We start from the raw sequence: 129510 nt of genomic DNA, 5'->3' as shown, positions 1-129510 counted from the left end.
TTAAAAGACGCCTGCTTCTTGGGAGAAAAGCAATGACAAACCTAGACAGCATCTTAAAAAGCAGAGACATCACTTTGCCGACAAAGGTCCGTATAGTTAAAGCTATGGTTTTCCCAGTAGTGATGTATGGAAGTGAGAGCTGGACCATAAAGAAGGCTGATCGTCGAAGAATTGATGCTTTTGAATTATGGTGCTGGAGGAGACTCTTGAGAGTCCCATGGACTGCTAGAAGATCAAACCTATCCATTCTTAAGGAAATCAGCCCTGAGTGCTCCCTGGAAGGACAGATCGTGAAGCTGAGGCTCCAATACTTTGGCCACCTCATGAGAAGAGAAGAATCCTTGGAAAAGACCCTGATGTTGGGAAAGATGGAGGGCACTAGGAGAAGGGGACGACAGAGGACGAGATGGTTGGACAGTGTTCTCGAAGCTACGAACATGAGTTTGACTAAACTGCGGGAGGCAGTGGAAGACAGGAGTGCCTGGCGTGCTATGGTCCATGGGGTCACGAAGAGTCGGACACGACTAAACGACTAAACAACAACAGGCTGCATCCCAGTGTTTTTCCACAGTAAATGATCAAACGCTCATGATAGTTTCTGCTCATAGGTATTCTGTCTAGTGCTGGCCTTCTTCTTCTTTTTTCATATGCAGCCGTTTCATTATTAGAAATAAAAAATACTACACCATCTTATAAAGATTAAAACCGAAAGGGTTTAAAGTTGAAAATGTGTGTGCAATGAAAATGGAGGTGGATTTCTGCTCTTCCCATCCTGACGTCCTCCACCTTCTTCATTGGGGAGAGGAGGCAGGGAGAGACGGAGGAATTTGAGCTGTCAATTTTGGCAGACTGTACATACATACATACATACATACATACATACATACATACATACACACACACCTTTCCCCCTTATTTTTGAGTCATAGGGTGCCTTTTCACGATGACAAGATCTCTATGATAAATAATCATCAAACTGATTTCTTCTCTTCCCCTATCCAATATTTCACAAGGAAGCTTGTGGTGGTTAATTAATTAACTAAATGTTGGATGGCACAAATAAAGGTTGGTGGGGAATTGAAGCAGCTTCCACAGGAGCACAAAGGGGATTTTGACATCCCCCTTTCTTCCACAGTTCTTCTTGACTCTCACCTCCAAAAAAACTCTAGAAGCCCCTTATGGATCTAGCCCAGCATCCTGTTCTCACAGTGGCCAACAAGATGCCTACGCAAAGCTGCAAGCAGAGCCTGAGCATAACAGCACTCTCCCCTCTTGGAAAAGTGTGAGTGAAAGACTGACATTTTTTATTTTATTTGTTGATTGCAGATTCTGCATTTGTATATCCCATCCTGCACATTTATGTATAATAGGATTAGAAAGAAAGAAAGATAATCTGCAAATACTGAAGGATGTCTATAAAAAGTCCTGGCACAGCAAACAATGCTGAATCATAAGGGATTTGCTTACTGGGATCTGTAGTATGTGAAATATGTGATCTGACATGGATCAATATGAATTTGTTATCTCAAGCACTAATGCAAAGGCACAAGAGCAAGTACGGAGACACAGAATTTAAGTATGGGAGAATTTAGGCTTTGTAAGCAGAGATTTATGGGGTTCATAGTGCCTTCTTTAGAATGGGTTATAATGTTTGCTCTCCAAATTCATTTATATGACATTAAGCATGTGAATACAGTGGTGCCTCGCTAGACGAAATTAATTCGTTCCACGGGTCTTTTCTTATAGCGAAAAATTCATCTAGCGAATCCCATAGGAATGCACTAAAAAAAATTGACCTTTTTTTGCCCATAGGAACGCATTAATTGAATTTCAATGCATTCCTATGGGAAACCGCGATTCGCTAGACGAATTTTTCGTAAAACGCATTCGTCTAGCGAGGCAACCTCCGCTCGAAAAATCCTTTCGTTAAGCGGAAATTTCGTTAAGCAGGGCATTCGTTAAGCGAGGCACCACTGTATATGGTTGTGTCCAATTAAGTCATTGTGTAAGCAGAACAACTTTTGCACATGCAGCAGCATAGTTCAGCATGTCCAGAAAGAAACTAATTCTGGTTCCTGTCTGTCCACTTATAAAACAAGATAAATTATTTTGTGTATAATTCAAAGTTCAATTCAAAAGTTCATCCAGATGACCCTCAGCAAATAATAATAGTAATAATAGTAATAGTAATAATAATAATAATAATAATAATAATAATAATAATAATAATAATTCATAGCACTGCAAGCTGCAGTGCTGGAGTATAAAAGATACTTAAGAAAACTAAGAAAAGATCAAAACACACACACACACACACACACACACACACACACACACACAAACACACAGTGGAATGTGAAACTATTTATTTCCCTCAACTATTATGCACATGCTTGCTTGCTCTTTTTCTCCCTCACACACAGCAGCTATCCTTGCCCTCCACAAAAGAGGGTGGCTGGCCCCTGCAAAAGTTATTCCTGCAAGGTGGAGAGCAAACTGCATCACCAACATCACCCCCTCCCCCAAATGCCAATTTGTTGGGGGGGGGGGTGTTATGGTGTCCTTACTGAGAAAATGTTTGTGAAACAACTAGTTTTCTTCTAATCACTAGGTAAGAAATCACCATCCTCCCCCCCCCCATAAACCATTAAATTATGGAAAACCTTTGATCATCTTTAAGTCTTTTCATTCCTTGCAGTCTGCTAAATAATTCAGCTGTGCATCAGGTTTAGTGCAATTGTGGAGATAAGGGAGATTTTTTTATAAATCTCTATCATTTATTATTCATTCAAATCCTAACACTTTAAATTCTGCAACATTTTATTTTCAGTCAAATTGTATTTCATAATGGTGGCTGTAGTTTTCAAGGCTCTAGCTACCTATTCATTTTCATTTTCAGTTGCTGCTTAATTTAGATATGCAGTGGGGGTGGGGTGGGGGTGAGAATGAAAACCTAGGAAAAATCAATATCTTCCCTCAAACCCTGTTAAGGCTTATGAATTGACTTTGCCATTGCTCCAACTCTCCCACTAATCTCTGAGATTAGTGATGATCAGAAAGTATTTTTCCCTGAGATCTATCCAAACATAAAGGTGTCGATTTAGACCTTCCTGATATCTAGAAACTGCACCATTTCTTTATTTTCCCTATTGGAAACTCTACCATGACAATACCTTCCTGGGTTGCGCATATTTTCTTCTCTCCCCCCCCCCACTGCAAATTCAGGGCCATGAGGGCGAATTCTATTTATTTGTAATTATAATTTATGTCCTATCTTTCCTCCCACAGAAGCCCAGGGCATCAAACACACACACGCACACAATGCAATTAAAAATAAATAAACATTTTATACATTTAAAAACAATCACATGCTCTCACAGCTAATAACGGCAAGGTTTCCATGAGCATTATCTTTCAGTAAGCAATTGCCTGGGTCAACAGGAATGCTTTTAAATTCCCTTGAACATTAAAAAGATGGGGACCAATGCAGGGGTACTCAGGTAAGCCCCGGCCCACATAATCAATCATATGATAACGCACGTGCACACCATTTGAATAGCAATAACTTGGGGGGGGCACTGACCCCTCAAATATTTTATTGAGAAGGCCAAAGGGCCCTCGGCCCCTAGGAGTTGTCTCCTATGCCAGAGAGGACATTCCACAAATGACTTGTCACCAGTGCTTTTTTCGGGGGGGAGCACAGGGGTATGCATACCCCTAAACATTTTGTGAATCTTTGTACTTTTGTTCATTTACTGTATTTATTTTTCCTGATTTGAACTATAAAACGGTGATTTCCTTGAGTCAAAATGAGAGTACAGTGGTACCTCGGGTTACAGACGCTTCAGGTTTCAGACGCTTCAGGTTACAAACTCCGCTAACCAGGAAGTGGTTGCTCCAGGTTAAGAACTTTGCCCCAGGATAAGAACGGAAATCGCGCGCCAGCAGCACAGTGGCAGCAGGAGGCCCCATTAGCAAAAGCACGCCTCAGGTTAAGAACCATTTCAGGTTAAGAACGGACCTCTGGAACGAATGAAGTTCTTAACCCAACGTACCACTGTATCCCTAAACATTGTTTTAGGGGGGGGGGGAAGCACTGACTGTCACCAAGATACACCCACCCCCCTCCAATAAACCATTGGGCCCAAGATGGCTGATAGGACATGCATCATCAATCACACCTACAATGAGAAGCTTTCATACCTCACAGGATGAGAAGGGTGTTAAGCCTAAAGGCTAGATGTGGGAGAACTACAGACTCATGCTACAACTAAAGTGATTTTTTCACTGCCTAGAGATGCACACAGAGCATAAATTTTCAGCACCTGTGGCTTTAGAATGAGAAGCTCTTGAATTTGTATACTGAAGGCCCTGTGTCGTTCCAGCAGGGTTGTAAAAAGTTCCAGAGTGGGTCTGTCCACCATGGGAGCTCGTTGGTTCCCCCTGGGCTAGAAAGGCAGTAAAGATTTCTAAGTCAGGCTCAGGTTTGGGCTGAGCAATAGGTCTACCTACAGAGTTTAGTCCATGTGTCTCCCTCAATCGCCTTCAAATATGCATTATTTTACAGTACATGTTAATGCACCCCCTGCTAACACATTAAAAGCAGACCTCCTTTTCTTTCTAGGCCAAAAGATGCTTCCCCATAAGTACAGGAGTATTTCTTTGTACAAATAAATAAGCTCTGCAGAGTGAAATGGCAGGCACTGTTTTAGGATTATGGGTGGTCCCAATATTTCTGAATAAAAGAGTTCAGTCTTCTGCTGGCTTTTTGAGTTTCACTGCACTGAAGAACTAGAATATCCTAAGGAAGTTTTAAGATTGGGATAATACTTCATGTTTGGCCTAGATTGTTAGCAGGGTTTAATAAGGGAACTAATTTTCTTCAAAAATTATAATTTGTATTGGCTTCACCACTCGCAACATGATGGATACTGTCAGATTAGAGAGTTTGTATAGGACAAGTGGTTATTAAATTACCAATGTTAATATTTTACCTGTATATTTTTAGCATTTTTATACTCCATTCTTTGCCACATATGCAGCAGCCATGGATGATACAGCATGGTGTCTCAACTCTCACACACCAATTAAATAAATTGAAAGCACCAATTCTATTTCTAGAAACCCATTAAAGCTTCAGCTGTAATAGGCAGTCTGACTATGAGTGGAAAGATAATTTTAGGAACAATTACTCTCAGCCAGCTACAAATGCGTTCCTTTTTCGCCAGTCAGCTGCACACTGTCAGCAAGGTCGCCAAATATGCTTTCAGTGGGAGCACATTACAAAATGAAGATGCCACCACCAAGAAGGTGCAAATCATTGTTCTCACCTTTGTGAAAGCAGGGTCGCAGACCACTGTTTCCCCTGTACTACGAAGCCTGGACATGGGAAGGAATGTATGCTCCCAAAAGTATGTGCCAGGAACTGGCAGGACAACAGGCAGGTGGAAAAGGAGGAAGAAGGATTCCGGCGAGGGGTGTAGCTGAGACTGGGACACACCGGGGCAAGCTGGGGATAGGGATAAGTTTTTGTGGGCTAGATTCTACTTCATCAGATGCATGAACTGTGATCCTAAGTTGTTGAAGATGTTTGTAAACACTCAAAGATGCATCACTGATTGAGCCATTATGCCTTTATACAGTACATGGAGCAGTTCTTTGTGTGTCTACTCTACTGCATGTGGGTGATAATAATAATAATAATTTATCATTTATACCCCGCCCATCTGGCTGGGTTTCCCCAGCCACTCTGGGCGGCTTCCAACAGAAAAATAAAATAAAATAGTCGATTAAGCATTAAAAGCCTCCCTAAACAGGGCTGCCTTCAGATGTAGATCTCCTGACATAGTTTGAGTGTATAAATGTCTGGAGAATGGTGGCAGAGAGCAGGGCTTGCCTGAGTAGCGTCACAATCCCATCAACGCCTCCTTTTAATACGGGGAGAAGATCATGTGAACCTCATGGTTGAGGAATGCTTGAGGGACCATCAGAGTTTCCCAGCACTCGGACACAAATACCATACTGCTAGAAAAATGTGATACTGATTCCACACACACCAACCATTTGTGACACAAACCCATCTTATCAACTCTCAGAGTTTATCCTGAAAAAAATAATGTTTCATATGTGAACAGCCCTAGGAACAAGTTATTGATTGTTCCTCGTGTTCAACCTTTTACATCACTAAATTAAAGAAAGTTTCCACGAGGAAACATCCTTGAAATATTAATTGGTAGTTGGAAAAGTTTTGCTGCCTGCATTTCTTGGAATAAAGGAAACATTTATATTGTAATAGAAGATCCAAAAATAGTCTGATTTGAGCATATCTGCATAATGAAAGCATGTTCTACATAAAAGCTATTTATTCATTTATTCTCTCCATTAGAGATGGCAACAATAAAAGCCAATTAAAAAGAGACGAATTGGAAATTATGTACTGCAGTTGTTTATTTCAGGGAAACTTTATGCTCACATCTGGCTGAAAGGAAATTAAGGAGAACAAGTGCTCTACAATTTTTATTTTATTTTACTAGACATTGCTTTGTTACACTCATACTGGAGCAAATGGTTGGATATTATTTTATTTTTAGATGAATGCTGTTTGCTGGCTTTTCTTTTGAAATCATCCAGATATAATATTCTGTTGAAGTAATAGTGGTGTTAGAGCTGGCCCAGCCATTAGCCAAAGTGAGATGAACGCCTTGGGGCTGGGGAGTGAGTGGAGCTCCCCAACCAGTCTTCCCAAGTCCTCCAACCACTCACCTCTCTTGGATGATAGAGCTGTGTGTGTGTGTGCCACACAGCCTGTCCTTTGCCCCTATGCTACACTGCTGTCCTCAAGTGGGGTGGGGAATGCTATCCCAGCACCATGGTTGACCACTGCCAGTCCATTCTGTGTGAAACTGGGGGGCAGGATATATTGTCAGCAAAATGTCTTGGGACAGCCCTGACTGGCACCAAAAACCTGATGGAAAAGAACAAAACCTGCTTTAGTTCTGTACTTCTTAAGCTAAGCAGTTGGCAACATAAGACCCAGTGCTCAGCCATTTTGCTTAGCTTATTTCACCCTAGCACAAAATGTGCGTTGAAGAATGCTGTATTGTGCTTTTAACATTCGGTTGGGAGCCACTCAGAGTGGCTAGGCAAACCCAGCCAGATGGGCGGGGTATAAATCATTATGATGATGACATCAAGAAAGTGGCATGTGTGTGGTGTTTTAAGATATTTGTCTTTACAAAAAGTACTGAAGGAACATAACATTATTGTACACTGCCCGTACCTTTGGAAAACCTTATTTCACATAGCAGAGCTCAATACAAACCTGCACATTTGGAACCATTATGATACACCTCTGTCAGGACTGTTCCATTTCAGGCTGCAAATGACATGGCAGCCGTAAAGGTCTGAGCTGCTTCAGACATGGCAGCTCCAGAATGGCTATTTAGGTCCTTGCAAACCACTAGTCTGGGGATTCTCCTCAGTATCAAATCCGAGAACACCTTTGACAGCCCAGATAGAGTGGCTGCTAGGCAACGGGGTGGCTGGTACACTAGCAAAATCCCTAACCTGTCCTGAGTGCTTATTTGCATTTTGTTCTTTTCTCTCTTCCCCACCTTTTTGGCAAGTATTTTTTTTTACCTATACTAAACAGGTACTCACAGGTGAGCATGTTTAGGACTGTACTCTCGCTTTTATTATTTCCTAATAAATGAGGTTCTTAGAAGGAGTGGTTCTGTTTTTGTAGAGGGGTGTTGGCTGCATGGTATGTCCCAAAGGAGGCTGAAAGGGATTAAGGATGCAACCACAGTGGTGTATTGAAAGCCACACGGTGATTCTATTCATCTTGCAGTACAACGTATCACTCTTGTATTCTGATGGTGGCATAGTACCAGCAAAGGAGGGGGGAATCCAATTTAAACTGAAGCAGTTTCCAGAGAGTTTACTGACTGTGGAAAGCTGGAATATCATTACAGAAAATTCACAGCAGATTGTTAACATTCTGTTATGCACTATAATGTTCACCACTGTGAAAAAATAAATCAGAGCTAATCATACAATGAAATTTATTCCCCACAGCATTTTAATAGAAAGTCAAGTCGTATTGTAGATTTAACAAATCCTTCGGAGGTTTCCCCCCTCCCCAGTTAAAGTGTGTTAGCAACAAAGAGGTCAGGAGACACATTGGGGTTCCTTTGGTTTTGTTGTTATTTGAGAGTGTAATTTTCGGTATCATGTTCCTACCGAATCTATGGAAAGCCACTGCCTGTCAATGTAGGCAGTTTTAAGCTAGATGGCCAGCGTGGTTTAACAGTCAATCCCTCTTCCCAGGGAACTTTGGCCATTGTAACACCACCAGTGTGGTGTAGTGGTTAGCATGTTGGACTAGGACCTGGGAGAGCAGAGTTCAAATCCCCACTCTGGCATGAAGCGCAGTAGGCCAATGCCTGCCTCTCTCAGCCAATCTTGGGCCAATGACTGCCTCTCTCAGCCTAACCTACCACATAGGGTTGTTGTGAGGACTAAATGAGAAGGGGGGAACCATGTGCATGACACCTTGAGTTCCTTGGAGAAGAAGCTGCAGTCAGTCTCAACAAAGAAACAAAACTCTGTGAGGGGAGTGGTGGCCCCTTAACAACTCCCAGCACCCTTAACAAACTGTAGTTCCCAGGGTTCTTTGGGGGAAGCACAACTGTTTAAAGTGGCATAATACTGCTTCACATGTATAGTGCAGACGGGGCATAAGTGAATCAATGCCTATACTGTATACTAGATAAACAAGCAATGTCTAAGTCCACATTTGGCAGGAGTCTACTGTACATAAAGCGGATCTGCAATGAAAATACCAGTCCATCATCATCATCATCATCACCATCATCATCATTATTATTATTGTTATTGCTTAACAACGTACTGGTAATGAAAGGGAAATAAATTCTTGTATGGGGGACAGAGTTCCTAATATGTGAAGCTTTTTTGAATGTGGATGCAGTTTTTCCGCAATTAAAGCCCTTTCAATGTGTGTTGACTGACTCACTGTATCTTGGTAAGTAGTGCACCTAATTCTTCTTCTGAGAGTCAGAGAAATGTCAGAAAACCCATTTTGGAGAGGAGTGGGGGAGCCAGCCTTCCATCAGAACAGGAACATATATCTGCTCAAAGGACAAATCTATTAACAAGCACCAAAATAGTATGTTCTTTTGAATCACTCCTCCCTGTTACAGTGGTACCTCATGTTGCGAACGGGATCCATTCCGGTGGCCCGTTCTCAACATGAAAAGGCCACAACATGAAGCGCTGCATCTGCGCACATGTGTGACGCAATGTGAGGCTTCTGCACATGCCTAAAGTGCGATTTAGCACTTCTCCGCATGCGCGCAGGTTATGGACGTGCCAAACCCGGAAGTAAACTGTTCTGGGACTTCCGGGTTTGGCGCGTCCGTAACCTGAAAAGACGCAACATGAAGTGGACATATCATGAGGTATGACTGTATATGGAGTTGTGAAACTTGAGAGCTGTTTCACAAATGCAATCCAAACTTGAAGTCCTATGGAGAGTAAGTTAAACATAATACTAGTGCGAATTACTTTTTTGTTTTATGTATTTTCATTGGTTTTTATAATAATAAAAATAAAAATATTTTATTTTATTTATTTATATTCCACCTTTTCCCCTGACAGAGACTCAAGACAGCTTGCAGATAATAATAATAAAGCTAAAAACAGAGGGGGGAAACAATAATTAAATGCAATGGAACACTGACAGATGTAAAACTTATGTGTATGCCGTAGGAGCCAACTCCTAGGGGCTGAGGTCATTTCGTCCGTCCCCTCATAAAGTATTTGAGGGGCCAGACCCACCCCCCAAGCTGATGGACATTGCCATTCAAATGGTGTGCATGTACCAGGTCATGTGGGGCTTACCTGACCCCCTCCCCTATATTTTAGTCAAGTTGGCACCCCTGTCCAATGGAATCAAGGTAAAGAAGAAGAAAAAAGAGCAAGTATTCCAAACAGGTGTTACTAAGCCAACATAAACTGCCTTTAGGTAGACACCACAGGGTATTTTAGCTCAGCTGGTAAGAGCATGGTGCTGATAATACCAATGTCATAGGTTTGATCCCCATATAGGTGCATATTCTTGGACTGCAGGGGGGTTGAGCCTCGGGGTCCCTTACGACTCTACAACTCTAAGAGTCTACAAAACTGCAGGAATTGGTGGAAATCAAAGAGACAGTGGAAAATTACCTTTGTTAGATATGCAAAACCATTTCTGTTTTTTTTAACCAAGCATAGTATGGTGCATTGAAAAAGCGAACTTCAGGAGCAGCGGAGTATTTTGCTTTCAAAATTATAGTACTGTTTAAGAATTGTTGACATTGTATACACCACATACTATGAGTTAAAATATAGGAACCAGGTGGCGCTGTGGGTTAAACCACAGAGTCTAGGGCTTGCTGATCAGAAGGTCGGCGGTGGGTTAAGCCACAGAATCTAGGGCTTGCTGATCAGAAGGTCGGCGGTTCGAATCCAGAATTACTATGAGTTAAAATATGAGGACCCAGGTGGCGCTGTGGGTTAAACCACAGAGTCTAGGGCTTGCTGATCAGAAGGTCGGCGGTTCGAATCCCTGCAACGGGGTGAGCTGCCGTTGCTCGGTCCCAGCTCCTGCCCACCTAGCAGTTCAAAAGCACATCAAAAGTGCAAGTAGATAAATAGGGACCGCTCCAACAGGAAGGTAAACGGTGTTTCTGTGCGCTGCTCTGGTTCGCCAGAAGCAGCTTTGTCATGCTGGCCACATGACCCGGAAGCTGTCTGCAGACAAACGCCGGCTCCCTCGGCCTATAGAGCGAGATGAGCGCCGCAACCCCAGAGTCGGACACGACTGGACCTGATGGTCAGGGGCCCCTTTACCTTTACCTAAAATATAGATAGGGAGATATATGAGCAGGGATCCATTAAGGTGCCACAATAACTTCGAACCGCCAGGTTTAGAGCAAAATTGACCCTTCTCGGAGCCTGAGACAGAGTCCAATTCAGATGATTGCTCTCATGCCATACTGAAAACCACATTGGATCTGAACACATCTTCAGATTTAGCACTTTTACCATGAGATCTAGAAAGTTACTTGTACCATTAAACCTGCATCTTAAGAAGTACGTAGGGACTGACTTTATTATGCTTTTAAGGGCAAATGCTGACCTGAATCATAAGGAAGGTAGAGACTGGGAGATGTAGTTATGTCAAGGGGAGGCTATAAAGAAGATCCTCTGTCTATTTTGCCCAGATCTGCTAAACACATCTATCCAGGGGGAGGAGGTGTCTAACAGAACATTTCAGGCTCTGCAATACTGACTAAAAAGGCATGCATTAGAGAAGGAAGGAAAAGGACAATTTAAATGAAGGGGGAAAGAGCCCTTTGGCCTGGTGAGATTTAGGAAGTTACAAACTGCCTGTAGTCTTCCAGACTTCAACATGAGCTTTATGGATATTTTACTGATCTCTAACTAATGAACAGAAGGGGTCAGATATACAATGTGTCTCAATGAGATTTCTCTCGTGTGTTGTTTTATTTTTAAGTGGAAGCATGTGTTGGAAGATTAAGCAGCATCCCTTTAATCTCCGATTGTCCAGCTCCCCCTACTGTAATTACAGATTGTCAGACAGAAATGGCAACAGATGTTCAGTGTCTAAGCTAAGAATTATATACTTAGTCAATATCCCAGTGATTCAACACACTGATTGGGAGAGCAGAAGTTTACATTTATGTTGGATGGCAAAATGAAAGCATTTGTGAGCTGGAGCTGAATATGAGTGTAATCTTAATTGCTAACTGTTAATGAACAGAGAATGGCATAGTCTGTATGGTAATTGCACTGTGTTTAAATAAGATAATTTGCCTGCTTTTTTATATAAAAAAACTCATTTTCAGAGTAATTTACCTTTCTGAGTGGTCTTTTTAATATCTTTTCAAATTGCATCTTTTCCTGTTTCGCTGCACACCCTTTGGCCTGGCTAATTAGAGGAGGGGGGAAATGAACGGATAACACTCAACCCTATCCTGACAGATGATGTTTCTTGGCTTGGTCAGAAGATTGCTGTTTCTTAGGGGATTTTCTTTTTCTCACTATGATTCTGTTCCTTCTCTTGGTCTTAAAGACAGGGATATTTAGATTAGAGATAAAGCTCAGCCTAAAAAAGTGGGTCAGTGCCAGATCATTTTTTTAAAACCAACAACAACCCAATGCCATCTAGGTCATCCCTAGTTATAGAGAACTAGGTCCAATACTCTTTCTGCTGCATCAAAAACCCCAAAACATTCTTATTAGACCAACAAACATGATTTCCTATCCCATATGTGTTGCAGAGATTGATCAGTAGGTTGGTACTATACAGGTGTTGCACCCAGAGAAAACAAGATCATTCTAGCAGAGCTGGAAGTGTGTGTGTTTGTGCCAGGCAAAGGAGAAAGCACAGGAAGTGTTAGAGCCTAACCTAGCAGTGGAAAACCTTAGAGCAGGCACATCCAACAGGTAGATCTGGGTGTCTGTGGTAGATCACTGGATCCCCCCAAAGAAGCTCAACAACTTAACTTTGGCTCCCTTAAAAAAGTGCAACATTTTAGCCCTGCACGCCCCCCCCCAAAAAAACCAGTGCTCTCCTCCTCCCTAAAAAAGCCCAACAACTTTGACCTGAACCCCCCAAAAGGGGGGTAGATCACTGCTGGTTTTTAACTCTGTGAGTAGATCGCAGTCTCTTGGGCGTTGGCCACCCCTGCCTTAGAGGAACCCAGCCACAGCTGGTATGGCCAGTGATCAGGAGTGGTGGGAGCTGTAGTCTGACAACATGAGGAGGGCCATAGGTTCCCCATTGCTGGCCGAAGCACAACAGAGTTGAGGGGAGAGTATGAGGGTACTTGAACATGGTTTGGAAACTAGCTAGGCTGAACTAGGAAAGGAGGGGAAAGCCAGGTGCTCAGTAGGTTTAGTGAGCTAATATATACGGTAAGCAAACAAGATGGGCCTGCTGGATCAGACCAGCGGCCCATCTAGATCAGCATCCTGTTCTATGGATGTCTATTGAAAGGAGTCCCTGAGTCCAGCTGCGCTCTCCCTGCTTGCGTTTCCCAGGTGGGGCTTGGGGAGAAATTCAGTTCAATTCACATTTGAAGCAAAACTTACTTGACTCGCCCTTGCTTAAACAATAATGCATGAACCAAAACACAGTTGCCTTCCAAAATTCAAATTTTGCAATGCAGTTCTCCAGTCACATAGTGTGTACAAAAATGCATATACGAGGGTAAAATATGCATATGATTGTACATATTAATGAAAATAATATACAAAGATGCACTATATTAGGAAAAAATGCTTTGCAAAAATATGTGTATTAAGAGAAAATGCTGAATAATTTTCATGAGGACTTTAATAATAATAATAATAATAATAATAATAATAATAATAATAATAAATGTGGAAATGTGGAAAATTGAACTGAAGATTGGAAAAACGATCCCATATTTATTTTTCCCTTTCCCTTTTCCTCTCAACTAGTATTCCAAATTTAGAGATAGATTGCTAAATGGTATGTGGAAGTGCTCATCCAGTTCTGGAAACAAATCACAACAGGCGCAGAAGGAAGCCATCTTAGCTTAAAGTTAAGTTCCCATGAGTTTCCTTGTGGTGCCATCAAGCTGGCTTTGCATATCAAGGGCATTAACCCAGAGCTCTTCCAGTATCTGGGAACTTTCCCATTAAATATTACAAGGAACTTCTTAAATAAGCATTTTGCTATGTGGGCTTTTAACTTTTATTGTGCCATTACAAATGTGAAAGCAGAAAAGAATTGCTTCTTGCCAGATGTTACGTTAAAGGCTTTGCAGAGAGCTGCGTTTGGCAAGGGAGCGTTGATGATACATTTTAAAGTAACCACACAGCGGCAAGTGGGACTGCTTCATAGCATTACTCTTCCATGGAGCTGTTGGTGTACAGTATTTACTTACAGCTTTATAAAAATTAGTAAATGCAATGTTACTTTGGGGAGAGTGTTGGCTTAAAGTAGGCCTGTATGCACAATTCACTATGGGCTTCTTCTCGTGGTACACACACCATCATAGCATTTCCTCAGTGCCCTGTGTTGCTTTACCTGATTTGGGTCTGTGGCGATAGTGCTTGCATGTAATTTTCCTCCTTGCAATTATATGTCCCCTGCAGCCAAGCAGAGTGGTTTGGTTACTGGGCAAATATTATCCTGACATGGAAGCACATGCTGAGGAGGACCCGTTGTCTCAATCATCCACAACTCAGCGTGCCTAGAAAGCTCCAAATCACAAGCCCAGGTGGGATTCAAGATCCCTGTTGCAGAAGAGCCGATATTTACACATATTGTTTGAGTTTCTCTCAGTATGTGTACTAGGGTGATGACTTTTTTACAACCTCATTTCTCTGTATCATAATTTGATGAGCTTTCATTAAAGATTAGACAAAATCTTACTTTCAAAGATATTTGATTTTTAAAAAAAACTCACACACAAAATGATTTTAAAAAAATTATTTATCAGTTTTTTTTAACCATTTTTGAAGTCACTGTAAGCAAATATAAAATTGAACCCAAGCTTTAGTCACATACAGTATATACAACATTATATAGGGTCATCAAATACACAAGGAAGCTTTTTTTAGCTGCAGTAACAGTATAGACGCCACTAGAGGACGATGTACTAGCAGTACATGTGGAAAGGATCTAGAGGTCTTGGTGGACCACAAGCTTAACATGAGTCAACAGTGTGGCAGCAGCAAAAAAGGCTAATGTGATTCTAGGCCGCATCAACAGAAGTATAGTGTCAAGGTCAAGGGAAGTAATAGTACCACTCTATTCTGCCTTAGTCAGACCACACTTGGAATACTGTGTCCAATTCTGGGCACCACAAATTAAGAAGGATGTTGACTGAGAGGAGATATGATAGCTAACTTCAAATATATTAAGGGCTGTAACATGGAGGAGGTAACATGCTTGTTTTCTCCTGCTCTGGAGGGTAAGACTCGAAACAATGGCTTCAAGTTGCAAGAAAGGAGATTCCAACTAAACATTTGGAAAAACTTTCTGACAGTAAGAGCTGTTCAGCAGTGGAACAGACTCCCAAGAGAGGTGATGGACTCTCCTTCCTTGGAGGTTTTTAAACAGGGGTTGGATGGCCATCTGACATAGATGCTTTAGCTGAGATTCCTGCATTGCAGGGGATTGGACTAGATGACCCTTGAGGTCCATTCCAACTCTAAGATTCTATGACTATGTGATTTAGAAGGAAAGGCAGCCGTCAGGCTGAAAATGATTCCCCCACCTTACCCCAGTGGAATCCTCACAAGTGGTGTCTCATCTAGCAGATGCAAGGAGACTAATGAAGAGAGCTCAGGGGCTTAGTTGCGGTAGCTGCTGGAAAATTATCTTTTCAGTCGCAATGACTGCCTCATCCCCGTCTACATAGAGAACTGAAAAAGCCTCTTTAGCCAATTCGTCATTAAATGAAAAGTGTGTCTGCATGGAGATCTCAGCCCTTATGCAAAGCAATGCACAGCATGTACTGCCGAAAATGTATTCAGCATTACAAATTCTCCCACTGGATCTGAATGCTGAAGTAATTATTTTGCAGTTTGGTCTGCCAAAAGATTTACTTCTCCTGGAAAAGTGTTTAGCAAATGTTGTGAGGATCAAAGGAGCAAACATTTTCATGACAAAAGGGAATTTATACTCCAGACTACACTAGACAGTGATTAGTGAGTCACACACAAGAAGTGTCTTGTTTTCATCTTTCAGGCCTTGTCGCATTTAACTAAATGCTAATTCCTCAACTAGTAGCTTCACATCCTTCACTGTGACTGCCTGAACTGCTCACCTTTCATCTGCTAATAACCATTTTGTTATGATGAAGTGTTGTTGTTGTTATTATCAAGGTGTGTGTGTGTGTTATTAGCCACCTAAGTGACTCTGTCAAGTACAGTACATGTTGAGTGTGTGGATGTCTGCTGAGGATTTTTTAAAAAGATTGTAATGTGGTCAAGTTCTGATGAGGGTCTGATGTGGGGAAAGCAGAAGTAACTTGGCTCAGGAATAGTGTGTCGAAAGCAGATGAAGTGGTGAGGCTCAGTAACAAAGAATGGGTGGTATGGAGGATCATGACAATCCTGTCTTCTCAGAGTTCAGGTGCCTAAAATCCTTGTTGTTTTTTGCAGGAATAACTCAGAACAAATGAATAGGGAAGTAGGTGCAAGAAAGCTGCTAATGTTCAAGAGACTGAGTGTACAATACTATCATCCCAAAAGAGGTGTTCAGCATTACAGCAGGTATCAGGAAGAGATCATAGCTCAGTGGTAGAGCACACACTTTAGACAGTGGTACCTCTAGTTATGAACTTAATTCATTCCAGAGGTCCATTCTTAACCTGAAACTGTTCTTAACTAGAGGTGTGCTTTCACTAATGGGGCCTCTTGCTGCCACTGCACTGCCGGCACACGATTTCTGTTCTCATCCTGGGGCAAAGTTCTCAACTCAAGGTAACTCTGCCAGGTTAGCAGAGTTTGTAACCTGAAGCATTCATAACCTAAAGCATTTGTAACCTAAGGCATTTGTAACTCGAGATACCACTGTATGTTGAAAGTGTCGAGTTTCAGTTCTGGTGTCTCCAGTTAAAAGGATTGTTAAAAGAGTCAGGTGATAGGAAGGGCCTCTACCTCAGGCCTTGGAGAGCTGGGATAGAAGAGGACTAGATGAACCAATGGTTTGGCCTGGTATAAAGTAGCTTCCTGTGTTGGCAAAGCAACATGTAATGGGCTTGCCATTTCTGCCTGCAAAACCTAAACCAATGAATGGCCTGTCCTGTAACAATATTCTAGTATGATCTGCACCAAGTCAGTTTCACAGCTCAGATATGATTCTAGGGCGATACCCAGGCAGTTCAGGACATCTGGAAGAAAGCTTGTGAAAAACTACTGACCAAATGAGGGTTGATGTGTATTTGTGAGATTTGGTTAAAAAAATAATCCTTCCAGTAGCACCTTAGAGACCAACTAAGTTTGATTAGCTTGAAGAGGAAATCTTTGTAATGTTGGCTATTTCTTGTGTGGGTTGGGTGTGGTTAATGTCCTGCTTCCATGCCAATGCCCATCACAAAAAGAAGGCAATGGTCTAAGCAAGGTTGATATCAGTAGTTTTGGGGTTCTGGGACAGATTACAAGGCAAATCAGGACCTTGGATAAGGACCAAGCTGCTGTTTCAGGACCATGGTTAGTGGTCCTGCAGCTGAAGCAGAAAATGCAAACAGTGCCTTGGCACCCCCTGCAGAACTTTATTGTCTGGGCTAAGTAGTCAAGATTATCTTAGAAATGCCTATGGCGTATAAATGCCTTAAATAAGGAAGAAAATAAGATGGAAGCCCCACCTCCTGAATGATGTATCTGGCCTTTTTCTGCAGGCATTTGCTTTCCTTAGGCAGTGGGACTTCAAGCTGTGTGGGATGCTATGGAGAAAGCTCCTCAAGGCTCTCCCAATTCTTCAAGGAGTCTGTGGTTCAGTCATCATGATCCAGTGGCAGAGGTGTCTCCTCAGCATTCAAGGGATGAGATGCAGGCTCCATTGCTGTTGGATTCACATGGGAAGGGATTGAGTCTTCTTCTGAGGGCTCCTGTCGTACAAGGACCCACCACCTGAAAACTCTTGGTCTGGCACCATGACACATGTGTATTTATGCAAGTGGCTTGGGCTTGTGGATAGGATACTGCATGTCACTTATTTAGGAAGGCAAAGCAGTAAGTGATGATTTCAACTCCCTTTGACAATGAAAGTATAATACAGTACTGCTTAATTCTCCTTCCCACTCTTCCATCTGCCACCTCCAGTAATTTAAATCCTTCCAAAGGAGACCAAAGCCGTACTGGTAGGGGAAAGCCGCATTAACTAGAGAACCTGTGAAACAAGCAAATGGCAACTTAACTGTCAAACCTTAACAACATGATGGGATTTGTGCAGTGCTTCAAAGTCCAAAACGTAGTACATGGTGCTCTGAAGCTTTGTATGTTTCTACTGTGCAACACAGAGCTGCTCTAGCCTGCTTTGAACTCATCTGATTTTTTTTAATGGTTGCCTTTTTTTAAAAAAAATTGCATCAACACACAAGATAAGAAAGCTAGTGGTTTAATCATGCTGCAACTGACACATCTGCAGGATATGGGACACACATCTTTGTTACACCTGATTACTACAGAGCCTCATTGCTCTGGCCAACAGAGTTCAGTGCTTGAGAAGGCATTGTAATCATTGCAGCCAGTTGGGTGGGATGTCAATCAAAGAATTGTTCAGTGCATTTGACATTGACAAGTGTTATCCCTGCACAAGTCAGTTGAGAAATCTTCATAGAGGAAGACTGCAAAGTTGTAATGAAAATGGTTATAGAGAATGGATCTTGGTGCAATGAATGCTTTGGGATACTACAGCTTTCTGTTGAGCATGGAAGGCCATGGCAAAGAGGCAGGATACAATATTCCTATCATCATCAATCATTATCATTAAATTTATATACCGTCTTTCCTCCCAAGGGAGCCCAGGGTGGAAAACAACAAGCCATAAAACAATAAAAACATATTTTAAATTATTCCAAGGCAGATCCAAACTGGGAGGCATAGCTAATGCCACAGAAGACAGAATCAGGATTCAAGATGACTTTAACAAATTGGAGTACCAGGCCAAAACAAGTAACTTGAGTATCAGTAGGAACAAATGTCAGGTTCTACACTTAGGCAGGGACACCTGGCTTGCCAGTAGTATCTTTGAAATGGATCTGGGGGTCTTAATAAACCCCAAGCTCAATACATATAAGTCAACAGTCTGATGCAGCAGCAAAAAAGTGAATGCTTTTCTAGGATGCATCAACGAAAGTATAGTGTCTCGATTCTGAATTGTTTCAAAATTTGCATAGAGCTTATATGACATTAAGGGACCCAGGTGGCACTGTGGGTTAAACCACAGAGCCAAGGGCTTGCCGATCAGAAGGTCGGAGGTTCGAATCCCTGCAATGGGGTGAGCTCCTGTTGCTCGGTCCCAGCTCCTGCCCACCTAGCAGTTCGAAAGCACATCAAAGTGCAAGTAGATAAATAGGGACCGCTCCGGCAGGAAGGTAAACGGCGTTTCTGTGCGCTGCTTTGGTTCGCCAGAAGCAGCTTTGTCATGCTGGCCACATGACATGGAAGCTGTCTGCGGACAAACGCCGGCTCCCTCGGCCTATAGAGTGAGATGAGCGTCGCAACCCCAGAATCGGACACAACTGGACCTGATGGTCAGGGGCCCTTTATATGACATTGCCTAGTGTTGTTGATATCCCAACTTCACCACTGCAGTTGCCCATCAGTTTTCTTACCACAAAACAAACAGATTTTGTTTAGTTTCTGGAAGAGAATTGGTTGCAGAAGAGCACCAAATCCACATTCATCACACAGCTTACATTTTGCTGGTATATATGATTGAATAATTTCCACAAGACAGTGACAATCTGGAAGCAGCCCTAGAAATCATTTCCTTCATTTTATGACATACAACAGAAAGCAAGATACAGACCTATTGAGAGATGTGCATTAAAACAACAGAAAGCAAGTTACCAATGAACTAAAACCAGCATTCTGCTGCGTGCTACCTAAATCATGTCCTTTTATATCCCACTTCCTCCAGAACTTTTAATACTGCTTTGTTATGTGCTCAGCTACAAATGTTAAGCTTAAAGACAGATGAACAAAGTAGCTTTAATGTGCTTAAACTTAATGTGTGGCAGAAGTGGCTTCATGGATGAGGGTGTAAGCTTCTAACATTTCTTGAACAGTAGACCAACGCATTAAAATGTGGTAATCAGACTTGGCAAAACACTTGTGTCCCATGATGAACTCTGTTGTGTCAGGCAATTTGTGTGTGCATTTGGTTGTCTGCAATGCTGGGTTCACCACCAGGAGAGTAATGTAAAGGATACACTGAATCTGTCTCTAACGCCAAAGTGACAAAGGAAAATACACAGTGGTTTTATTTACTTCTTTATTTTAGACCATAAAAATCCAGCTTTTCCACTCCAGAGGAATCATTCAAAGTGGCTAACAAAGTATAAAAACAGAGACAGAAATAACAGCAATAATCGCAGCATTAAAACAATTACCAAAACCAAACGAAATAAAAGCAGCCTGGGAGGGCAGCAAATGAGTCTAGGGAACCAGGGATAGTAGTACATAAATTAAAGAGTAATGAATAAACAACAGCAGAAGGGAGACAACACTTACATGCAGCCCCTTCTACCCTCTGAAAATCTGCTCTGCAGAGTTGGGGACCCTTTGGATTAAAATGAGAGAGAGTGCAAGAGGCTACAGGTGAAGGGCAATTTGGCAAAACACACACACACACACACACACACACAACATCCCTTACGGCGGCGGAATCCTCCACTAAATTTTGGTCTTGTCTGTGAATGGAAGGAGTGCTTCCATTTCCTAGCACCTAGGCATTGTCAACAGAAGATTTCAGAAGTTGATGCCTATGTTATCCACCTCCAGCATGAATAGTGTGTGGGGGGGGATGTACAGTGGTACCTCGGTTTGTGACCACAATTGTTTCCGGGGAGCCAGTCGCTCCCCGAGTTGGTCGCTCCCCGAGGCAAGCTTCTGCGCGTGTGCAAAGCACCGATAGAGTGCTTCTGCGCGTGTGCGCGCTGCACAGATCGTTTCTGCGCATCTGAGATCTGCGGCACCCAGATATAAACACTTCCAGGTCTGCGGTGGTTGGAAACCGAAGCGGTCGCTCCCCGAGGCAGTCGCAAACCAAGGTACCACTGTATATGGAAGCACACATAGGATGAAAAAGTGTTGGGAAATTATTGTTGGACTACAGCTCCCATCATGGCTCAGTTGGTTAGAACATGGTGCTATAACAACAAGGTCACAGGTTCAATCCCCCTACAGGACAGCTGCATGTTCCTGCATTGCAGGGAGCTGGACTCGATGATCCTCAGGGTCACTTCCAACTCTGTGAATTGGAATAATTCGTTGAATTATTTCTATGAATTATTTCTATCCCTAAGAACTGGTCATGCTGGCTGAGAGTGATGGGAGTTGAACAAGTCCAGTGACACCAGGAAAACCACAGGGTTCCCGTCACTAAGTTAAACCAATTGAAACTGGTTTAGTTTGAAAGTGCAGACCTGCACTTAAGCCTTACATCTAGGCTAAAACTGGTTTCATGATCAATATTAGTTATGAGCTTTAGCAAGAGCCTATGTTGCTAAGTATTACATATTGCTTAGTATTATATAAAGCTTCTTGGTCAACCAGTTCAGAACATCAGTATTCTGGTCAAAGGAATATTTTGCTGGCACTCATTCTTGATATAGTTTGTGCTTAGGGCATGAACTCTGTTCATTGCTATACCAAAGAGACTTTTGTGGTAATTCTGCTGTGAATGTTCACTTCGAACTGGTGAACCCTATATACACAATCACAAATAGTAGAGAGAAAATGACTTCTTTTGTATTATATGGGGTATTGACTTTGGTGTACATCTTAGATAATGACCACCTGCAAACACACACACACACACACACACACACACACACACACCAGCCAACCAGATTTTGCATAAAAAGGCAAAACATATACAGCCTAATTATATTACATGCAAAATAGGTTGCACTGTACATAAAATCCAATTGATTTGTGCAGGGTTGTGTTCCAGGGATAGCACATATATGCAAAAAACATGTAAAGTTAAGCCACTCCTTTGGCACTGCCCCTGTGCAACCATCTTTACCATCTGGAGCTCGAACGCCAGGCAGGTCTTAACCTTTGCCCCCAAGAAAGGCAGAGGGCTTTTAAGGTTCCTACCTTCCTTACTGGGAAGCAGGTGGCACTGTGGGTTAAACCACAGAGCCAAGGGCTTGCCGATCAGAAGGTCGGTGGTTCGAATCCCCACGACGGGGTGAGCTCCCGTTGCTCGGTCCCAGCTCCTGCCAACCTAGCAGTTCAAAAGCACGTCAAAGTGCAAGTAGGTAAATAGGTACTGCTCCGGCGGGAAGGTAAATGGCGTTTCTGTGTGCTGCTCTGGTTTGCCAGAAGCAGCTTTGTCATGCTGGCCACATGACCTGGAAGCTGTATGCTGGCTCCCTCGGCCAGTAACGCGAGATGAGCGCCGCAACCCCAGAGTCAGTCATGACTGGACCTAATGGTCAGGGGTCCCTTTACCTTTACCTTCCTTACTGGGATCTGGGGTTTTCTCTAACAGGTTCTGGGAGGCTCCCGCAAGATCTCACAAAGCAGAGAGCTTAAAAGCTCTTTTTGCACATGCTTTTCCTGAAAATGTGTATATTAGAGAAAATGAACATGGACATGTGTATGAATTTTTGAGTGAACTGTTTCCTTTTCAAATGGCAAACTCGTGCAGAATTGGGATGAACTGAATTTGAGGCTGGAAAATTAAAGAAGCAGAAATTGACTGGTTTGCTCATCTCCAACAGGGCCATCCCTGTCGTGCAGCCGAGTTAAGCAACTTGCTACCTGGGCCACCATGAAAGGAGGAATATGTGAGGGCTGGAATTGGTGTCTGAATGGTACTGCAAGATTTTGGAATCATGTTTAGCTGATCATTGGCCATCGTGGCTGGAGCTGCTGGGAGTTGGAAACCAACAACATCAGGAATGTCATGGGCATTTGGGCATCTGAGTTCTGCTTCAGGTAGCAAAACAGCCTGCCCTAAATGCTGGCTATATGACTGTTTCTGTGGTATTTAAATATGAGAAGTATTCTGTCAATTAATCTGTGTTCGGCCTGAAATATCAATAGATACCGAGTGTTAAGCACCGTGGTTTTTATCGCTGTTGCTTTAGCAGTTGTTTGGCTGTTATTGCGGTTATTTAAGGAGATGAAAGACTTTTTGCCTGTGTCAGCAAATGCACCTTGGCTTCTTTAATAATAAATAAATAACCTGACAGAAAATATTGGCTGGAGAAATCCAATCCTCCCTAACCTACGTGAGAGGTGAGTTGGGAGGGGAGCAATGGAAAAGAAAGGGGGGGAGAGATCTCCATATTTCCCTTTTCCTTCTGTCATAAACATGCTGCACCATGGAAAAAGAAAAACCCACGTAAAAGCAAGTATATTTATTTATTTATTTGCTTTTATATACAGCATATATACCTAACAGGATAGCTCTCTGGAGAATGACAAGCAGCCTTCCATTAGCCAATTTGTGGCTCGTTTTCAAGATGCAAGGCTGTAGCACAGCGGGGCAAACTCAGCGTGAATGAAGTCAGAAGAATTACACCAGAGAGAAATTCTACCCCGTCATTCATACTGTTTCTTCGGTGTTTTCTGTTCATTTCCTTATATATATATATATATATATATATATATATATATATATATATTTTAAGTGCCCTGGGAATAATGAATTGCATTTGGATATGATGGCATATTACTTTCAAAAAACAAGTCAAAACACAACCATAGGATGTATTTCTTACCTTTGTCGTGGGAATTCAGTGAAATAACAGAAATAGAAATGGTTAGAAATATTTGTATGATACCCTCTGGCAGAGCTAGGAACCCTGCCCACTGCCTACTCATAGTAGCCCTATTTGTCACGGCCAGGCCATAAAGGTGAGAGCCCTGTTTGCATACTCATATTCTTATAAGATCAACCTATTTCCTGTCTCTCTAACTTTCACACCACGTCCATTCTAAAGTCTGTTTCATTCACTTTCTGCTTTAAAAAAAAACTGTAAAAAAATTATAAGAACATGTAAATTTGCCTCATTAATCATTAATCCATTCAGCTCCATATTGCCTACACCGGCTTGCAGCAGCTCTGCAGTGTTTCAGGCAGAGTCCTCTTCCAGCCATACCTGGAGAGGCTGGGGGTGGACCCAGTACCGGATTTACGTATAAAATAAACAAGCTATAGCTTAGGGTCCCACTGTCTTGGGGGGTCCGCAAAAAAATTAAAGAGGGAAAAAAACTTGATGTACATTTCCAAAATATAAGATAAAAACCAGTTATGTGCAAATGGCTTTAGATATCTATTATGTCCATAAATTACCATATAGCATATATTCAACATAAAAAAAAACAGTGACAATTTGTTGTTGACAAAGGACAGCTGGACATATAAAGGGCCCCATTACCTTCAGTAGCTCAGGGCTTCATCAAACCTAAATCTGGCCCTGGACAGAACCTAGCACTTTCTGCATGAAAAGCAGATGCTGTTCCACTGAGCTAAGGCTCTTCTCCAATTCATTATTTTTCAATACAGTGGAACCTTGGTTCTCAAACATAATCCATTCCCGAAATCCGTTCCAAAACCAAAGCGTTCCAAAACCAAGGCACGCTTCCCCATAGAAAGTAATGCAAAACGGATCAATCCTTTCCAGACTTTTAAAAACAACCCCTAAAACAGCAATTTAACATGGTTTTTACTATCTAACAAGACCATTGATCCATAAAATGAAAGCAATAATCAAGGTACAGTATTATAAAATAAATAAAATAAAAAAATTCCTTCAGTAGCACCTTAAAGACCAACTAAGTTTTTATTTTGGTAAAAATACCAAAATAAAAACTTAGTTGGTCTTTAAGGTGCTACTGAAGGAATTTTTTTATTTTATTATACTTCGATCCAGACCAACATGGCTACCTACCTGTAACCATAAAATAAATAAGACAGTATTGTAGATGATAAAAACTAAAATTAATTTTTTTTCTTACCTGCACTGATGATAATCATTGTTTGGAAGGGGGGCTTTTATCCATTTCTGCAGTCACACAATCGATCAATCAGTAGCTGAACTGCGTTCCATACAGTCACAAAAACCAATTAACCAAAAAAGCCTCAAAAACACAAACACAAAATAAATAGCAAAAACAAAAGTGCCAAACTTAATCCGTTCCAGAAGTCCATTTGACTTCTGAAATGTTCGAAAACCAAGGTGCAGCTTCTGATTGGTGCAGGCGCTCTGGAAACAATAGCCGACAGCCGCATCGGACGTTCGGCTTCCAAAAAAAGTTTGAAAACTGGAACACTTACTTCCGGGTTTTCAATGTTTGGGGACCAAGGCATTTGAGAACCAAGGCATTTGAGAACCAAGGTTCCACTGTACATAACTTACAATATTTGGGGGGGGGATGTCTTTTTTCCAGGTAGTACCATAGTTGTTATCAGCATCTAGGAGGCCACATGCCAAGAAAGAAACACACACACACACACACACACACACACACACACACACACACACACAAGCACTGCATGATTATTTTTGAGATCAAATCCTTCACTTGGTTCAGTGGAGTTATGTAAAAAGTATGTGGCCATGCAATTTTCCTTCACTTTAAGAGGGAAAAGTAATAGCATTTAAATGCAATCCTACGGTAGTTTCTGAGCATTTCTTAGGAGACACTCACTTTCTGTTTAGAATTATATTATACTGACATCTGGTGGACATGGGAATAATTGATTGAAAGGTTTGTGGGTTTAAAAACAACAAGGAGACATTCAATGCATTCACTGAAATTGTTCTACAGTAAATGCAGTGGGGTGTTTTTAGGGGAAAGAATCGTGCTGGTACTCACCATGATGTTGTTACAGTACGTGCCACACTTTAAACATGGTGGACTGTGGGGGGGAGAGAAAGGTGTCAGTACCACAGACCCTGTAAGGGACGCTGGGGGCACACTGTGGTCTAAACCACAGAGCCCATGGCTTGCCGATCAGAAGGTCGGTGGTTCGAATCCCTGTGACAGGGTGAGCTCCTGTTGCTCAATCCCTGCTCCTGACAACCTAGCAGTTTGAAAGCACGTCAAAGTGCAAGTAGATAAATAGGTACCGCTCCAAATGGGAAGGTAAACGGCATTTCCGTGTGCTGCTCTGGTTTTGCCAGAAGCGGCTTTGTCATGCTGGCCACATGACCCGGAAGCTGTATGCCAGCTCCCTTGGCCAATAAAGTGAGATGAGCACTGCAACCCCAGAGTCGTCCATGACTGGACCTAACAGCCAGGGGTCCCTTTACCTTTACTGCAGACCCTTGAGTGCTCCCAGAAAAAAAAAAGCACTGAATAATTGCATTCATTTAACATGTTCTCTAGTTTGGTCCTAAGAAGAAGAGAGTAGCACAGAATTTATGCAAGGAAAACCATTGCCAAGCTATGGTGATGGTAATGACCACCATGACGAAGCACACTTGAAAGGCTTTATGTATTGAAACAGAACTGCTGTGGCATTTGTCCTCTGTGGCTGGAACCACATGAAAGCAGCAGCACCATGGCCTCCTTTCAGGTGTTTTCCTCCGTGCAATGCACTCATAATCATGCAGAGGAAGAGAGTGGGGCAGCCCTGCTTCCACTGAACAACACCAGCTACATTGGGGGGGGGGAGGCCCTAGCCTAGTGCGAAAAATAATGCCTGATCTGATCTATATTTGTAGGCTTGCTCCATGATGTAGAACCCTGAACATGCAAGCTCCCCTCTGATATCTTGCCCCCAACATGTGGACGGCAGAGATGCGATGGTGCATGCTGGGACGTGATGGCGAGGTCAGTGGGTGGTGCCCCACTCTCTTCCTCCATGTGATTTTGACTGTGTGGAAAACAACTCCTGAATAGATCTAATGAGTTATATTAACTACATTTGATATACAACAATGTGTGAGAACAAATGGCCCACTTGGATAATCAAAGAAACTCCTGTAGTCTTTGGGAAACCCTAATTGCTGAGAGCTTACAAAAAATCGGTGCAAGTTCTGAAATTGATGAGCTTCCCTAAGGAGACACAGGAGGGCAGGCAGAAATGCTTCTACGCACCTTTCAGGCAGTTGTCCATCACACTTTTGTTAACATAGGAGGACACTCTCTCCTATGCCTGGCAGAAGAAAGTCTCACTTCAATTCACTTATTCCCACATAAGTGTGCAGAATAACTCCCTTTCCCTAACTCCCCCTCCTCCCCCAGTTCTATAGCTGACTTTGCTTGTTTGTGTGGTTATTTTAAAAAATTGGCTAAACCATACATTTTTTTAAAAGTGTATCTAGGATTGCAACCTAAGAATGTGTTTATTCAGAAGTGAGATCCACTGAGTGAGATCTCAAGTAAATGTGCATAGGATTGTAGACCAAGTTTAATGTTTAGTAACTGGGGGCCATAATATGGAGTCTTAAAACAGGCTTTCTTTCCCAATGAGCATTTACATGGTTATGAAGCTACATGGCGATGAAGAAGGGTGTGGGGAGAAGAGTGTACCACAAACAATGACAGGTCTCCAGTACAGCCGCCAAGTTTCTGAAAAGCCATCCTTTGTGCTCAACTTTCAAAACCATATGCCTTTCCTGAAAAATTCCAGTATCACCGCATCCTTATCATTAAAATGGAAATGAAAATATTAAACCAATATGTAATATTTTGGGGCTTGATTAATGTTTGTATGATCCAGCCAAGAGAATGACTTAACTTTTTGGGATCTCACTAAGCATAGTACCCAATTTGGCTTTTATTGAGTTTGCAACCTAAAATTAATCTTTGGCTTTACTTGGGTGTTGTTGTTTTGCTTCACACTGTACCCTGTGTTTCTATCAGTGCTGGAGACAGCTGAGTTTTGCACCTAGCAAAGACTAATCTCATAAAGTCTGCCTAGCAACTCCTGTGCGTCACCTTAAAAACTGCTACAAGTGGCAGACTTTGGGGCTTCAACTTCATGCTGAGTACTACTTCTTTTTAACATCAAGCCTGAAGAGGAGTTCCAGAGAGGTTAAAGCCTTGGTCATTACTTTGTCACATTTGAATTGATCCTAATGAAAGTTATTACCCTACCGCTGCTTTTGGATCCTGCCCCCACAATAGGCCAGAAAAGCATTTGTGGCTGTTAAAGGAAGACTGCTGTTCTCTGTGGGAGAAGTGCTGTGTTTACTAAACCATTTAGCTCTGACCTAGTTAGATATGAATTAAGAAGGTAATTGCCTAGGTGTGCACACTATTAAGGTATTTCTAGAAATATGTGCATATTATGGAGTGGAATATTTTTTCATTTTGTCTAGCACTGGGGTAAAAATGTGGCACCGACTGGACTTGCTTGCTATTGTGTTTCAAGAGCTTCACTCTTCAGATCACTAAAACTGTCTGACATTTCCTTTTGTGCTACCTTAGAGATGCAAAGACAAATGTCCCAGGGGCTAGCAAAGGTGTAAGATTTCACATCTTTTAAAAAGGATGGTGATGAATAAGATCATTTCTACCGAGAATATCTTTTTAAAGCATGTTATTTGTCAGAATGTTTTACTGTGTTTAAAATACTTTATTCTCTTATTCATAGAGTCTAGCAAAAAAAAGGAGATGGCTCCTATTCTCTGTATGAGGCATGTCCAACAGGTAGATCGTGATCAACTGGTAGATCACTGTATGTCTATGGTAGATCATGGGCTCACCCCAAAGAAGCTCAGCAACTTTGGCTCCCCTAAAAAAGCTCTACAATACATCTTTGCCCTGAAGCCCCCAAAACAGGGCTTTCCTTCCTAAAAAAAAAAAAAAAGCTCAACCTTGACCCAGACCCCCCAAGACATGGATGGCTTTCCTTCCTAAATAAAAGCTCAACAACCTCGACCTGAACCCCCCCCCCCAAAGAGGGTAGATCACTGCCAGTTTTTAACTCTGTGAGTAGATTGCAGTCTCTTGGAAGTTGCCCACCGCTGCATCTACATCTTATGCAGAAACCGTCTTCTGCATGGACCCACTGTTGGTCTCATCCACTCAGTCCACCGGAGCCTGTCTTTGCATGCAGGGCATGTTCCTAACTTACAGAGGGTTTGAGATCCTCACCTGTTTAACCAGCCAGGTGAAGCCATTCCAGGAGTGTGGCCACTGTCACATGTCGACAGCTTCTAGGAGCCACAGGTGAGAGCTGAGTGCAGGGGTGGACCAATGGTGAATGAACTATCCAGAAGGAAAAAGTAGTGTCCCCCACCAGAGATACTGCCCCTCCTGGCATAGGATTGATTCCCATTCTCTTCCATTTCGTTCATCTTAGGGGTGAGGAACCCATGACCCTTCAGGCATTATTGGACTCCAGGTCCCACCAGCTCCAGCTACCATGGCCAGAGATCATGAGAGTTTTAGTCCAATAACAACTGGAGGGTCAGTTTCCCATTCCTGATATCTGTACAGATCACAGCTTTATCATTCAACAAACTTACCAGACAAAACATTTCTACCACATATTCCCTTTCCTAACCTCTAAATAAAATAATGGTTATTTTGATTTAGAAATGGCAATCCTAACGCACTAGGAATTTTCTACAACAAGTGCTTTGGAGCTGACAGCCTCTGGTCAGTTGGGCTTCACAATATTTTACATTTCCTAAGTAAACAGAAAGGAAAGCATTCACTATTTTCATGGCAGTGTCTGATTGTACTCATTTTGATCTGCCCCCTGTAATTAACAGGATGGGTGGCCTTAGCTATTCATAAAAACTGCATTAAGTGAAGTGTTTTCAGGACTGCCTGTTTGGTGAGGTGAACACTCTACGGAAATGGAGGTATACAGGGATGGATTTTAATGTGCAGTAGGAAGAAGTGATTATCATGCCTGACTCTTGTGCAATGAAAAACAAATGGTAAATTATATGCAGGCACACAACCTCAATCATTTGGTGTTGTAAAACAAGCCTTTTTCTCTCCCCCTCTCTCTCTTTCATGCATTCAACAGTTCACAAGGCAAAGCAGCTTGACTTCTCCTGAAGGTGGAACAAACATGAACAAAACTGCTTCTATGGAGGTAAAGAGCATATCCCAGTCCCCATGTTTCCTGCATTTTGTGTTCCACATGGAGATAATTTACCTCCTGCAAAAAATACAGTATAGATTAAACTTATACATGTTGTTGTTTAGTCGTTTAGTTGTGTCCGACTCTTCGTGACCCCATGGACCAGAGCACGCCAGGCACTCCTGTCCTGCACCGCCCCCCGCAGTTCGGTCAAACCCATGTCCGTAGCCTCGAGAACACTGTCCAACCATCTTGTCCTCTGCCGTCCCCTTCTCCTAGTGCCCTCAATCTTCCCCAACATCAGGGTCTTTTCCAGGGAGTCTTCTCTTCTCATGAGGTGGCCAAAGTATTGGAGCCTCAGCTTCACGATCTGTCCTTCCAGGGAGCACTCAGGGCTGATTTCCTTCAGAATGGATAGGTTTGATCTTCTTGCAGTCCATGGGACTCTCAAGAGTCTCCTCCAGCACCATAATTCAAAAGCATCAATTCTTCGGCGATCAGCCTTCTTTATGGTCCAGCTCTCACTTCCATTCATCACTACTGGGAAAACCATAGCTTTAACTATACGGACCTTTGTCGGCAAGGTGATGTCTCTGCTTTTTAAGATGCTGTCTTTTAAGATGCTACATATGGTAGTGATTATAGATTCCCGAAGTGAGAACTGTGGGTAGGCAAAGCCGGGTCTTAATGTCTAGAAAAAGATGTGTTGGAGTTCTAGTTTGTCTGGAAATACTGTTTTATAATTAACCAATAATCCCCTCCCAATTCTCACTAATCCCGTTTGTGGTGGTGACTATCAGTACAGTAGTTACTCCGGGAGTGGGGAACCCCTTCAGATGTTGTTGGACTCCAACTCCCATCAGCCCCAGCTAGCACAGTTAGAATTATGGGAGTTGGAGTCTACAGACATCTGGAGGGCCTCTCCATTCCTGGATTAATCCGCAGTTCCCCCCTCCCTGGTTGTGATCAGAGCGACCTCCACCTTTCCCAGGGCTGTAAACGAAGGTGCAAACTTAGCTCTGAGAAAGATTAAGGAGGGTTCCTGGTCGGAGGCACTTGTCTTCACACAGGAGTAGTAAATGTTTGAAGAAAGACACCACAACTGTGGTGTTTCCAGCAGCTTATGAGAAATCCTTTGTGTAACTGGAAGCCTTAAATACTCTTAATTGCACAAACGTTGGTTCAAAAACAAAGCATTTTACCACCCAAGGTGGAGCAGCAAATTGCCAGGCCCAGTCTAATTTTGGTCCTGGAGACAGAAACCCCACAAGCGCCTCTTCGCTGCCCTGGCAAGAAAATTACAACCACTTTGTTAATTGTTTAATTGTTCACCTGCTACAGGTAGGTAGCCGTTTTGGTCTGAGTCGAAGCAAAATAAAAAAATTCCTACAGTAGCACCTTAAAGACCAACTAAGTTTTTATTTTGGTATGAGCTTTCGTGTGCGTGCACACTTCTTCAGATACACTTCAAACAGAAGTCAAGAAGTCAAGTGGCTTCTGTTCACCTGCTGCCCGCGTTCCTGGCCCACTCACTCTAGTTAATGGTCGAGCCGGCCCTGCTAAAGAAAGGCAGCCTGCCCACCCCACCCCGAAAGATGTTCTGAACTCTCACTCTTCTCCCCTCCCCACTTGAACTCCCTCCCCCGGGAGACCCGCGTTTCCCACTGCAACGCGTTGATTGGCCGCGTGGAGGAGGTGCGGACGGAGCAGCCCCGGCGGCGGGGAGGGTTGTTTGCGGAGCTGGCCGCCCTTCTGGGGACTTTTCCTGCGAGCAGTTTCCAATCCCGTCACATCCGCTGCTCGGCGAGGTTTGGAAAGTTACTTGGCAATTGTTTGCAGGATAGAAAAGAAAAGAAAAAGAGGAGGGGGAGGCGAGCCGCGGCGGGAGACTTTTTGAAGCGCCGCCTTCGCCAGACGAAACTTTCCTCACGAGCCAGGGGGTTGTCGAGGTTCGTCGAGGCAGGCATGCGAGGAAGAAGCGGAGGCGGCGAGCCCGGGAAGGCGAGATGACGCCGGGGCGTCGAGGCACCGCCGTCCCCTCGCCTCTTGGCGCTCGCACTGAGGAGCCGCGTGTGCGCGGCCGGCCGCTCTCTTCCCCTTAATCGTCGCCGGGCGCCGGAATGGGCAGGTCGCTGGCGGCCGGGTGTCTCCTGCTCCTGGTGGCCGTGGCCGCCGGGCAAGGCCGGGCTCCTTTCAGCCTTCCGCTGCGAGTGTCTCCGCCGAGCGCCCCCGACGGCTCCCTCGTGCCCGTGCCTGTGGCGTTGAAGCCGCGGGGCGGCGGCAACGGGACCGGGACCGGCAGCAGCCCGGAGCTCCAGCAAGAGGCGGAGGGCTTGGCTTTGGCTTCCGACCCCAGCGGCGCCGTCAACTTTGTGGCCATGGTGGACAACCTGCAGGGGGACTCGGGACGCGGCTACTACCTCGAGCTGCTCCTCGGCACCCCGCCGCAGAAGGTACGGGCGGACGGCGAGAGGGACGCAGGTGCCCGGAGGGGGGCGGGTAGAAGGCGGAGGCCGCGGGAACGCCACCCGGTTGTGGGTGCGGGTATGTCGGGCGCCCCTGGAGAAAGGAGCAGATAGGGATTGAATGCCTGTCAAGGAGCTCGCTGGAGCGGGATTCCCTCTCCCCTCCTCTTGTCTCTGTCGGGGATTCCGATTCCTAAAGTAGCTGGCGGCGTTTTAGTATGGATAGCTTACGACGAATTGCGCAACAATACCATAGGCTGTTGTGAGGAGCTTTGGGAGCTGCAGAAGGACATTAAAAGAGCCTGTTTGGATTAGACCAAAGCCTCCCTCCTCCCTACCTTAGTCCAGGGATCTGCTCTCCAGAAATTTTTGAACTGCAGCGCCCATACCTGAACATTGGCTATGCTAGCTAAGGCGGGTGGGAGTTGGATGGCTTGAAGAATGAACTTCTTTCTGTTCCACCACCATTCCCTTATATTGGCTGACCCCGTTCTCCTGCTATGGAAGAAGAGGGATTTTTGTACAGCTTACATAACTTCAGTAAACTTCTATCAAGCGCTCCCCCCCCCCAATGTCCCTTTTCTTTTCCCCAACAAACAAATCTTGGATGCTTTCATCTTTGCTTGCAGGGAAAGAAAGTACTTTGTACTCCACAATATGTGGGTTTCCTTTCCCACCTGCAACTTTTCCTGCTTTCAGATTTGGTTTTTGGAATGGAGCGCCATCCTCCAAATGCAACAGCACCATAGATTTATGGGTGGAGAACCTGTGGATGTTCTTGGACTGCAGCTCCCACCATCCCTGACTATTGACCACGCTGGTTGGGGCTGATGGGAACTGGAGTCCAACAGTTTCTGGGGGACGGCACATTCCTTATTCTTGATATAAAGGAATTTCAATACTGTGCAAATAAATGCACACCTTTTTCTTAGTTTTCAGGGTATCCCATTTGCCTAAGCCCTTCCATTCACCCAAAGCATACCTTTAAAGGCCAGAAAGGCAGCCCATACCCACAACAAAACAACCCCAAAGAGCAAAGAACATTCAATTAAAAGAATGAAATGGTAAAGATTGTCTTGATTGGTGTCAAGAAGGGTGCCTCAGGGTACTGTGTTGTCCATGTTGTCCATACTGTGTTGTCCATACTGTGTTGTCAGTATGTTGGGGACACCATTGGTATGTTTTACACTTTATTTTTCCTTCAATATACTTCGTATCCCTCTATACATGAGTGACTGCTTTGAGAGTCGGCTTCTTGGTTTGGGAAGCACTCTTGAGTATTTCAGAATAAGCCCAGCAGAAGAACTGAGTGTTCCTTTGTGTAATTTTACCCAAGTGCTACTCAGAGTATACACATTAAAATTAGTGAGCCTAAGTCGGTCGTATCCTTTAACTTCAACGCTAAGCGAGTAGGACTTGTGTATAATGCCATCTCGTGTTGTGAAATGAGACTTGGCTGGTAATGTAATAAAACTGAGTCGTATGCCGTTGCCTAAATGTTGATCAAAAGTATCTTCTGTAGCTCATTACTGTGGCCAGACTGCTTGTTATATTATGTTCTCTTAGTTACCTCCATTGGGGGGGGGGAGCTAGAGTTTTACGACATGAAGTAAGAGGAGGGCCTCCCCTGTTGACAGTGTGTGTTTGTCCCTCACATTCTTTCTCTCTCCTTCCCACCCCCCTAAACATTTTACACATCTTAATCCTGTCTGTAGGCAGAATATGGCCAACTCATATCCCATGCCATTAAGCTGACTTGGAAGGGTTTTTTTAGGCCCATTTTAGTGAGTAGAAATCTGCACAGATTTGAAGGCTGTTAACAAAATCCTTGTGCCTTGAGTCTAGGCCAATGGGGCAAAATCCTCACTTTACGCGATGGTGGTAACAATATTACTGACATAATATATGTGCGCTGCCATATAAACACTGAGGATTATTGCATTTTGCAGGACATTTTGTTCCATGCAGTGCTTTCCTTGCCACCTTATTTCCATTTATTGACCTAGACTCATTCTGAACACAGGGGCACAAAGCATTTCTCCTATACAATGGTACCTCTACTTACGAATAACTCTACTTACGAATGTTTCTACTTACGAATGGAGCTCCGTCCGCCATCTTGGATGCAGTTTAGATAGGATTTTTTTCTACTTACGAATTTTTAGATAGGGTTGCTTCAACTTATGAATTTTTTCTCCCAATGCATTCCTATGGGATTCGACTTACAAATTTTTCGACTTACAAATGTGCGTTTGGAACGCATTAAATTTGTAAGTAGAGGTACCACTGTATTAGCAAGGGTGGTAAAACCTTTCTTTCTTGACTGTGTGAAGCTTGCCTAAGTCTAGGAAGAGTCCAGGAATCCTTGGTGTAGGACGCATGGAGTAAGATATGCGTGGCATCCGCTTTATGCAAAATGTCTCTTAACATCTTTACCCCTTTCTCCAAACCCCACAAACTTGTGTGACACATCAATGTAATATATCGGTACTAGATTCAGTGCATGTTCTGCTTTGACAATGTATAAGCACAAGTGGGAGAACAACAAAATACTGCAGTGTGAAGTTCAGGATGCCAGCCAGCCATGCCCTGTTTCAGGATATTCTGTTCCATTTCAGCACTCCCTCTTTCCCATCCTGCCCCAATAGTCAGCATTCTGTAACCACTGAGCTGTTTTGTGGTTTTCCCCCTTAGGGTTTTTCCTAAACGTTTTTTGTTTGCATGTGTTTGTGCCCAAGCCTGCTGATTTTACCTCCCCATTGTGTGTGGATGCTGCATAATCCTTATGTAATTCAAGGATCCATATTTGGATAATGTGTTCACTATTTACTATATACGATTAATATATAATGTGGAAGCATCAGTCGAAGCAGATTCTCAAAGTAGCTGTTGGAACACGATGCCATTTTAAAATGGTTTCCCTGATCACTGAAGCATTGTTTAGTTGCAAGCATCTACCGGTATATGCCAAAGGGTTAATGGTGTGAAAGTTGGCAAGACTTGGAATTGGTTGTGTGGCCACAGTCAGAAGAAACCTGGTTTGCTGCCTACCTATGAAAACAGATCGGAAATAGTAAGGAACTGACAGCTTTGAGCCGAAATGTGTGTTTGACAACAACAGTTAAGTTATAATTCATCCAAATGTGAGTATCGGCTTGTGAGAATCTTGCCCAGACAGGAAGGACTCCTCTGAGCATGCCATATGTTGCTTTTCTCTGTGCCTTCTGGTGCCACTCATATCACTGTATGAGGAATTGACATGACTGCAAGGGATGGGGGGGAAGAGGCATACACAGTTTGAATATGAACAAATTGTGCCTTCAGCACTTAAAATGCCACAGTTGCAGAGAATTTGGCAGAATTGGCAGATTCCTTGGGGAACACCACCATGGTTTCCCACCAGAAAAACCTGCTGGATCTCAGCCTAATCCGTTGCCCTATTAAGGGTGGGGAAAGATCTCCTAATATTTTAAAATAGCCTCAGGGGTCCTTATATTGGATTGCGGCAGCAGCATTAATGGATGAGGTGTTTAACCTTTTCTGTGTGCCATTTTCCTGATAAAATTGACCCCTCCTAAAACAGCTATTGTTCCCAGTAACAGGAAAATACATACAGTATAGGATACCACTACCTATAGTCTCCATCCTTATAGTGCTAATAGCAGCTAGAGAGGGTACAACTGGAGAAGGGTTAAACCACCCTTTACAGTGTGCTGCTCTGATAAAACCTAACTACCCATTTTTCTCTCTCCCCCCCAGCTTTAAAGGGAAGAAATTTGGGGAATCAATAGCAGATTTATTGTGCCACATCAAAAATAACGTGGGGGGGGGTTGATGGTTGATCTCGCAGTTTAGGCTTTAACTCTAAACTGCTGTTTGGAAATGCATGATAAGTCCCATATTCTGCAGCTCTCTAATATTCTAGTTTGCATGTCTACACCACAAAGTTAAACTGGCAGGAAAGTTTTGCTTGTTCTCTGATATTTTTTCTTTCAAAGAGCCTGGGAAGATGGCGAGTATTGTTTCTTAGAGCTCTTTTGTACTTTCTTTCCACAGAATTACAGTTGCTAGAGAACTATTTATTTATTTATGCACACACACACACACACACACACACACACACACACCGCCCTATACCGAAGGTCTCAGGGTGGTTCACAGAATAAAATCAAAATATAACTCCCCAAAAACCCACCACATTTTAAAACGGCATAGGATGCCAATCAAATCAACCAAAGTTAAAAAGGAATGCTTTTGCCTGGCGCCTAAAGGTGTATATTCTTTGAACTGGTTTCAATTTGCATGCCTTTTACATTCAGATCTAGCTGTTCTACCTAAGTATTCAGGTTGGGGAAAATGCTGCAACCAAATTCAGGCCTGAGAACTGTAACTTAATTCCATCCTGTGGTGAAATAACTTGCACTTCCTTGTGTGAAGTCATATTTCTTTTGGCAAATACGTTGCTGGCATATCAGGGTATGTGCTGGTACTGTGTAAATGTAGGACTAACGAAAAACAGTTTAGAAAGGGAACAAAGTTCACTTTCCACATTACTGCTTTCATTTCCTGCATATTTTTCTATTCTGTCAAAAGGCAAGCAAAGAAGAAAATAAGTGAGAACACGTATTAACTCTTGCTTTACTGTTATGGTGAGATCAATTATTTTTAAATTATTCCTTGTTTATAGGTCCAGGCAATATTCTTAGATAGAAAAAAAGCACAGAAGAATGGCATGAAACTGAAATATATTACAGTATATATAAAGAGTGCCTGTCTAGTCCTGCATTTGTTTCCAGCAGTGGTCAACCAGAGATGCCTCTGGGAATCCCACAAGCAGGGCTTGCTATATTCCACAACCTGGAATATAGGGGCTTGTGGTGTCTGATCCTGGAGGTACCGTATCAGGATTGTCCTCTATGCATTTGTTGTGACTTCCCCTAACTGCCAAGTACTTGTATATGGCTTTCACTTCTTTTTCCCTAGAGGACATTCATAAAACGTATAATTTATTTAGTGCTTCCTAAGTGTTCGAAATGTTTCACATTGTTTCAGTAATCCTTACAACAACACTGTAAAGTAGATCAGCACCAATATGCTCCTATTGCAGATGTGAAGCTGAGGCTGAAAGACGGGACTTGAATAAAGCTTCCTAGATACACACTTGACTGGGGATAATCTCCAATGTGGTTAACTTCTGAGTAGCTATTTGGACTATAACCTATAAAATAAAGCTCTGATCTTTACTTGCGTACCTCTAAAAATATTGTTTTCGGTGACTGGTAAGAGACGGGGCAACTTGCCTCCTTTCTCAAATGCAGCAGTGTGCAAATCTTTCTTGGTGCGTTAAGTACTTGATCATCATTCCACATAAAGGAAAGTTTTATCAAAAATGTAACTTGATGTTAAACACAATCTAAGCTTCAAATATCATTCCTTTAAAGCAGTGAGTTTTCTCTGCAAGAGCACATGAGTTCATTGCTAAGGGAAGTTTTCAACAAAATCATGGGATCTCATGTGATTAAGGGATGCATTATTGGGCAGGATGACTAGTCAGATGATAAGGCTAAACTGTGTAATCCCAAATGTCCTCCAGGATTCTGAAGCCTGTTGGAATAAATTGAGTTTGTACTGAAGAAGCCTTTTGTGGAATGGAGCTTTTAATTTTTTTTCTTGAAAGCCTTTTATTTTACAAAGAACTGTAATAGTCCCTTGCAATATGTAGTTCCTAACTGTAGGACAGTACCTATATAAACTGCAGGGGGGGTGATCAGCGGGGAGGATGAAGAAGCTCCACTTTTCTGTTGTTTAGTCGTGTCCGACTCTTCGTGACCCCATTGACCAGAGCACACCAGGCACTCCTGTCTTCCACTGCCTCCCACAGTTTGGTCAGACTCATGTTGGTAGCTTTGAGAACACTGCCCAACCATCTCTGTCATCCCCTTCTCCTAGTGCCCTCAATCTTTCCCAACATCAGGGTCTTTTCCAGGGAGTCTTCTCATGAGGTGGCCAGAGTATTGGAGCCTCAGCTTCAGGATCTGTCCTTCCAGTGAGCACTCAGGGCTGATTTCCTTAAGAATGGATAGGTCTGATCTTCTTGCAGTCCATGGGACTCTCAAGAGTTATCCCCCCCCCCAGTCCCTTAATGTACATTCCTTATTAATTATTGTTACAGCACCACAGACCTCCAGCACCACAGACCTCCAGTATTGGCAACAAAATATTTGCATTCATGGGAAATAGGATTAACCTTGCTTAGCATTGGTGATATGGAATTGATGCTTAAAGGTAAAGGTAACGGGACCCCTGACCGTTAGGTCCAGTCACGGACGACTCTGGGGTTGCAGCACTCATCTTGCTTAACTGGCCATGGGAGCCAGCGTACAGCTTCCGGGTCATCTGACAAATCAGAGCAGTGCACAGAAATGCCATTTACCTTCCCGCCGGAGTGATACCTATTTATCTACTTGCACTTTGATGTGCTTTCGAACTGCTAGGTTGGCAGGAGCTGGGACCAAGCAACGGGAGCTCACTCCATCGCGGGGATTCGAACCGCTGACCTTCTGATCGGCAAGCCCAAGAGGCTCTGTGGTTTAACCCACAGCGCCACCCGCGTCCCTCGAATTGATGCTTAGGGCTACTTTTATTTCAGTCTGCAATCCATGCACCTTTTGTGCAAGCTGCATCCATGTGATTTCCCCCCAAATCCTTTCTTCCAGAACAGTAAAAGGTAAAAGGGCCCCTGACCATTAGGTCCAGTCGTGACCGACTCTGGGGTTGCGCGCTCATCTCGCATTATTGGCCGAGGGGGCCGGCGTATAGTTTCCAGGTCATGTGGCCAGCATGACAAAGCCGCTTCTGGCAAACCAGAGCAGCACATGGAAATGCCGTTTACCTTCACGCTGTAGCGGTTCCTATTTATCTACTTGCTTTTTGACGTGCTTTCGAACTGCTAGGTTGGCAGGAGCTGGGACCAAGCAACAGGAGCTCACCCCGTCACAGGGATTCGAACCACCGACCTTCTGATCAGCAAGCCCTAGGCTCAGTGGTTTAACCACAGCGCCACCTGGGACAGTACCCTGCCCCAATTTTCAGACTTTATTTAAGGGAGATGCTTTGTGGGGAGAGGGGGCAGGGAATTCTCCTTCCTCTTGCTCCCATAGTTTAGTATTCTGAAGCCGTGCACTGAATCGTTTGGTATGTTAAAAGATCGAGGTAGTGATCTACTTTGAATGCTTCCAAATAGTTAGTCATAATGCATATAACTTGCTTCTCACATCAATCTTCTTCATGCATTCAGAGTACAAATATGGGCATGAAGTAATAACAGATTTTGTTCATTCCTCCATTCCAACTTTCACTTGAGTGTAAACTTGAACACTGGCTTTGGCTCTTTAATGTTGGAAAATAAAATAGAAAGAACTGGTCCATGTGTTCCCAACACACCCTTTTTTTTCTTAACCTCCATCAACCTCTACTTTGCTGAACTCACTCACAAATTCTACCTATGGTACTAAGATATTCCCACATGTTTACCTTTTCTTTTTAAAAAAAGCATTTTTAAAAAAGAAGAAGATGAAATTTCAGTTATTCACTAAGTTACTGTCAAACAAAATAAGAGTGAAATAATCAAAAGATTCTTGTATTAAAATGGCTGTGTCAAGTTGATGGTTTAAAAATAATGGGTTATCTTTGTGATTTCAAACATTTGGTTTCCCTTGGGATGAGGGGTGGCATTTAAATTCAGTAAAGAAAAACCAGCTTTTCAAAGAATTATATCTTGGCCTTTGTTTGTTCACAAATACTTTGACAATTGAAATAGCTTGTTGGCGATACACAGCAAAATTATATAGCAGCAGCAGAAACTAAAAATGCACTACCGTATATATAAAACAAGTATTGAATATTGCCAAAAAGGGGTGTGCTTTTAGAATTACATTGAGCATAGACTTCTTACATCACATAGAAAGTGCATCAAATATAATGTGTAGTTCTGATTTTATGATGTTTTGGTTTCATTAGTATATTTTATTCTACCGTCGTATTGAATAAGTGCTATAGTTAGTTGTAGTAGTTCAGGGATGGAATAAATATTCACTTTGGCCATAGTGGTGTGTCTGTATTTGCCAAGTGATTACAACCATGGCATGATGCAAGCATCCTTTTATGCAAAACTTTTCACATGGTTGTATTTAACTTACATTTGGCACATACTCATGGTTTACTAATGTGGATTGGTTATGCTTTGATACTGTTTTCCTGCCCCCCCTTTTGTATAAAGTTTAGGGTGTTAACAGGTTACAAGAGTGCATTTTCAGCTCTTTGAATGATCATTTACTGGTGAAAATCTTGTTCTGATGTGTGGTAGGCTGCTGTTCATCATTCTGACATAATAATAGGAATAGAAGTTTGACTATTTAACACTGCTTCGTTAAACCTGTTCTACAAGCTAACTTGAATCCATCAGGATCTACTGTGCTTGAAAGGCCAACTTTTTAACGGTCTGCAATACTGCAGGAGTCTGTTGGGTGGCCTTGACAGATAATAAATATTTGGGGTGTGTCTTTGTAAAATGTTCCAAATACAGGTTGGGTTGCCTCTCATGGGATCCCTTTCTTCCGGTTTGTTTTTGTAAAAACAAAAAACCCATCGTTAGATTAATTAGCAGTTTCTGCTAATGAATAGAAGTAGGAAATTGGTTTGGAAAGTCCACTTTTATGAATCCATCATGGGTATTTCACGTTATTGGGTTTGCTTTCCAGAGCCACAATGGAGCAGTAGGCACTGAAGAAACATATGAAAATGATTCGCAATTAAATCTCCCAACTAAGTCTCCATGAAAATGCCGCAACTCTCTGGTGAATGTGGATCGTCCCAGACTTTAACTCTTGAACTGGAGATGAGGCAGGGATTGTGCCTGAAGTTGTGTGGCAATCCCCACCACCTCCCCAGTTCCTAAGACTTGGAGGACAGTTGAGGAGTGGTTTGGCCACTGCATTGCCACCTATGTTATATAGCTACCAGGGGTTGGCAAAGCTTACCGGGCATGGGCAGGATCACTTCCACAGAGATCCTCTGTGGGCTGGACCAGCACAGCGCGATGCGTCTGCACAAGTCTACAGCACCGGAAATCGCATCTGTGCAGAAGTGATTTTTGGCGTCTGGGCATGCGCAGAAGCAATTTCCAGAGCCACAGAAGAGAGTCCCTGCACCATGCTGTGCTGGTTTAGCGCAGTGCATGGGGACTCGCCAAGCAGGCAGCTCAGTTTGGGGGCGGCACATGGGCTGGTTACACGGCCTCCGTGGACTGCTTCTGGCCCATGGGCCTTAGGTTGCTGACCCCTGCTATATACACTGCCTCAACAGCATGGAACCAAACTTGTAAGCCCCTGCCATCCTCACCAGTTCAAAGCTGGGGAAGGGAGCCAAGGGAATGTTTTGAATTTACATGGAGACACACAGCACAAGGTTAGGGACAAAGAAAAGGGTGGGGTTCTGGTGATTGTGGATTGTTTTTTGTTTGACTACCAAGACCCGGTGATCCACATTAGATCAGATCAGTGGCACTAGGAGAGGGTGGGGGTCTCAGCCTTCTGCCCTAATGGTTCATTGTTCTAAATGCCCCCACCCCATGCCATTAACCCTGTAGCAGAAAACAATATGGGCATACTTCTGCAGACTAATAGCTTTGGGGTTGCAATTTAGAGGTGGGAAATAACATCTGGTGATTGAACACCCTCTTCCAGCCTTGCAGCTCTGATTAGTTTCACAGTGGCCCTCAGCTGCTTTTTGGTTAAAATGAACTCATCAGGAGATTCAGCCACAGATTGCCTGCCTCTTATCGGTTAGGCCTCGGGACTCCAGTCCTAAACTTACTTTCCTGGAAATAAGTCTGTTGCAAACCAGTGATGATTACTTAGAGGGAAACATTGTTAGATAAATGTCAGTCCAATTAGGAAATAACCTCCTATTATTAACTCCTGTCTCTTCCGAAATCAGATGAGTAATGCAGTTTGTTAAATGCAGCTCTTAAAAGTAATGTAAGTATTTCTTGCAAGTAAATGTGGGTAGAAATTTCAGAGCACAAGAAATCATTGTGAGATCTGAGCCAGCCTTCCTCCACAGTCAGACTCTCATCTCGTCCTTTAAGTGGAAAAACAATCATGTTGTTATGTTCCTTCAATGCCTACTGATCCATTGCGGCTCTGAGAAGAACCTCTAATGGATTGAAGTGCCCATGATGGTTTCGTAAAGGTTAACTGAACAAATTCTTGTACTTGGAAATATCTCTGGGTGCATTAGAGGGACAGGGAAGCAGCTAGCAGGTAAAGCCATAATGTGCCCAATCAAGGCAGCATTAGTAGAGTTTTCTTGGTACCTGGATTTTGCTTTTGCTTCTTCTCGAATCAGGGTGCATAAATGTGTTTTGCTGCTTAATGGGATATCTGAAGTGCAGTGAAACAACTTTGCAGATAAGGCTGAGGCTGGGACCATGTCCCATTTCAGTTGATGGGGCTTGCTTCTGAGAGAACATGTCTAGGCTTGCACTCTAAAATTCTTTAAAATAAGGCACAGGGCAGTTTACCAGAAATGTTCTGACTTTGTGCCACCCACTCCCATGTAGCTGGCAGGAAAGGTGCAAGTTAATTTACTACCTGCCCTTTTGAGTACAGAAAGACAATGTGTTCAGAATAAAAGTCCCCAGAACGAACAGGTGTGGAGCAACGTGGGTAAACTCCAGTGGCTGCTGGTACGTTTTAAGGGACAGTTGAAGGTCCTGGTGAATTACCTGTTCCACCTGTGTGCAGTATACCCCAGGATACACATTTCTCCCCTGAAATACTCCGCTTATTGAAATATGATGGACACATTCTGATACAGATTCCCTTTATGATTGGAAATAACCAGTTTAAGAATAGTGGCTTGATTGTGGCCTGCTTTGTTTAAGGAAGCCTGCTGCAGCCTGAGGGCCAGAATGCATCAGGAATTCCATTATTGATATTTATTTTTTTAATAAATTCACCTGGGGGTAGCTAATTTGACTGGGGAAGCAATATAGGATGGGGCACCTTCCTATTTACTGATCTATATCCCCACACATAGAGCAAGCAACAAATCTGGTGACGTTTCATTCAGGACAGTGATGTGGGAGTAAAGAGTTAAATGTGCCTAACCCCCACACCACTTCTCTGCTCAAGTTAGCAGCCCTGCCTCAGTGGCTGCATTTAAAAGAAGAAAATGGACTTTGGCCCTGACATTGCTCTGAATATTTTTTTAAAACAATTCCTTTTTATATAATCAGGTAGATCTTGACATCTTTTACTGAGGGCATTCTTCCCACCACCATCAGAGATAAAGGGGTGACCAGAGAAAGAGCTTTTGCAAAAATTACAACTGAACCATGCAGATAGCATAATAATTGGACCAAGTTTAATTATTTTATTTTGTGGGCTCCCTTGTAAAGGGTTGATGGAATATTAATCATACCAACAAATATTCTCCTTGTGTGCAATTTTTCATTTAGCCCACACTGGACTTTCAAGAACAGGTTCTTCCCACATTTTTGTTAACTTGAAAGAAACTGAGAGATCAAAAGCTATATTCTGATTTCATTAAAATGAGGCTGCCAGTGCTTCTTATACTCTGATCTCACATAATAAACAAAATTATGCTCACTAATTCTGTGTTTCCCCGAAAGCCAATATGATTACTATGAAGTGAAAGACTCGCATCTATGAACTCTATGCCAGTAATAACATGCAGTAACTTTGGGGAAACGAGACACATTATAGCAGTTAGAGTGCTTTAGCAGTCCTCTGTTATGGTTGCAAGCAGTTCTTCCAGATGGGTTGATAATGTAATTAGAGAATGTTGTGTTAAATGAGCCAGTGTTTTTAAATTGGCTGCTAATTTTCCCACCTATTAACCAGCTTTTTTCCCTTTGCAGAAATCACTGCATTAGAATGACTTCTGGTGGCTGCTCATTAACTACAGAATCTTAAGAACCCTCTGCTCCATCACCAGAAAATAAGCATTCAGGAAGACATACTGTGTGTCAGTCTGGCTGACATTTCCTTATGTTAGAGAGACAAAAGTACCTTTTACTGCTTAGTTAATTTATGGAATTCTTCCCCAGAAAATGGGTGATGACCACTGGCTTAGATCTTTAGAAGGAGGTTGAAGAAGAGAGGCCTAAATGACAGCTATCTATATATATATAAATGTAAAAATCATGAAATTCTGTTCGACACTTTTCTCCGTAACCGCTTGACCGATCGTCCTGAAATTTTGACACAACGATCCAGGCCACTCCTAGAGCGTTGTTGGGGGCAAAAATCCCTCAAATCGCACACCTGCCCAGGTGCAGACCTGCTTTTCCACCAAGTCAAACAGTGCCCTCAAGTGGTGTAGTACCCTCCTCCACCCCCTCCCTTCCTGAGAAATCTAAGCCACACCCACAAACCAAATGACATCATCATCAACCAAGCAACTGAAATACACCAATGCAGCCATTTTATCTAGGCCTTTGTTTTAGTCCCCTGACAGGCTGACAGGCCTCTACTAGGCCCGGGGAGGGGGATAACCCACAGCAACACACTTGGGGGCACGGCAAGGGGTTTTACTTTACCATTAAGCAACACTACCCCCACCCAAAAAAACCCCACCAAAGAACCAACATTGCCAAGTGGAGGTCGGGGCCTGCCTGGGGGGGGGGGTTGCCACAGACCACAGCACGGCCTTCGATTTATGTAGGCCCCCGCACGGCAAGGGGTTTTACTTTACCATTTAGCAACACTACCCCCACCCAAAAAAAAACCCACCAAAGAACCAACATTGCCAAGTGGAGGTTGGGGGCCTGCCGGGGGGGGGGGGGTTGCCACAGACCGCAGCACGGCCTTCTATTTATGTAGGCCCCTACACTGCAAGGGGTTTTTACTTTACAATTTAGCACCACTACCCCCAAAAAATCCACAAGACAAAAATAAATATGACTTATTTTATGGGTATGTCTTATTTTAGGAGAAACAACTGATTGTAAGCCTCTGTGTCTTTTAAAAAAAACAACAACCATTCACTTTCTCTCCCCAGTTTAAGTCCTCAGATATTTGCAGTGCACACACCCCCACCCCATTTACAATTCCCTACCTTCCCCTTGCCACTTCCTGGGTTTTTTTATGGAACTGAACAACTCGGGTACTTCAGAACGCACCTTCTGTTGCCAGGCCCTTGCAGGGCCAGACAGAGGCCCGGCCCAGGTACAGTGGTGCCTCGCTTAACGAATGCCCTGCTTAACGAAATTTCCGCTTAACGAAAGGATTTTTCAAGCGGAGGTTGCCTCGCTAGACGAATGCGTTTTCGTCTAGCGTATCGCGGTTTCCCATAGGAATGCATTGAAATTCAATTAATGCGTTCCTATGGGCAAAAAAAAAAATCGAAAAAAATTCAATGCATTCCTATGGGACTCGCTAGACGAATTTTTTCGTTATAAGAAAAGACCCGTGGAACGAATTAAATTCGTCTAGTGAGGCACCACTGTAGATAAGATAATGTGTCCCTGTTTTTAACCCTTTTGTTACTTTTTCATTTTACTGATTGTGAATATGCTGACCGAGGCCCGCTTTGGATTCGGAGGCCCGCGCCAAGTGGCCCATATGATCCCCCTCCTTCTGTCTGGGCCTGTCTGTTGCTACAGGGCTGTGGGGCTTCGCTATTTGCCCCCCCCTCCCCGGGTTGGGATTCTTTAAGTAGTTCTCTGGGTCCCAAGGCACATCATCACCCCCGATCCTTAATCTAAACATATAGAAATGTTCACGATGCATGTGCAGGGGCCAATGTATGGAGATACAGGGGGGAGGGGACAACAGAGGGCTCAGACAAAAGTAAATACTGGGAAATGGAACCCAGAAACTGACAGCTCTTTCTCCAAGGATGGGGGCCAATGTAGGAAGATACCAGGGGTAGGGGCCAACACTCCCCAGGAACAATAGAGGGTTCAGACAAAAGTGCATGCTGGGAAATAGAACCCAGAACCTAACAGTTCATTTTCGAGGGTGGGGGCCAAGGTATGGAGATGCAGGGGGGAGGGGCCAACACTCCCCAGGGACAACAGAGGGAAGGGTATCCTACGGAAACACAGGAATGAGCTGGGGTGGAGGGAGGAGGGGCAGGATACATCATGGATCGTGACAGGGTGGGGGGGATCACAGGAAAGAACCACAGCAACGCGTGGCCGGGTCAGCTAGTTACTCATATATCCATTGGCTAAGTTGAACCTCTTGTGTTGAGGTCTGCCGTATGCAATAGCCTACAGCTTGTTATGGAATGAGCTTTCATAAATTATGGTCTTATCAGATGCATGAAGTGTTATCCTGACACACAAGGTTTGGACAGAGGAGGGATTGTAAAAAGTTGGAATGGAAAATGGAATGATGTTTCTGGAACTTGGGTAAGACTGCACCCCAAACCCCACGTACTTGGGCGCATATCTGATTGAATTAAGTAGGATTTATATCTGAGTAGACATGGTTAGGATTTCAGCCTTGAGTCATCTTGGGTTGATGACATCTTGGGTTGACTAAGGGTGCAGTAGTGATTAGATGTACTGTACCAGGAAGTCCTGGGAACATAAGCAGAAACAGTATGATTCATTACCTTCTACCTTAAACAAAAACTAACACTTCCATATTGTAGATCGAAAATTAACCATACAGCCATAGAACTATAGAGTTGAAAGGGACCCCAAGGGTCATCTAGTGCAACTCCCTGCAATACAGGATGAGTAACCTGTTTTCTGGAATTCTTGGTGCACCAGTAAATAATTCTTGGTGGCCCCAACTTTCAGTGCAATCCCATGTATGTTTACTCAAAATTAATCCTGCTATGCTCAGTGAGACCTAACTTATAGGTAAGTGTGCAACTTTTGGATGAAGCCATTTAACTGTAGGAAGAGAAAGTCTTCAAGTAGAGGCAGGACTGAATTTCCAGCTTGGGATTTCCTGTATCACGTAGGGGGCTTGATGGGATTGCCTACAAGGCCACCTCCAGCTCTTTGTTTCTAAACTATGGCCTTGGGCTGTGCAAACATTACTGCTTGCTCTGCTTCCAGTGGTGTATTAAGTTGTGTGAGCATTAGACAGAGCTGCCCTATAGTTTCTTCAGAAATACTGCTGTTTGATGTGTTTCCTCTCAAACCAACTCTCAATCTAAAAGGAAAAATTTAGCCACATTCGCTTTGTAAACAGCCATCTGGCATGTGGAGACAACACATGAATAGAAATGTGTTGGGGGAGGCGTGATTGTGGGGGAGGGATCAAAAGGGTCGTGTGTATCAGGTGAGGACACCCCTGCCCTGTCTCTGGTGTGTACAACAGTGTGGAAATGTGACTTGAAATACAGAGGGCGAATCAACCCTGCTGCATTTTAAACTGCTAATGCGTATGGAGCCTTGGTTGCACAACTGCTGTTTCCAGGCTGAGGGGGTTGTCATCTTACAGCTGAAAATGTACATGGACTCATATGTTGTAAGACCGTCCTTCAGTTGCTCCCATCACCTCTCTCTCTCGTGGCAAGGCTAACAATGGGACTGTAAAATCTGACCTTGCAGAAGAGATAGTTGTTCTATAAATCTATAACAACGGGCTTTGTTTTTTTTTGTTCTGTTCTTTTGCCGTAGATAGTGAAGGAATTTGTATGGCTGTATTTTATGAATTCTGTTTTATGGAAAAAGTGTGCATTTTAAGGGATTTTCTGTTAATGCACAATTTTTTTAAAATGCTTTTTCTCTCTGGGTGAAAGCGTGTATGGTCATGTGTTATTTCCTTGTTTCTATTTTTAATAAGACTAATACAAACCCTAATGATAAGGGATAGATATTCCAAATTTATTTTATTTTATTTAAATCAGAAGTTGAACATTTTATTTGGCTACTTGAGGTGACTATGGAAGAGTACAATTTAGTGAGGGATTGCTGGAGGAAGTTCTGGCTGATGGTTTCATGTGGTAAGGATCGTTGTTAGGTAAAGGTAAAGGGACCCCTGACCATTAGGTCCAGTCATGACCGACTCTGGGGTTGCACGCTCATCTCGCATTATTGGCCAAGGGAGCCGGCGTATAGCTTCCAGGTCATGTGGCCAGCATGACAAAGCCGCTTCTGGCGAACCAGAGCAGCACATGGAAATGCCATTTACCTTCCCGCTGTAGCGGTTCCTATTTATCTACTTGCATTTTGATGTGCTTTCGAACTGCTAGGTTGGCAGGAGCTGGGACCAAGCAACGGGAGCTCACCCCGTCACAGGGATTCGAACCGCCGACCTTCTGATCAGCAAGTCCTAGGCTCAGTGGTTTAACCACAGCGCCACCTGGGTCCCCTAAGGATCGTTGTTATCCTTGGTTAAATGAGGCGTTGACTAATTGACAATGCTTCTTAATAATGAGTTTTGGTTGGGGTGGATATCTACCCACTCTTTAAGAAAAATATCATTATGCAAAGATTCCCAGCTAGCCTTAGACCAATACTGTACTTGGCTTTCCCTTTTTAAGGAAGGTAACTTTGTATGTATGTGGTGTGTTAGCATAGCAATAACTTACTATATTTGACTAAGACAGATGCATGGAAAAATCAGATATTAATCTACCTCAGCCTAGTTTGAGATTTTAAGAAGTATATGGTAAAACCACTGCATTTATTTTAATGTGTTGAATTATCAGTTTCTACTATTAAAGTACAGCTGGATTCTTCTGGGTTGTATTGAAATGTCATTGCTGCTTGTCTGCTTGTTAGAATATATATATATATATAATCAGCAAGTTTGAATAATAAAGTTCTCTTTTCTCACTGTAAGTGCCATTTAGGCATTCAAAAACAAGAGAGGGGAGTGTGACCATGATTACTTAGCCTGTTATCGTGCTCTGTGCCAATCCCTATCCAAGGCTGTCTACAAACTGAATCATTTGAACATCAAGGAAGCCTGCTTGAATGTACATATGATGTTCGCATGAGCTGGTAGGATGGTGGGAGCAGGAATGTATGTGTTTGGCCCGCAATGCTGTCCACCTCGCCCCCCGGCAATTATTGTTGTGAATTTTTGACTGCCTAAATAGGGCTCTGACATGCTAGCAATAGTGAATTGGACTCTGGACCGTTCATTTATTCCTTTTATTTCTATGCTGCTTTTCCACACACACACACACACGCTCAAAGCGGCTTACAACAAAGAAGCAGGGATGCATTTCAAACAAACAACACAGAAACAATTTCATAACAACACAGCAAAACAATAATAATTTCATAGTAACATAGCGAAACAATAGCAAATCTAACAACATACAAAAACCCACATTCCAATACTATAACAGTATTACTTAAACAACATGCAAAATAGGAAAAATAACAAGGGAGCGTCACAATTTCACCTTTGTCCTAGAAAATCCCCTCCCATGATGTTGCCACGGCACTGTTGACATCTTGAAGGGTGGTGGAAAGAACTTATAGCTTCTCTTATCCAAAGCAGGCTAGAATTGTGCCTCCCAACGCCATGTAAATGTTTGTGCCATAGGCCATAAGCTTAACTAGTGCCATTGTATGGACTACAATAAGTCAGTGTTTGTCTCAGCTGCCTATAACTAGTTATCCCAGATTCTTAAAGATATGGAATGTTAGACTGAATAGAAATTAGTCATGTGAATTTTCATCATACTAGAGTGGGCTGCATCTTTAATATTCTACAGTATGATGTTTGTGTTATGTGGAGAACATTCTTTGTAGAAGTAGACATGATTAATACTGTACTGCACACTAAGATGTGCAGTCAAATTCTCTTTAAAAGAAGTATCTTTGAATTCTGTAGGGTGGTAGTTAAAAACATTCTTTACAGTTCTGGTAATTTACTAACCCTAGTTTTTGTAGAACTGTTTGTAGTTAGGAAGTGAGAATCCCTGTAGCTTTCATTTTGTTTCTTAAAATGCCCCTGTCTCTCTCAAAGGTTGGGGTACTCCATAATAGCCAAGTATTTTCTCTGTGATTGCGTTTTATTAGCCTTAACTCTAGTAAAATACATTCTTCCTAATTTCATTGAGTTCTTAGTTCCATTCCTATACCCGTAACTTGTTTTGATTACTGACAGTTCAAGCTGGAATGGGGGAAACTGGTCCTCCTGATGTTGTTGTATTCCAGGTCCCTTCAGCCCCAGCCAACCTGGCTAGTGGTCAGGGATGATAGGAGCTGCAACATCTGGAGGGTCACAGATTGCTCATCCCTGAACTAAAGGGGATGAATTAAAATTAAAGGTGGCTTTTGACATTGGTAATGGCTTCCACAGTGAAATATGAAGAACAATGATAAAAGTTAGAAAGCATAATCACTTACATTAGGCCTGGAGGTGTGTCCTGTGGCTAATGGGAACTGGAATCCAACAACATCTGCAGGGGTTCAAGTTCTTCACTCCTGAGCTGCATCATGCTCTTTGGTCCAAAAATGGTCCTGCAAGTATCATTCTAACAAGGAAAGCAAAGGCGATATACTGTACATATCTTTTTCAGGATCTGCTCATTGAAAAGCTAGCAGGATGACTCTTTGAAAAGTTGCCAACAAAGGTCTTGAAAGCAGCAGCAAGCTATTGGCAAAGATTAGGATCCTCTTTAAAAATATTTCTAATTTTCAGATTCAATGAAAGTCATTGCTCCACTTCTCCTGCTTCCTTCAACTTCCTGCTTATTTCCCTACACTTTCTTTCTCTAACCTGTACTTCTGCCTCAAATCTCTCATGCTGCTACTTCAGGAAAGATTAGTTTTCTCAATACCAGCTCATGGCTACTTCATTCCTGTTTTTATAAATAAACTGCAAGTGGATATATGTATAAAACAAAAATAGATACATGAGAAAAGATGGGTCATGGTGGGATCCTAGGCATCTGTTTATACATCTGAGGGGACTGACATTACAGAATCATACTTTAAAAGTCTTAACACTATCTTAACACTATTTTTAAAGATCTGAGAATACTTCCACCACAAAAAAGTTCTCGAAACATAATGTTGAAAAAACAAACACAGTTTTGATTTACATAATTAGAGCTTGAGTAGGAAAACAGGCTAAAATTATGTCCAGGTTTTTTTACGGTATATTGTAATTGACATGAATGATTATTTTTCTTTTATGCAGCTAAATATTTTGGTTGACACTGGAAGTAGCAATTTTGCTGTTGCAGGAGCACCAAATGCAGATCTGACCTCCTACTTCAACACAAAAGAGTAAGTGTATTGATCTCCATCTTGACAATATTTCTGTTGACAAAAAAGTACTCCAAAAATAACGCTGGAAAAAACCATCGTTTTGAATTACATGATTAGTGCTCAGGTAGGAACACAGACAAAACATATGCCTTGTTTTACTATAGTTAATGTGGAGGGCTGCATCTCCATATTTGCAGAGCTGTATCATTGTGCGGTTTTACACACACATGCCCTAGTAATGTATTATGTGTGTCAGAACCTCATAAGTGGCTCACATGTCCAACACTGCCCTCCCTTTTGGCAAAAAGATATTTGCATCTAAAGGCACTATGTCACTGACTGAGCAACAAGTGTGTCTGTGCTGCCAAATGTTATTGGAACATCACAATATACTTCTGCTGTAATGTATTGATCAGCCTTTTGAAATCAGATGATAAGAGTGTGATGGAGTTCATGTCAGTTTCATCACTGAGCTGCTTAACTGTGCTGCATTGAGCCAGTCGGGTTTCCATTAAGCAGGGTCTGTTGATGTGGCAGAATTAAAGACCTCGGGTTGTATTCAACATAGCACTAAGGAGACTGTTCTGTCAGTGCAAACTTTTCTGCTCGTCCAATGGAACAATCTCCCACTCTCCCCCATGCACTGTTCTGAGGGTTCTCCTGACCCCCAAGAGCACAATTTGAGAGGATGTGTGGCTGCACGGCAGGGGGAAGATGGGGGTGAATCATTACACAGGCTTCTGCTAGTGCAATGATTTTGTTGAATACAACCACATACTTTCATTTTTATTTTTCACACACAGAGAGAGAGATCTAAAATAATAGTGTGCCAATAGTTGTTCTGTAGTTTATACATGCTATTTATTTATGTGTTTTAATAAGGTTAAAGAAAGATACAGACAGGTAGTAAAATTGCAGTATGAAATTGCTATTACAACAATGAATGAATATTTCAATGGATTATAGCTGGTTGAAAAGTCCCAGAGCAACTGTTATTTTTGCATTGATTTTCGAAGCTCAAGGGAGCTATTGGTGGTGTAATTGAAATTGTGGTAAATAATGCCTAGACAAAGGTCTAATATTTGTCAAAGGAAATCCTGAAATACATTAGAGCAAAAATACATTACAGCAAAATGCCATTAAGACAAGTTAAAATTGTAGTGCCCCCATGTTCTGCACTAATGCAAGTAGTATTAAGAAAAAAAATATCCCATAGATGGAGTGTTGGTTGCCGCCTTCTGTTTTTAGACTAGGGTCTAATAGACTTCTCAGACCATCTAGCATTTGGGCATCCTTATATTGTTAAAGTACAGTATATCTAATAGACATGTGGTGGGAGGAAATGGAGGCCATATATGACATTTTCTGCAAAGAGATATTTTAGAAGAAAATGAATATATTTTACATCTGAAATAAGTGTTTCATTTTGTCATAAGTTCATACTTGAAATCAAGCATTAGTCTGTTTGGTCTTTTTAGTACTGTAGATCAAAATATTATTCATTAATTCATTCAATTTATAAACCGCCCTTCATCTTAAGATCACAGGGTGGTTTTATACTGTAAACACAAAAACGTACACTACATTTAAGTGAAAAGTTGAAATGGGGAGGAATTGCTCTGGTTGATGTGACTTTTTTGAATATGTTGAGGGAAAGGTGCACTTGAGTTTTCATGATTTATACATCATTCACCTTTTCCTGTTCCAGAATTTGGATGGAGCCCATGGTTTCTCTTCAAATCGTATAAATATTTCACATAAGATGATAATTTGTAGCATGTAGCACATACAGAATTGGTTTGTAAGTTTTCAGTGCCCCTTTCTTCCTTTCTTAGATCAAGCACATATAAGTTACTGGGCACTGTGGTCACTGTTAAATATACCCAAGGAAGCTGGATAGGGACTCTCGGCACAGATGTTGTTACCATCCCTAAAGGAATCAACGGCACTTTTACCATCAACATTGTAGCCATCTCTGAGTCAGAGAATTTCTTTTTGAAAGGTGTTCAATGGCATGGGATCCTTGGACTTGCCTATGATGCCTTGGCTAAGGTAATTTGAGTGCTTACCTACCGACTTGTACATTAAGAGCATATGATGATCCTGCTAGGCTACCATCCCGTTCTCACAATGGCTGGCCAGGTACCGGGGGGAAGCCTGTAAGCAGGACATGGTTGCAGCAGCAGCAGCACTCTACCCACTTGTGAATCCCAGCAACTGCCTCTGGACACTGGAGGGAGTACATAACCATCAGGGCAAGCAGCCTTGTCCTCCGTGAATTTATCTAATCCTGCTTTAAAGACATCCACGTTGCTGGAAGACAGATGAAACCCTCAAAGGTTCCTTATAATAGTCACCACATATACTGGAATAGTATACAGTGGTACCTCAGAAGTCGAATGGAATCCGTTCAACTTCCAAAACATTCAGAAACCAATGCACTGCTTCCAATTGGCTGCAGGAAGCTCCTGCAACCAGTCAAAGGTCACGTTGGACGTTCACGTTCCAAAGAATGTTTGCAAACCGGAACACTCACTTCCAGGTTTGTAGTGTTCAGGAACCAAAACGTTCGACTCGCAAGGCATTTGGGATCCAAGGTACAACTGTATACTGCAATAATTCTGTCCAAGACGATGTGAAGGAGACTGAAACCAGTCTCATTCCTATGCCCGACCATATACTTTTACTTGCACCATAGTAATACTGGTTGAGAATACATGGGCAATTTCTAGATTTTAGCTGGCAAATTTAACACGTAAAATAAGCATACAGGCATTGGAATATATATATGAGAGAAACACTGTCCCGGTAGTGTTGGAGGTGGGGCAGGCATGCTTGATAAGTGAGGAGGTATAAGGCACACTCTTAATCCCATCACATGTAGAGAGATTTGGATCTGGTGTAACATCTGACAGACATCTACAGATGGATCATTAGATTAAACATTGGTTTATTATAATATATCTCTCAGCATGATTAATTTATATGTAAATGAGTTAACTGTTTTATCCAGCAAAATGATTCACATGGGTTCTATATGGAAGGCAATGGAGAAAAAAATGCTTTCTGAGGGGGGATGTACGTGTGAACAGACACCTAAACTTATATACAATTAACCCTTTGTTTTGTTTTTGCTGCAGCCCTCAAGTTCTGTGGAGACATTTTTTGATTCCCTTGTGAATCAAGCAAACATCCCCAATATATTTTCCTTACAGATGTGTGGAGCTGGATTGCCAGTTACTGGAACTGGTACCAATGGAGGTAGTCTTGTGGGTATCTGCCAGCCTGAAACAGAAAATATGACTTTTTACCACTTTTGTAATGCAGTGAATTTAAACCTGTTTACTTGGAATTCAGCCCTTTTCATTGCATTATGCTTTTAATTACCATATCCATTAGAAGGCAAAACAAACAGATTTAGAGTGGCTTACTCAATTTTCCATTCAAATTAGAGAAGCATGCATAAAATTCTCATACTTATTCACATTAAGTTTCTTTTACCGATTTTTCCAATAGTGAATAAAAAAATCTGCCTGTGGGGATTTGAAGATCTGCTCTATTGTGCTAACCGTATGATAAGTAAAATCAGCATCCAGTACTTTGGATGGTGCAGCCTTATTCAGGTGTTACAGGGAGGAGAAAGGCTATACACCCTGACCATGAACTCTAGCCCCAACCCTTATCTTCTCACATTGAGTGGGAATGTCTGAAGGGGGCTTCTAAGTGTGGGGGATTCCAAGCAGTGCACTTGCTTGGAATCCCCCACACAAACCTAAGAACATTCACCTGAATGTGTAGTAATAGGCCTTCCCATTCAACCCAGAATGATCAGAGCACCACAGAAAAGACTGTGTGCTCCTTTACACCCTTCACTCATGTTGGGAGTTTCCTATTTCAGTATTATGTGTGGACATAGATTTTAAGATCCAAGCAGCATGTAAGCAAAGTTCAATGGGTATACATTTCTGGTGTCACATAAATATATATATTCTGTGTATCCTAAAAGAAATTGTATGGGTCCTCTTTTTCTTTTAGCTAAAGTGGAGTAAGAAGTGCTTGTTTGTCTTCGCATGCTCTATTTTTGTCCATTCCCCCCCCCATAGTTGACATTCAGCATTCTATATAGAATTTGTTTTGTAAGAGAAGCACAAAAAGTGCCATTCTATACATGCTTACACAAATGGGTCCTGTTGCATTCAGTGTGGCCCACCCCCAAGTAAGTGTACAGTGGTGCCTTGGGTTACGAACATGATCTGTTCCGGTACGCAGTTCGTAACCTGAAATGGTCGTAACCCAAAGCGCCATTTTGTGCATGCGCAAAGTGCACGCACGGCGAAAATACTTCCGGGTTTGCGGAGTTCGTAACCTGAGGTACGACACTACATTGGATAGCTCTGTAAGAAAATGTGACCCACAGCCATTAAAATCAGTGAGGCTTCCCCCCCCCATATCTTTTGTGATATCTCAGCTGTTCATGGTTTTTCTTCCCATAAAGTTCAAGTTTAACAAGTAGTCTCTGGTCTGCTGAGAGTTATTTGGGCCACTAGTTTTTCTAAATGAAAATGCCTAGTATATGGATATACTGTTTGGGTCAATATTTAAATACATGGGGCAAAATCATTTGAGAGGGGAGGTAACAAATGTACACATGCTAATCTGCATTTGCTCTATGCCCACGCCCAGTCTCCTCCCCCATAATTGCTGCCTGACCTTAACAAGGGGGAGATGTAATAAAACTGCAGCATAGTTGCTCTAACTCTTGCATTGTGTTTCTCCTCCTGTCTTCCCCTCCCCCCCTCATTGCCAGCCTTCATTCCAAATAGCTTAACAACGATATATTGTTAAAAACTTGGTCAATGTACAAAGATGAGAACTTTTCTGAAAGCTTTCCATATACCCAGAACAAACTTACCGTAGTTGGTCTCTAAGGATGCGGGTGGCACTGTGGTCTAAACCACAGAGCCTAGGGCTTGCCGATCAGAAGGTTGGCAGTTCGAATACCCGCAATGGGGTGAGCTCCCGTTGCTCGGTCCCTGCTCCTGCCAACCTAGCAGTTCGAAAGCACGTCAAAGTGCAAGTAGATAAATAGGTACCACACCGGCGGGAACATAAACGCCGTTTCTGTGTGCTGCTCTGGTTCGCCAGAAGTGGCTTACTCATGCTGGCCACATGACCTGGAAGCTGTCTGTGGACAAACGCCAGCTCACTCGGCCAGTAAAGTGAGATGAGCACCGCAACCCCAGAGTCGTCTGCGACTGGGCCTAACGGTAAGGGGTCCCTTTACCTTTAAGGTGCTAGTGGACAATTTTTTATTTTTTTTATTTCAACTTTCCCCTGTTATTTAAAAACTGTCTGTGACTTGATCTTGAGAGGGGAGGGGCAAACAAACAAACATAAAGCATCTCAGTCATTTTAATAGCATTTGTGACATAGAGAATGTCTGACTTCCCTGGGTTTATTACTCATAACCGGTAATACCTGAAATTATACCTTCTATAATTCTGTTCTCCCATGTATCTTAAGACACAATCTTAAGTCTGAGCAGAAAACTAGCCATGTCCTGATTAAAATATTTTTTAAAACTGCTTTAATTTAAAAAACCTGACTGGGTCCGCAATGCATATGTTAAACAAGTGGTTTTAAAATGCGTGTAAATACAACTTAAGTCCCCTAAGCACCATCTGAGAGGGGGACATGCAAGCTCTATATCTTTACTGTTGTGTGTTTGATTGTGCGGCAACCAATGTTTCCTTTTCAGGTCCTGGGTGGAATTGAACCAAGCCTGTACAAGGGGGAAATCTGGTACACACCTGTTGAGAAAGAGTGGTATTATCAGGTTGAAATACTCAAATTGGAAGTTGGAGGCGAGAACCTTAACTTGGACTGTAAAGAGGTATTTATAGCAAGAAAGCACAATTTAATCTTTCTGCATTCAGGGGTGGCCAATATGATGTTAGTCGGACTGCATGTCGTGCCGGTCAGCTGCCACTTCACTTCCCTCCTAGCTGTGATGCCTTCCCCTCGCTGAAACTGGGAGCAGAGTGTCAGCAAGGGAGAGAGAAGCACTGGGTTGGTGGGTGCAAGAGCCCTTGAAATGTTCTTAGACTCCAACAGTTAGGGAGGGTGGGAGTTGTGGTCTATTAATGTATAGAGGGTGACCACCCCTGCATTCCAAAAATCTAGTGTAAAATGCTAATCGGTATATGTGGAGAACAATTGGATTAGTGTAGAATCCTAAACATACTTCAGTTGTGTTGAAAATGAATTTATTTCAGAGTATACAAATTTAAGTTAGAGTATGTAGATGGTAGGAAAAACACTGTTGCAGATGCCAGCCCTTTTTTCATTTACTGTACAACTGTGTAAGTAATACAGCGTTACGCATGGAGCTTAACACTGTATCCCTGGAAAACGCCCTGTGGAAGCACATATTTTGTCACTGGTTATCACTATGGCACAATCTCCCAAACCTGTATTTGATACAATGTATGTGGAGAGATGATTTCCAGAGCCCACGGGTAAAAATTTTACAACTGAAAATTACGGCGATGGGAATCTCCCCATCTAAATTACTAGAGCAGGACATAGTTCCAGCTAAAAAAATAGTAACCTGTAAACTAGAGGAGATGGACTTGCAACAGAAAATGGTGTTGGGCAATGGTACCTGCTCACCTCTAAACCTTGGTTTATTACCCCCTTTAAAGCTCCCAAATTATTTGAATTCCTTAACTTCTTCAGCTCATAGATACGCCTTTATAAAGGCAAGATTCAACCCCTTCCCATCGAACATGCTGAGTAATAGATTTTCCAATGGACAGATATCACTCTTATGTGATTGTAATTGTGGGGCACCGGAATCGTTGCATCACATAATCCTTGATTGTGCTCTTCACTCATCGGCCAGGAGCAAGTTTCTTGCTCCATATCTAAAGGGAATTGCCGATGATTCGAATGAAGCCAAACTGAGATACCTACTAAATGATGAAGACCCCTTAAGATCACTCACAGTTGCCAGATTCTTGATCAGCGTCCTATCCCTAAAGAAGAAAAACGGACTCGTGTGCGGCTCGGATAACCCTTTTAAACCATGATTTATGTTTTAGGATGTAATTAGGTAATATCAACATTGATGTCTTTTATTAATTTATGAGCAGAGGGCGATGTTTATGTTGCAAATTTATTGTATTGTATGTTGTTGGTTTTTTGTTTCTGTTTTGTTTGTTTTTTGTAGTTTTTGGCTGTTTTAACTTTGGAGGTTTAAGTACATATGTTGGTATGGGAAATTGTTGTGTGATGGGCCAATGGCCGTAATAAATATCAATCAAATTCATTTGCATGCATCTGCTACCCTCAGTTTCTCTTCCCCAAATCTCTTTTCTACTGGACTTTTCCCATGATCCTTTCATGAGTTGTCATGTACTCTGGCATCCCTAGACTTGCCTGTGAAATGTTGTAAGGTGTGCAGGTTTGTCTGCTACATGCAGTTCTCCCTCAAACTGACCAGTCTGGCCAATTTTTATTGCTAACTAAAGGTAGAAAAGTAAAGATTTACCCCCTTTCCCTCAGATTGTCTTTAAAGAACCCCCCCACCACCACCTTTTTTTTGCAAAATAATCTTTGTACTCCTAGATGGTGAGACTCAGCTTCTCAGTAACTGTGGTGGTTTTTTCACGTCTTAAGGTTGAAATAATTTTCTATCCTATTTCTATCATGTTTTATATTGCTGTAACCTGCCCAACTGAAGAGTGGGTACTAAAACCAATCACAACAATAACAGCATGGATTAGAAATATAATTAATCATATATACATAGATACTGGGGGGAAAGCCCCACTGAACGTGGGTGGTGCTGTGGGTTAAACCACAGAGCCTAGGGCTTGCCAATCAGAAGGTCGGCAGTTCGAATCCCGCGACGGGGTGAGCTCCCGTTGCTTGGTCCCAGCTCCTGCCAACCTAGCAGTTCAAAAGCACGTCAAAGTGCAAGTAGATTAAAAGGTACCGCTCTGGTGGGAAGGTAAACGGCGTTTCCGTGTGCTGCTCTGGTTTGCCAGAAGCGGCTTTGTCATGCTGGCCACATGACCTGGAAGCTGTACGCCGGCTCCCTCGGCCAATAACGCGAGATGAGCGCTGCAACCCCAGAGTCGGTCACGACTGGACCTAATGGTCAGGGGTCCCTTTACCTTTACATAGATACTGCAGGGAAAGCCCCACTGAAGTTGATTAAGACTTGTTTCTGAGTAAACCGGCATAAGACTGGGCTGTTAGTTTTACTGTCTTACAAATGTGACAGGATTTATTATACTGTATATGTGTATATTTATCTGCCATGGATTCAGTGGCTGGCTCTTGTGCTAACTGCTCATCTTTCTGCCTCTGCGTCCCTCTGGCCAAGTCCTTGTCCGGTTCTTCTCCCACTTTTAGAATTTAGCGCTACAACCCCTAATGTATCATAATTCAGATATGCATGGAAGTCATCCAACAGGCTACACACCCACACACCAGAGCAATTTTTTTGCCCAGTTCCAGTGTTGGAACTTGGGGTTCCAAGGCAGGCAAGCTCCTGCAACTTTGACATCTGTCCACACCTGCTACAGACAAAGTTATCCAATCTAGACATGGAAATAGTTTCCTCTTGTTCAAATTCAGGCTGTCAGCTGAGACTCTTCTGTGAAGTATGATGATTGCCATCCTGTTCAACAGGCAATACATCTCACAGGACCAATTGAGCCTGGGGTCAGAGCTGGCTTTCCCATTAAACTTCTGCTTAGACTATGCTGGGGGAATCCTGCTTGGGCTCAAGGGAGCTGAGAAATGTCACTGCCTCCATAATGGGGATTTGGAGGAGGGGTGCAGAGAGGACCTGACATCACAGAGGGCCCCTATGCTCTGCCAGCGCAGCACCAGAAGGAGCGGTTGTTATTGACTTTCCATTGCAGTTTGCTGCTACAGCATGCTGATGTTTCGTTCCCCTTTCCCCTGTTTAGTACAACTCGGATAAAGCCATTGTAGACAGCGGCACCACACTCCTGCGCCTGCCAGAAAAAGTCTTCAGTGCTGTTGTGGGAGCAATTATACAGAAATCCTTGGTAAGTTCCAGCTCATGAGACACGTTGCTCCTTAAAGGAACCATTTTAAATAGCTGTCTTAGGACAGCAGTTTCTCAGTGGGGGGTGCCACTAAGCCACCTCTTTCCATCACAGGTGGAGGGAGGCTTCTTAGGTGAGGAAGCGTAACTAATTTTTAATCACCATTTTTTTAAAAATGGCATGATTTTGTTTCACCCTAATGTATTTACAGAGTAAAAGCATTCTAACCTTCTCCAAACTTTGAGGAGTTTGGGCTAAACCTAATGGCTTTGTTGGCAACCGTTCCCAAAATAAGTGCTCTTTTGCCTTGCAACACAGGCTATTGTTCTCTTAAGAAGAGACATTGTGACAGTGAACAATCTTGTTTGCTCTAATGGGTTTTTATCTATGTGTGGCTTAAGGCCCAGTGTGTGGATTGTATTTACCAAAAAAAGTTTGTGTGTATTTGTTATATTGGTGTATTTGTCAGAATGGCAAAACCGAGAATCCAAAATTATGACCATGGTTCTGGCTCCAAACCTCTGCCACAAGGAAAGTCCACTCACATGTGAGCCTCTCTCTCTCTCTCTCTCTCTCTCTCTCTCTCTCTCTCTCCACCCACCCCCCGATTGATACATGCGGTGCACAGTGTGCTATGGTAGAAGCTACCTAAGTAGTTTGTCAAAATATAGTGTGTATTCTATATTTCAGAGGTGTGGAAGCTGAGGTCATCCAGATGTTGTTAGACTCCATCTTGCATCAGCCACAGCCAACATGGCCAATAGCTGGGAATTATGGGAGTTGTATTCCAACAACGTCTAAAGAGGCCAGTGTGGTGTAGTGGTTAAGAGCAGTAGACTCATAATCTGGGGAACCAGGTTTTCGTCTCCGCTCCTCCACATGCAGCTGCTGGGCGATCTGGGCTAGTCACAGTTCTTTGAAGTCTCTCAGCCACACTCACCTCACAGAGTGTTTGTTGTGGGGGAGGAAGGGAAAGGAGAATGTTAGCCGCTTTGAGACTCCTTCAGGGAGTGATAAAGCGGGATATCAAATCCAAACTCCTCCTCCTCCTCCTCCTCCTCCTCCTCCTCCTCCTCCTCCTCCTCCTCCTCCTCCTCTTCTTTCTCATTCCCTGTTATATATTAGGAAGGAACTGCAGATTAAATAAATAGGGGGGGAGGAAGATGGAAACATATTTTCTCCTTTGCTTCTCTGATTAATAGCAGGAAGGTAAACCAGAATCAGGAAGGATAAACTACAGGTTTCATATTCTATGGATCAGAACTTCTATTCTGAAAAGCATGAAGTGTGGAAATGTCCAGTAGCTGTGAAGGCAGAGAGATAAGTGATGGGAGGGAGGAGACATTGTCACTGGGAAGGGCTGCCCTCTGCTCCTGAATGCCATCTTGGCACTGAATGCACGGGGCAATATCTTTTAGTCCTGCACGGAAAAGGAACAGCAGCACGTGCACTAGGAAGTGAAAAGCTGGCTGCCTCCCTTGAGACTGGACTCCCCCACTGGCTGTTTTCTTAAATGAAAAGAAAGAGAAGGAAGGAACTGAGCCCAGAAATAATGAATGGAGGCTGTGCTTTGATCTTATGTCAGAAGAAGAGCCTATCTAAATTCTTCTAATCTCCGACAGAACATTTCAGCACCACTTGTAGGTTGAATTGCTCAGTGTGAAACTAACCGTATGATTCCAGGTAAACCTATTCACCAATTTGCCTATTTCTCACTTAACAAATAATGAAAGTAGCAAACTGGCTGATCTTTACATGATTTTTGTTCATCTGCAGTAAGAATGGCTAGATCTGCATCCAATGATGGATATGGATAATAATATTTGTAAAATTGCTCCACTAGTGATATATTATCAAGGGGGGGGGTGTTCTAATGCATTTTGGGGAAAATGTAGGAACTATGGGTAACTCTATATGATGACTTAGGGCTGTTATTTCAATTTGTTAATCATCATAACCTGTCACTTCTAGGTGTTAAATAATATGATAGGAAAACATCCAATGTAATAATAAAACAAAATAAACATAAGAGCCAAGCATCACTCAACAGGTTGCAATATTTTTTAAAAGTGTTAAACCTGTTGTGTGTTTTTTAATGTGATATTTAGTGTTAGTCATACCTAAGCTTGTTGATCTACTGTGGATCTACTGTAATCATGACTGTAAATATGACTAACATTGGCTATTACACTACTTTTAAAAATCCCTATTAAAAGCCTGGGAGAAAAGGAAAGTCTTAGTCTATTCCTGAAATGACATTAATATTGGCTCCAGGTTATTTAGGGAGACTTCATTTCAGGGAAATGAAGGACCCAGGTGGCGCTGTGGTTAAACCACTGAGCCTAGGGCTTGCTGATCAGAAGGTCGGCGGTTCGAATACCTGTGACGGGGTGAGCTCCCGTTGCTTGGTCCCAGCTCCTGCCAACCTAGCAGTTCGAAAGCATGTCAAAATGCAGGTAGATAAATAGGAACCGCTACAGCGGGAAGGTAAACGGCGTTTCCATGTGCTGCTCTGGTTTGCCAGAAGCGGCTTTGTCATGCTGGCCACATGACCTGGAAGCTATACGCCGGCTCCCTTGGCCAATAATGCGAGATGAGCGCGCAACCCCAGAGTCGGTCACAACTGGACCTAATGGTCAGGGGTCCCTTTACCTTTACCTCATTTCAGGGACAGTAGCTTCTCTCTCCTGTTTTTCCCTTTCTGAGAGAGTCCTCATTTTCTGATATGTTTCTCTTATCTATCGCTGTCCCTGCTGCTACCTTTTCCGCGTCAGTTGCTAGAGTTGTCATTCTCCTGTGCTGTGTCTTGCCTTCCCCAGGGTCTCTAGAAGCTAAATATTTGGGGGTTGTCCTGTTGGCATATAAATTCATGAACACTAAGCTGTCATATAGTGCACACATCCTGACATTCCATGTGCTGGTGAGGCTCACTTTATTGTTTACAAAATGTTGGGCTCTCTCTTGTTCTTTCATATCTTTAACAAACAAACACACACACACTTAGACAACAAACACCAGAGAGGACAACGTCTTTGGAGATTGTGCATTACAGCCTGTTGCAGAGTCAGTGAATAGAGTTGAAGCAGCCAATGGTAGCAGCTTAGCAATTGTGTTTTGGGAAGGGAGCAGCTGAAGACAGCCATCCCTTGTATGAGAATAGGGTGGTAGTTTTGTGCAAGCATATCTTTTTTTGTCTGAAATGTCTGACAGTTTGTTAATAAAGTGCTCAGTATCAATGTACACGCTCAACAATAGGACTGTGGAGTTGACCTTTTCTTCTTCACTCAAACCATATTTGTTTTGGTGGGAATGTTTGCTAATGACAAGGTGATAAGAGCTTCAGCTGCGTCAGAAAGCAAACACTGAGCACAAAGGACTCAGCTTAAGGAAGTGTATTTGTCCTATCCTGTATTTGTATATTTGCATTGGTGTATTTTGTGCCTCTCAAAAATTGTAAATGTGGGAAAGAAAGTTAGCTTGACTTGCATGGGTTGTTATATAGATTTATGTTATTATACTGCATATTTTTTTCTTGAATATGTTCTTATTGCACTTGAAATATATAGTTCATGCTAACACATGTCTACTCAGTTCTTTTGAAAGCTTTCTCCCAGGTAAGTGTGTAAGGAACTCCAAAGTTCAATCTGATGCTAACTCAGTAGAGGTGAAATGAAAGAAAGGGCTGACAGGGTTAATTATCAATCCAGTAAAATAAATGGACAGATGTCTTTTTTAGCAGAAAGGCCTTTTGATCTTCAAAAGCTTGAGGCTTTAATCAGCAAGGTAGGGAACAGAATCAAGGCTAGTTATTGTTCAGAGGTCATGATACAATGGACTCTTCTTAGTTATTATATCGCTTGCATAATTTCCCCACTTCCAACGTGATTTGCCATTGCCCTTTGAAACCAGGATCACATGCTCCCAGCTGCTTTTCCCCCAGGAATTTTGCTAATGCTTCTCCTCAAGACTGTGCCTGTTCATAGGTGACAAAAAAACCAGGATCTCATTAATTCAGCCTAATGTCCCCACCCCCTCCATTTTCTGTATAGATTCAAGAATTCTCATCTGGATTTTGGAGTGGTGTACAGCTTGCTTGCTGGGCTAAATCTGAACAGCCTTGGACCTTCTTTCCAGAGATATCTATCTATCTGAGAGATGAAAATTCCAGCAGATCATTCAGGATCACTATCTTTCCACAGGTCTGAACAAACCCTATATTGTAGTGTTTGTCAAGAGAAGCAATAATTTCATTGATCGTACGGCACTTAATGAGTACTTCATTGAAGATTTTGGCATTTGTATATACTGCCTTTTTAAAAACAGGAAGGATTTATAGTGCTGCTATTCTTTCCCACACTAACTCAGAAGGTTGGCTGCCCATTGGTGGAATCTTGCTGGTCTCCTCATCACTAATGGTCCGGTGCTTGCTTATCGTTCTGTAGAGATCTTTTCAGTGGCAACACAATAACTCTCTTCACATGGCATAGCTGTAGTAAGCTAGCATATCCAGCCAGTTGGAATGGGAGGACAGGATTATGTCAATATGCCAAGCCCCCATCCATATGCAGTTATTTCAACATCAACATAGAAAATCAGAGTTTGCAGTCGCCCAGATATGGCTGACTGTACAAGGGTACAGTTCAAAGAAGCATAAATTCCATACAGATATTGTATTGAATATGCACAACCCCCTCCCATTCTGCACATTTGCTGACTCTGCCATGGAGTCCATAACTAAGGGAGCATGTGAGTCCTTTAATCAGCTATGACAATATAGTGAACCATGCACATCCATTACATATCAAAATGTTTTAAATCCAAGAATGGGGACCTTTTGTTAATCTGGATTGTAATCAATAGGCCTGTTCCTATTCTGTGATTCTATATTTTCAGGAAAATGGTGGCTGGTTCACACATAATAATTCTATGGAAATGTGCAAGTCTCTTGCCAGACTTGCTGCCAGTAGATTTTCATGGACAGTCTTTTTGCACCATGCTGGTGTTATAGACCATTATAGAAGTCTTTTCAGTCATTGCTCAGGTGGAGCACCCCTGAATAAATTCAATCTGCCTAGGATCCTGACAGCAGACACTTATACTCCTGGAGTGTCTACACGGGGGTGGGGGGTGGTCATGATGTTTGAACTATCCCCTTGGTTCATGGAAATGACACAATGGGGTCCAACTAGTCTTAGCCAATTTATAAGAAAATCTGCTTTTAGACTAACTGTAGTTAATTCTTTTCACAGGGGGAGGAAGTACTAAAATTCCTTCTCCCCCCCCAAAAAAAAACCAAGAGCATTAATGAAGTGGTATTTTATGAAGCTATTATGATCTTTATCATCTGAGTATGCAAAGATTGTGAAGCCGATTGACGAGAGTCCAGAAATTATTCATGTAAATCTGATTATCTTGAAATATTTCTGTAAGCTTAAGTGTTTCCTTGCCCATACTTTCAAGCAGCTTTAATGAAGCAAATGTGACTTTGAAATGGCCTCCAGTTGTAATTCCAGACTTAAACTTTTAATGAGCAGCCAAGTAACATAGGGACCTGTTTTTGCCTTGATGGCATTGTGCATTCTGAAGCCTAATTTATTTCCATATATTGTTAACAGTATTTTAGGGAAATACATGCACATTGCTAGGTAGAGTCTGGATCAGTTTTAATTTGGAGTATATCCTACACAAAATTGCAGTTGTTTTTCTTATTTCAGTAACTTTGTTGCCGTTGATTTGTGGAATGCAAGCTTGTTACACAGGACCCTGTTATCCTGGCTCCACCATTTCTCTAAGCCAGGTTGTCATGTATGTCCCAAATGCAAAAGGGTGCTTAAAATGCCTACCTGGGACATATGACATACTTCAGAAGAATTGACTCTGGCTCTCATTGATCACAAGGTCACTCCCTCCAAGGTGAGGGGACAGATCTTTTAAAGGTTTAGCTGCTCTTGCCACTTTGGTCTCTCTAACCATCAGGAATCCAGGCAAGATCTTCCACACCACCAGAAAGTTGACCATCCTTCCTGTCCACTTATAGGTAGACTGAGATAATTGTGCTGTTAGTAATTAGGACAAACATTGTCCATTTTTGGAGTGATTGGGCTCTTTTTTGCTTTTAATATTTCCATTGAACCTTATTGCCTTCTTCCTTATTTATTCTTAACGAAGTTTCACAATTTGGACTAGTGGAGTCAAGTGTATGACGGCCACCCTCAGGATTTAGGAATCTCCACTTGCCTAGATCACTTTGGATTTCACACTATTGGAAGTCTTAAGACCAGAGTTGGTAAAGCCAGGAACTTGCCCTATTCTGGGGGAGGACTGGGGGGAGCTAGCTTTACACTCTGAGCAAACCTGCAAGGAATTGGCTGGAGAAGTGAGTTGTGCTGGTCCAGGATTTAACCATTAATTGGATATCTCCAGTTTTCACTCCTGTTTGTGGTGCTATAGGTTACCAAAAGATGGTGGTAGTGGTGGTGGTGGTAGCGGCAGCGGCAGCTACTGAATAGTAATACCTAACTGGCAATACTGCAGGGCTGTTGGAGAAGGGGGGGCACAAGAGGCTGTCATGAGTGCGCTCACGCACATACACACACACACCCCTAGCTGAAGTCAATTGTATATGGTAAGGAATGGTGGAAAGAAGTATGCAAATTTCTGTGTGAAAAGTAAGTAGGGTTTATACACTTTGAGTTCTTGACAACTTAAAACCCGGCATTTCTATAGTTAATGGAGTCATTCTACCATCCTTTGTAATTTGGTTGCATGTTCAGATCTTATCTGCTAATCTTCTAAATTTAGGTATATTGCTGCTCCTTAATTGTCCTTTTTCTTTCCAAATAAACAGCTTTATATTCAGCCTGCTTTTGAGACTAGTCAGAATTTACGCTGTTATCGTTTTGGCATCTCCTCTTCTACCAATGCCCTGGTCATTGGTGCGACAGTGATGGAAGGATTCTATGTCATCTTTGACAGAACTCAAAAGAGAGTGGGCTTTGCATTAAGTACTTGTGCTGGTAAGAGACCACTTCTGAATAGCATATACTTAACAATTTAAGGTAGCATCTGAAGTCTTTTATTTTTATTTTTATTAATTGGATTTATGTACCACCCTTCATCAAAAGATCTCAGGGTGGTTCACAATATAAGCTTAACAATCTGCTTTTAAAAAATCACATAAAAGAACCTTGTCCAAATACTTCAAACACTATTTGCAAATCTGCAAATTATTCTTTAGCGCTGTGTGTGTGTGTTGCAGTTTTAATCTTCACAACAATCTTGTAAAGTAGGATAGGCATACAGATTATTTGCCCAAAGCCACCAAGGAGCGTCAGAAGTGAGCTGGGCTGGTATCAGAAGAACCACGCAACTAGTTCCATGTGCCCAAGGGAACTATGGACTCACATTTCTTCAATTCCTATTCCTTGTTAAAAATTACTTTACAAACTGAGGGAAATGTCAAATGCAATTCAGCATTATGCAGGGAGCTTTCTTGTTTAGAAGGGATTGGGAATCCTGTTGGGCTTCAGCCCCAAAATAATTATTTGAATTCCAGCTTAGGCCTCTTGGTTATACCTGAACCTGAATCATACACACGTGCATGATGGTCTCAGATTAGTACAAGCTTGTTCTGGAAAGTTTGTAATTGGTATGAGCTTTTGTGTGCATGCACACTTCTTCAGATACCACACAAAAGCTCATACCAATGACAAACTTAGTTGGTCTCTAAGGTGCTACTGGAAGGAATTTTTTAATTTTGTTTCGACTACGGCAGACCAACACATCTACCTACCTGTAACATGAATCAATGTGATTGCCCTTTTGAAATAACATGCTTTTTTTGGAAATGAAAAGCCAAAATGTATGTTGGATGTACTTGAATATAGAGTTTTATTAATACTCTTATTGCAACTGTAATAAGATTACTTGATATTCTTAAACTGTCTGTAATATCTTCCCATTTCAGATAAATATCTTCCCATTTCAGATAAATTATTAGGTAGGGGAGAGGTCGGGTGAGTAGAAAACCAATAGATAGAATATGAATCTTTTGATGTACAAGAACAGGAGAGTTAACAGGGACCTGAAATCATTCCTTTTGTAGAAGGAGAACAGAATGTTCACTTTGACTTTATTTTAAGATGAAATACATTTATTTTGTATTCCGTGTGACTTTCATGTGGGAGTAGTATGACCAAATGGGAAATAAACTACAGTGAAAAGCTTAATTTAATGTGTAGCTGGATTTTGTTTCTATATTTATCTGGTTGTTCTTAAATATGCACACTTCCTTTAGCTTATATTTAATGGAGAACTTTAAGTGTTATCACTATATGCAGTCCTAAACCTACCTACTCACGGGGCTTTGCGGAGCAGCAGCAGAGTCCATGGATTGGCTGCTCATAACAGCAGCTGTGGAAGATCCGGGGTTGGGGGTCTGATCCCTGCATCGGCTCCAGGCTGGCCACAGTGATCTGGTTCAGTTCAGAATGGCACAGTGATTGGGTCCAGCAGATCCCAGGTTGGCTTTTCCCCACACCTTGCCCATCCTTGGAATGTCCCATCATGGGGATTTCTGCTGATAGGAGTACCATCAACACTTGTGGGTGGTTGCTGGGAGGCTTGCTCAACTGGGCAAGCTAAGTGGAGGAACACCTCTGGTCAATTAAAAACAAGCCTACAGCCCAGTACAAGGGCAGGTTTGGGTTACTCTCTCCATATTAAACCATGGTTTAGTGTTACGAAAATTAGCTGCAGATAGTGTTGGGGTTACACACGCCTGCCTACAATGGCCTCTGGCACAACCACAAGAAGATCAGAAGCTTCGAATTCCACTTTAGATTAACTAAACTCTAGCATTGCATTTGAACATTAAGCTGTGCTTATTCTTAACTATGGTTTGTTGAAACAAGCCAAACTGGAAACTGTGATTGTCTCAAAACAGCAATAGCTTGGCTTAATAAAATGAGATGTGAATGAGCTTCATGCACCTATACTCAGCTACATCCCATGATGCAGAAAACAACCCATGAAGTCTGAACTGTAGTTCCCTGAACTGGGAAATGATGGTTTTTGGTTTATCCCCAAACCATCCAGAATCTTAAATGGCTTTTAATTGGCTTAATATTGATACATATGAACCAAAAAACTAACAGAAAAACAATAGCAAACTGAAACTTCACCTCACAAAGGAAGGGGTGAGTGGCTTTTCACACAGCTTTTCACGTATTTGCTTATTAAGCAGACAGATGATCATCCAAGCATAGCCATGGTTTGAAGTTGTTGTTGTTGGTTTAGTGTACTCAGCCCTAAATATTTACCGTATATGCATATAACAGTTAAAATATGTAAACCTTTTAAATATTTGTGTCTCTCTCATTCCTGTGTGCTCTTTTAGAAGTTGGAGGTTCTCCAGTATCTGGGATTGACGGTCCTTTTGAAACTACGGATGTAGCAAGCACCTGTGTGTCCACAATATCCTTCCATGAACCGTTGTTGTGGATTGTGTCCTATGCACTGATGAGCTTCTGCGGACTTGTCCTTCTGGTGCTCATTGTCTTACTGCTCCTGCCTGCTCGGTGTCGTCGTCATTATTCTGACAATGGCATTGTAAATGATGAATCGTCCTTAGTACGGCATCGATGGAAATGAAGAATTCAGTCTAAGCTCAAGGAATACTTGCATTTTGCTTAGCAGTACTATGGACAGGCTGTTCCAACCAAAGGTTTGGAAGTCCAGGCTTCACTCCTTGCAAACTTAAGCACATGTTTCACCAGAAGATGTTCTCCAATTCTGCTGCCTCATAATTTTTAAGCTTTTTTTCTAACAATTTTTTTGAACCAAATACATATATAATCACTCCAAGTGCTACTCTGCTTTTCTAGTTGACAATCATGCAGCTGAGCCAATAAGTAAATTTAAAAAAATGCTAAATACTTATTCCATAGTTCAAAAAAGATTGGCTTCTCTAGTCCCATCCCCACTCCACTCTATGAAAAAAACAAAAAATGTTTGCATGTGTTTGGTAAGCCATTATTCAAACTTTGGCTGTCAAATCATAATGATGAACCAAAGGCTTTATTTATGTCTGTTTTTCTTCCTATCCCAATTTTAAAATAATTTTTTTAAAAAAATCAGTTGGTTGATTGTGAACCTACATCAGTGGGCAGTGGAAAAGGAGGTTAGCAATACAGATTTAATATATTTTCCCCACCCCTTCAAACCAAGGAGAGGATCTGTCACTTTCAATGGATCTCTCTTTGTAACTCTCAGGAGAATTGAAGTAGGGAAAAACATTGAAACCAAAACCTATTGTGCAGCCTTAGTATAAAACAAGACTACCTCCGAATATACAAGGATGCCATTCATAAGTATGATGCAAGTAGACCTGTTCTTGATATAGAAAAAGATTCATTTCACGGGAATACAACACAACTACTCAATTTTCTTTAAGCTGTCCTTTCAAGATTTTTTTCCACTTAATGGCATTTGAAAATATTTGACTTTGCCACCTATATTAGCATCCTGTGTTCTGAATCCATGCATAGCTTCAAGCCTTTGTACATGCATCCTGCAAAGCAGATGGGCTGTAGGGGCAAGTGCCTCTCTTTACACCTTTTGGTTATTTCTCTAATGCCTAGCAATTGAAATGAAAACAATGCAATGTAAGGTGAAACTTCAGTTGAAAAGTGGTCCATTTGGGTGTGGCCACAGCTGCGAAAGGCAAAGGGGTGTTTTTTTCATGAATGAACAGTGAGCTAGGAGGTGGGCCAGGTGATGAATATGAACATTTTAATATCTATGGCAAGAGTAAGGCTCTAGGGCCTTATGTGCAGAAATATCTACGGCCATGCCAACTTATGCCCATGTATCTGTACATGCTTAAAGACAGACTGTGTTGAAATCAGTATGTAGCAGCAGCATTCTTACAACCCATTTAGGACAGTTTTTCCCCACCCCAAAGGCTTCTGCAGGCTGAAATACTTGTATGAATAGGCTGTATCCATACTCAAGTCTTGAGACTTTTAGAGAGGGAGGAATCTGTCTGAAAGCACTGAAAACAAAACTCATGGGTTTTGCATAGGTTTCTAGTTGAGAGTCAAACTTGAAATTTATTAAATTAGTAAAGTGTTTCTACTATTTGATTTTCAATTTCCTCTGTACTTAATGATCCAGTGCTGCAGAAGCTAGGAAACGCTTTAATTATGATAAAGACAGCACAGTCTCTTCTCCCTCATCCCAGTGATTATCACACTCTTATTAAAATTCTTCCATGTGCTTGGTTGATCACTCACATGGGATTTTTGATGTCCAAGCAAGGATGTGGAAAATAGCAGCTCTTGCCATATAGACTGGTGGCTTGTATGCTTTCCTCTTCACATTTTCCATGGTTCTGGTTCCATTACACATCACATTTCAATACCCTCATGGATGCTTTTCATACAAGCTTATAGTGCTTTAGTGCACAGGCAATAAAACTGTTCCACCAGTGATGCCAAGTCAGAAACTGTGCTTTGCAAAGGTTTCCATTTCATGTTCATACTGTTCCCTAAATACAATTGGACGAGACTCTTTACCTTCCATAGTTTGTCCTATGATGGATCTGGATATCAGGTACGATGGGACTTTTCTACAAAGTGGGGAAAATTATGGCTCAAAATGTTGATCATACACAGCTGTTAAGCCATTCTGAAACCCAATCCATCATACAGTTTTGCCTTTTATTCTTAAACCAGAAAGGCACGTGTCAGAGAAAACTAGTTTTCTGTTTGTTGTTGTTGTTGTTTAGTCGTTTAGTCGTGTCCGACTCTTCGTGACCCCATGGACCATAGCACGCCAGGCACTCCTGTCTTGCACTGCCTCCCGCAGTTTGGTCAAACTCATGTTCGTAGCTTCGAGAACACTGTCCAACCATCTTGTCCTCTGTCGTCCCCTTCTCCTTGTGCCCTCCATCTTTCCCAGCATCAAGGTCTTTTCCAAGGATTCTTCTCTTCTCATGAGGTGGCCAAAGTATTGGAGCCTCAGCTTCACGATCTGTCCTTCCAGGGAGCACTCAGGGCTGATTTCCTTAAGAATGGATAGGTTTGATCTTCTTGCAGTCCATGGGACTCTCTGTTTAGAGGGAAGTAAATTATTCTGCTCCCCTGCTTCCGATTTGATTTTTATGGATCATAAGTAACATTCAAAAGCAAGCCCTTTTTTCTTTGAAGTCACACACTCTCACACACACTGGTTGTGTGTGTGCACATGTGTATAGAATCTCTTCATCACATGGCAAGCTGTCAGCTATTGTCTGTGTGAAGAATACCTAAAACCCTTGAAGCCTTTGCTGATACTGAAGCAGGGGAACATGCTGGCAGATTATCTGAGCATCATTATAAGTTTTCTTTTTAATGACAAATTTACCTGGAGATTTTCACTTGGCAGTATTTCACTTCAGTGCCTATTAAATACTCTTGATTTCATTTTGAATTGGTAATTAGGACACTGTAAATATAAATACTTGAAAAAAGCATAAGCAATAATAAAATGTAATAAATTACCAGTGGAAGATATTCTAGTAGTTTATTGTTCTGTTGCACTGACAAGGTTCAATTTTTAACGTGAAACACATTAAGAAAATGCACTGTGAAATACGTTGCACCTCTCAGCTTTGCACGCAACCCCCCCCCCTTGCATTTTTCTGTTGTGAAAATTCTTTAAAGAAGCTTGTAACTAAATTAAAACAAGAAGAATGATTGGGACGGGGGGGGGGGGAGAGAGAGAAATTGCCCAATAATATACATTGTTTTAAAAATGGGTAACGTGCTTTCCACCAGACTGCCGTTCTTGACCTTCAGCTGCTACATCCTGCTCTAAACATTACTCCTAATTTGCCGTAAAATTTAATTTTGTTCCCTGACTTTTAAAATAAAGATATATTAGTGGAAATACAGGCTTCAGACTGAAGCACAAGGTTGTATCAGTGTGCATGATCAGCATACTCACGTGAAGTATCTGCAGCTGGCCAGTATCTCTAAGGGGCAGCAAAAATATGTGGTCATGTGGCTTGGTTTGCTAGCTTTAAAAAACACTACAGTTTCCACATTAGCATACAGTGGTACCTCGGTTTAAGTACACAATTGGTTCTGGAAGTCTGTACTTAACCTGAAGCGAACTTTCCCATCGAAAGTAATGGAAAGTGGATTAATCCGTTCCTGACGGGTCTGCGGAGTACTTAAACTGAAAGTACTCAAACCGAAGCGTACTTAAACCGACATATGACTGTATTAGGCAAGATTAGAACCTACTTCCGGACAAGTGTATTGGAAAAAAAAAAGTTAAGTGTTTTGCTATGGGGAGCGTTCAGATATCAGTTTTCTGCCACCTCCATTCTGAAATGTTTTTGTTCAGCAACAGCTGTATCTCGTGAGACTGCTGAGAATGCTATTGGAAGAAACTCTCTGTTTGACTTCTTGGATCACCTTAATGCAGGCATCCCCAAACTGCAGCCTTCCAGATGTTTTGGCCTACAACTCCCATGACCCCTAGCTAACAGGACCAGTGGTCGGGGAAGATGGGAATTGTAGTCCAAAACATCTGGAGGGCCGAAGTTTGGGAATGCCTGCCTTAATGGCTTTACTGGGAAAGAGAATAGATAGAATGCAGGAAAAAGTAAGCATGTGTTTTCTATAATATACAGTGCTCAGTGAACTGAACCTCAGTGCAAAACATTTTGTTACTATACTTCTGCAATAGGTGCTAATAGCAGTTAATAGTAATCCTGCTGCATCTCAAGATGGTTTTCTTACTGGAATGAAGGCATATTGGAACCTGCATGTATTGTAAGCTAGATCATTTTTCTGCTGCTCTATTAATTGTTTGGATTGTTCCCATATTCAAGGTTTGACAAGGCATTATCTTGAAAGATCATCCAAGGGACCCACTTCCATATGTTAGAATTTTGCATGATGGATTCTGGTAGTATTAGAAACTTGTGCCAAGGTAGAATAAGTAAAATATATGTAATATATGTCAAAGTTGGTGCTGAGCAACTGACAGCACTCTTGAGATGATTTAGGAGCCAAGAATCAAGAGCCATGAGATGGACCAGTTGTCAGAACTGATAAGCAAGGCAGGATTGAGGAACAAGAACAAGCTTGGAGTAGCAACTGATGAACAAGTTGGGGCCAGAGGACAGGCACACACCATGGCTTAGAAATGCCTTGTAGTGCAAGGAAGGGTCCACCTTTTATACTCTGGACCCACTGACCAGCCTTGGTGGGTGGAGTCAAGCCACAAGCTTCTTCACTGAGGAGGCTGCTAGCTGCAGTTCAATGATTTACCACATGAGGCAGCTACCTGGAGATTCCAGCAGTTCCTGACAGCCAAGAGGTTTAACCTCCTTATTTAATGTGGTAACTACTCTAGAAAGAAGTTGTGATGTTGGTAATTTTAGATAATGTAAAGCATCTATGATATTCTGCAGTGTTGAGCCATGCCAGAGGCTTAATCGCATTTTTACTTATTTATTTTTTAAAAGTTTGTTCCTTGATGTCTGTCAAGACTGCCTAAAATGTTATCTTGAGTCTCCTACCTCTCTGGGACCTACTTGAAATTCAACTTGGGCTAGTTCTGTTCCACAACCTTTTTTCCTGATAAGCTTTTCCCCCTTCTTCATATTTAGGAACGGGTGGATTAATTCCATCTTCTGAAAGGGGTGCTTTACATTTCACAGAAGCCATTGTACACAACTACAACATACAAAGCTTTTGGTTGCTTTGAAAAGCGAATTTTAACAAGTCTGACTATATTTTTCCTCAAAACCACAGTGTTAGTACATTGTCAGGGGATGTGTAAAGCATTTGCATTTATTTTCAGCCATATTCTGAAGGGGAAGGGGACGTCCTATTGGGCAAGCAGAAGTCCACTCACTCAACACTGGATTCCACCCATGTAAGATTACAGGAGATAATCTGCCTACTAAAATTGGGATGGATGGATTATGAAATATGTGCATAATGATTCTAAAACTGAAATCAGCCTTCCCTAATATAGCGCACTTTGTATGGTTTTGACTGCAGCTCTCATCCACTCCAACCAGCATGGCCAGTGGGTGAGAGACATTTGGGGTTGTAGTCCAAAACATTCGGTGGTTGGGGAAGGCTACTCTAAATGTCTTGATTTGTTCATACACACACACGACAAAATATTAACTTCTTGTGGCTACCAACTTTAAATGTTTAGATACTTATTCTTGTTAAGGATTATTATCTCAGTTTCTATTATGACACATTGTATTTGAGTCTCATGGAGCCATTCAGGAGACATGCTGTTGTACTAAAGCTTTCCAATGAAAAAACAGTATCTTCAAAATGGAGAATCCTCACAGCTTTCAAATATTCTTTTAAGTGCTTACTGCATTCATCTTTAGTAAAATATGTTATTAATGGATTGTTGTATTGAAGTACATCTTCCCTATAGAAGAATGAAATTGGAACCATAGAATTTGCAATTCTATTAACTGGTTTAAACTTATCTAAATATTGTACTGTTAGCGCGTTCTTATGATTACATACAATTTGAAGTATGTTTCAGAGAAGCAAGCTTCACTCACTGCATTAGACCCTCAGACAGGCACACTATAGGTGTTCATAACCTACCGGTAGTAAGCAGCCTTAATATCTTTTGCCAATAAGAAAATGTTGGGCCTGAGTACGTAGTGTGTTATAGGGGAAGTGCTTTAAGCAATTGGTTACTACAGTATTTCTGTCTTCCATGGACTCGTATCCATGGGCAAATCTTCCTTGTAATCTGAGGACTTTGCATTATTATCAATCTTTTGCTGACGGTGCAGGGTGGGGGTGTTAAATGATTGAAATTACTGTAAAAAGGAAAGAAACTAATCCTGACACGCTGGACTTTTGTGTGTTTGTGCAGCTCCTGAGCATAAAAATGTAGCACACGGTTTGAGAGTTTTGAAACTGTAAGGAGGTGTCCTATTTGTTTTGATACAAGGGTGTCCTGGTGTCCTCCTTTATAGAGGACAGTCCTCCATGTGAAGGGCTTTTTAGTTTTGAACAATAAGGGAGAGAAGGGGCCTTGGCATTGACTGCAGCTGGACAGTATCAGACTGAGCAGGCAGGAACACAGAACACAGTCTTCCCCGCTGTTATGTGGTCCAGCGGCCACTCCCATTGTTGAAACCAAAATAATCCTGCAATGTGTTAGTTTGCTGGTGAGAACTGCACTGTATGTTTTGCTTTTTTTGTAGTTAACAACAAACAACAAACCAATGGCCTTGTAGTAATAATCTTCCTAAAGTATTGCAGAGGAAGGCGACTCCACTGAAAGGCACCAAGCAAATCATTAAGATGTTAGGAAAGAGGATTAAACAACAATGTGTGAACTGTATATTTTGGTAATACAAGCTGAGCTTCTAAAACTGTCTTAAGTTGGTACAGTTGCTTAGCTTACTGAATACGGTGGTACCTCGGTTTACAAACGTAATCTGTAAGTCCGTTCTTAAACTGAAACCGTTCTTAAACCGAGGCGTGCTTTCCCTAATGAGCCTCCTACCTCTAGTACCCTTCCACCGTTGGGTTTCCATTTGTAGACCGGGGTAAAGTTTGTAAACCAGAACACTACTTCCAGTTTTGTGGAGTTCATAAACTGAATCGTTCATAAACAGGACTGTTCTTAAACTGGGCTACCACTGTATCTTTTTAAAAAAAAAAAATCCTGATACACATCTAACTTTCAGACCAATTAAAATCTGTTGCTCTGGAGATGCAGAGTTGAAGGAAAGCACAATCTGGCCTCTGATGTCCACCAGGAGACTAGCTAAGGGCTACTGGGTTGTGCATGCATGCCAAATACAGGGAGCCCCGCCTGTCCAGATCAGATGGTCCTGCTGAGATGATGTCATTTTAAGAACTGCTGCTTGAAACTTGCTGGCTTCCCCATTCCCTCCTCCATTCCTTTTGTATCATGTCTATTAGATTGTGAGCCTGAAGGCAGGAATTGTCTCGTCTTTCCATCTCTTAAAACACTTTTATTTAGGCACTGTAGTTTGATAATAAACCACAGCGGGCCCAAATCTTGCATTACTAACACTTTTTAATATGAGATGCTAGAAAACTTGTCAGTCACTACTAGATTATTATTTTTTACCTGTTCATAAATTTTTTACTTCCAAGCTTTTCTGTTCACAGATGTACCGTACATGGAAATATTTCCTGCTGATTTAAATTAATAAACTTAATTTAACCTCTTCTGTGTGTCTGTGTGTGTGTGTGCGCGTGTACACGCTTAATGTTCTTGATGTTTATACCATGCCGTCAGTGTTCATAATGCCATTACGTAGGCAGCATAGTGAGGAAATGGAGGGAGGCACATGGAAATAGGCAGTGACTTTGGAATGAGAATCTCTTCCTTCACGTTGGGTGATAGGTGTTTGGAGGAGCACAGGTCACAGGCAGTGATGCAAAGAGAATTAATAATGAGTGAAAGAATTCTGAAACTCCTGGAACTGGTACCAATTTGAAAACAAATTCAATTTGAAAACAAATTGTAGTTATAAAGTAAGCATAGAATAGGTCACTGGGCTAGCCTTGCTGAAGTATATGACACTTAACAAAGTGCTGTAGAAAGGAATTAAATGAAGTATAAATGAAGGCAAATTTGACCCAAGGGCAAAATATAAATACGGTATATAGCTCAAGAATACAACAAGCTGGACTGAAAAATGCAGCAAGAAACACTAGCTATGATTTGATTTCACACCCAGGGGAAGGAAAGAATGGGGGGATGTTATGCATCATAAACATAGACATTATTTTCTATCTTTTGTACAATTAAAAATCAAAAGGGGAATAAACTTATTTCTGCTGTTTAAACCCATTCTGCCAGCTACTGATGTTAGCAACAAATACCGATCAACCTGCAGGAAAATTTACTCAAGTCATGTTGTAAGACTCAAATGCTTCATAAGGCAATACTGTATAGGACCAATATGATGTGAGATCCATCTAGATATGGCCCTGAGAGATGAAGGAAAAGTGTAGGTACATAAGAAAGTTATAAGAAAGCATAATTTTCAAAAAAACAAAAACAAACAACTTTGTGGTGCGTGAACAAATTCAAGAGAGCCTTAATTCTGGTCTTAAGCAACATTTTTTTTAAAAAAAAATTGGATGTTTATTATTTATGTTAAACAGAAGTATTGCAGTGACTTACAGCATATTTAAGGGACCCAGGTGGCGCCGTGGGTTAAACCACTGAGCCTAGGGCTTGCTGATCAGAAGGTTGCCGGTTCGAATCCCTGTGACGGGGTGAGCTCCCGTTGCCAACCTAGCAGTTCGAAAGCACGTCAAAGTGCAAGTAGATAAATAGGTACCACTACAGCGGGAAGGTAAACGGCGTTTCAGTGTGCTGCTCTGGTTTGCCAGAAGGGGCTTAGTCATGCTGGCCACATGACCTGGAAACTGGGCTTTTAAGGTTCCTACCTTCCTTACTGGGAAGCAGGTGGCGCTGTGGGTTAAACCACAGAGCCAAGGGCTTGCCAATCAGAAGGTCAGTGGTTCGAATCCCTGCGACGGGGTGAGCTCCCGTTGCTTGGTCCCATCTCCTGCCAACCTAGCAGTTCGAAAGCACGTCAAAGTGCAAGTAGATAAATAGGAACCACTCCGGCAGGAAGGTAAACGGTGTTTCCATGTGCTGCTCTGGTTTGCCAGAAGCGGCTTTGTCATGCTGGCCACATGACCTGGAAGCTATACGCCGGCTCCCTCGGCCAATAATGTGAGATGAGCGTGCAACCCCAGAGTTGGTCACGACTGGACCTAATGGTCAGGGGTCCCTTTACCTTTACCTTACAGCATATTTAAAAACATACATTATAATAAGATATTCATACAAAACAATTCAATTCATTAAATATATGGAACACCCACACACATAACAGCTGCAGGAAGGTTGGATAGCACACTAGTTGCTAAATTTAAAGATGTCTGTATTAGTTCAGTTGATCTAAAAGTAAAATGCACTGTATCATTCACAAGGTGGCACTCTTATACAATCTTCCAAATGAATTGGAAGTCCCCATTGCAAGTTTAAGCTGCCGAAAATGACACACTGCCATACATATCTCCTGCAACTAAAAGAATAAATTGGACACATCTAGTTAATAGTTTGCACCCTGTATTTTCTATTACACTGTCCATAGGACCACCTCCTCTTCTCTTCGGTAAGCTTGACGTTGCAACCTTAGAGGTTGTAAAATGAGTGGCAACAGGCTTATATGAAAAAAGTTTATTGGTAACTCAGAATGGGGGTGAGAGAGGCTTTAGCAATGAAATAAGGAAACACGTGGCATTGGGTGTCGATGTGTAAAAAGTTTCCATGCTGTCTGTAGAGGCATGTAGGTTGCATTACTGAAGACTCATCTGGACACAAGCAGGACCTGAGCCTGCTCCATCACATACAGAAAGTGTATTATGGGAAGTGTGCCCCCCCCCAATTCATAAATTTTCTTTGTTAGTTTAGGGGTAGGAGTTAATACATTTTATAGCACCTCTATTGATATGAACCTATCCTTAGACCTTCACCTCTTCCTGCTGCCCCTCAGAGGGAGCTATGGAGTGTGGGGATAAGCTAGAGGGCCTTTTCAGCTGTGGCCCCCGCTGCCCTGTGAGGCACCTAAAGGATTTTATTTCTTCTCCTTGCCATTTGATGGGTGGCAACGATTTTGCTGCCTGTTGGTGGTATGCTATATCCTTGCTGCTGCTTATTACAGTGGTACCTCTGGTTAAGAACTTAATTCATTCCATTCTTAACCTGAAACTGCTCTTAACCTGAAGCACCACTTTAGCTAATGGGGCCTCCTGCTGCCTTCGTGCCGTCGCCATGCAATTTCTGTTCTCATCCTGAAGCAAAGTTCTTACCCTGAGGTACTATTTCTGGGTTAGCGGAGTTTGTAACCTGAAGTGTTTGTAACCTGAGGGTAAATGTCAGCGTGTGGATTTCCGTTTAAATATGTTGTACTTTTACTAACTTTGCTTATTCCAGTACAGGGCTGGATTGAGGTTTGATGAAGCCCTAAGCTACTGAAGGTAATGGGGCCCTTTATATGTCCAGCTGTCTTTTGTCAACAACCAATTGTCGCTGTTCTTTGTGCTGAATATATGCAGCTACAGGTACATGGTAATTTATGGACCTGACAGGTATCTAATGCCATTTGCACATAACAAATAGGAGCCTACACAACACAAAACACTGTTGCTGTATGGAGGTTTTATTTTATTTTATTTTATTATCTTATATTTATATCTCTGCATTTTGAAGCCGCGGCTGGGCGAAGCCTTCTGCGTCAATCTCCTCAAAACACCCTTCGCGGCCTAGGGAGTAAGTCCCAATCCATCTCAGCGGGGCTTACGCCCGAGTAGACGAGCCTGGGCTGGACTCTCCCGCGCAGCAATGGGAGCCGCCCCCCGCCGAGCACAGCGGAACTCCTTTTCTCGTGACCCGCTCGCGAAGTTCACTCTGAAAGCCCTTTTTGCTGGCGAGGGTAGAGGCGGCACTGCAGCGCAACCGTCCGCCACTTGACGAGCCCGCACTCTGCTGGTGGCGCCGGTCTCCAGCGGCTCCTTCCCGGCTCTGCCCGCTTGGCGGAGGAGGGCGGCGGCGGCTGCCGAGCGGGCCGGCTGGGGCGTGCCAAGGCCGCCGCAAGGGCTTCGCGGCCAAGTCGCGCTTCCTCCTGCCAATGGGAACCGGGAAGCGCCCGGCGCTGAGGGCAAGAGGGCGAGGAGCGCCGTGGATTTCCTCGTCCGCCACCTGGGACAGCAAGAGTCCCAGCAAGACGGGGGGACGATGGTGCGGGCGGCCTGCAACAGTGAGTAGCTCAAAAGTTTTTCTCCCCCCTCCCTCCCCTCCCCCGACCTTTTCGTTTTTTTAAACGACCTGTTTCTTTGTCAGAGGCTGAGCAAACTTCCGTGCTTGCTGCAGCGCTTTCTTGATGACGAGACTCGGACCATCTGCTCCCGGGAGCCCAAACTTATTTGCACCGTTAGGGTGTTTAAAATGCGCTCCTCTGAGCCCACACAGAGTGCTTTCCCCTCGCTATTGAGCAGTCGCGGCTTATCGGGGACTGGGCAAGGCGGGATATGAGGGGAAAGAAGCCCTGTTCCCGTCACGTTTAGAAATTAACCTCCATGCTCCATTCACAGAAGGATTTTTCCCCCCACCTGCTCCCTATACATACCCTCATGGGCTCTATTTAAACTTGCATGATATCCCTTAGGTTAAAACAGAGGTTTATTCAAGCAGAGGCTTAATGTGCTAAAAGGTTGAGAACCTCTGTTTTAACCTAAGGGACATTGTGCATCAGGGATGGCAACTTGAATAAAGTAAGTATTGTGGGGGCCCAGTTAAGTCTCACTCCAGATAATCGCAAGATGTGGCAAACACCATTTGAATGGCAATGCCCATCAACTTGGAGGGGCAGCCTGTGTTGCAATTTGTGAGCCAAATGTCTAGCTAATGATTCCTTTCTATGTTGCAGAACAAAGATTGTATGGGTGCATTATATTGCTCTATTTCCTGAATGACTCTTGGCAACATTTTGTGTATAACTTGGGAGTTGTCAGCTCTCCTAATCCTTAAACTATACATGCACTACAGAGCAATAATATTTATTATTTACTTCATGGGGTGTGCCCAAGCTGCAATATTCACCTTGTTTGTGAGCACTTTAAAAAAAATGTTTTTTTTCTGAGTAATTGGGTGCTCTCTGCTTCAGTCTGTCTCCTGAACCTTTCTATATACAGTATAACAAAGCTTTGTGTCCCCCTGCCTTCACTATAACCTTCTCCCTTTTAGTCAAAGTAGATGGAATTTGCAGGCACAGGAACTTCTCCAGAAGCAATTAAGCTTGCAATATTGCAGACAAATAGGCCCAGGAGCTTTTGTGGGGATATTAAAGGAATTTGCCTAAATTGCCTTATTCATAAATCCTTATGTGGGCAGGAGCAGGGGTTTGACTCTAGTTCTTTCTTATCTTAAAAAATGCATATTTGGGTTTTTAAAGGGGTATTCAGTCTGAAAAGGTTTAAGACACCTGATCAAGAACCCTGTCTGAAGAGTTCTAGGTTGTTTTTAGAGGCTGAGCTGGCCTGAAATCGGCAGGATTATGAACCAGGCTAACCTGTTGTGTGTTGAGATTGAGCTAGATCGTCGTGCACACCCACTCCCTCTGCTGTTTCTGGGAGCTTCCGTTCTGTGTATGTGGCCATACTGCTCCATAAAGCCCCACTAGTGGTTGGTGGATGTTTGGATTATGCCCTATGTAGCAAACAAATCACTGTATAGTGGGGGGGGGAGTATTTGATCCCCTGCTAAATTTGCCCGTTTGCCTGATGAAGAAATGGTAGGTTTATTGTAGCTGTGAGAGACAGAATAACAACAGGAAAAAACCCAGAAGACAAAAGTCAGAGATTGATGTGCATTACATAATGATTCGTGGCTGGAGTTTTATAGAGATCAAGGCCTAAATTCATAATGACTATGTACTATGTCCTATGTCCTATAGCAAGGGTGGAGGACCTGTTTTTAGCCCGAGGGCCACATTACTTTCCGGGCCCTCTTCCAGGAGGAATCCACATGCCAGTGGTGGGTAGGGCCAGAGCAAAACTGGTCAGGGCAGTGAATATACGGTACATTTTACCTTTGTATAATAGGCTGGTTTCTACACATACCCCCACAACTCCCTCTATCCTCTATTTAGGCAAGCTAGGCACATGATTAGAATTCAAAGACCCATTTGAGAAAGTCAAGTACACTTGAGCAGGGTGCAAAGCATGACTGTGGAAAGGGTGTGTGACCTGGGGAGGAGGGCCAGACAAAAGAGGCCTGGGTGGGCACCTCAGGTTCCCATCCCTATCCTGTGAAATCAAGGTAATAAAGAGGAAAAATGAGCAAGTATTCCAAACAGACATTGTTCAGCCTTTAGGTGGACACCACATGGTATTTTAGCTCAGCTGGTAAGAGCACAGTGCTGATGATACCAACGTCATGGGTTTGATCCCCATATAGGTGCATATTTTGGCATTGCAGGGTGTTGGACTCGATCAGGGGTAAGCAACCTAAGGCCCATAGGCTGGATGTGGCCCAATCGCCTTCTTAGTCCGGCCCGCAGATGGTGCCGGAATCAGCGTGTTTTTACATGAGTAGAATGTGTGCTTTTATTTAAAATGTATCTCTGGGTTATTTGTGGAGCATAGGAATTCGTTCATCCCCCCCCCCCAAAAAAAAGTCTGGCCCACCACATGGTCTGAGGGATGGTGGACTGGCCCACAGCTGAAAAAGGTTGCTGGCCCCTGGATTAGATGATCCTTCGGGTCCCTTCCAACACTGCAGTTTTTGTATTCTATGCAGTATATACGACTTCCTGGTTCACTGGGTGAAAAGTTCATTTCAGCGTAAAATCATGACTTTCTTGGTTTATGGGAAGAAGGGAGGGACATTTCCTGTACTGTTTTTTGCCAATACAATGTCACAGTTACACCTATCCCATTCATGCTGTTGTAAGCCCCGCCATATCGTTTGTCATTCTCCATTCTCCCGAAAGGTCCTCATGCTTTTAGAAGGCATGTAAATATAGAATCCATAACTTTCCACTCAGTCTTCTACAAATGGTTGCAAAATACTTAACACAGAAATACCAAGAGAAATGTGGATCCCCTCTGTTCTCTTTCCCTCTTTACAGTATATTTTAAAGGAATACATTAAAATGGTGAATTAGAAAAAAACAGACTGAACAGAAGTGAATTTGGCATCTCTTGGCAAAAGTTGTACAAAACACTTGCATTTTAAAAAAATTAAAAACAGTTCTTCTGTTTTGCTTCTGTGAAAGTAAGTGGATGGAAAACATCAAATATTTACATCCATCTGGGAAGTTCTGCAAGAGCAATGCAACTGCAGTATTTAGACCCTCAGCTATATGAAAAATGCCAGCTTTAGACATCCAATGAGCAGGAGAGAATAAATCACATTCAACTCCTAGCTTTAAAAGGACACGAAATCAGTTCCTTTATAGCACCTTCAAATTTGATGCTCAGAAGGGTTCAGATACATATACCCATTTGCAGAGCAGTCTCGAGCAGGTCAGGCGCCCTGGCGCTGAGGGGCAGAGATCGCTCCGGCACCCCCGCCCTCGCAGCGCGCAGCATGGCTTCCGCGCAGCTTTGCCGCGCAGCGCCCACCTACCGGCCCGGCACCCCGCGCCACCGGGACTCTACCTAGAGCCGGCCCTGCCCATTTGGGGAAAAGGACCCTGTATGTAAGGAGATTCGTGCATAGATAGGGTGGTCTCAGACGTGCTTTTCAAATCTTAGAGCTTGATTGTGTTGGGGGACTTGGGGGCCTCAAGGGTGATTGTGGGGCTGTCCCAAATGATATCCAGCCCCACTCATAAAGCAGGGCATACTTTGTGTCATTTATCTGTATGTTCATTTTGCATGGGTGGTCTGGATATTGACCGAATTGGTTCCAAGTTGAGCATCCTCCTCTCCCTTCTGATGTAGCTAATCAAACTCCCTAATTCAGTGGTTCCCAACAGGGGGTCCGGGGACCCCCAGGGGTCCGCGAGCTATGCCAGAGGGGTCCGCAAGATGCTATTAGAATAAAAAATATATTAAATATATTTCGTATGAAAACAGATTTTTTGTTTTGGCCGCTTCCTGCATGAGCAGAGTCTAGTGCAAAACTAGAATTAGATAGAGGCAGTAGTTCTGCTGTATGCCGTTAGGTGGCGCTTTACAAACACTACTGTTTTGCAAAGAGGCAGTGCGCGCATTCTACTAACGCTCACCTCCCCAAGATGCTTTGCGCGCGTCGGCTTCATTTGTGCGCTACTGCGCAGGTACCCTGTCTTCTCCATTCCCCTCCCTCCTCCCTGGCGCGCGCTGCCTCTTTGCAAAACAGTAGTGTTTGTAAACAAAGCAAGCATTTTCATGTGTTTCATGAAAAACAAATATAGGAATCGGCTCAACATGCGGTCGGATTTCAGAGTGAAAGTTTCAAGTTTGGAACCTAATATTTCAGAAATAATGGACTCAAAGGACAGATTTAACTTATCTCATTAAGAACTGAAAATTAAAACTAACTGTATACTGATGGAGTACTCTGTTGTAACTGTAAAAAACGTATAAATATAAAATATAAAAGGACTCTTAATTTGGCTCTCACTTTTTAATTTTAGGATTAGGAATTAATGGGGGTCCTTGTCACAATAGCGGCTCAATGAGGGGTCCTCGAGAAAATTTTGTTGGGAACCCCTGCCCTAATTCTTCAAGGAACTCTGGGCAATGAAAAGTGGGAGTTGGGATGGAGGGAAACTTGGGTCAAATCTGACTGACCAGAGACTGGAGTCCATATAGGACCTATGCTGTGATTATGACAGTGGCAGCAAAAACACCATACTTCTCTGCTACCATAATTGTCATTGAAATTCTACTGAGTATTGATCCAGGGCAGATTCCAACGTATAGTTAGCAGAGTAAAAACTTAAACACGCTGCAGGATTCCCAAAAAATAGAGCAGAGGCAATTGTATTTCATGTAGCAGAGCTTTACTGCTACTGAAGGCAAATGAGCATAATGGTCACAAATCCAATACATTCAGGATTAGCACTGTCTGTAAGAAATCCAGTTGCAGCAGACCGAACTTAAACTTGCAATAACTTATAATAAGTATAAACCTTAACACTAAGCATATTATGTACAGAACACTACACCAGAAGGAAAAGAGAGAGAAAGTGAAACCCAAGCTCCTTCTTGCCTTTTTAAAAAACTTTTATGACTGACTTACTTTTATAGTCAGCATCAGGGGCGAAGAAAGAGGGGGGCAATAGGGGTGCTCCGCCCTGGGCAGCACGATCCCGAGGGTGCCATCACGGCTGCCCCTCGCCCGTGCTGGTGCCCCGCCCCCGCGGTGGCGCGCCATGCCTCCTGAACACCTGCCACGCCCCTGTGGGCAGTGCGCCACACCCCCAGAACGCGTGCCAGCCCCACCCTGCCTGCTCTCCGGTGCCGGAGCATGAAGCTCCGCCACTGGTCAGTATGACCTTGACAGAAAGAGATAAGAGAACCAGCTTTAAGCCAGCTGTACTCAACTTCTCTGAAGAAGTAATGCAAACATCACGAACCATCTGCTTGCTTCTTTCACACAGAGAAACTTCCAGAAACTTCTCTTGAATTAAGTTCTCTGCACATCAGATCAATACTTTCTGCACTAAAAAGTGTAAACAGAAGAGTTGTTTTGGGTAGTAGAAGGTTTGCTATAAAGGAGCAGGGAGGCTAGAGGATGATCCCAATGCGACAGTTTTGCTAGACATGTTTCAGACACTTGCATCTGCTCTGTTTGGGAATCAGTTGCAGCAAGCATCATCAACATAGCTGGGGCTATGGGAGAAACAAGACCTTTTTGGGGTGTTAATGATGTGAACTCAGGTTTTATATTTGTGTGAATAAACCATATATCACAGTTTCTGCTGTGCCTAATTTCCAAAGGAAACATAAACCCTGGTGAAGTGCGTGGAACTCATGGAATCTCACACTGCCTGGCGATTGGGATGGCGTGCAACAATATTTTGTGGCTCAGTGAGCTTGGCAGTTGCCACTTTTCCTTCTGAATGTACATAGATTGTCTTGACTGTCATGTTTGTTTGTTTGTTTGTTTTCAGATTTTATGAAGTTAGGAGGGTTTATCTTTGCATCTGTCTGTGCCTGGTACTTTGGATCCCTATTGGCATCTATTATACCTGAAGACTCCTTAGCATCAGCTTTTAACGACCTTCAGAACATTGCCGAGAAACCAAAACTTAAAGGTATGTGATCACATTCTCCATGTATATTAATATTCTAAGGCACATAGTTATTTAAGTAGAAGTTTTGTATTAAAAAAAAAACCAAGACAAAAAAACAACAATGAGTTCTGTCTCTGTGCTACCCAAATAAAATTGGTCTGATTATTTAGTAGAGTAGATCCCACCCCTTCAGACCGTGAGAACAATGCTTTGCCTCTACCTGAAATATGCAATCATTGCTGCACCACATCTGCTCTGTACAACTCCTTGATTATTAAAGGAAGCACCTGACCTTACATTTACCTCAGTCTTTCCCCACCCATGTTCCAGTTCATTGACTGCAAAACATTGAGGGTGATCAGATAAACGATCTGGGTTGGCAGCAGCTACAGGTTTGAGGAAAATATATATTTTGGCGTCAGCATGACTTGCCATCTGAAGACCCTATGTTTTGAGGAAGAAAAGCCTGCTATACTTAACGGTTATAATTTACAACATGACAAAATAAATGTTGGCCACAATCCAAAATGGAGTTAAACATGGTCAGACCAATTAATTTTAGTGGACATTAGCATGCTTAGCTGTGTGTTGGGTTTCAATTATGAATGATGGTTGCCCAGTGTTCAAAGGCCTTCCTATGGTATCTAATGTACTTTTCAGCACCACTCCCGAAAAGACTGAAATGTGACCACTGGTCTCCATGTTCGCCTGGGAGCTATGCTTACCGCGTACTCAGTGGTGGTGGTCAGAAGTCCCTCGCCAAGATCTGTTTTGAAGATCAGCTGTGAGTACTGAACAACACTTAAGGCCAACCTTGCCATTTATTTATAACTGCATCCATTGGACCTCCAAATGGAAAGGAGCTGCTTCTTTTTCTGATGGTTGTAGTGGTATGAGAAGGTAGGGAGTTTTAACACTATTAAAACTAGGGAGGGGGGGGATAGACAATCACTCCAACTGCTGCATGCCTTTCCGCTCCATCTGTATCTGCTTCAGTGTACAAGTATAGACACGGTATATTTTTATTTCATGCATTCCTTTTTGGGGAAAAGAGGGCCCTTTTGGGGGAACTGTACCAAACTCCCCAACCACCTTGACTCGGGCCTTTGGGGAATTGATATATAGACAGTCATGGGCAGTGGTCTCATTCTGTACAAGGCAGCTTCCTGTGGACATGATTTTCGGAACCTTCACACTTATTTTTATTACAATTTATTCTAAACCAACATCTCAAGGTGATTTACACACAAGATATTTATAAACAGTTAAAAACACAAAAACAACAAAAGCATTTGGGAAAAAAGACTAAAATTCTAACAAATGACGCTTGCAAATACCCATTCATCCAGCTAGGAATAAAGCTACAATTCGCATAGAGAAGGATGCAATGAGAGTGAAATTGGTTTAAAGTTGGTTTACTCAACCTATTCAAGTGTTCCGCTGATTAAATGGCTAGTGGTGGTGTTTTGTCACAAAAGTGGCTTGTTTTTTCCATTAGTGCATTGATGCTACAATCCTGAATATGCTTAAGGTGGGAGTAAGTTCTGTTGAAAAAAGTGAGACTTGCTTCTGAATAGACCACCTGCCCTACACCTGATGTAAAACATGGCAGAAAGTGAGGGCAGTAACTTCAAGGAAACCACTGGGAGCTTAAAGTGAGCTTTTAATGGTTCCTTTGCTGAAGCTAGGTGCACGCCCAGTGCCCATGGGTATTGCTAGTACACCTTGTTTCAGCAGGGGAAAGCAGTTTCCATTGAAACCACTTGAAATGAAGGGGGTAGGGTATCCATTTTAGCAGTGTTTCAACAGAAGGTTCAAAGAGCAGCATGGAATGAGTTCTGGGAGAAAATATACAACGAATTAAAGAAAATCTTTAAATATACTTTCCAGAAAAAGCCTGAAGCCTTCCTGTTGGGGATGGTTACCGATGATATAAAAAAAAGCGACCAAAAATTATTTTTGTATGCCACCACAGGGACCAGGCTATTATTAGCTCAAGTTTGGAAACAGCAGCAGATTCCCTCAGTAGAGGAGTGGAGACAAAAAATCATGGAATATCTGGGCATTGCCAAATTAACTGTGATAATTAGATATCAAGGAGAGGAAACTTTTAATAAGGAATGGATGAAATTCATCGAATATACTGAGAAAATATTGTAAAGACCGAATTGACAAATCAGTAGACACGGAACGATGTATATAAAAATCTCTTTATTGATGTTATATTGAACAGAGGCTGGAACAAAAAAAAAAGAGAGAATGTGTGCATAATACAATAATATACAAACAAAAGTGTAACTAGAAAAATACATAATCGCAAATACTTGTATATAGATTAATAATTGTGCAAAGATATTGGAAATTATAAAGGCTGCAAAGAAAGGGGGGAAGTCAACAAAGGACATAAATTTGATATTGTATAACGAAAGAGGAAATGTTTTGTACACTTTACGGAGATTGTGAAATACAGTGCTGTAAATGGTTTTTTTTGGGGGGGTGAAACAGAAAACCAATAAAAATTATGATTTAAAAAAAACAAAGAGCAGCATGGAACTGTTAGAAAGCCTTATTGCAAACAAAGGACAGTGTGTGGGCTGATTTAAAGAGCAGTGTGGAGCTCTTTGCAAAAGGTCTTTCAAAAAGGCCCACACTGCTTCAAAGTCCTGACAGCCAAAGCTTCAATGTTGCAACATCGCCTGATGTCACAGCAACACCAGGTGATTGACTCACTAGTCCGGTTTTGTCCACCGGGGTGGGGACAGAGTGGGGTGGGGACATCACAGGAAAACATCTCCTGTCTGGCATATTTCCCAGATAAACACTTTGTGTTTCCATTTCAGACTTATGAGCAAAGAAAGTCAAAATGTTGGAAGAGGAATAAATGTTGCCATTGTGGACTGTGAGTAAAAAGACACAATCCTGTATGTGCTTTAAAAAAATGCTATGTCAAAGTGACTAAGAGACAGTGAACCAAGAAAGCAACACCTGGAATCTTGTCTCTGCCATTCACTCACTCCACTGGCCTTGTCTTGGCCTATCTGCCATGATTGCCATAAGGACTACTGAGCTACTGTCTTGAAAGTGTTTGAGCACTCATAAAAAGTGCTCTTTAAAGGCTTTAGCAGCCATTATAAAATGTATAATTTACAACAGTAATACCTGACCTGCTTTGTCTCATTTATAATGCTTATCATAGATTTCCTGAGTGCTCTTCCTTTTGCACACGACACAACTTGTAATTCAGTGATTTATAAGGAGCCATGGATTCACAGAATCCTAGAATTGTAGAGTTGGGGTGAGCCACGAGGATCATCTCGTGTCCAACTCCCTGCGGTGCAGGAATCTTGCATCCAACCTGGGCCCCAAACCCATGACCCTGTGATAAAGAGTCTCATGCTTTTCCAACTGGACTTTAACTTTTTGTTTGCATTTCAGGATTTATTTTGTTATAGATTAGGTGATTCCTTAGAAATAAACTTGGCACTGTAACTGAAATTTGTTTATTTTTGCCATCTTCCCTGCCAACTTTTGCAATGGTCTATACCAGGAGCAGGGATTTATTCCTTTTTGGCCTTGGGATCTTTATCTGGCCTCACCCCACCAACCAACTTTAACAGGTGGGTGGGTCAGTCTCATGTCACTTAGGTGTCACATGATTGTCAGGTGGATTGCCCTCCCTTGTATTCTCAATGATCCCATTTCAGCATGGGAGAACAGGGACTGCGCACCCTTTTCAGCACTTTCTTCCACCCGTTTAAAGATCACAGCTGGAACAATCTCTCTCTGTCTCTCTGTCTCCCTCCCCCCCTCCCCCCCTTGCAAGTTCACAATCAGTGGCGGAGAGCAGGCAGGGGTGGGGCTGGCGCGCGTCCCGGGGGCATGGCATGCTGCCCAAAGGGGTGTGCCACGCCACCTGCAGGGGCGTGGCACACATTCTGGGGGCGGGGACAGCCACAATGGCACCCTACCAGGATCGCGCTGCCCGGGGTGGCGCACTCCCATTGCCCCCCTCTTCCTACGCGCCTGCTCACAATGTGTGAGCACTGTGTGAGCAATTGTACGCACTGGTGAGTCTGGATTGACTAAGAGGCCAGAGGTCCCCACCCTGCCTAGACCTGCATACATGGTGCATGATGTGTGCTTATTGCCCTCTTCATTCTAAACTAAATATTTTTGTTTGGGAGATTTTGGAAAGTAACAGGAAAACATTTTTTTCCTGTCTTGTTTTCTTTCATTTTTTAATGCATTCTCTTTCTTACAGATAACACTGGGAAGCTTTTTGATGCAAAATCTTTTGACATGTGGCAAGGAGGTAAGAGGCATGTCTATGTTTAATATTGTTATAAAAGTGTCTGCCAAAAACCCTCATGCATGTGAATAGCAGTTATGACACTTATGCTCTACTCTCTGATATTGCATATCTACAACAGATTGTTTGGATCACGGACATACGACTCAGCCTTTACTGAGGCTCCCATCCCAAGCACTTTCTCCCTATTGCTCTTTTTTCTTTCAGTGGAAGAGAGACATTGAGTTGGCAGGCAGAGGTTTTGGGGAAAGGGATGTCAGGGGAAGGGAGAATCCCTTTTCCAGTTTGCTAAAACTGAGGCCACACTGCTCTAGCCGTGAGTGAAACTTTACTCAAAGCTTTCTTGGATCTTGTCTTGTCTGAAAAGAGCAAGAATGCAATGTTTGAGGGGGAAATAGCATTTATGTAGGTTTCTCTCTCCACTGCCATTAACAGCATTCTCTGGACCACTGGCTGATTTTGTCCAAAAAGCACCCCAGAAATCTCTGCTCCTGATGGTGACCTATGATGATGGAAGCTCAAGGTAAGCAAACAGATTTATGGCCCTGTTTTTACCATAGGTAGTGGTTTCCCTTTTCAGACTTTGAGAAATAAGGTAGCAAAATATATGGTGGTATGATAAATTTTACCTCCCATCTTACCAAATGCACTTGAATTTTCCTATATAGATACATGGACCCCTTGGAGGCCACAGTCTTGTGTACATGTCATATTTTGAGGAAATTTTGGCTTCAAAACTCATTTCCTCAAACAGTTGTTTAAAATTCTAAATTTATTTTTTAATATTTTTTTATATATTTTTAATTATATGGCACCACAACGAACAAGAGGTTATAAAATACACTGAGACATAGGGTATCTTGAGGCATTGTAACGTAAGAACTCTAAAATTTCTGTATGATCCAGATACAGTCGTACCTCAGAAGTCGAACAGAATCCGTTCCGGAAGTCCGTTTAACTTGCAAAACATTCGACTTCCAAAGCCTGGCTTCCGATTGGTTGCAGGAAGCTCCTTTTTGCCGCCACACCGCCACACTTCGGATCTGTCGGGGGGGGAGGGAGGAACGGAGGATCCTATGGGTCCTCCGTTCTTCCCTCCCGCCGCCCGACAGATCCGGCATTTGGCTCCGTCGGGCGGGGGGAGGGAAGAACTGCGGGCGGGGGGAGGGAAGAACGGAAGATCCAATGGTCCTCCATTCTTCCCTCCCGCCGCCCAACAGAGCCAAAGGCCGGATCTGTCGGGTGGGGGCAGGGAATAACAGAGGATCCGATGGTCCTCCGTTCTGCCCTCCCGTCGCCCGACAGATCTGGCAACCCCCGGGATCTGTGCTTTCTGTCGGGGGGGGGGAGAGGAATGAACGGGAAGGGCTGCTTTCTCCCTATTCGTTCCTCTCCCCTCACCGCAGATAGCAAGGAGAGCTGTGGGGCTGTTGCCGCCTGTCTCCCTGCCTTCCAGGGAGCCAAGCGAGCAAGCGCCGTCACTGCCGCCAGTCCCCGGAGCCCATAGGAACGCATTAATTAACTTTTAATGTGTTCCTATGGGAAACGGTGCCTCACAAGACGAATTTTCCGTTGGACGAATTGACCGTCGGAACGAATTAAATTCGTCTAGCAAGGCACCACTGTATTAATGCTCTTTATTTCTATGTGCTAAAAGAAAGCATTTTAGGAAGAAAAGAAATCTGAATATCGGAAGAAATCTTTCCTATACTATTCAGACTTTAGCTTCTAGCAAACATGAGTTGTCAAAGGTACAAAATTCATATTAATCCTTTCTCTCTCACATAGGTTAATGGAGGATGCGAAAAAGGCAATAGCAGATCTAGGAAGTAAAGAAATAAGGAATTTGAAATTTAGGTCAAGCTGGGCCTTTATAGCAGCAAAAGGTTTTGAACTGCCAGCCGACACACAAAGGGAAATGGTAAGACTTGTTTAAATTAAGAGACTCAAAAGTGTATATGGATGTAGATAACACTTGCTGGAACCACAGAACTTTATATACTGATGTGTTTCATGTAGTCTAGCCATATTCTGCAATGGACATCCAAACAAATGAAATAAAAGCTATCCATATTGGCTAACTTAGAGTAATGGAATTATAGAATTATAGAGTTGGGTCATCTTGTAAATTATAGAGTTGACAAGGTGCCCCATGATATTCTTGTAAAGAAGCTGGTAAAATGCGGGCTAGACAATGCTACCATTCAGTGGATTTGTAACTGGCTGCCTGACCGAACCCAAAGGGTGCTCATCAATGGCTCCTCTTCATCCTGGAGAGTAGTGACTAGTGGGGCGCCACAGGGTTCTGTCTTGGGCCCAGTCTTATTTAACATCTTTATCAATGACTTGGATGATGGGCTTGAGGGCATCCTGAGCAAGTTTGCAGATGACACCAAATTGGGAGGGGTGGCTAATACCCCAGAGGACAGAATCACACTTCAGAATGACCTTAACAGATTAGACAACTGGGCCAAAGCAAACAAGATGAATTTTAACAAGGAGAAATGTAAAGTACTACACTTGGGCAAAAAAAATGAAAGGCACAAATACAGGATGGGAGACACCTGGCTTGAGAGCAGTACATGTGAAAAGGATCTAGGCGTCCTGGTAGACCACAAACTTGACATGAGTCAACAGTGTGATGCAGCAGCTCAAAAAGCCAATGCAATTCTGGGCTGCATCAATAGGAGTATAGCATCTAGATCAAGGGAAGTAATAGTACCACTGTATTCTGCTCTGGTCAGACCTCACCTGGAGTACTGTGTCCAGTTCTGGGCACCACAGTTCAAGAAGGATAATGACAAGCTGGAACGTGTCCAGAAGAGGGCAACCAAAATGGTCAAAGGCCTGGAAACAATGCCTTATGAGAAACGGCTTAGGGAGCTGGGTATGTTTAGCCTGGAGAAGAGAAGGTTAAGGGGTGATATGATAGCCATGTTCAAATATATAAAAGGATGTCATATAGAGGAGGGTGAAAGGTTGTTTTCTGCTGCTCCAGAGAAGCGGACACGGAGCAATGGATTCAAACTACAAGAAAGAAGATTCCACCTAAACATTAGGAAGAACTTCCTGACAGTAAGAGCTGTTCGACAGTGGAATTTGCTGCCAAGAAGTGTGGTGGAGTCTCCTTCTTTGGAGGTCTTTAAGCAGAGGCTTGACAACCATATGTCAAGAATGCTTTGATGGTGTTTCCTGCTTGGCAGGGGGTTGGACTGGATGGCCCTTGTGGTCTCTTCCAACTCTATGATTCTATGATCTGGTACAACCCCCTCCAACACGATAATCTCAACTAAAGCATCCCTAACAGATGGCCCCTCCAACCTCTGCTTAAAAATCTCCAGTGAAGGAGAATCCACCAGCTTCTGAGGGATTCTGTTCCAGGGGCGTAGCCAGGATCAAAATTAGGGGGGGCAAGGGGTGGGGGCAAGGGGAGGGAGGGGAGGGGCCACAGTGGAAATGTGGGCGGGGCCACATGGCCTGCGCCTCCCAGGTCTTCCGAGGAGGCGGCCCCAGGCTCCCGCTCCCGGCGCGAAGCTCCAGACCTGGGAGGCGCGGAGGAGGCAGCCACAGGCTCGCGTTCCCTGCGCGACTCTGGAGCTTCGCGACGGGAGCGGGAGCCTGGGACTGCCACACTCCTGCGCCCCTCAGCCTTTGCTTCTAGGGGGGGGCAATTGCCCCCTCCTGCCCCCTGCCTACGCCCATGTTCTGTTCTCCTGTTGAACAGCTTTTATTGTCAGAAAGTTTCTTTCTTTCTGCTACTTAGTATGTCTTTCTGCAGAAACAAAATAGAATTAAGATGTTGCAAAAAAAGAAAAAAGAAACCTACCAAAACATTAGTGATAAAAGGGGTGGATTGCTTCCATTGTATATTTTGGAAGCTGCCCTATGCTGACTCAGATAATTGGTCCATCTAGTTCAGTATTGTCTACACTAGGGTGCTGGCTTTTTCATTTTTTTCTCAAAAATTATTTCCTGTAGCACAAATGGATGAACTTTTGCCTATTAATGACTAAAATGAGGTATATTCCATTGAAATATTTAAAAAGGTTACGCACAAACCGTTTTTAATTTTTTTGTATGCCGTTTTACCATTTCATAAAATTTTATTAACAATTCTGTATATATTTCGTATCAAATTTGGACACAACACCACATTCCACAATGGGGAGTGTTCTTAGCAACATAGGGTATACAAATGTCACACCTGCGCAAGGTAAAAGCCCCCTTTTGGGACCTCAAAACTCAGCCAGCAGACCCTGCCAGACATGCTGGGAAAAGAACCTACAGGAGAGGTAGCAAAACATCGTCCTCTAGCGGCGTCTATACTGATACTGCAGCTAAAAAAAGCTTCCTTGTGTGTTTGATGACCCTATATAATGTTGTATATATGTGACTCTAAAGCAGGGGTCCCCAGACTTACCGGGCTTTGGGCCGGAGGGTAGGGGAGTGCGCGCGCAGCGGGCCGGAGGGCGGGTGAGTGCGCGCCCGTGCGCATGCGCACACGGTCGAAAAAATCGCCGAAAATCGCTTGTGCGCATGCGTATGGGCCTCCCCCGACCCGGAAGTGCATCGGAAATGACCTCTTCTGGGTCGGGAGAGGCCCATACGCATGCGCACAAAGGATTTTCGGCGATTTTTTGCCGATTTTGAAGATCGCCGCCGCGCGCCGTAAGAGCGGGCGGGGGCAGCGGGGGTCGTCGCGGGCCGGATTGGGAGGCCAATTGGGCTGCATCCGGCCTGGGGGGCGTAGTTTGGGGACCCCTGCTCTAAAGCTTGGGTTCAATTTTATATCTGCTTACAGTGACTTCAAAAATGGTCAGAAAAACTGATAATTTTTTTTTAAATCATTTTGTGCGTGAGGTCTTTTTTATAAAATCTCTTTGAAAGTAAGATTTTATCTAATCTTTAATGAAAGCTTATCAAATTGCGATACAGGGAAATGAGGTTGTTAAAAGTTATCACCCTAGTCTACACTGATTGGTAGTTGCTATTTATGGTTCCAGACAAGAGTTATTCCCAGCCTTACTTGGAGATGCCAGGGATTGAATCTGGGATCTGCATGCAAGGAACATGCTATGCCATTGAGCTGCAGCTCTTCCCCGTTCTAAAGTGCCCCCACTTGTGGTTGATTGGAAGCCATACTATTTTCTCTTGTTATGGCAATAATAGATAGATTTTCACACAATTAAATTATTTTGAAGCCATGAACTGAATTGCTATTTATATTTATCTTTTAAACAGATCAACCACTCTGATGCGAAAAAGAATCGATATAATGGCTGGCCAGCTGAAGTCCAGATAGAAGGCTGTATTCCAAAAAACTAACGGTCTGGATTCTCAAGATGAATCAACAAAGGAGTGCACTGCATTTTTACCACATTATCTTGCTGACCATATGACCTGGAAGCTGTCTGCAGATAAACGCCAGCTCCCTCGGCCTATAGAGCGAGATGAGTGCCGCAACCCCAGAGTTGTCTGCAACTGGACCTAACGGTCATGGGTACCTTTGCCTTTACCTGTACCTTTACCTTAACTTTGCACATCACACAAACCTGGGCTCATGGTTTGTCAGAGATATAAACCCAAGAAAAACCTTGAATATAACTTGTGGTTTGTCTGGAACAGGACAAACCATGAGCCCAGATGTGGACAACACACTAAGCCAAACCATGACTTTGCAAACCACTGCAGCAGAGCAGGAGCACAATCTCCTCTCTGGGAGCTCAGCTCACACATTCACACTTTGGGTATGTTCACAATAGTGGCTTAAAATCAGTGAGGCAATCCCCCCCCCCAGGTTTCAAGCCTTATTGGCATGGTGTTATTTGCATCAAGAAAGGAATGGGGCTCTCTTCACCAGACACACTTGATCTTTTAGGTTTCTCTGCTACCACCTCTGCCCCAACCGCCTATTCATTAAGCTGTCATCTTTGCATGTGTGGTGATTGTCTCAATTGTTCACATTACCCGGTACTTTCATTGAAACATCTTAAAGCCAAATCTGGTCATCATGATGCTGGTAGTTTCATGGCTTCACGGTTTTATACTTGAATGTATATGCATATATTACTTTATTTACTATGGAATAAATAAAAGGATTTAATTTTTAAAATCAGCAGTGTAGTATTTTATATATAAAATGTGACAGAAACATTCATAAATTCAGTAAATCGCTTGGGATGGAATTTATAGCCTGTTTCATGTTTTGTAGACCACCCTTAATGGAGACAGGAAAGGTGAAATCATACCTCAGAGAGCTTCTTGAATTAACAGAGGCATTAACAAAGTTTGAAGTTAAATATGATCAAAACTAGCTTTACTCTCCCAAATAAAATCACTTCCTCTGTCAGCAAAATGGAAAGCTTGTGTCCATTTATATTTTAGAATCCCAAATTAGGGTCAATGTGTGTGACAGAGCAGGTCTCATTCTGTAGCAACACTTAGATGATTTTATGTGCTTTTAAAAGTTCTTGGTTTAATCTTGCCTGTGCCATTATCCATGGTCGTCTAAGGGCGAAATAATTCATGTCACAAGTGTAGCAAAGCCCTGTCCCTTCATAAAGTCCCTCGGAGAGGGTATGATTTGCATGAGAAAGGAAAAACTCTTATCCTGCCCACGGCTTCCCCTGTTACCCACTCACCCCTACCACTAATTTTATGTCACCAGTGTGCTGGACTCCTGTTTACTTTGGAATCTGCAACATCCTTGAAAGGATCACAGAGGTAATGCAATGTGAAAACTCTTAACGAAGTCAGAATCCTGTTGTTAGCATTTTATTTATACTGCAACTTGTTTCCTAGGTTTCAGCTGTTGGTGTTAATTTTGTCTTGCTTTTTAATGGGAGCGGAGAACTGGAAAATCAGAACAAAGTGCTAAACAAATGTGTAATCATTACTGTACTAGTGCCTGATAAAATGCAAAAGGAGCAGATGGCTGCTCATACTAGTGTGATGCTGATCAGTTTCAGATGCAACCAGTTCAAGGATGTTTCATCATGATGAGAAAGCAATATGTTTTGGTTTCTTTTCTGTGTTCTGCAGCGAGGGAAATAGACACACTGTTGGGACCCTTGCGATATTGCTTTTGGTGTGTGTTAATGCCATTGGTCAGATGCCTTTTAAGTTTCGATTTCCCTGAACAGGAAAGGCGGAGCTGATGCTGTGCACTGCTGGTCTGACACAATAGAAACAAGAGCATCAGGAAAGCAGCATTTTCTCCCAGAACAAGAGAGAAGAATACTTTCACAGTATAATCAGCTTGCAGGCTGGATTTTTATTTGGGGAGTGGGAGGGGAGAGCCTAGGAGGAGATGGCAGGGGAACAGTAAGGATCCCCCAGGTAGATCAAATTTCTGCAAGCAGAGGAGTCTCACTGGGTTGTAGGGGGAGGAGGGAATGTTGCTCACTGCTCCATTCAAGGGTAGCCAACCTGGTGCCCTCCATAAGTAGTTGGGTTACAATTTCTATCATCCATAACCATTGTCCCTGCTGGTTAGGGTTGATGGGAGTTGTAGTCCAGCAACAACTGGAAGGCACCATGCTGGCTTTCCTTGGAGAAGACCTACAGAAAGGACTAAACAGGGAAGAGCTGGTTTGTAGCATCCTGGCTGATGCCTGGCCTGCTCTCCCAACCAGCAAGTGTGTTTGTGTGTGTTAATGTTTTTTGCCTGCATCATGCTGCCTTGTGAGGTATCCACCTGCAAGTATGAGAGTGTTCCTGCTGATTGCAGTGTGGGCTATTATCTGATCACTGACTGAGTGGACATCACACACACACACACACACAGTGTGGCCCAGTGCCTGCCTTGCTATAAGAACGGGCTCTGCTACATTTCCCCCCTTGGGAGCAGACCTACAGGTGACTATGGCTGTTTTGTACCATTCTGGCCCCTGTTCCCTTCCTCTGTCAGCAAAATGGAATGCTTATGTCCATTTATATCTTACGATATAACATATATGTATAACACTCCACATTAGGACAATGTGGAGTGACAGAGGAGATCTCATTCTATAGCAACACTCAGATGAATGTATATGCATTTAAAAACCTGAAGGTTGGGAAGTGAGGAAAACTGCTGTGGCATTTGGAGTGGGCAAATGGTGTCTAGGAGAAGGTTTAATATCCACCTACCCCCTGGGGCTTCTTTGTTCCCTATTCTCACCCACCCTAGAAGAAACCTTTTCTGATCTAAATGGGCTGCCACTACATGGCCACTTCTGCCTTTTTTCGCCCCACTCTTGTAACTTCTGTGAAGAGGAACTATGTGGATTTAAATTCTGTTTCCTTTCCTTTGCCACTGAATATAGCTCAGTCGGTAGAGCATGAGATTCTTAATCTCAGGGTCGTGGGTTTGATCCCCACGTTGGGCAAAAGATTTGTGCATTGCAGGGGATTGGATTAGATGGCTCTTGGGGTCCCTTGGAACTCTACGATTCCATCTTGTGTCAAGATGAGAGCATAGTCGTCTTATTACCGTATTTGTAGACTGTACTGACCCAATTCGCTTCTGGACCCAATTCAAAATGCTGGCATCAAAACACTTAACGGGATGGAATTAAGCAGATTTTAGGGACTGCTTCTGTAAATATGAATCCATTTATCCTTTATAATTATCAAGAGATTGCTTGACAATGGATTTGGACCTGTTGCAGTACATACAGGGCCTTTTCAGTGTTTGGTCCAAATATATGAAATTCTGTCTCCTCAAGGTTCCACATTCCCTGAGCTGCCAGGCTATTAGTTGTCAGTGAACAGCTTTTCAGGTTCTCGTGAGCTTTTAAGTATATAGTGGTACCTCGGGTTACAAACGCTTCAGGTTACAAACTCCTCTAACCCAGAAAATAGTACCTCAGGTTAAGAACTTTGCTTCAGGACGAGAACAGAAACCGTGTTCTGGCGGCGCGGCAGCATCAGGAAGCCTCATTAGCTAAAGTGGTGCTTCAGGTTAAGAGCAGTTTCAGGTTAAGAACGTACCTCCGGAACGAATTAAGTTCTTAACCAGAGGTACCACTGTACTTCTTATTGAGAGCCAGAGTAGCACAGTAACTGAGTTCTTTCCAAGGAAGTTCTTGGTTCAGTTTTGCCTGTGCCATTATCCATGGTCATCTAAGGGCGAAATAATTCATGTCACAAGTGTAGCAAAGCCCTGTGCCTTCATAAAGTCCCTCAGAGAGGGTATGATTTGCATGAGAAAGGAAAAACTCTTATCCTGCCCAAGGCTTCCCCTGTTACCCACTCGCCCCTACCACTAATTTTATGTCACCAGTGTGCTGGACTCCTGTTTAGTTTGGAATCTGCAACATCCTTGAAAGGATCACAGAGGTAATGCAATGTGAAAACTCTTAACAAAGTCAGAATCCTGTTGTTAGCATTTTATTTATACTGCAACTTGTTTCCTAGATTTCAGCTGTTGGTGTGAATTTTGTTTTGTCTTTTAATGGGAGCGGAGAATTGGAAAATCAGAACAAAGTGCTAAACAAATGTGTAATCATTACTGTACTAGTGCCTGATAAAATGCAAAAGGAGCAGATGGCTGCTCACACTAGTGTGATGCTGATCAGTTTCAGATTCAACCAGTTCAAGGATGTGAATGAAGAGTTTCGTTTCATCATGATGAGACAGCATTATGTTTCGATTTCCTTTCTGTGTTCTGCAAAACCTTCTGTGTTCTGGGAACCTTGGGATATTGCTTTTGGTGTGTGTATTAATGCCATTGGTCAGATGCCTTTTAAGTTTCGATTTCCCTGAACAGAAAAGGCGGAGCTGATGCTGTGCACTGCTGGTCTGACACAACAGAAACAAGAGCATCAGGAAAGCAGCATTTTCTCCCAGAGCAAGAGGTAAGAATCCTTCCACAGTATAATCAGCCTGCAGGCTGGATTTCCATTTGAGGAGCGGGAGGGGAGAGCCTGGAAAGTAATGACCCCCCAGGTGGATTACAGTAAATGTCTAGAGCAGAAGAGTCTGAATGAGTTGTAGGGGGAGGAGGGAATGTTGCTCACTGCCCCATTCAAGGGTAGCCAACGTGGTGCCCTCCAGAAATTGTTGGGTTACAACTTCCAACATCCATAACCATTGTCCCTGCTGGTTAGGAGTGGGATTGAAGGCACCATGCTGGCTATCCTTGGAGAAGACCTACAGAAAGGACTAAACAAGGAAGAGCTGGTTTGTAGCATCCTGGCTGATGCCTGGTCTGCTCTCCCAGCCAGCAAGTGTGTTTGTGTGTGTGAATGTTTTTTGCCTGCATCACATTGTCTTTGTCAGGTATCTGCCTGCAAGTATGAGAGTGTTCATGCAGTGTGGGCTGATCGCTGGCTGAGTGGACATGCCACCCCCCACCCCGGTGTGGCCCAGTGCCTGCCTTGCTATAAGAACAGGCTCTGCCACATTTCCCCCCTTGGGAGCAGACCTACAGGTGACTATCGCTGTTTTGTACCATTCTGGCCCCTGTTCCCTTCTAATGTCCATCCTTGGAATTAGCATCCCAATCCAGAATTCCTGTCTCAAGACCATGTGCATGCTACTCGGCTTACTCTATGTGTGGAACAGATGATCTCATGGCAGGCAGAGAGACTGCCAAATTGAATTCAAAGGTTTAGGAAGCATGTCTGTGGCATGTCAAAAGTAAACACATTCTTAATTTACAAATAAGAGACTCAAGAGTGGTTCTTATGTGGCATTCCACTATATATCGCTAAAGATTTGGGGGGTCAGTATGGATGATACCCAGGGATCTCTTCAAAAGCTGTAGTCCAGTTTATGAGAAGGTTACATCTATAAGAGGAAACTTGCTGAACTAGTCAAACAACTTCCTTTGTCAAGGTAATTGCCCTAGCCAAATACCCATCATCTGCATCTTAAAGAGTGAGCACTGTTGCCCTAGAGAGGAATGGGTGAGCTTTTCCCCACCTCATCTTAGGAAGGGGAACAGCAAACTGAGGGTGCAGAGGCTGTGAGTGAGTTTGATGGATGCTGGAAGCTGGAGGTGCTGTCTTGCTCTATGCTGAACCCAGCATTGTGGGTTGAGGCTTCCCTGGAAACCTAATGGGGAAGCAAGAACTTGTTGGGTGCTAATGCGACTCCATTCTATTCTTAGGTTGTGTATAGGTTGTGACTAACGACAGCACAGGCTCTATAGATCGTCATTCTAAGGAAGCCAAACCCTGGAATAGTGCAGGTACATGTGGACTCTCTTGCTGCTCAGATACTGGGTTGCATGCAATAGTATTTTGGTTTTCCTTAACGTTACAGGAATGGTGTAGCCCAATTCCGCCTGGGTAGATCAGGGAGGTATGGCTAATGCTAGGAGCCTTGAATGGGGAGGGGGATAGGGATTGACACCTTCTTTGGCGATCTCTCGTAGCCGAGTAAGATTGTCTTCCATAAACACGGTTTTAACAATGGGTTTGTAAGTGACTGTGGAGGCCAATTCTGGATCCACACGTCCTTCCACAGTGGGACATTGGTTTCCAGGTGGGAGTTGATCACGGTGTGGATTTGCCAAGCGTGCCTTCCTCTTAGCACATTTCTACCTTGCATCCTGAGATCTAGTTTCTTCAAAGTCCATGACACCTTTGGTAAAGGTTGTTCTCCAACTGGAGTGCTCGCATGCCAGTGTTTCCCAGTTGACAGTGTTTATACTCCATTTTTTAAGATTTGCCTTGAGACAGTCTTTAAACCTCTTTTGTTGACCACCAGCATTACGCTTTCCATTTTTAAGTTCAGAATAGAGTAGTTGCTTTGGAAGACGATCATCAGGCATCCACACATGACCATTCCAACGAAGTTGATTTTGAAGAATCACTGGTGATCTTTGCTTCTTCCAGTACACTGATATTAGTTCCCCTGTCTTCCCACGTGATGTGTAAAATTGACACCAATGTAGAGTCAATGGCTAGGGATCTTTGCAAATACTTAGGGCATCATGCAGTTCAATGGCACCCTTAAACTTCTGTATGGATTGCTGAGCTCACTGCAAAGTGTCTGGCTCATTATCTTGAATGGGAGGTCAGTAAACTTACTACCAGTGTTCATAGTTCTTTAAAAATTTATCCCCAAAAAACCCCCAAGAGATATGTAACAAGGTTACATATACTGTATTCGGATTTAACTTTGCTATCATGGATAGTTTTCCAACCAGTTAACAGCGGAAAATACAAACCACTGACTCTGGTGTGGGAGAAGGGGGGTGGCTCAGGCTTTAATAGTTCAAGAGCAATTTACTTCCACCAAAGATACTGGCCTTAGAATTTCTCTCAGAAGCAGCCTACACATCAGAATAAAATCAAAATATTTTTTCTTCCTAAGACCAGGCAAACTGATTTTCCAATCTACGAAAATATTTTAATTCTGAGGGAGCAACATGTCGGTCAAGTGTGAAAAGGAAAATGACTCCAATCCACAGAAGAGTAAAAAGGAAAATGATGCCTCTCCACTGAAGAGTAAACTTATAGAGGTACTATCAGAAATGCACAGCTATGAATCAACATCTGTAAGGGCAAATTATTTTTTAATTTCATGGGATACCTCTTAAATACCATGACGCAGTAGACTTGGATACCCCAGTAAGGATTCTGGGAGAAAGGAAACCATAAATATTTAAAGTTTGAATCATCCCTCTTATAATGCTAGAGCCTGGGGGTGGGGTGGGGAGGTTATCCAATAAAGCTGAATTTTGGAAGATTCAGGGCAGACCAAAGGTAGTATTTCTTCAAACAACACTTAGTTAATCTTTGGAGTTCACTCCCACAAGATATAGTGATGGGTCACCAACTTGGATGGCTTTGAAAGAGGATTAGACAAAATTTTGGAGGAACAGGCTATGTTGAGGGCTAAGTTCTATCTCTACTGTCAGATGCAGTATGCCTCTGTATTCCAGATTCTGGGAGTCACAAGCAGAGAGAGCACAGTTGCTCTCAAGTGATGCTTGTGAGTTTCCCATAGGCAACTGGTTGGCCACTATAAGAACGGGATGCTGGACTAGCTGAGTCTTTGGCTTGATCCACCTTGGCACGTCTTATAGTGATGCCCATGATAAGGATGTATAGGAAGTACCCATATATTATTGCAGGTATGTGCAAATATGAGCAGGTGGAAGGCACTTCAGAAAACAGTTGCTGTTCCACATGATCACTGATATTTATTGGTGAAAATGGTTTATTGGACGTGATAACTAATTCTAGTTCTGGTCACAGGTGCACTTTTGTTTTGTTTTTCTTTCAGAATACAAGTGTCTTGAGCACTCAGTATGAAGAGAAAGTCCGCCCATGTATTGACCTTATTGATTCTCTGAGAGCCCTTGGAGTGGAGAAGGACTTGGCATTGCCAGCAATTGCTGTGATTGGAGATCAGAGCTCAGGGAAAAGCTCAGTTCTGGAAGCTCTTTCTGGAGTCGCTCTTCCAAGGGGCAGTGGTGAGAATTCCCCACCCCCACCCCAGTTTTTCCTCTTTGAAATGCCCAACATCTCCATGAGTCAATGTGATGCAATAATCAATCTCTATATTAAGACTGTCTTCAGAGTCTCTCCTCTGGGGGCTTCCACCATCTGATGTAAAGGGAGGTGGTTCGAAACGCAACCTGAAAAAAGAGACAATGCACATAATTTTTGTAAACTTAAGAAATATATTTTAAAACTAATTATTTTTTTAAAGAGAGGGCTTTCTTGGTGGTGGCACCCAGTTTATGACATGCTTTTCCTTGGGGAGATTCTCTTGGCAACTCTTTTGCTACTTTGGGTTGCCTTTTTATTTTTTCTGAGCCCTATAAGTAACTTTCATTCCCCATGAAATTGGTTTAATACTTTTTATTAGTATTTTGTAATCCACAGGATATTACTCTCTTTATGACTAAACAGCTTTCTTTCTTTCTTTCTTCTCTCTCTCTCTCTCTCTCTCTCTCTCTCTCTCTCTCTCTCTCTCTCTCTCTCTCTCTCTCTCTCTCTGCCATTTGAAGGATGCAAAGACCCAACTATACTGATAAGCCACTTTCTCTGTGCCTAAAGACTTCAGTAGTGTTGTAATGTTATGGGCCACGTCTGCTGTCGGAGGCAGTATGCCTCTGAATAGCAGTTACTGAAAATCACAAATGGGGAGAGGGCTGTTACATCCAGGTTCTGCTTATAGTCTTCCCATGGGCATCTGGTAGGCCACTGTGAGAACTGGATGCTGGATTAGATGGGCCTTTGGCCTGATCCAACAGGGCTCTTGCGTTCTAAGTGTTCTGCCTGCTGATACAACCAGGTTTTCCTTGGCCCACCCATGTTTTGGTGACATTCAAGATAGAGTAGGGCTCCCTTTGCCTTTCCCTGTCATCTTCCATTCCTTCTACAATCCCATTCCTTCATGCTTGCTTTTTCACTTTACAGGTATTGTTACGAGATGCCCCTTAGAGCTCAAGCTGAAGAAAACACACAACACGAAGGAATGGAAAGGGAAAATTTCATATCTGAACACAGTGAAAGATATGACTAGCTCGAGACAAGTGGAAGAAGAAATCATTAGAGGTAACTGTCGCTCACAGTGCGATCCTATGGATGTTGACACGGAAGCACGGCTCATTGTTCAGGAGAGCTAGTTTGCACATCGATGCACATAGAATTGCTATCTAAATTCATTTTTTGTATATCCTCTAGTGGGCAGCCAAAAAGATATTAAATTGTTATTAGGGTTGGGCTATACATAAAACAACAAGAGTTTTTCTGTGATGGTTTTCAGTTTCTTCCCTTGCACCAAGCAGAAATTCCAAATGCTTATCTTTGCAATTAGTTTCCTTTTCTGCCTCATTCTATTACAGAAGAACACATTTCTGCTGAAGTGTTCACTTTTTGGTCTGTACTTTGTAGGAACATATTTTCCCCCAAAGATTCCTGTTCTATTGCTTTGTTTTTCCTCCTATAATACAGCCCAGAATGCAATGGCTGGCTCTGGATCAGGCATTAGCTCAGAATTAATTAGCTTGGAAATCAGCTCCTCGGATGTTCCGGACCTGACTCTGATTGACCTGCCAGGAATCGCAAGAGTGGCTGTGGGTGATCAGCCAAAAGACATTGGACAGCAGGTAAAAAGAAGATTGTGTTCAGAACTGGTAGGATCCTGAAAATGAATTGGGTGGGTACATCAAGGTATGGGAGTGCCTCCTCCTGTACTGACATGTCCACATGCTAAAGGTATGAAGCTCTTCTCCAAATGCCACCCATTGGAGGTAAGGCTTACATCTACAAGGGAGAAGGGATTTTAGGGGCGGTGCTCCAGTTAGAGGCAGAAGTGGGTGGCATGGTGGAGCACTGGTGTTCCCCTGAGCTCCTGAGAGCTGCTTACAGGAAAGAGAGAGGTGAGGTGGTGGGGAGGTCAGGAAGGTTGAAACACACTAGCAAAACCAATCTGGCACTTCTGCTGGTGCACTTGCACCACACCTCTCCATCCAGGTAAGCATCAGCGACTCAGTTGTCAGGAGGTCAGGTGAACACTGGCTTGGAGGTATGCCTCATGCCACCTTTGATATATTTCAAAACATTTTTTACCACATTAAAAAAACATTTTTACTAGCTGCTTTTTATTTGCTGCTTGCTTTGTTTGCTTTATCTATTGTTTTAATTTTTGTAATTTTTTTGTAAATTGCACTGAAATCCTTGGTAGACATTGGAATATAAATAACACTGTAACACAGCAGTGGGAAACCTGATGATATTGGACTCAGACTCCCATCATCCCATGCTGGTTGGGCCTGATGGGTATGAAAGTACAAGAACATTGATCACTCCCAATTCCTTGATTAGTTCAAGACAGCAGTTGTGTTAATAAATCCACTGCTTTGGCACAAGAGATTCTTCTATTGTTCCAGTTTTGTACAAAATTTTAGTTGGCTGTATTTATTCATTTTATAAGGTGCCATATAACACAGCTCTTATTGTCTGAATTTTGTTACAGATAATAAAGTTAATTAAGAAGTATATTAACAAACAAGAAACCATCAATTTGGTAGTGGTGCCAAGTAATGTAGACATTGCAACAACGGAGGCACTGAAAATGGCTCAAGAAGTAGATCCCAAGGGGGAGAGAACACTTGGTAAGTTAAATAAGCACTTAAAAGTGGTGGTGGTGTTTTTAACTACAGGGAGGATGGGTTATTACTGCAGGAATCCTACCACTGTTTGATTTGTGTCATTCAGAATTTTATTTAGAGGTCTTACCATAGCCTATTCTCTTCTTTATCATTTTGCCAAGCATCTAATCAGTTTTTGCTATGATTTTGTGTTAGCCCTCAAATCTACCCTCTTTCTGCTGCATTTACTTAAATGGAGACTTATCAGCTATATATTTTGTGAATATTCTCATGATATTCTAGACCAGCACGCTTCACATGGCAGGCTGAATTCTTCTGGCTAATTCTGTTGTGGCTCTTTGCTGTTGTGAACTGCACATCTGTACAGAGAAATAGAAGCATATTGGGGGTTGGGTGGGAAGGATGGACTCAGCAGCAAGCAGTGTGGTCCAGAATCTGTGTGGGTCAAGGGCAGCAGTCATGGGTCCAAAGGAGCAGAGGCTGGTAACATGGTCCAAGACCATATAGGTTAGGCTCCAGACAGCAGGCATGGTGAGGCAATAGAAATCTGTATATCAGGTAGTGACAGATTGCACAGACTGGGGAGCCAAACCAAATACAGTACTTGTATTGGACCAGCTGGATTCCTACTAGTTCTGCAGCTCATCTGATACAGTCTCTCTTTCAGCTACTATCAGATGGCCAGCCATTTCTTGCAACTGCAAGCTGTTCCAGTAGCACAAAAGAAAGACTTCCAGGCCCTGCTGCTGCTGGATTCCCCAGGCTGAGTCCAGGCTGTCTTTCTCCTTCCCCACTGCACCCTTATGCAATACTTTACTTCCAAATGGAGAACAGATCCACACCATACATTTAAATACTGGGAACTGTAGTTTAGGAGTGCTGGGAATTGTAGCTCTGTGAAGGGGAAACTACAGTTCCCCAGATTATTTCGGGGAACTCCTGTGCAGGGTGTCTGTTGTGGGGGGGGGGAGGAGATTGTTAGCCGCTTTGAGACTCCTTCGGGTAGTGATAAAGCAGGATATCAAATCCAAACTCTTCTTCTTTACATGTATGGTGTGGATCTGCAGGTTTCCCATAGTCATGTGGTTGGGTTACCATGAGGACTGGATGCTGGACTAGGTGGACCATTGGCCTGATCCAGCAGGCTTTTCTGATAGGACATAAGAATATCTCCTATTTCCCATCATAGATATATTCTCTGAAACAGCTTTTGCCAACCTGGTGTCTTCTAGATGTACTGGACTACAACATTCATTGGCCTCCATCCAAGATTGCCCAAGAGTCAGAGATGGTAGGACTTGGAAGTCTAAATCAGGCATCCCCAAACTGCGGCCCTCCAGATGTTTTGGCCTACAACTCCCATGATCCCTAGCTAACAGGACCAGTGGTCAGGAATGATGGAAATTGTAGTCCAAAACATCTGGAGGGCCAAAGTTTCGGGATGCCTGGTCTAAAACATCTGGAGGGCAGCAGGCTAGTGAAGCTGTTCTGCAATCTTCTTTGAGTGTTCCATGTGAACATTCTAAAACTATTTTGTAAGAAATAAACTTGTTTTTTTCCAATAAATACTTGAGATGTCGGAGAAGAAAATGGTCTGTCCTCTCAGTCATCTTTGGTAGGCAGGCCTCAAACACACATGCTCTCACTTTGAAGTCCTCTGTTTCCTAATCCAAAAAATGTGGACAGTCACCATAATTTCATAGTGGTGAGGAAGTTTAGAGACATTTCCCCACCCCCCATACAGGCCCCATGGGTTCAAAGGCGACCTGGTTCAGAATATGTACTACCTTTTCTTAAAAAAAAAAACTAAGATAAAATACTTTTCTTCCTATGCATCCATTATTTCACAGGCATCCTGACCAAGCCTGACTTGGTCGACAAGGGAACAGAGAGAGAAGTGGTGGACATAATCCGGAATCAAAGAGTCCCCCTGAGAAAAGGATATATGATCGTTAAGTGTCGTGGGCAAAGTGATATCAACAACAAAGTGACTTTGGGAGATGCAATTGAGAAAGAGAGAGAATTTTTTGAAGAACATGACTTTTTCAGGTAGCCTTATTTTTAAAAAGAAAGAAAGGAATCCCTGCATCATGTTCATTGTGGTCTTACTTGGTTGAAATACAATGCCCAATTACCGTATTTTATAACACGCCCCTGTGTATAAGACATTGGGGGAGGGCTCAAAATTGATAAAATGGGGGGAAATTGCCCACTTGTTGAGCTTTGGGAGGGGATTGCCGAAAACCGCTCACCTGCCTGACCTACAATGCCACTCACATGCATCATGAAAGCCACCAATTGTCTGCGCCCTCGCCACCCGCAGCCACATACTGCCCGCTGAATTGCTGCAGCAACAGCCAGTCGAGAACGCCTATTGCTGCAGCAACAGCCAGTCGAGAACGCCCATTGCTGCAGCCACACCAATCACCCGCCCAATCACCACTCAAAACCTCCTGCTTGTGGCAGCAACCAATCCCTTGTCCCCCCCATGCACTATCCGTGTATAAGACAACCCCCAATTTTTCAGTTTCAAACATAACAAAAAACCTCGTCTTAATACATGGAAAAGTACAGAAAGTGAATGTATGCATCCAATGAGAGCATCAGGTTGACACTTCAGGCTGCAGTACTCCACACACTGGGTCTGATCATTCCAAAGACTGTTTAAACGAGTCCCATTTGACTGAATATTGGGAACTGCCTACCTGACTGCCTGCAATTACTCACTTTTGTTTCCTGCTAGATCTCTTTTGGAGGAAGGCAGAGCTACCATCCCACTTTTGGCAGAAAGGCTTACACAGGAGCTGATAGAGCACATTAGCGTAAGAGAATACTAATACACTTAAATAACTAATGTTGTTAGTGCTTTGAAATAATTGTATGTACCGTACGTTGTCTTTACTTGTTTAGGAAAGCCTATCCAAACATGTAAGTTAATATGTATTTTAATCTGTAATTTTAGTACATAATGTATTTTTTAATGATTGGTTTTATTTATATTTCAGTTTTATTTATATTTCAGTTTTCAATCTTTGACTTCTATTGATAATTTTTTGCTTTAAAAAAAGTGGGAAAATGACTGGAGGGGGAAAAGTTAAATAACATCTTCTGCTTTCTCAAGATTTATCCTGTTAAAAAAAAACACCAGCAGAGGAAAACTACATGTCACTAAAGTTGGTGGCTTTTATGTTTCACCACCAGTGTTAAGCAGCTGCAATTGCATTTATCTCAGTCAAGTGTCAGATTCTGGGAAGGAAGTGAAATTTAGCCTGGAAACATGGAATAAACTGAATCTATCATGGTGTGGTAGAATGGCGGCTATAAAAATGTCAATTCTACCAAAGTTACTTTTTCTGTTTCGCACCATTCCAATTATCACAGGTACAACACAATATAGAGTGGCAAAGGGTAATCTCAAGGTTTATATGGCAAGGTAAGAAGCCCAGGGTAAAATTTAAAATATTAACTGATAAAAAAGAAAGGGGTGGCTTCTCCCTTCCAGACCTTGGTTTATATTATGAATCTGCTTGTATATTATGGCTAATGGATTGGATAAAATTGGAAGAGGTAGAACTATTAGATCTGGAAGGCTTTCAAAATCGATTCGGTTGGCACGCGTACCTGTGGTATGACAAGGCACAAGTCCATAGAGACTTCCTACAACACACCATAAAGAAACCACTGCTGGAAGTGTGGCTGAGATATAGGGAATGGTTTGAAAGGAAGACTCCAGGATGGTTATCACCCCAAGAGGCCCTATCGGTGAAGAAGCTTAATATGAAGGGAAATTGGCTGACATATAGGGATATAATAACAGTGGAAAATAATACATTTAAAATGAGAACATATGAAGAGTTAAAAGATATGGTACAAGGATGGTGGGAATATCAACAAATCTATAGCACATTTGTGAAATGCAAAAGAGCAAAGGGGTTTGAGCAATCAAAGACAGTACTGGAGAAAATAGCAATGGATAATAACACAAAAAAGCTATCTAAAATTTACGAATTTCTACTAGAGTGGAAGACAAAATATGAACAAACCAAGTCTGTCATGATTAAATGGGCTATAGACTTAGGACGTAACATTGATTACGCAGAATGGAAGAAACTATGGAATGTAAGAATGAAATTTACGGCTTGTACATCATTGAAAGAAAATCTCTATAAGATGATGTACAGGTGGTATTTCACACCGATGAAGCTGTTCAAAATGTTTAAGTCCGGGGATAAAAAATGCTGGAAGTGTGGAATTCAAGAGGGCAATTTCATCCATATGTGGTGGCAATGCCAAAAGGTAAAGAACTATTGGGAGAATATATACAACGAAATAAAAAAGATCTTACGATACACAATAAAGAAAAAGCCAGAGGCCTTCCTTTTAGGAATGGTGGGGGAGGATGTAGACAAAAATGATGTAAAGCTATTTCTCTATGCAACAACAGGTGCAAGAATGATTTTAGCTCAGGTATGGAAACAAGATAAAATTCCAACAATAGAGGACTGGCGTAAAAAGATGGTGGAATACATGGAAGTCGCTAGACTAACATCAAAAATAAGACAGCGAGATAACGAAACGTATGATAGAGAATGGGGAAAGTTTGTGAAATATATGGATAGGATGTTAACACCATAAACAAAACCAGCAAAATGAACACAATCTCACAATTATGGCTTAATTTTCTTTATTGGCAATTTAGGTAGAATAATAAATTCAATGTATTAGATAAAAAGACAATTTGACAAATATATGGAGTGGATGAGTTGGAATGACATAAGCATGAAAAAGAAATTCAATACATGTGGGGGAAAATTGACAACAATAGATCTATGACCTCAAACATAAAGAAAGATAAACCGCACAAATATAAAGTAAGTCTTTAAAAAGGCAATCGAAGGTAGAGTGGAAGTCATATTTTAATATCTGTATCAATATTTTTTTATATTTAATGCAAATCTTTTTTCCTTTTTTAATTTTTTCTTTTTTTCTTGTTTCACTTATTATTGTTTTTTCTCTCTCTCTTTTCTCTGTAAGTTTTGAGAGGTTTCGCTTTATGTAAAAACAAAGTTGAAGAAAATTTGATGTAAAAGAAATATATTTGGTTGTAAATATGTAAATTAAATAAAGATTATTATGCAAAACAAAAAACAAAAAAGTGTCAGATTCTGTGAATGATTCTGTGAATTCACTCTAAAGAGGTGTTGAAACATTCTGAGAATTAAGACTGAATACTTTCCTTCTTGGTGCATGTCTGTCTTTCAGAAAACATTGCCAACTTTGCAAAAACAAATTAAGGAAAAGCTAGATGAAACAAATGCAGAGCTGCGAAAATGTGGTCCAGATGTGCCTGGAAGCATGGAAGAGAAGATGCTTTTCCTCATACAGGTAAATACCAGTAAATGTGGGGTTTCCAATTTTATTTCTGGAATGCCTGAAAATTTTAATATGTGTGTTTCTCAGGAAACTGAAAACCAATTACCTAAATATCAGTATGTAATTTTGGTAGAGGTTTCGGCCTTGAACACTGCCAGACATTTCTGAGCTTCAATGCAATAATGCATGTTTAAAAAGAATGTTGATGATGAAAGACCAAATAAACACCAACCACCTAGTGAAGAACAGGGGTGGGGAGCATGTCCCTCTCCAGATGTTGCTGGACTCTTAACAAATGGGTGATGGGAGGTGGTTGCAGCCTAGCACCCTTTTTGCATTAAAAGATTGGACAGCCATATGCTTCAACTGGACTAAAAGCACTGGTACAATACTAAGTTCCAGAGGCTATTATTATTATTATTATTATTATTATTATTATTATTATTATTATTTATAACCGCCCTATACCTGAAGGTCCTATTATCCTTTCCCATCAATTATCTCTTTTATTACCTTGTGAATAGTGAATCTAAGTCCAGACAGACAATAGTTAGGAGAGCTGAAAGTTATGTACATTGCAAAACAGGTAGAAAGTCATGCTTGCACAGCATGTAATGACTCTGCTGTGGCTTCTCTTTAAATATTATGTCTCATTCACCCTATATCATCTATTTGAAGGATATACTTTACTTAAGATGAGTATTGGCTACTTGTTGAAAAGTAACATCAGGGAACTACTTTAAGATTGTAAAGCTTATTTGTATGTGATTTGGGAACCATTATCTTTGTGGTGGTTTATGAATGGTACTATGGAATATGAATGATGGTGCCTACCCTGAACATTATCCACTTCTCTTTTATTATTGTACTCTGCTCATTCATATAAGCCATAAAGCTTAAGCCATCACGTTAAAAGCCTAACAGGTTGACAGTCTGTGTCATCTAATGTCCCTTCATCCCCCACCCCAATCCTTTTAATGGCTTGAAATGGCTCCAGCATTTTGGTTTGTTCATTCTTTCAACTATTCTCATTTCGGGAGCAATTATCCTCACCTCATCTACTATCCTATGTAAAACTTCATTTGCACGTAATGTTTGGTGGCAAGTCTTGATGCTTTCTGGATAATCACTCACTTTTTCAAAAGATGTACATTGTAGCTGGACAGACAGAATTGATATATAGATATTTAGATACAGTATATATATTCTTTTTACAGAAAATCAAGCTTTTTAATCAAGACCTCTTAAATATAGTACAAGGAGAAGATTTAATGGATTTTGAAGAAACAAGATTGTTCACAAAAGTGCGAAATATATTTAATCAATGGCAAGGGGAGGTCAACAGCAATGCACTAGATGGTAAACGGTTTCAAAATTCTTTTTTTTCTTCTGCAAGTGAACACCCAGTTTTTAACCTCAATTCTCATGCAGGCTGTGTACACATCAGTGTGATAGCATGTATGTAGTTTGCACAAACCCATTTTTTCCATATGCACTTTTGTGCATGTTTGTTCATGGGCATTTTCAGTTGAGCTCTGACCTCAATATTTCCTATCCACACTAGTGGGTGGGTGTGGTGCTTGATGGGATACATGTACATTGTGTGTTGTTGTCCCTATCATTCCAGAAACCTGAGGTTCAATTTGGGCATGTGCACAGACATTTGTTTACCTGTGCATGCAGCCCCCCCCCCTTTGAGATAGACGTCTTCCAATATCAGACTTACAGAAAAGAGCAGGTTAAAAAATGTGTGTTCCATAATTCATGGAGCAGCCAGGATTATTAACTTCATCCGTATTGGAGCCTTGAAAGCTGAGGGAGAATACTTAACACAATTTTTTTAATGTTGCAGTAAGAGAAACTATGCTAGATGAAATTGACAGCTATGAAAATAAATATCGTGGCAAAGAACTACCAGGGTTTATTAATTACAAGACCTTTGAGACCATTGTCAGACAACAAATTATGATGCTGAAATCGCCAGCTGTTGAAATGTTGACGGATGTAGCAGGTATGTTTTACAGTAACAACATGGTTTCTGGTTCTAATATCTGGTTTATATAAAGGGTTTCATGTGTGATTTTAAGAATATAATTTAGTCTGGAATATATCATTTCTGAATGTTGTTGATGTACTGTTAATATAGAAATAGCAGTTTTAAAACAGAATAGTTTTTTTAATTTTAATACACTTAAGTATTGTGAATATTTTGATTGACAAATGCAGGGCAATCAAAACTTGCGGAAAAACAAATTATTCTCTGTTAAGAGCACTACCTTCTATAGTGCAATCTTAAACATGTCCACTCAAAAGTAAATTTCATTGAATTTTATACCAGGTAATTCTATACCAAGTAATTAGGTATAGAATTGCAGTCTAAATGTTTTATTGGCTTTGTGAAAGTCAGTAAGAGCTCATAATTCATTTGCTTACACAAATTAACCCAATGATCTTCATGACTTGTGTCCTTTTTTATATCTGCATGGTGCTTAGCATATATTGACCTTGAAAGGAAATATGAAATATAAAAAAATTAAATAGAGATTGAGCACATTATAAGTAATAATTGTTTATTATGGCACAATATCTTACATGTCTTCTGTCAGTTGATCATTCTGATCCTAATCCTAACAAAATACTTCCTAGGAAGCAATTCCCATTGAAACTATTTACATGATTTCCCCAGTCTCTCTTTCTCTCTCAACATATTGTAGACACACAAACAGACATGCCTCTGAGTAGAAGGTTGGGTTAATGGTAGCCAGGAGAGACACGATAGCAAGAGTGGTCATTTTTTTCCTAACATTTTGCACAATTTAACTGTATGTGCAGGGGTGCTGACTTGCTCCCCACATTGGGGGGGGGCAGCGCTTGCCCAGCAGTGGTAGGGGATGGCGGCCCCCTCACTATTGGGGGGGCTCAGCCCCCTGCCCAGAAATAGAGTTGGCACCCCTGTGTGTGTTTGTTGGTAGAGGTGAAGGTGTGTAAAGACACAAGCCTAGGGCCCCAGTTTTTTCCCCAACAATACACAGGACAGTATATTATTTACTTTGGCCAGTTGCTTAGGAATTATAGCCACAATTTATCTCCTAAGATTTCTGCCTTTAAATGGTTCTCCCTGTTTTCTAGAACTTGTGAGGGATAATTTTATTCAAACTGCCTTCCGACACTTTGATGCTTTCTACAATCTTCTGAGAGCTGCTCAGGTAAGAAGTGATGTATTTAGTCATAACCATGATTGTTAAGACAACAGGGGGGCAGGGCAACCCTGTAATGAATCCATAAAACCAGGATGGCTCTAGTGTGCTTGCTGACAATCAGGGCTTTAATGCACAGCTTCACTTGATATCACTATGATGTCAGGTGATTGACAGGTGGGCAGCCAGGGGTGGGAGAATTAAGATCTGGCCCATCAGTCTGAAAAGGTCTCCCCCTGACTCCTGCTTCAGACGAGCAGTGCTTTATGTGAGCTCTGCCCCCAGGTGTAAAAGGTCCTGCCTTGGTCCCAGATTTAAAAAATAAATAAATAGTTTGACTTAATTTTAACTACTTACTTGAAGGAGATGATATGATGCAGGGATGGGGCTACTCTGCTAAAGAGAGCCAATGTGTCATGGACTGGTTGCTCAGAGCCCAGGGAGTGGTGGTGGGACAAGAATGAGCCGTCAGAGGGAGAAAGCTGAGAAGAGGGGGTGTCAGAAACTGAAGAGGTAACAGGGCATAGTGAGCTGGGAGAGTCTGTGGCAGAGGGAGGTCCAGAATCAGAGGCAGACGCTGAAGCAGGGCAGGAGGCCAAGAGGCAGAGATGAGTCTGGCTGGAGAAGAAACATGAGTGTCTCTTCTTCCTGCTGTGACAAGCTCCCTTCCCCGCTTGTATCCCAGAACCAAAAGAGGTATGAAAAGAGCCAAGGAGAGATTAGCAAGGTGTAGATGCAGTCTCTTGCTTGGGGAGAAAAAAGGGGGGGCTTAGGCAACTGTGGGGAGGCAAGGACCTTCAGTCTCAGCAACTGCTTTATGGGGGTAAGACCTCCCAGAGGGGTCATTCCATGTCAGTTCAACCCGGTCATGGTTATGAAGAAAAACAATAAAATTGACACAAGGCCGAGGATCTCAAGAGGGATAGAAACACAGATTTCATGAAACTTTGAAGTGCTATAAAATTTAAACCGTTTGAGATAGGGAAAATTTAAGAGGGTTTCTTTCAACCATAAGAGAAGGGTGTACACCAAGTTTCATCAAAATCCGAGACTGTGGGTGGTAAAACCCTTGTTTTTTGGGTTGATTTGATGTGGAATGACCCAGAGATGAGTTGTGCTCCTTAGGCCTGACGCTCCTGTGCAGATAGTGTGTTTGCTACTAAAGAGTTAACTCCAACTTGCACAGTGTGATTTATTGCTAGCTCTTTCTTGACACAATGGTAGCTTTATATTTTAAAAGTGGCAGCATTATCCACTGGTATTTCTGTGCAAGATGCTATTCTGTGGTTCTCTCAAAATGTAACTGTTCTTCTACCATCAGTTGTGGAGTTCATGCATTTCAAATATTTGTACTTGAGTGTTGACCTTTCCCAGCTCCCATGGAATTGCTTTGTAATGCCTTACCTTATTTATCTACACATGCTACAGCTTGCGGAAGCGTCCAGTTTTTTTTAATCTCTGAAAACACTTTGCCTTAGACACTGGAATTGTCATTCAGGGTAGTGGGCAAAATGGACTAATGACCTATATTGGTAAAGCAGTTTTAGGTGGTAATTTTTGAGCCTTACTGATTATACTTGGGAACACTGAGTGTAGGGGTTCTCATAATGAATTACTGTGGAACAACAAAAAAAGATAATATCTTGTGTCATGCAGAGCAATATAGAAGATATAAGACTGAAGCAAGAAGAGGCTGCGGCATCCATGATCAATACTCAGTTTAAAATGGAACAAATAGTCTACTCCCAGGACAGTATTTATGGTGAAGATTTAAGTGCTATTAGAGCAAAAGATGTTGAAGATTTATCAGATGAAGTTCCTGCAAAGCTATGCTCCATGGAGGAAATGACTTACCACTTGAATGCTTACTTCAAAGTGAGTTTCAACTTCTTCTTTAACACCTCAATCTCCCATTACAACATGGAACAACTCTAGTTGTAAAATAAAGAAACACAATATCCAAAACTTTGATCTGAATAGCTTTTCTCCTGGGCTGATATACCCTTCCACCACCTTCCCGCTCCTCTCTCAGGATAGCTGAACTCTGTTTTTAAGTTTTTAAGCTATTGCTTTGGAGTAGCTTGCTCTTAACAGAAATGTCACATAAGAACCAAAATAAAGAAGTACCTACACATGCACATATATCAGGTTATTTCTCCTTGGAGGCTCTCATGGTAAAAAAAAAGGGGGGGGAAGCATTCAAATGATGAGGGAAATCATTTGCTCTATTGTCTGGGCCCAGAAACAAGAGAACTATATATATATATATATATATATATATATATATATATATATATAAAACTTTCTCCGTAACTGCTGAACCGTAATGTAACAAATTTGGCCACAACGTTCCATGCCCATCAGGGAGGGATCTGGCATTTAAAAATTTCCAAAAAAAACCCACACCTTTCACACCTAAAATAATGATTAAACATAAAAAAGTGGCACCCAAATTAAACGTCACCACCAAAAGCTCTGAAAACTCCAGCAGCATCCAATAGAAAGGAAGATCGCACCTGCCGCCTCCAAAGCTGCGCAGACATCACAAAATTCCACAGCAACCAACTGAAAACAGTCCTTTTGCAGCAACAAGGGCCAGCTTTTTCAATAGGCCTCAGCATTGCCAAGCAGGGGAAACTGAGTAGGCTGCACCATTCAGTAGGCCACAGGCAAAAACAAACAGAATAGGGCCTTTCACAACAGGGGGGGGGGCACAGGGATGAGGCACAACAACGGGAGGGGGGAACACATAGCCATGGGGGGGGGGTAGAACCCTGAGTCAGCCAAAGCAGTGGGGGGTGGGAACATTTTCAGGAACACACGTGGTGGGGGAGTCTTATTTTTGAAACTTACAGTAGGGGAGTCAGGGTTGGGACAGGGCAGGTGAGGGGACTCTAAAGGGAGACTCTGAAGGTCCATTTAACAGGAAAAGGTCCATTTAACACAAAAACCCACAGCAACGCATGGCCCGGCCAGCTAGTTTGTGAAATAAATAAGGTCCCATTATCCCTCCTCTTTGGATTGATTGTTAGTGGGAGTGATTGAGGCAGTATAACTTCTTTGGCCAACTGCAGAAGTGTGCAGGCTCATTAACCTAATAAGAGTGCTCAAAAACAGTCCAATGTGACATCACACGTACTACCTAGCTGGTCATGTGCTGCCCACCTTAAGACTGGCCATGCAGTAAATAACTGTGTGATCTCTAGAGGGGGAGATTGCATAGTGCTGATGCATATGTGGAAAGAGAGTGGGAGACCATTGCCTCAGCAGCACAAGAACCCTAAGGGCACTTTCATTTTTTGTAAATTGTGTTTGAAAGTTCAGCCTTCTTCCAGTGGCCTGTGTTGAAGTGGATGACCTGTTGTAATGATAGTCTTTTGATAATGCTTCCTGGTAATGCTGGTTTTGTCTGTCTGTTAATCAGTCTAAAAACCCAAACATTTCTCTTATTCTGTTTGCAGAGTGCAGGAACCCGTCTTGGTACCCAAATTCCCATGATTATTCGGACATTTGTTCTCCAGGATTATGCTGACAATTTACAAAATGCAATGCTGCAACTCTTGCAAAACAAAGATCAGTTTGACATTCTCCTTCAGGAGAGGCATGATACTTCCAATGTGAGGGACACTCTAAAGGAGAGGATCAAGCGTCTCACCAAAGCACGACAGCATTTAGCAAAATTCCCCATGTAATCAAGAGGTGTGTTAATTCCCTCTTCCAATTGCAGATAGAAGGGATCCTATTCATTGCTTGTGTATACAGTGGTACCTCGGTTCTCAAATGCCTTGGTACTCAAACAACTTGGAACCCAAATGCTGCAAACCCAGAAGTACAGTAAGTGTTCTGGTTTGCAAACTTTTTCCAGAAGCCAAATGTGCTCCATTTTCAGTGTTAGGCTGACTATTTGAATGCCACACTTCCGATTTGAGTGCCACACTTCTGTTTTGAGTGTTACACTGACAATTTGAGTGCTACACTTCCATTTAAATGTTACGCTGAGGTCTGTCTGTCTGGCTCTTTTACTAATTGATTGATTGTCTGACTGCAGTACATTGTTTATTGCTTTCTTTTCATGGATCAGTGGTCTCGTTAAATAGTAACATTCATGTTAAATTGCTGTTTTAGGTGTTGTTTTTAAGTGTCTGAAACTGATTAATCCACCTTGCTTTTGGAACGTTTTAGTTATGGAACGGATCTCCGGAACGGATTAAGTTTGAAAACCAAGGTACCACTGTATAAACAACTTAAGCTTTTATACTACCACCACCCCAGTAATAATTGATTTTTAAAATACTAATTTCTAGACTTATGGTGGGAAACCTTGTTATTCTTTTAAAATAAAGTATTTGTTACTGAACTGGTCTCAAATTATTGCTTTCCCTCATATTCTTTGTTTGAGATTTTAATGCTGGTTTTTTCTCCAGGTGAATTATTACTGGTTATTTGAAGTGATTTCATGGTCTACATAATCCTTGCAATTAATACATGGATGAATACTTTCCACCTTGAAAATGATAGTCCACCTAAACCTTGTTGTTTAGTCGTTTAGTCGTGTCCGACTCTTCGTGACCCCATGGACCATAGCACGCCAGGCACTCCTGTCTTGCACTGCCTCCCGTAGTTTGGTCAAACTCATGTTCGTAGCTTCGAGAACACTGTCCAACCATCTTGTCCTCTGTCGTCCCCTTCTCCTAGTGCCCTCAATCTTTCCCAACATCAGGGTCTTTTCCAAGGATTCTTCTCTTCTCATGAGGTGGCCAAAGTATTGGAGCCTCAGCTTCACGATCTGTCCTTCCAGGGAGCACTCAGGGCTGATTTCCTTAAGAATGGATAGGTTTGATCTTCTAGCAGTCCATGGGACTCTCAAGAGTCTCCTCCAGCACCATAATTCAAAAGCATCAATTCTTCGGCGATCAGCCTTCTTTATGGTCCAGCTCTCACTTCCATACATCACTACTGGGAAAACCATAGCTTTAACTATACGGACCTTTGTCGGCAAGGTGATGTCTCTGCTTTTTAAGATGCTGTCTAGGTTTGTCATTGCTTTTCTCCCAAGAAGCAGGCGTCGTTTAATTTCGTGACTGCTGTCACCATCTGCAGTGATCAAGGAGCCCAAGAAAGTAAAATCTCTCACTGCCTCCATTTCTTCCCCTTCTATTTGCCAGGAGGTGATGGGACCAGTGGCCATGATCTTGGTTTTTTTGATGTTGAGCTTCAGACCATATTTTGCGCTCTCCTCTTTCACCCTCATTAAAAGGTTCTTTAATTCCTCCTCACTTTCTGCCATCAAGGTTGTGTCATCTGCATATCTGAGGTTGTTGATATTTCTTCCGGCAATCTTAATTCCTGCTTGGGATTCATCTAGTCCAGCCTTTCGCATGATGAATTCTGCATATAAGTTAAATAAGCAGGGAGACAATATACAACCTTGTCGTACTCCTTTCCCAATTTTGAACCAATCAGTTGTTCCATATCCAGTTCTAACTGTAGCTTCTTGTCCCACATAGAGATTTCTCAGGAGACAGATGAGGTGATCAGGCACTCCCATTTCTTTAAGAACTTGCCATAGCTTGCTGTGGTCGACACAGTCAAAGGCTTTTGCATAGTCAATGAAGCAGAAGTAGACGTTTTTCTGGAACTCTCTAGCTTTCTCCATAATCCAGCGCATGTTTGCTATTTGGTCTCTGGTTCCTCTGCCCTTTCGAAATCCAGCTTGCACTTCTGGGAGTTCTCGGTCCACATACTGCCTAAGCCTGCCTTGTAGAATTTTAAGCATAACCTTGCTAGCGTGTGAAATGAGGGCAATTGTGCGGTAGTTGGAGCATTCTTTGGCACTGCCCTTCTTTGGAATTGGGATGTAGACTGATCTTCTCCAATCCTCTGGCCATTGCTGAGTTTTCCAAACTTGCTGGCATATTGGGTGTAGCACCTTAACAGCATCATCTTTTAAAATTTTAAATAGTTCAGCTGGAATATCATCACTTCCACTGGCCTTGTTATTAGCAGTGCTTTCTAAGGCCCATTTGACTTCACTCTCCAAGATGTCTGGCTCAAGGTCAGCAACCACACTACCTGGGGTGTACGAGACCTCCATATCTTTCTGGTATAATTCCTCTGTGTATTCTTGCCACCTCTTCTTGATGTCTTCTGCTTCTGTTAGGTCCTTACCACCTAAACCTAGGAATGTGCAATCAGATCAAGAGCATGCATTGTCTAGAACTACTAGATCAGTGGTTCCCAACCTTTTTTGGCCATGCCCCACCTAAGCATCATAGCCATGCCCCATGACATACAATTATTATCATTCAAAAAGTAATCTCCTATTCACATGGGGGAAGCCTAAAAGGCCATTAACTATTAATAATTCATTCTCGAATTGCCCCCCTGTGGGTTGTGTGCCCCACATTGGGAACCACTGTTGGGCATCTGCACCAACCGAGTGTCTGCAGCGGCAGGGACAATGAAATAACAAACTTGCCCGCAATATCTTTGCTTGCTTTTTATTTTTGAATATATACAATACACATTCTCAAAATCAATGCCTTCCAACTGTTGATATCCTCTTGCCACTAACCTAGTTTTATATCTCATTATTTTATTTTTATCATTAAGTTTTACTTTGAACACCCATCTTGAATCTATGACTCATATCAGGTGTTTGCTTCACAAAATTCCAGGTGTTATTTTGATTTAGAGATGCAAACTCAGAGTCTATCGCTCCTTTCCAAAGCTGAGCTTGTGACTTTGGCATAGTTTGTATCTCTTTAAAACTTTTTGCTTCAAAATTAGCTTGGTTACAATATACATTGCTTGTAACTTCCCCTTGTATTTCCTCAGCAACTGTAGCAACATTTCTACGTCTAAACAACTGCTCCTTTCGTTTCTGCTTCTATAGCTGTTGTTCGTTGAAGTAACACTGTGGCTGTCCAGTTATCCTATTGGAGCGTCTAAGCTCCTGTAAACTTTCACTGTCAGCTTTTAAATTTCCATCTGAAATTTTTGAAATACTGCTAGTATTTTTGAAGTACTGCTAGCTTTGGACTTAACGTATGGTCTGAGTAGTCCATTGCCTCCTGCTCCTCTTTAAACTCATAGCCCCCAATCTCTGACTGCTCACTATCAGAATCGGTATCAGATGGCTGCTTGTTAGCATCAGCTGTACTCTCTGGGGATACTTCATTTAGACCAGGCATCCCCAAATTTCGGCCCTCCAGATGTTTTGGACTACAGTTCCCATCTTCCCTGACCGCTGGTCATGTTAGCTGGGGATCATGGGAGTTGTAGGCCAAAACATCTGGAGGGCTGCAGTTTGGGGGTGCCTGATTTAGACCATCAATATCTTGAAACTCAGCTACACCATCCCAGTGTACTGATGGCATAATGCTATGGGTAAGGTGAAACTTTCTTGTGTCTGGTAGGTAAATGTGATAATTCCCTTGTTGATACCCCACAAGTTTACCTGGGATACCTCTTTCCTGCAGCTTTCCTTTAGCTGGGTCATAACATCATAACATCACTGCCCCAAACGCAAAAATATTTTAGACGGGGACGTTTTCCAAAAAGCATTTCATAAGGTGTTACTGTTAATGCAGAATGATAAGAACGATTTTTCACATGGGTATAACAGTTAACACTCAGCCCAGAAACTATCAGGAAGTTGAGCATCATGGAGCATTCTTTTTATCCCAGATTGTAGGTTCTTGTTAACAACCTCAGCAATCCCATTCTACCAGGGACTCCTGGGTGATGACACTTGGTGCACTGTCCCCTGCACATTTAGGAACTCTTCAAAATCCTGAGACATAAATTCACCTCCAAGGTCAGAGTATAGATTTCGTATATTTTTACCAGAATGAGTCTTAACCCAATTACAAAACCTTTATACATTTCTGGTGCTTGAGACTACTTGGAGATCACATATGTCCAAACATATCTGGTTTTCTGGTCCACAAGTGTTAGCCAGAAACGGGACCCTCCAAGTGCTGCATCAATAGGAGTATAGCATCTAGATCAAGGGAAGTAATAGTACCACTGTATTCTGCTCTGGTCAGTACTGTGTCCAGTTCTGGGCACCACAGTTCAAGAAGAATACTGACAAGCTGGAACGTGTCCAGAGGAGGGCAACCAAAATGGTCAAAGGCCTGGAAACGATGCCTTATGAGGAACGGCTTAGGGAGCTGGGTATGTTTAGCCTGGAGAAGAGAAGGTTAAGGGGTGATATGATAGCCATGTTCAAATATATAAAAGGATGTCATATAGAGGAGGGAGAAAGGTTGTTTTCCGCTGCTCCAGAGAAGTGGACACGGAACAATGGATTCAAACTACAAGAAAGAAGATTCCACCTAAATATTAGGAAGAACTTCCTGACAGTAAGAGCTGTTCGGCAGTGGAATTTGCTACCAAAGAGTGTGGTGGACTCTCCTTCTCTGGAGGTCTTTAAGCAGAGGCTTGACAGGCATATGTTAAGAATGCTTTGCTGGCATTTCCTGCTTGGCAGGGGGTTGGACTGGATGGCCCTTGTGGTCTCTTCCAACTCTATGATTCTGTGATTCTAAGTGATTATGGCAGTGGTCCTACTAGATCACAGTGAACCCTTTCAAAAGGCTCTGCTACTTCTCTCATAGTGCTTTTGCCCTTTCATGCTACCTTAATTTTATGTTTACAGCATGACAGGCATTTCATGTAAAATTTACACTGTTTAATTTCTAGACCACGCACCATATCCCGTGTTTTCAAAATATCTGCAAAGTTTTTATGGCAAAGCTTGCCATGAGCTTCATGTAAACAGATTTTATGTGGCTGGCAATTTGCAAACCCAGTCTCAAATCTTCCATTCTTGGGCAAGGTGATTGAGCGAGTGGTTGCTGAACAACTCCAGGCACGCCTGGAAGAAGCGGACCATTTGGATCCCTTCCAGTCAGGATTCAGGCCTCATCATGGGTATGAAACTGCCTTGGTCGCACTGGTTGATGATCTCCGGCAGGCTAGGGACAAAGGTAAGAGCTGTTTCCTTGTTCTGCTGGATCTCTCAGCGGCTTTTGACACCATCGACCATAACATCCTTCTGGACCGTCTAGAGGGATTGGGAGCTGGGGGCACTGTCATACAGTGGTTCCGCTCCTTCCTCCTGGGCCATGTTCAGAAAGTGGTGGGGGGGATGAGTGCTCAGATCCCTGGGCTCTCACTTGTGGGGTGCCTCAGCGTTCTGTCCTCTCCCCCATGCTTTTGAACATCTATATGCAGCTGCTGGGAGAGATCATCAGGGGGTTTGGTCTGGTCTGGTCATCAGTATGTGGATGATACCCAGCTCTACCTGTCTTTCAAATCAGAACCAGTGAAGGTGGTGAAGGTCCTGTGTGAGTGTCTGGAGGCGGTTGGAGGTTGGATGGCGGCTAACAGATTGAGGTTGAATCCTGACAAGACAGAAATACTGTTTGCGGGGGACACGAGGCGGGCAGGTGTGGGGGACTCCCTGGTCCTGAATGGGGTAACTGTGCCCCTGAAGGACCAGGTGCACAGCCTGGGAGTCCTTTTGGATTCACAGCTGTCCATGGATAATAATATAATAATAATAATTTATTATTTATACCCCGCCCATCTGGCCGGGTCTCCCCAGCCACTCTGGGCGGCTTCCAACAGAAAAATAAAACACAATAATCTATTAAACATTAAAGGCCTCCCTGAGCAGGGCTGCCTTCAGATGTCTTCTAAAAGTCTGGTAGTTGTTTTCCTTTTTGACATCTGTTGGGAGGGCGTTCCACAGGGCAGGCGCCACCACCGAGAAGGCCCTCTGCCTAGTTCCCTGCAACTTGACTTCTCGCAACGAGGGAACCGCCAGAAGGCCCTCGGTGCTGGACCTCAGTGTCCGGGCAGAATGATGGAGTTGGAGACGCTCCTTCAGGTATACTGGACCGAGGCCGTTTAGGGCTTTAAAGGTCAGCACCAACACTTTGAATTGTGCTCGGAAACGTACTGGGAGCCAATGTAGATCTTTCAAGACTGGTGTTATGTGGTCTCGGCGGCCGCTCCCAGTCACCAGTCTAGCTGCCGCATTCTGGATTAGTTGTAGTTTCCGAGTCACCTTCAAAGGTAGCCCCACGTAGAGCGCATTGCAGTAGTCCAAGCGGGAGATAACTAGAGCATGCACCACTCTGGCGAGACAGTCTGGAGGCAGGTAGGGTCTCAGCCTGCGTACCAGATGGAGCTGATAGACAGCTGCCCTGGACACAGAATTGACCTGCGCCTCCATGGACAGCTGTGAGTCCAAAATTACTCCCAGGCTGCGCACCTGGTCTTTCAGAAGCACAGTTACCCCATTCAGAACCAGGGAATCCTCCACACCTGCCCGCCTCCTGTCCCCCACAAACAGTACTTCTGCCTTGTCAGGATTCAACCTCAATCTGTTAGCCGCCAACCATCCTCCAAACACCTCCAGGCACTCACACAGGACCTTCACTGCCTTCACTGGTTCTGATTTGAAAGAGAGGTAGAGCTGGGTATCATCCGCATACTGATGAACACCCAGCCCAAACCCCCTGATGATCTCTCCCAGCGGCTGCATGTAGATGTTAAAAAGCATGGGGGAGAGGACAGAACCCTGAGGTACCCCGCAAGTGAGAGCCCAGGGGTCTGAACACTCATCCCCCACCACCACTTTCTGAACACGGCCCAGGAGGAAGGAGCGGAACCACTGTATGACAGTGCCCCCAGCTCCCAAGCCCTCTAGATGGTCCAGAAGGATGTTATGGTCGATGGTGTCAAAAGCCGCTGAGATATCCAGCAGGACTAGGAAACAGCTCTCACCTTTGTCTCTAGCCCGCCAGAGATCATCCACCAGTGCAACCAGGGCCGTTTCAGTCCCATGATGAGGCCTGAATCCTGACTGGAAGGGATCCCAATGGTCTGCTTCTCCCAGGCGTGCCTGGAGTTGTTCAGCAACCACTCGCTCAATCACCTTGCCCAGGAATGGAGGCGCAGGTTAATTCTGTGTCCAGGGCAGCTGTTTATCAGCTTCATCTCGCCAGAGTGGTGCATGCTCTAGTTATCTCTCGCTTGGACTACTGCAATGCGCTCTATGTGGGGCTACCTTTGAAGGTGACCGGAAACTACAATTAATCCAGAATGCGGCAGCTAGACTGGTGACTGGGAGCAGCAGCCGAGACCACATAACACCAGTCTTGAAAGACCTGCATTGGCTCCCAGTATGTTTCCGAGCACAATTCAAAGTGTCGGTGCTGACCTTTAAAGCCCTAAACAGCCTTGGTCCAGCATACCTGAAGGAGCGTCTCCACCTCCATCGTTCTGCCCGGACACTGAGGTCCAGTGCCGAGGGCCTTCTGAAGGTTCCCTCGCTGTGAGAAGTCAAGTTACAGGGAACCAGGCAGAGGGCCTTCTCGGTAGTGGCGGCCGCCCTGTGGAATGCCCTCCCACCAGATGTCAAAAAGAAAAACAACTACCAGACTTTTAGAGGACATCTGAAGGCAGCCCTGTTTAGGGAAGCTTTTAATCTTTAAGAAATTAGTGCATTTTAATATTTCTGTTGGAAGCCACCCAGAGTGGCTGGGGAAACCCAGCCAGATGGGCGGGGTATAAATAATAAATTTTATTATCATTATTATTATCATTATTATGTTCAATTGCTGAGGCAGAGGACGTTGCCACCACCAAAGACAAGGCGTTGGTGGCGTGAGTGGTGGCGGGGTGGGTGTCCTTTCCGGAAAGGGGGGCTTTGGGAGAGGATGGGTCCGGCCCCCCACAAGGTCTGAGGGACAATGGCTCGCCCCCCTTCTGAAAAACTTTGCTGACCCCTGGCATAGACATTGCACTAGAAGAGTTCTGAAGAACATTAAATCTTATTCATTGGTTTGTTGCTAGATTGGCTAGTCCTGAATACATAGCCCACAACTGTCTCTATTTACTCTCCTGCAATACCAATCAGGGATTAGCTTGGAGCTATTGCATTCTCCAGAGATTTTATTAGCTGGTTCTAATAAAGCTATTATACAACTTGGTTTTGTACTGAGTTTTCATCTCTCAACTGAACCAGCACAGGCTGCTTGCTACCTGTTTTCTGAGCTTGTCTTTGGCTAAGTCAAAAACCAGCTTTGTCTGTTCTGCTAGGGAGTGGCTGTGGTCAATCAGAGACAACAGGGTTCACACAGAAAACAGATAGCTTGTGGTCTGCCAGTTTGCCTTCCCACCCCCCAAAATGGCCCAAAATACCCCTCACCTTGCCTTGAGAAAACTGCAGGCTGCATTGTTTTAAATGTTGCTGGCTATTAGATATAAGAGTTAATAGTTTCAGTTGGGTTTAATTTAGCCTTTGCTTGGCTCCATGTCTGAAATGGAATGATTTATGTACATTAAGACTCCTCAGAACTGTTTTAAAAGTATAATAATTCAAAAACAACATTCAAGGACAGTGTACTGGTGGTTAACAGTAGAAAGTGGGGCAAAGACAGAATGGAACAACAGAGTTCAGGAAACAGTCAAAAGGATGGCTACCTTTGTGGGGGTGAGAAAGTAGTATATGAAGTTGCGTGTGTAAGAGAGAGAGACAGGGATGTCGCAAGAGAGTGAACAATGATGCAGGGGTGAGTAAAATCTACTTCCTTAAATCAGTGGAGATCTGATTTAGCAAGCTTGATGTTAGCTTAGTGACCTTTTTTATAGTGACTTACCATTGAAACTCTTTAATTGGAAGGCCTGTAAATATTTTAAGATGTGAAAGAGCCATAAGATCCAGGGCAGCACACAGATACGACATTTAAAAGCAAAAACAAAGTAAAAACGTTTTAAAACAAAACAATCCGAGAATATTTACAATTATAAACACCTGAAAGCAGTTAACAGTTATAAAAATGGTCTTCCATCCAATGATATTGGGGTTGCCAGGCACAGTATTCTCCAGCCACCAAATGCCTGGGTGAAGAGGAATGCTTTCAACTTCCTCCTGAAAGTTAATATTAACAACAGAGACAAACATAACATACTAGCAGGTGGGTTCAACCCAGTCAGCCAGCACAACCCCAGCCATACCTACTCAAGCAAGTCCTATTGAATTCAGTGGGACTTATTCCCAGCTGTGTGGTGTTAGGATTGCAATCTTAAGGAAACTGAACTTCAGTACCATTGGAATCAAAGGGAAATA

At 42.7% G+C, this 129510-nt stretch overlaps 3 protein-coding genes across 3 annotated transcripts; all 3 read left to right on the top strand.

The window, feature by feature from the left end:
- The first annotated feature begins 31523 nt into the window (after positions 1 to 31523).
- Positions 31524 to 77837, top strand: BACE2 (beta-secretase 2). Its single transcript, XM_035114869.2, has 9 exons — positions 31524 to 32259; positions 51429 to 51517; positions 53335 to 53551; positions 54640 to 54768; positions 57258 to 57392; positions 60484 to 60585; positions 64635 to 64784; positions 67433 to 67601; positions 69983 to 77837. The coding sequence occupies exons 1-9, from the start codon at positions 31927 to 31929 to the stop codon at positions 70234 to 70236; spliced, it is 1578 nt and encodes a 525-aa protein (XP_034970760.1). The 5' UTR covers positions 31524 to 31926; the 3' UTR covers positions 70237 to 77837.
- Positions 77838 to 81092: 3255 nt separating this feature from the next.
- FAM3B (FAM3 metabolism regulating signaling molecule B) lies at positions 81093 to 97109 on the top strand. Its single transcript, XM_035115077.2, has 8 exons — positions 81093 to 81451; positions 87299 to 87442; positions 88082 to 88205; positions 90262 to 90320; positions 91683 to 91733; positions 92166 to 92253; positions 93519 to 93651; positions 96972 to 97109. The coding sequence occupies exons 1-8, from the start codon at positions 81430 to 81432 to the stop codon at positions 97053 to 97055; spliced, it is 705 nt and encodes a 234-aa protein (XP_034970968.1). The 5' UTR covers positions 81093 to 81429; the 3' UTR covers positions 97056 to 97109.
- Positions 97110 to 104046: 6937 nt separating this feature from the next.
- On the top strand, positions 104047 to 120871 carry LOC118084932 (interferon-induced GTP-binding protein Mx1-like). The gene is made up of 13 exons (XM_035115075.2): positions 104047 to 104184; positions 104952 to 105141; positions 106094 to 106231; positions 106631 to 106785; positions 107655 to 107793; positions 109641 to 109839; positions 110534 to 110612; positions 113053 to 113175; positions 114381 to 114522; positions 115016 to 115174; positions 116293 to 116369; positions 118017 to 118235; positions 119822 to 120871. Exons 1-13 carry the CDS (start codon positions 104092 to 104094, stop codon positions 120050 to 120052), a joined length of 1944 nt encoding a protein of 647 aa, XP_034970966.2. The 5' UTR covers positions 104047 to 104091; the 3' UTR covers positions 120053 to 120871.
- Positions 120872 to 129510: the final 8639 nt, after the last annotated feature.

This window comes from Zootoca vivipara, chromosome 4 (genome assembly GCF_963506605.1).
Source record: "Zootoca vivipara chromosome 4, rZooViv1.1, whole genome shotgun sequence".
In the NCBI taxonomy this organism is placed as follows: Eukaryota; Metazoa; Chordata; class Lepidosauria; order Squamata; family Lacertidae; genus Zootoca; species Zootoca vivipara.
Note: the sequence above shows the minus strand (reverse complement) of the source record. Positions and strands in the feature narration are given on the sequence as shown.

Coding starts and splice junctions, on each gene's coding strand:
- BACE2 (XM_035114869.2), top strand. CDS start 31,927: ATGGGCAGGTCGCTGGCGGCCGGGTGTCTCCTGCTCCTGGTGGCCGTG. Junction 32,260..51,428: donor TCGGCACCCCGCCGCAGAAG/GTACGGGCGGAC, acceptor TCTTTTATGCAG/CTAAATATTTTGGTTGACAC. Junction 57,393..60,483: donor TTAACTTGGACTGTAAAGAG/GTATTTATAGCA, acceptor TCCCCTGTTTAG/TACAACTCGGATAAAGCCAT.
- FAM3B (XM_035115077.2), top strand. CDS start 81,430: ATGGTGCGGGCGGCCTGCAACA. Junction 91,734..92,165: donor TTTTGACATGTGGCAAGGAG/GTAAGAGGCATG, acceptor TGCCATTAACAG/CATTCTCTGGACCACTGGCT. Junction 93,652..96,971: donor CCGACACACAAAGGGAAATG/GTAAGACTTGTT, acceptor TCTTTTAAACAG/ATCAACCACTCTGATGCGAA.
- LOC118084932 (XM_035115075.2), top strand. CDS start 104,092: ATGTCGGTCAAGTGTGAAAAGGAAAATGACTCCAATCCACAGAAGAGT. Junction 104,185..104,951: donor TGAAGAGTAAACTTATAGAG/GTACTATCAGAA, acceptor TTTTTCTTTCAG/AATACAAGTGTCTTGAGCAC. Junction 106,232..106,630: donor GGAAGAAGAAATCATTAGAG/GTAACTGTCGCT, acceptor CCTATAATACAG/CCCAGAATGCAATGGCTGGC.